Here is a 120,384-nt window from a genome sequence, read left to right on the forward strand (position 1 = left end):
CATATCAATTTAATTTACCGTATTAAAAGAAATTCTTATGGAGTTTGAAGGAAAGCCTTATACTTCACAATTATTTTTTTCTCTCTTTATCTTTTTTCTACGTTTCCATTTGGGTATAAATTTATTAGTCCAATTGGGCTTGGTTCATCAATGGAAGCTCCCTATCATTTACAAAGCCTACTCCATCATGAGTTTTGGGCCTAGCACAAGAGGTTTGTTTGAACTTCCTATAAATAAGTGGGCTTAGCCTTCTAAACCGGTAAACTTGACCACAAAAATGTGAGAAAGGTGCAAATTGGTCCGTGATCCGACTCAATATTGGGCTTTTGGGCATGTTGGGGAGTTTATTAAGCATTATGGGCTGTACTTGGGCGGTACCAGATACTATATAGGTAGTAAATAGGTATTTTTCAGCTTTACCAAATAAGAAATGCTATATATTATAATTTTATCTTATTTTATTTATGTGGCATTGCTAATCAATCTTTGGATTAACCCTTGTTTAAAAAAAAAAAATTCAAAGTATTGATTGATAGTGTCTTTACCGTATCAACAAAATGAGATATAAGTCTAATGTATAACATTTCTCATACCAAATATAAACTTTTAACTATTTTTAAGAATTGAATATCACCGGGACAAGCTCCTGTGCATTTCAAATGTTACTTTTATAGATTAGGTTGAAAGAAATTCTTTTAACCTAATTTAGAGAAAAACTTTGTCCACTTAACTATTGCCTAAAGCAAAGAGAAGAAAAAGAAAAATACTCTAAATGTTCTTTTTCTGTGAGTTTTATATTTTGGCCATTCATTGTTATGCATGAAGATAGTCTTCTAACAATAGAACAAAATTATAACTTAATTAGTAATTTTGCATATGCTAAAACAGGGTGAAGCAAAAGAGCACGCAGCGTGCTCAGCATGCCAGTGCAAATTTTTTTTTTTTTTTTTTTGCATTAAAATATTAAAAAAAAAAATTTAGCACGCCGTATACTCTGAATCATGACTCATAAAACAAGATGGATTATATATGTATATATAATATATTATTTAATTAAATTTAAATATAAGAAAAGTGTTGCACATTTTATAGAAGACTAGCAAAAACTTTCGATCTGATTTACCTTTCGACATTTCCGATGCCCGCACGCTCTCTAGTCTATAGCTCCCTCCCAACTCCTACTTATTAAACACGCACACACACTCTCATCGTTCTCTTCACCATTTTGCTCTCAGCATTGGCGCTTTCTCTCACAAAAAGGTAAATTCTTTCCCTTTCTCTCTCTTCCTCTCTCTGTGAGTCTTTGTTGTTGTTGCTGTCGTTGAAATTTTTAGACTTTTAAGGTCACAATAATGTCTACATTTGACTTAATCCGTGATGGTGTAGTTCTGGGTTCAGCTTAGTTTTTTGATGTTGCTGCTGATTTATGGTTTTTATATTCTGGGTTCTCTTAGATTTTCCCGTTCTGTGTACTTAAGGGTGTCTCTGGGTAGAGTTTTTTTTTTTTTTTTTTTTTTTTTTTTTTGATTTATGTGTTTTTATTTTCTGGGTTTCTCTTAGATTTTCCTCTGCTGTGTACCAAACTAAGGGGGTACTTGCTTTCCTGAGCATGGTTTAACAAATCAGGGTTTTGGGAATGATAGCGTGAATGATTTCAAGAACAATTAAAAGAATGAAATTTAGACTGGCAGTCATTGATTTGAATGTAATACTATCGTAAAGAAGAAACACAATATAATTACTTAAAGAGCAAAATTCTTTGATACTGTTTGGTAGTTTGTTACCCGCAAGTATTTGCTCTCATCAGTGGCGATGATATCTGTCTGCTTTTGCTGCAATGTCTCCAATCAGTACAATGGATTGTTTAATTTTTAACATGCAATGTGAATATGCTTTAGGCATTCAAATCCAAGGATTGTTTCTGTCTTCCTCTGTAATTATGGATTGTTGAGTTGAACTAGCTGTGTCTAGATTTATATGTTTGTTTCAAACTCCAGCAGAAGTTGCGCATGCAAGGTATATCTTGAGATATTTGAGGAAATTGTTTTGGTAGACTAAAATTTTGGGCAAGAGTAATACTATTTACACAATATAGGTCATATTTAGTTCTTACATACGCTTTTTTTTTTGGTTTTGTGTGTGTGTGTGTGTGGGGGGGGGGGGGTGTTCCTCTTTCTTTTTCCGACTGATCAGTCATACACATGCAGTGGATCATGAACCTGTGAGCTCGCCCATTTTTGCTAAGTGCTCATTGGCATTTTCATTGGTTAGATCTGGTATACATTTTTCTGTGTATTAATACCAATGCCTTAATTCATATAGGTCTCTGTTCTCCACTGTGAGATTTCATTTATTGGAGATGGCAACAACAGCCTCTTCCAGCCTGCAAATTGCAGCGGCAAGACCATGCATTTCTTCTTCTCGCAGACTTTTCAAGGCAGGTGCTGCAATTCTTGGTGGTAATTCCAAGGCAGCCACGTGGAATAAGCTTACAAGTGCATGTCATATATCGTCTGTACAACCTTTCCAGCGGAGCTTTACATCATCTTCTATTAAATTCAATAAGGTTGCTACAAAAGCAATGTCTAATACTAGTGAAAACAAGCCTGTCTCAGGGTTGCCAATTGATTTGAGAGGTCAGTTTTCTCTTTTCTGTTTCCCCTAACTTTTTGGTCCTGATTTTTTATTTTTTTTATGTATGTGACTCCTTTCATGAGTTGCAAAGGTCTTTTGTTTACGGCGTTTTCACTTTCCTTCTGTATTCTTGTTATGGATAGCTTGTAATGGTAATGATTTGTCTTCTAATTTCCTTTGATCTATCAATTTGTGCTCCTATGGTGGTTCAAAGTTGATGGTAGAAACTTTTGCATTTGAAAGAGCAACCTCTATAACGTCTTTCTTTCTAAACGTTGTCTCTTTTTTTTTTTTTTGTCTGTTTACGCTTATGAAAAACAGCCTTGTAGCTGTAGCCTATACATTATTCTGATATTGGCATTTTACCAACCCCTTTTTGGTTGCTAACTTTTTGGTGGTGCAGTCTTTCAACTTCTGCAATTGTTCTCCTTGAATTGCTAGCTTTTAGTCTAGTAATATTTAATGTTTACATATATAAATGTCCCGGCCTTTGTCTATCTGCCAAGTTGATTAATGGCCAGGCCTTTGTCCATCCACCAAGTTGATACTTACAACAGGGGGAAAAAGCCATGCATGTTTACGAAGAAAAAAAAGGCACTAACACTTGGAGCACTCTGTGTAGGTAAGAGGGCGTTTATTGCTGGTGTAGCTGATGACCATGGATATGGTTGGGCAATAGCGAAATCCCTTGCTGCTGCAGGTGCTGAAATTCTCGTGGGCACATGGGTGCCTGTAAGTAAATCAGCCTGGTCATAAGCACTGTATTTGCATTTTTATTTTTTATTTTTTTCTTTATTTTTTTAATTTTTTTTAAAAAAATAAGGTTCTCAGGCTTGTAAAATGATATAATCACTGACTAGGAAGCTTCTCTTCTAGGCTTTGAACATTTTTGAATCCAGCCTGCGACGTGGAAAGTTTGACGAATCACGTGTGTAAGTTTTTGATTATGAAAACTGGTCAGTACTTGTAAATGCCCTCTACTGACAAGAAATTTGACTTTTCAGGTTACCAGATGGCTCTTTGATGGAGATTACTAAAGTATATCCTTTAGATGCAGTCTTTGACAACCCTGAGGATGTACCCGAAGATGTAATGGAGATAAAAGTTTACAAAAGGAAAATATGAAATGGGTTGAATCTCAAATATATCCTCACTAACATGTTATCTCGTTACTTCTTGCAGATAAAAACCAACAAGCGCTATGCAGGATCTCGTAATTGGACTGTTCAGGTACAAATTCATATTATTCCACTTTTGTTTTTTTTTTTTTTTTTGTTACTTCTGCTTTTATTTATTTAATTTTTTGACGAATTTGAAGAGCCTGTGTTGAATGAAATGTTAATGTCAAAATCCACATGAGAAGAGGGTTCTTCGCCTAGGGGTTGCACTTGAATAAATGAACCTAGATGTAGGGCACATGATGTATTCAGATTGAAATCCCAGAAACAATGAGTATCACCTTCCGGTTGTCTTTCTTCATCTGTTCCTGCTTCTTAAAAGGCATGCAATGTGATTAATGTAACCAATTGGATTTTGGGATAGGCCTGCTATGGTTTGAGATGAATTTTTAATTTTGTTCTAGAACTTTAAGGTTTCATACTTCAAGCTATAGAGAACTGAACAAGCTACAAGCTGCTGTTTTACTTAGTGATGATCAAGGGATATTGCATGCTATTAAATTCTGTAAAGTGTCAAATGTAAGCCGACATCTATGAGGGGGTGGTTTACTGCTTCCATAATTTGTTAGTATGCGTCTTCTCAAAATGAGAAAAGCTTAAATGAGAGGTTGCAAAACCTGCTACATTGCTCTTCTTATTTCATGAGAGCACATTCCTTTCCTATTATATGTGACTAATATCCAATCCAAAGACTAAACTCTTAGCTGTAATCTGGGGTCTTTCAGTCTTTTATTTTAACTGATGTTTTCTTTCTATAGAATCAGTGAACTTCCACCTGTCATTAATTGCCGGTTGTGCTTATCCAAAATAATAATAATTAATTGTCAGTTGTGACACTATTGGATCTGCATCAGCTCATTTGTTTGAAGGTTTTTCCTAGTTGTTGTGCCTTTTACCTTGTCAAGCCTGTGAATTATAAAAATGTTATCATAAAGTTATTTGCTGGCTGGAAGATTAAGTCTGATATATTAATTTGATTTGTTTTATAGCCATTCTTAATATTCAGTTGCTAGAAGCCTTCCCCCTTATTACTGGGTTTGAGATTTCACTAAAACATTGACCTTTATACCAGCACATGCAGACCACCAAAATTATTAAACAAGATGCGCTTACTAATTTTCTACTTCTAAATTGTCTTGCAGGAAGCCGCTGAATCTGTGAAGAAGGACTTTGGCAGCATTGACATCCTTGTTCACTCACTTGCAAATGGACCAGAGGTAAGGTTTTTTTAATCGTGGAATATCTATGTGAATTTATGTTGGAGTTAAATAACTATTGACCTCTTTAATAGGTCACTAAACCTCTGTTGGAGACATCCCGGAAAGGATATCTTGCAGCTCTATCGGCATCAAGTTACTCCTATGTTTCTTTACTCAAGCACTTCATTCCAATAATGAATCCAGGCACACTTCATTACTCAACTATCCAATTGAGCTTTCTTTTCTTCTTTTTCTTAGCTCTTTACTCTAAATTGGGCTAGATTTACTGTGTCAAGCACATATTCGCAACTCATATATGGTTGGTTATTGCTGTTACAGGTGGTTCTTCAATTTCTCTTACATATATTGCATCCGAGAGGATCATTCCTGGGTATGTCTGCCATGCTTTGTTTGCTTGACTTTTTCTTGTTTACTGAATTGTCGCTTCTCATAGGGTGATGGAATTCTGATATTCTAAACGCAGATATGGTGGAGGTATGAGTTCTGCAAAAGCTGCTCTGGAGAGTGACACTCGAGTAAGTTTGCATTTCTTTTCTACCTATGCATTTCTAATTATAACTTGCCACATTTTTTTAGCTAGTTTGATGTGTTTTTTTGTTTGTAAATATGTTGATTCATTCAGGTGCTTGCTTTTGAAGCGGGTAGAAAACACAAAATCAGAGTCAACAGCATATCTGCTGGTACCTTGGTCCTTTCTTTGAATTAAATTTAATTGTTTCCTCTCTCAGATTCTATGTAACTACCTTGTAGTCCCCTCGAGGTTCTCTTTCATTATTAAACCGTTGGTCAACATGTGTTTCAGATGTCTGTCAAGAAAATCATATAATAGATACTACTTTTTGCCATGTTCAGCTTGTTCATTAAACCGTTGCATGTTTTGCTTTACAAGATTATTATGTATGCTACTTTTGGAAGATATGATCTTGTTGGGTTTTCAAAGATCTCTTATATATGGTAATCTAAGTGGTGGGAGGCTTCTCTTCTGTTCAAGGATGTACTATAACTATAGAATCCTTGATGTATCTTTTCTCTATGTGGATCGGCTGGTAATTCTAGAGACCATTTGTGCCCTTAACCCATTTACCCATCTTGCTCCACCATAAACTAGGTGTCTAGTTGCCCTTGCCAGAGGTGGTTTAACCGGTTCATTGTCTTCTCTGGATCGTGATCTTAAGCTCCCCTTAACTTTCATGAATTAGCTTCAATTCTTTTGATAAGTACGAATTAGCTTCAATTCTACAATGACTGAATTCTAGATGGTTGGAAATCATGCTTATGTATTCTCTTTAATTAATAATGTCCGAGTAATTCCCACCGAAATAAGTCTTAATTCAACTAAATTACAGCTATTAGTGCCTTAATAATTGTATAAATTTATCTGTTTGACTCTTCGGATCTAGTTTGGTACGTAGGCTTCTTGAAGATGTGAATTATTTCTTGTTATCAACATTACCTTGATTTACTCAGGATAATCAAGTCTCTTTTGGTTTTGATCCTCAGGTCCACTGAGGAGCCGTGCTGCAAAAGCAATTGGATTTATTGACATGATGATTGACTATTCATTAGTCAATGCACCTCTGCAAAAAGAACTATCTGCAGGTGACTTTCCAAACTTCTTTAGTCATCGTTCAGTTTTACATGCTTTATTCCTCGTTCCACCGTTCTATACATATTGCTAAGTTCATGTCTGATTAAACAGAGGAAGTGGGGAACACGGCCGCCTTTCTAGCGTCACCTTTGGCTTCTGCTATCACCGGTGCAGTTATATACGTTGACAATGGCCTTAACGCGATGGGTGTCGGAGTTGACAGCCCAATATTTAAGGATCTCGACATTCCAAAAGCTGAGCACTAGGGTTAACCAGAAACTGGTCAACTGTTAGCCGGACTCTTACTTAGGATGTCATGCAGCTAGTTTTCTATTTGGCTTCAAGCTAGGATGGCTTGGCCAGCGGCCCGTTTTGTTGTGAGAATTTTTCTTTCCCTTTCTTTAGAGACTGCAATGTTTACTGATTATTCCGAATCCGAATGATTTTAAATTTAAATATCTGTGCTCATAGATGTTTCTGCAAATTTCCATAGTCATGCACGAGGGTCTCAATGTGCATGACACCAGTAACATGAAAAGTTGTTCTCACTGAAGCCCAACACTTAAAAGAGTGTTTTAAACAAAATCGCAAAAAGTATTTTGTTTAAAAGTGAGTTTGAAAAAAAAAATGGTGAGATACATACTCTGCGATTTTGTATGCGAAGTGCGATTGAATACATGATGTGTTAAGTCACACTGGTTTGATGGATTCATAAGATCAATGCTGCTAAAATTCGTAATATGTTAATTGAGACAAAAGATCCAAGTGCCAAAATATAACAAAACCCGTAAGTATGGAACCATATTTTGCCAAACATTCTCAAAATTGCATTCGTGTGAAGGTCTGTAACATTAGACTGATCAGGTAGCAGAGAGGGGGTTGCGAAGCTCAAAAGTCAAACCAACCCAATGGGGGAGAAGTGTCAAAATGTTGAAACCTAGAGAAATACATAGATTGTAACAACTAAAAGCTACATATATACATTGTGGGATAAATATGCAGCAGGCAAAACTGGACAAAAAGAGAAGGAACCCTGCATGTTAGATCCATGACACATTTCTACCAAGTCTAGCCTTCAATTAAGCTTACGCTTGCCCCTACGGATTGCATTGGCTCTCTTAGAAACGCCATCGTCATTGTCGGGAGATTCTTCTACAACGTATTCTTCCTGCACAACCAGGCCACGGTTCCTAGACAGTTTCCTAATTGGGGTTGTGGGTAATGTTAATGCTGCTTGGGAATTGTTGCATGCTGGCTCCGCCTGAGAAGCAACCGACAGGTTTGAGTTATTCCTATGTGGCATCAGTTCCTCTCCAAGTGTTACAACATCCATCATTAACTGTAAGACAAGCATCAGAAAAACAAAAATAGTCAAAGATTAAATATCATACAAAGATAATCAAAGAAAATCAGATATGCTATCAAGAGAAAGAGTCCAAGGCTACAACATGAGTCATCTATCTTTAATGTGGGCTTAGCAATCAATAAAATAAGCTCTGCTTGTGATGGTACTGTTGCAAAAAGTCAGTACAAAGCACCAAAAACAATAATAATAATGCTAGTTAGTGGATTGTTATATAACTGTCATATAACTTGATGGTGTAGCAGTGAAAATCAGTCATCTGATCGGTACTTGTAAAAAAAAAAAAAAACAATTTTCACTGCATAACTAAAAATCGCATAACATTCTTTTAAATAAATATCATTCATGGAAGCCAAAACTCTTTTATACCTTCCAATCCTTGAAATCAAATCTGAACACAAAATGACCGTAAGCAACCTCGCCTGACATAACCGAGTTGGCAGCAGGAGCATTCCTTGGTGCTGAAAAGGAACACATACAAATAAGCCAAAAGAGCAGATGGCAGAAAGCACCCTTTTGGAGGAACCAAAAACTCCAAATTCATTTTGGGCATATGAACTTACAAACAAGATGAGAACCATTTTCATGCACAGTTATTTCAGCTCGCCCATCTTTAACTAGGAATGACAATGCAAATAAATTCTCCACGCTCTGTGCAAAAGACTTCCTATTCAATATCAAACTCTCAAGTTTGACGCGCTTCTTCCTCCTCAAGATCTCAAACATGGTTGACATATTCTTGTCAGTATCTGTTTTTTCTTCTTCCCCAGTGCTATCAAGCTGTCACATGAATAACAAATCTGGTTGAATGCTAATTGTTGCTAGAACAAGGTAGAAGACGCATTGGACACAAACTTTGGCATTGTCATGATATATCAGGCCACGTATACACAATAAAGATGCATTGGACAGCAGGGACAAACTTCCAGAGAAATTACATGAGAGAACTGTAAACATTTAGCATCAGACAAGTAGTTTACAAGAGAGTGACTAGTTTTAGCTCTTATGAGAACAATTTGCAATAACAAACAAGGTAGGAAACAGACAAATCAAAATCAAATCCTAACACACATACCTCGAAGACTTTATGCCAAATATAATAACAAAACAAAATAAAGAAAAAGCACCATTTAAAGCCACAATCGACATAAAACGTTATATTTGTTGACAGAAAGCAGCATTTGATCTCCCACAGCCTACAATTTCTCATCTACAATACTAATTGCCCATATCTTCTATCCCTCACAAGGGACAAATCTCACACGCAAAGCGCATAGCACACTTAATCACGATAACATAAACAATAAAGCTGGGGCAGAAGGCAATCTCACCTCTTCAGGACGAGCAGTTTCATTTGGCTTTGCACGCCTTCTATGAACCACAGTCTTCCGTTGCTTCAACTCAGTATTCATAGGTCCAACCCTTTAGAAATTAACATAGACAACAATAAAATGAAACAATTAAGCTAGCCCATATTCATATAAGGACAAATGCACATGACTAATATTCATCCAATAACCCAAAAAAAAAAAAAAAAAAAAAAAAAAACTCACATGGTGCTACACCCATGAGCCTTACTGAAAATGGGTGCAACAGCAAGCCCAATATCTTTCCAACGGACCATAATCTGAGCATTCTCTTGTGGGGCAACTCCCCCATTGGATTGCCCATATTCATTAAGCAAACAGTTAACAAAATCTGCAGGTGTAACACCCTCACTGGAATGTGATTTTACAGATGTCGCCAAAGAATTAGCAATGCCCAATAGTGCCTCCGCATCAGCCAATTGCTCCCTCGGCTTCTGAACTGAAGTCATCCAAATAGATAATTTTATTTGGAGTTTCATTATTTTTAAGTAAATAATTTAATTTTTATCACCACATCATTTATCATATGTGTCTAAAAGCATGTTCTTGAGCTTTTTATTCATTAATATTCCAATTTTTCAAAACCAGCTGTTAAATATGTGACACATTATATAATAAACAAGTCCCAATATTGTTACCCAACTCTCATTTTCAAGAGCATGTTTTTTCATTTTCTCAGCAACCAAACACATATTGTTAAAAGAAAAATCAACTTTTCATAATTTGAATACCTAATTCATGCAACCTCTCCACTTCACCAATTATAGCACTGAACTTGTCCGAGTCAGCCCTCGTTAAATCCTCCCGTTCCTCTGCAAAAAACCCACAATTTTTTTTTTTTTTTAAAAAAAAACAAAACAAAAATACAAATAAATAGAAATACTCATTTGTCTATGAAAAAAATCAAAACCATTAATCAGATTCATGACTGCCAGGTACTTGGACCGGAGCACCCTCCGGTCCAAATGGCTCGACCGCGTCGGTGACTCATCTCGACCCGCAGCCGAGTCGACTCGCTCGCGCTTCACGGCCTTGAGTGCTTCTTCCGCTTCAACATCTCTGCTTCGAGTCCTCCTCGTCATTGTCCCACCTCTAATTTGAGAATCTGAGGAAAGAGGGAAAAGCGTTCGGGTTTATTATAGAGTTGGACTTGATGTTTTTGAGAGGGACCAGTGGGAATTGAATTACCGAGGATTCAGTTTTCGCGCTCCTCTGAAATTCACAATGTTTTCAAATTTGGGCTGTGCAGAAAAATATTGTTGGGTGGGGGATGGGCTGGCCCAGCTGACACCATTAAAACTCTTAGTACTTTGTGTGACATGTGGCCCAACACTCATTTATTAGAGCGGAATATATTCTTTACGCTTATTTATTACGAAATATTAAACATTTTAATTTTAAAGAAAATAGGTAATATTTATTTTATGGTTAAAATTTAAAGCTGATATATCTAATTGTGCACGTAACGTCAATGTTGGTATGTCTCTTTAAAAAAAATTAAATAATGTAATATTATATACACCACTAGATGCATCAACTTTAAATTTTCATTCATTTATCACGCTCATTTTACATCAGCTCCATTTCAAACCACTTTAAAAAAAAAAATTAAAAATTACTTAAAGCACAACCAATGTGAAATGCTATAAAGAGTAGTATTACTCAAAGTAAAATGGTTAGCTCAAATTGTTTGGACAGTCTACTTTATTTCAAGTGAAACAAGAGAGAATTAATTTTACGGTCAAAATTTTAAATGATGTGCCAGTGTATTCACTATGTGGTAATATATATTATACCATTAAATCTATAAAATATAATTAAAACCATAAAATGTATCATTTCTTAATTTCCTGATCCTAGTTTATAATTTGAAGGTAATACGACCATCACTAAAATAACAAATTAAACAAAAAAAAAAAAAAAAAGGTTTTTTTTAGTGTTTGACAAACGTTTGAGAAAGATAACCAAATAGTGAAAACCAGATTTAAAAACAAACTGTAATTTCAATAATAATGAGTTAAGGATTCGTTTAGATTTACAATTTTAAAACTTGTGATTTAGAAATAGCGATCTAAAATGTGTAATTTGAAAACGCGGCTTTTGTTTCGAAATAACATTTTGTTTACCAAATAACAATATCAAGGGCACTCTAAATCTTATATCATTACCTTAAAAAATGTAGAATCCTACCTACCCATAAGATTATTTTCCTACTTCCACCCCTGACCTTTACTAAATCTTATATCATTACCTTCAAAAATGTAGAATCCTACCTACCTATAAGATTATTTTCCTACTTCCACCCCTGACCTTTCCTAAATTACAAAAAAAATAACCAAACCTATATTGTACCATTTTTTTTTTTTGGTATATTACTCCAAATAGTTACATTTTTAACGAAACCAAGTTTTGAGCTTTTTTTTTTAATTATTTTTTATTTTTATTTTAATTTAAAAGGTGGGAATGGGCGACCAGTGTAGTTTTCCCCTTTGGGCGTTACCATCGGAGTTCTCACTCGCTGTGGAATGTCCGGTTTGAGCCAAAGTTTTGAGCTTTTGATACTTTCATAGAACAAGTTTATCAATAAATTCATAATCTTGTTGATGGCATGAGTTGCAACAATTATTTCATATCAAAGGTAATTGAATCACTTATATATGCCTATTGGAATGCGACTACCTACAATTTGTTGATCAAATTGTAAGAACTATTTAGATTACGTGCAATTTGGTCAACTATCCATGCTCGTGGCAAGACAACCGTTTTTCAAAGTTCAAATATGTTCGCGTCGTTATTATTGTTATTATTATCATTATTATTACTCTAACTTATTTTTCCATCTTTATTGTGATTTTTTTTTACCTGAGCCTGTTTTTCAATGTGATAATTAAATCAAAAACATTCCTAGATAATCACCATAAATGTTTTGGAAATAAGCCTAAAAAGACACGTTATAATTTGAATGATTGTCCTACTTTTTGCCCACTTGAATAATTGAATCAACACCAAAAGTAGCTCATAGAAAACATAATTGTTTTTTTTTTTTTTTTTGGGGACAATTTTGTTGTTATTACCACTACTACTATTATTATTATTATTATTTTTTGATATATTCGCACAAGAGGGGAAGGGGGCGAGCTAGTAACCTTCGCTTCATTAGGTGTAGTTCCAACCGATTAAGTTACCTCTTTGAAATTATTATTATTATTATTATTATTCAGTGTAGAGAATCAAGATTTTTTTTTTAATGTATAAAAAGACACGTCATTAATTGAATAATTGTTCTACTTTTTTCCACTTACAGAATCGAATCGAGTACCAAAAATAACTGCTAGCAAACAAAATGTAATAATTGGACGGGATTATCATATCTAATCGATAGGATATGATCTTCCATATTCTCATTGTTTATATGAGACTATTAATACCGAAGCAACTCAACATCAAACCGTACATATACAAGACTATAATTGGATTGTCAAACCATCCAACGGCTAAGAGTACCACTTCAATACATATTAAACTCATATCTTTCTCAGACTAATATTCTGGATAAATTGACCTGGGCTCCCGGTTCTTCAGGACTTTTCTCGGTCAATTTAGTTCATGAGGTTTCTTCTGTATCTTTTCTGGTAGAACTCCCCCCTCTTCCCACTGCAGCCTGCATACCCTTTGGGGTTTGAAGATTCAAGCTAGGTTAAACATCTTTTTTGGAAGATTGTTTGGGATATTCACGAGCAAATATTGGAAGTTTTATGACAGTAGTGGATGAAGAAACTTGGGCTTGTTCATTCTGCGAAGGACCTATTGAAACTTTTAAGTCATATCTTTTTGGATTGTGATTTGGGTCGAATTCTTTGGAGAAGCTCTCCTAATTGGCCAATGATTACTTTTGGTTTCTCTTCCTTTCCTTTGGGTTCCTCCCCAAATAGGTAGTTACAAAGGTAATTTTGATGTGACGGTTTGCGATTCCTTTGTTAATGTAGCTACTGCTGTTATTAGTGAATCTTCAAGTTTCATCGGCTTCGTGGTCACTCACAAACTTACAAGTGGTGATGGTCTTCTTGGTAAATTTGCAGTTCTTATCACTCCTAGGTTAGCTATCTCTTCTGGTTGTAGTAATTTCTTACTTGAAGGGGATGCGCTTCTGATCCTTTTAGCCACTAATAATCCGGATTTGTTCTCTTCTTGGACTTTTGCCAATTTCATAGCATATTTTTTAGTAGAGTGGGCCGCTTTCAATCTTGCTTTTGGAAGCATTCTAATAGGATCTTCCATTATTTCTTCAATCCGGATCCAGAGTGGAAAATATCCTCCCTTGTAACCCTTTCTCTACATTTAAATTTTTTTTTTTTTTTAAAAAAAAAACCTCATGTTTTAATTTTCCCATCAAAATTCAAAACATCTGAGTTGTTAAAGGGAGAAAATTAAGGGTGGTAATTTGTATTTTCATGTTAAATTCGGATCGTGTTAAGGCATGCGTATATGTCAACATTAACGTGAAAATTTTAATTAAACGGGTTAAATCTCTCAACTTTAACTCTTTAATTTTGTATTGAGTTCGTGTCAGATTATGTCAAAAATTATCTGCCATTATGTCACATGTCGGATTCGGATCATATTGAAGCATGTACATAACAATATATAGGTCAATTATAACCTATCCCGTTTAATTAAACGAGTTAAACTTAAATCTATAAGTCTCTAATTGTGTTAAAAATTACCAATCTTTGAGAAAACTGCCAAATGAGTGGAGATTTGGTTTCTCATATGGGTGAAAAAGGTTCTTTATATTTTGAATATAAAAAAAAAAAAAATGGAAAACAGCCTACACAGTAAGAGTATTATGTTATACTTTTTCTTAAGGACACAATTTTCGTTGAAATTGAGGGGAAGAATTTCTTTTAAAATTTAGTTTATTAAATTGAAATTTATTTTTATAATATATGATTCTCACATAATTTTTTAATAAGAAAAAACTTATATCATTATATGTAATCACCAATGAGACTTAACATAAATTATTCAAATATGATATGTATATTAAAGATTATGCATCTGGAAGGGCAGCGTGGTTGATTATGGATAAAAATTTACAATAGTTTTATTATTTGAATTGTTAGCAAAATATAAAACAGTTTCTATTCTAGCAAGCAGGTGGATCCCACACTCTGGCAAAAAAAAAAAACTTGTTGGGGTACGGGATTGTTGATCCCTTGGGCTTGGTTGAACCAAAACCAGGTATGTTTCTGGGTCCCACATAGGCCCATGATATCAGGAAGAAGAACAGTCAGAGGTCTTTGTGACTGTGAAGCTCGTAGTGATAGGGATATAATAATAAGAAAAATCCATGGGCATTTTAGAATTTTGGCAAGCAAGGACGAGGAAAAACCCCATCTTTGCGCCAAGGTGGTGCGAGCTGGAGATCAAGCCCAAATGCGTTTGTGTGCAAAACCAAAAAATCTCCCGAACAACGAAGAAAGCAAAATCTGAAAGAAAACCACACATATATATATATAAACACATACATGTATGTACCCATCTGGCTCGCTCTCTCTTATATATATATATATAAATCAAAAGCGCCACGAGCATATAAACACATAATAAAACTAACAGGACATAAAAGGGAGACACCGAACCAAACCCATATCGAGACGCAAAAACCCTAAATGATATGATGAAATGAGAGGACCATGGATAGGGAACACGGAGCAAGCGCGCAACCCTGGGGCACGTTAGAGGAGCTCCTGCTAGCGTGCGCCGTGAACCGCCACGGCACCACCAGCTGGGACTCCATAGCCATGGAGCTTCAGAGCCGGTGCTCGACCTTGCCTTCCACTCTCACGCCCCAGTACTGTAGGGACAAGTACGGTGACTTGAAGAAGCGCTTCATGCCTGGAAACGACGACGAATCTGCCAGCGTGCTTCCCATGGTCGACGAGCTCCGTCGGATTCGGGTCGAGGACCTCCGCCGCGAGGTCCAGCGCCGCGACTTGTCGATCGTGTAAATATTGGCGTTCGAATTTACGTGGTTTGAGATCTGAGCGGGAAAGATCGGGTTCTCTTCGTGGTTTGAGATCTGAGCGTTTTTGTTTTCGTTTTCACAGGTCGTTGGAGTTGAAGGTGAAGAGGTTGGAAGAGGATAGAGAGCGGAGCTTGAAGGAGGGGGCGGAAGCGGTGGATCTGAAGAAGGATCTCGAAGGTGACGGCCGAGAAACGGCGCCGGAGCCGGAGAATCTGGCCGGGAAATCTCTCTCCGACGATAAAGACAATCGCTCTTTCAACGAGTCGAATTCCACGAGTCAAAGAGGCGACGGTCAAGGGCCACCGCAAAACGGCGTCGTTGCGGAGCTAGTGAGACCCGAACTGGTAGGAAATGAACCGGATCCGGGTCGGGCCGGCCCCGCACCGGGCAACGATTCTTCGTTTGATAATGGTAAAGAGGAGGAGGATATAGGTGTTAAGCCGAGTGGGTCGGGTCGACTCGGCGAGGTGGAATCGGTGGGTGAGTCGAAGCGGGAAAAGGAAGCAACGTCGAAGCAAAGCAGCGACGTGCAGAGCTCGGCCAGCCTGTCGAGGAAGAAACGACGTCGAAGGGGTGGTGTTGTTGGAGGTAGTAGCAGCGGCGAGGAGCCCGAGGGTGACGAGGTTTCTCCCGCCACGAAACGAGCCTCGGCCGTCAAATCTGAGCCGTTGGTGAAGCTCCTCGGGATCATCCGGTCGCATCGGCTCGGCTCGTCCTTCGAGCGGCGGCTTCGGAGCCAGGTATCCTCCGCCTTAACAAATATTTCTTTGTTAAAAAATTAAAATACAAAAAAAAATAAAAAACAACCAATAACGGAAAAAAGTGGTGTGTAAAAGACGAAAGGAGAATCATAATTTCAACGGACCTGATGCGTCTCAGCTACATCTCTTGTGAACCAATCACAGAACACCATATGGCGACAAGCTGGATATCAGTTTCATTTTTGATTTAGTTGGGGGCGTTTCGGTAATTAGGATTGGACCATACGGTGGCGTACTGTGATGGAGCGCATGAGCATGAGCTACGAGACCAAAAATGGTTGCAATGATGTTGATAAATGGTGTGGGGTGCATGGTCTGGGGCAGGCGGGCCCAGTTAAGAATTTGAAACTACGTCGTTTAGTGCATATTTAAACTTGGTAGTTGCTTAGGCTTGTTGGCCATACATGAGCCTAGAGCACTCGAGCCCTCGACTTGGCTTGTAGTTTTATAAGGGAAATTACAAAATTTTTTTTTCTGCCTAATCATAGTGGAAATTACATTTAATCCTCAAAGTTGATACCATTTTTATAAAAAGAAAATGCTAGCTGTTGTCCCATTTTACTCCCTGAAGTGGACTTGGCATTGCCACATATATCCCTAAAACGTGGCATTATCACCTCAGCCCAACCTCTTTTTGGATTATCGATCATTTCAACCGAACTTTTGAAGAGGATCACCCTTAGATCTATCAAGGGGTTGCAACTATCCTCGACATCTAATTTGATGGTCGCAGCCACCAGATCGAGTGGTCAGGTTAGGTGGTTGGGGTGATGCCGACCAAGAAGAGGGGCGGGGGGTGGTGGTTAATTTTTTTATTTTTTGTTTTGTGTGAGTAAAATGGGAGTATACCTATATTACTCTTATACAAACTCCCGTAATTTTTTTAATTTTGGATGTTTGACTCATTCAAATTATTATTTTGTTGTAATTTACGCCCCCCTTAGATTTTGGTGTTAAAATGCTCAGAATTAATCAAATAGCTCTTTTATAAATAATAATAATAATAAAAAAATCATACAAAATGATAGTCTGAAGAGATTAAAATATCACAAACGATAAAAGTCTCTCATTTTAGGGGTTAAAGTACATTTTTTTCATACGTTCTCATAACGTGTCGTGACATTTCGTGGTTGCTTGGAGTTGGGACGTATGGGTTTACTCCTTTAAGTTAGTCAAACAAGAACTGAAGGCGTAATTTTTTTTTTCCTTCAAAATAAGTTCATTTTTTCAAATAAGTTCTCTAATTGGTTTAAACTCGTTCCCCGCCTCCCCGATTCGTTGTTTTGTTCGGTGTTGTCTTTTATTGCATAATTTTGGATGGCATGTCTTGCCAGCCAGGTAGCGAAGATATAGGACAGACGTGCACTAGCGGCATATGATTCAAAGACTGCCGCCTTACCCATGCACCGAAGTGAAGGGACTGTCACCTTCGCCACGCCATTTGCTAGGGATAAATTATGTCTTGTCTACACGGTTTCGTGTGTATGAGCATATGTTCCCCAAATAGCCTAAATGATAAATTAATAACGGTTGCGTAGTAAAGACGGCCAATAAACATATATTTGACTACATAGGAGTCCCTAGTAATCCTCTTGGCTTAATATACTTTGTTATGGAAGATAGAGGGTGGTCTTTTTTTTTTAGGCACTTTCTTTTTCAAGTTGTTCCAATGTATAGCTATCAATTTTTGACACAATTTGTGAACCCGACACATACACAACACAATATTGACGAATTAGAATTGAAGAATTTGACTCGTATAATCTTATAGCTGTGCATCGACACGACTCGACACGTGACAGTAAGAATGATAATTTTTGTCATGACCGGCGAACCTAATACAAACACAACACGAAATTAACATGGTATAGTTGATGTGTATGACGTGCTTAATTATCTTATTAAATTATAATGGACTTGAATTCGATGCCCAACCATAAATTGCCACACCTACTCTAATGTGCCTTCTCAATTCTCATTCGTATTTCCTATTCAGTCAATTTTGCCTTTTGGTCTAGTCTGCAATCTGGCCCACTTGGCTCCCTCTCTTGGGGCTGATAGGAAGGTTTAGAATCATCCAAGGGTCAATAGAAGTTGAGTTGGTGGGATGTTTTTTTTTAACTATTATGACACCCTTGTTACGTGCAAATTTTTTAATTCCATAATTAGCACTTCTTTTATATACTTTTCTACGGAAAGCTCTTCGCTTTTGGCCCTCACGGACTCCTCCCTTTCATACGCCAACTTTTGACCCAAGTGGGCAATGTAAATAGTCCTTCAGTTTGTACCTTCATTAATTTTTTCTAGCATTAGTTACCCTCCGCGAAACGATGTGGCGTTTTCTTCTCTACTTTATTCCTTGTGGAATTTTAAAACCATACGACTTTTGAAACGCAAAAAAATTACTGGGTTCACAACACACTACATTATTGCGTCTCCCCTACTTAAAGGACTACGTAAGTTAAATTTAGTTGCAATGTCGATTCTGCCCCTCTGAATAACAAGTTCAAAAAAGAAGAAAGAAATTAACAAAATGATCATTTGGTAGTTGGTTCTACCAAACAATAACATGGGTATAGTACCACTGATACTGAATGTATGGTAAGGAATTGCATAACATGAAATACCAGGAATACGAATATATAATAATGTTTGTTAATATGTTTTGAGTGGTGTTTTATGTTTTTGGTTTGAATAAGTAAATTACAAAAAGAAGAAAAAAAATTAACAAAATGATCATTTGGTAGTTGGTTCTACCAAACAATAACATGGGTATAGTACTACTGATACTGCATGTATGGTAAAGAATTGCATAACATGAAATACCAGGAATACCAATATATGATGATGTTTGTTAATATGTTTTGAGTTGTGTTTTATGTTTTTGGTTTGAAAAAGTAGTGTGATGTGACATAAAGATAAAATTTGTTTTTATAATTGTTTTTGGTAGGGTCCACACTTGAGAAAATGTTTTTTTTATACAGCATATTTACTTGTTAAAAAAAAAAAAAAAAAAACTTCAAGGGTTGGTTAAGGACTGGCACATAAGCTAGATAAAAATTTAATATCTAATATTTCTCTTTTGAGTAACCCAAACAGATGTAGTGCTTACTTGTAAAAAAAAATAATAAAAACTAAAAAAAAAAAAATTAAAAAAAATTAAAAAAAAAAAAGAGAGAAAGAGGTCTGGTGGCAACCCTGGTAATATTTTTTTTAAATAATTATTAATCTTTAAATAATAAGTTAGCTCCTAACTCTGTAAAAGTTGAGGACTTGTATTGTCAAAATATTTTTATAACACGGGAAAAATACAAGTTTATATAAAGAAAAAATTATCATTTAAATTGTTTGTTAATATATTTATTTTGATGACAAAACATATTTTCCATTTTAATAGGACCTAATTATCCTCTGTTTTTTTTGGTAGGAATCAGAAAGGTACAAAAGCTTGATTAGACAACACATGGATCTCCAAACGGTTCAATCCAGGCTTGATCGAGGTGTCTATAAGGAGTGTATTCACAAGTTCTTCCGTGATGTCCTCCTAATATTCAACAATGGTGTCATCTTTTTCCGTAAAGGTTCTTCTGAGCACGTTGCAGCCAAGGAGTTCCGAGCTCTAGTATGTAAGGAGCTAACCAATAAGCTCCCCAAGAAATTCAAAACAAGAATTGTGAAACCCGAACCCAAACAAGAACCCGACTCACTTTCAAAACCCAATAAGTCCTCTACCATAGTGGCATGTGGGAAACAAAGTTCTATGAAAGCTTTGATTACCCAAGGCGTTAATAGGAAAGTAGATAAAAGAGAGAAGGAGCTTGAGGAAAAACCAAATGTCACCCAGAAAAAGAATGATGTTTCTTTTGTTAAGATGGAGGATAAGGGTATTAGGAAAAAAAGGAGTAAAGAAAGAATGGGTCGGAGAAGCTCGAGAACGAGCAACAAAGGTGGTGACATAAAGCATGAATATGGTGGGAATGAGCTCAGTTCTCATGATGCTTTGGAGGTTAAGATGGAGAAGAAGGAAAACACAGTAAAGAAGAAGGCAGGCGCGGCGAGTTTCTTAAAAAGAATGAAACAGAATTCGCCAAGTGAAATGATAGAGGATGATGATACTTCCGAGGATGATAGCAAAGAGGGTAGAAGGGAGGAGGAGAAGAAGAGGAGGGGGGGCAGGAAGAGGGAAGGGATCAAGAGGGACGAGAGGGTTACTCGGAGTTCTAGCGGCGGGAGAGGAGGGAAAGAGAATGCAAAGGTGAAAAGAGGGGTTGGGAGGCCGCCAAAGAGACCCGAGTCTGTGGCAGTGGCAGCTACAGGGAAGAGGGGGAGAGACAATGGTGAGTCAGAGTTGGTGGGAGGTGGTGCAGGCAGGTCGAGGAAACGTTCAAGAAGGTGATGTTTACTGTTGTAAAATGTACATTATAACTATATAGTGTGTTTTTTGTCCTTTTATTTTGTTTCCAAGTTCGGTGTTTTACACACCCGAAAGAAAGAAAGAAAGAATCAAACGAATAGAGAGAGAGGGAGAGAGTTTGTGAACTTGTAGAATGTTTGTGGCAGCCATTGCATGTACACACTTGTGTAGAGGTAGTATCAATCATGAGCCTTCTCTAATTTAATTTGGTATTTCAAATTTCAATATGAAGTTAGGATCCTGTTCCTAAATTAGGGTTTAAGATTGAAAAGATAAAACATAGAGAGAATCGAACCCAATAAACATTTGGGTTTTGGGTCTTATTCGAGGTGGGATATTTAACCGAACCAGAAGGCAAAGAGGGAAGGATGTGAACTGTGAAGCCTTCTAACTGCGTCCATGGTAAAGGATTTGGGCCAAAGCTTTGAGTCGTGTGAATATTCCATTAGCGACGGTTCTAACCAGTTTAAATAATGGCCCAGTTTTTCTTAGATCCAACATCCCTGGACGGCTGGACCTGCTATATGATATATATTTCTCTCTATTTGCTTATGTTTTTGTCTTCCATGCAATTTGGCCATACAGGCTGCTATTAGCACATTGAACCCATGGTTTACGTTGTCCATGAAACGACAACCCAATAATAGCCAAGTATTAGCATGAGAAACCAAATTGGTAATAGACTTTAGAGCCACGGCCAGCAATATGTAATTTCAAAGAAGATGATACACTCATAACCTTCTGTGCAATCCAGTCAAACACATTCCCAGTGTGACATAGAGCCTCTTTTTTACATTGTCTAGGAATTGAAAATAAGCGACTCTCCAAGTGTAGCTAAGAAGTAAAGGACCCAAGACGCCCCAAAAGCCTGTAACGAAGCCAAGAACCACAATAATTGGAAACAATGGCATTCCAAACCAATCTTCATCATCTTGAATGTCCTTGTCAATGTTGCTACTAACAATATCAGCACACCCATTTGGAAGTGGGGGGCCACAAAGTTTAGGATTGCCTTCATATGCAGAGACACCAAAGCTTTGGAGCTGAGTGCCTAATGGTACTGGTCCATTCAGATTATTGTCTGCAACACTAAACTTTGACAAGAAATGCAAACTACTTAGTGATACTGGTATTTCACCCGACAATTGATTTGCAGAGAGATCCAATCTTTCTAAGTTTGTGAGCTTAGATATTTGGTCTGGAATTTTGCCTGAGAAGTTGTTATGGCCAAGACTCAAAATATGAATCAACTGCAAATGACCAATCTCAAGCGGGATGTTGCCAATAAGACAGTTGTTTCCGACCGATATTGTTGGTGGCATGTTGGTGAGGTAATTGTATTGGCTATAGATACCATTTATGTAAATAAAGATAGGCAAATCTAGACTGTGATGGTCTACAAGAGCTCTATCTTGTTTTGAAAGCAATGATGGCAATTCACAAAGTTCCTTTGGGAATTCACCTGAAATAAAATTATTAGACAACTGTAATAGGAAGAGTTCTGGAAGTGTTGACAAGGAACTAGGAATTGAACCTGTGATGCGATTGTAACTTAGATCCAAGACTTGTAGCTTCTTAAGCTTAGTTAGCCATATAGGAAATTGACCAGTTAGTTGGCAATGAGTAAAACTCAAAAGTCGAAGATTTTCAAATCCATCATAACCAATCATTTTATCATCACCTGGTATTGCCTCATGCTTAAAATTATCAGCAAGGATTAATACGTTGAGATTCTTGCAACCCATCAAATTCTTGATTGCCCCTGTTATATTGGTTAGACTGCTGGTACCAAGGGAAAGGAAAGATAAGAATTTCAATTGATGTATCTCAGGTAAGATTTGCCCCTCTATTTGGTTTCGAGAAAGTCGAATTGCTCTTAGGGACTTGCATGAGTAAAGGCTTATTGGCAAACTACCTGTGAAGTTATTTCTCCCCATGTCAAGTATAGAAAGTTGATGAAGACCGGAGAAATTAAAGGTGGAGATATTTCCTTCAAAGGAATTGAACCATAGACTCAATTTTGTGAGATTAGTGCAATTCATCAAAGATGGGGGAAGAGAACCTGTTAAGAAGTTTGTATCAAGGAGTAGGTCCTTTAATTTGGAGAGCCTTCCGATATTCCCAGGGAGTTTGCCGCTGAATTTATTGCTATATAACTCAAGCTTCGTGAGTTTGGTAAGGTTCACAATGTCATTGCTAATGGGCCCTGAAAGATTATTAAAAGGCAAGGAGATTTCTTCCAACCCTGTTGCACTATATATATCATGCGGGAGTAATCCACAGAGAGAGTTAAAACCAGCTCGAAAAACCTCTAGTTCAAAACATCTCCCTAGTCCACTAGAAATTTGGCCACTATAATAATTATGAGAGAAATCGAGGAGCCTAACAAATGGAGAATTGATGCAAAAAGAGGAAGGGATACGGCCCGTGAAACTATTGTTGCTGACATTGAGATTGATCAAGTTCCATGCTCCTTGGAGGTATGAAGATTTCATTGTCCCATTGAAGCTATTGCTTGACATGTCGAGTATTTGAATGGAGGTTGGCCAACCAGTAGAAGAGCTATTAGATGAAAACAGCAATGATATATCTTCACCCAGATAGTTGTAGCTCAAATCAAGGATCTTGAGTTGATTCAAAGACGAAAAGAATCCGGTAGGGAGACCTCCCGAAAATGAATTGTGGGAGAGATTGAGGTGAGTGAGCCTTGTGAGGTTTTCAAGAAAGGGAGATATACTCCCTTCGAGGTGTCTAGAGGGTAACCAAATACGGCTAACCTTACCGTTTTGATCACAAGAAATACCTTCCCAACTGCAACAATCAATAGAAGACCAATTTAATGGAGGAAAAGATGTATTGAAGGGTATGGACAAGAGAGAGAGCTGGTCGTTTTGGTCGCATGCATGATTTGCAGCCAAAATGCCGAAGAGAAACAAGGTGAAGAGGAGATGATGAGCCACCAAATCTTTCATCGTTCTTGTTTGATAACTCATATCAGAAGAAGAAAGACAGAAATGAAATACAACTTGTATAGCTCTCTGTAACTTTACAGCTATGGTTAATTTGGAAGCACATATATATATATAAAAGGATCTTGCAAAAGTCACCAAAGGTGCCTGCAATCTACAAAATAGACCCACTCTCCAACATGAAAATTGCAAATACCCACCCACTGACGGTCTTTATAATTTAGAGCATTAGTTCAACGTTGAAATCTAGCAGCAACAAATTTTAAAGAAGCAACCTTGTCCTTTTTTGCATTGGTAAACGTCGTCTCTTTTCCTCTACGCTTAGAGCCTTGGACCATCCACGGGCCACTCGCGACAAATTAAATTCAAAATTTCCGGCTTCTTTTCGTCAAATATCTCGACTAATTAATTAAGCATTGAAAAGGACTATTGCTGTGATCTCCTCAAAAGTCAAACCTTCACTTTCTATTGTGATCGCGAGTCCGGATTTATTGGTAGATGGGCTGAGTATTCCGGTTATTAGGCCCGGCCCAACAATAAACATACCGAATATCTCAAATTTTTATTTATAAAAGGGAACTATTCTGGGAGTATCTTTAGTGTGTCTTCTGAGATACAGTACACCACACGTTATTGCCATAGCCTCGGCATGATTATTTTAAAAATAAATTATAATTTTTTTTTTTTTTTTTTTTTTTTTAACATATCAACGTTTATGATTTCATTATTAACCATTTTTATTATTTTCTATAATAAATGGTGATAAATATGGGTAAAAGAATTTTTTTTTTTTAAAAAAAAGTTACTACTCTAAATGATAATATTTCTATCCTTTACACCTAATGCAAATCCTAATAGAACTCTTAATCCAAATTCTAATAAGACTTCTGATAATAAATTATATCCTTAATCTTAATAAGATTACAACTCACAAATGATAATAATGAGGTAATAATCATATGCCCACAACAAGAAGCTTGCTGATTATAATCTTCCACCATAATTAATTTGTTGATCTCAATTGAGTCCATAAATAGACTTCCATGGTGGAAAGAAAAAAAATGAGATAACCCAGTTTGAAAAAAGTAAAATAAAAAATTGTCCAAACTGAAAGAGAACGACTTTGAAGGGATATATATATATATATATAATTTTGTGTTGACGGCCGGCCGGAGACAGATTAATAGAGGGGAACTCACATTAAACGCAACTTAATTGAAAGCATGAGAACCAAATTATTCAAATTAAAACTTGGGAAAACAAATCGATTATAGACTTTAGAGCCACCAAGAAGATTATACTATACACTCATAACCTTATGTGCAATCCAGTGAAACACATTCCTAGTGTGACATATAGAGCCTCTTTTTTACATTGTCCAAGAGTTGGAAATAAGCGACTCTCCAATTGTAGTTAAAAAGTAAAGGACCCAAGACTCCCCAAAAGCCTGTAAAGAAGCCAAGAACTACACTAACCGGAAACCATGGCATTCCAATCCAATCTTCATCATCTTGAATGTCCTTGTCAACCTTGCTGTGAACAATATCAACACACCCATTTGGAAGTGGTGGGCCACAAAGTCTAGGGTTGCCCTCATATGCTGAGGCTTCAAAGCTTTGGAGTTGAGTGCTTAATGGTATTGGTCCTTGGAGATTATTGTTTGCAACGCTAAAATTAGACAAGAAATGCAGACTAGTCAGGGATGCTGGTATTTCTCCTGACAATTGATTTCTAGATAGGTCTAGTCTTTCTAGGTTTATGAGTTCAGATATTTGGTCTGGAATGTTGCCTGAGAGGTTGTTATGACTAAGACCTAGCATATGAAGCTGCTTCAAACGTCCAATCTCAATAGGGATATTGCCACTAAGATTGTTGTTTGAAATGAATATTTTTGGCTGCAGGTTTGAGAGAGAATTGTACTGATGAAAGGCATCGAGAAAAATTGGCAAATACAAATGAATATCGTCTCTTGGAGCCTTTGGAGATATTAGGGCTAGAAATAAACAAAATTCCTTTGGGAATTCACCTGAAATGAGGTTATTAGATAAGTCTAAACGGAAAAGTCTCGGAAGAGTTGACAACCAATTAGGAATTGAACCTGTGATACGATTGAAACTTAGATCTAGGATTTCTAGATTCCTAAGCTTAGATAACCATATAGGCAATTGACCAGTCAGTTGGGAAACAGAAAGATCTAAAGCTCGAAGATTTTTGAATCCATCAAAACCAACCACAAGGTCATCACCTGGCATTTCCTCGTGCAGAAAGTTTCCTTCTAGGAAGATTATGTTGAGATTCTTGCAATGCAACAAAATCTGGATTGCCCCCGTGATATTGGTTAGCCTATTGTGACCAAGGGAAAGGAAAGATAAGAATTTCAATTGAAGCACCTCAGGCAAGATTTGTCCCTCTAGTTGGTTTCGAGAAAGTCGAATAGCCCTTAGGTACTTGCATGAGTAAAGGCTTATTGGCAAGCTACCTGTGAAGTTATTTCTGCCTATGTCAAGAATAGAAAGTTGACGAAGACTAGAGAAATTATAGGTGGAGATATTTCCTTCAAAAAAATTGAGCCATAGATTCAATTTTGAGAGATTAGTACAATTCATCAAAGATGGGGGCAGAGAACCTGTTAAGGAGTTTATATGAAGGAGTAGATACTTTAATTTGGAGAGATTTCCGATATTGACAGGCAGTTTGCCGCTCAAATCATTTTCATATAACTCAAGGTTGGTGAGTTTAGTAAGGTTCACAACGTCATTGCTAATGGTTCCTGAAAGATAATTAGAAGGTAAAGATATTTCTTCCAACCTTTTCGCACTATGTATATCATGAGGGAGCACTCCAGAGAGAGAGTTAAAACCTGCTCGAAGAACTTTTAGTTCAGAACATCCTCCAAGTCCATTAGGAATTTGGCCATTATAATGATTATGAGAGAAATCAAGGAGCCTCACAAACGAAGAATTGATGCAAAGAGAGGAAGGAATAGGACCTGTGAAACTGTTGTTGCTAACATTGAGCTTGATCAAGTTCCATGCCCGTAGAAGGAATGAAGATTGCATCATCCCATTGAAGTTATTGCTTGACATGTCAAGTATTTGAATGGACGTTGGCCAACCGGTAGAAGAGCCATTAGATGAAAACATCAATGATATATCTCCACCCAGATAGTTGTAGCTCAAATCAAGGATCTTGAGTTGATTAAAGGACGAAAAGAATCCGGTAGGGACAGCTCCCGAAAATGAATTGTGGGAGAGATTGAGGTGAGTGAGCCTTGTGAGGTTTCCAAGAAAGGGAGATACACTCCCTTTGAGGTGTCTAGAGGGTAACCAAATACGGGTGACCTTACCGTTTTGATCACAAGAAATACCTTCCCAACGGCAACAATCAATAGAGGACCAATTTAATGGAGGAGATGATGTATTGAAGGGAAAGGAGAAGAGAGAGACCTGGTCGTTTTGGTCGCATGCATGATTTGCAGCCAAAATGCCGAAGAGAAACAAGGTGAAGAGGAGATGATGAGCCACCAAATCTTTCATGTTTCTTTTTTGATAACTCATATCAAAAGAAAAAAGAGAGAAATGAAGTACACCTTGTATAGATCTCTGTAACTTTGCAGCTACGGTAATTGGAAGAACATATATATAACTTTCCCATTCAAAAGGTTTTTTTTCTTCTTTCTTTGACTAAGGATGTTTCATGAATTCGTCAGCGCGTGCCACTGACGGTTGATTTATTCATGCCAACTTTTCAATAAATTCGCACCACTAAAACATAAGACGAAATTTCTTTTTTGACTATGGCTCTTGCATAAGTCATCAAGATGCACGCCAATTTTTTTAAAAAATCAACGCGGTTTTCCTCTTCCCCCTTCTTTCTCTTTGTTGCTCTTTCCCTGATAGCAGTGTTTCGTGTTTTTTCTGTAATTTCTTCCAAACTCCGTTTTTGACAATTTTGTTTTACATTTAGATCTAGTTTTTCAAACTCAGATCTACTCATTTTCACCAGCCAAGACGTGTCTTTTCGAGGATGTTTATAATGCCGTGCTCCTACGCTGCTGTTTGTATTGGGGATTTTGTTTTTTAGATTTTAGCTTTGATTTTTTGTCATTTGTGTTCTAGTCTTTGGGTCGAGGATGTGAGTTGGTTCCTAACATTTTAAGCCGATGAGGAGTAGATTGGTATGGGGATTATCTCTCATGGCCGGAAAATAAAGTTTGAAAATTTGGGCTACCTATGTCTTAGATCTAGTCTGTCCGAAGCAGATCTGTTTCATAATTGTAATTATATATGGGTTAGCAGAAGAAGTCATAGATAATACTTGATTATAAGAATTTTCGGATTGTATCTATGATTTTGTAACCTCATAGTTTTTTACTATAATTTATGTAAGAGCTTTATGTTCCTGATCTTTTATCAATAAAATTTGACAAGATTCTCGTTAAAAAATAAAAATAAAAAAAATAATCATCAAGATGCCAGCTTTCAACATGAACATTACAAAGTGGAAAGAAGCAACCTTGTCCTCTTCGAATTGATTAACTCTTCATCATGCAGGATGAAAAATGAAGAATCAGATTTTTTTTGTTTTATTTTATTTTGGTTATGAGTATTTAATTTTTATCTTTTAATTTATTTTGTAATTTAATAATGAACTTAGCCCAAAGTTGGTCAATTAAGATTAGAGTTTTTGTCGATCTATTTAAGTGAACTACTGTAACAATTTAGAGATGAATGAAAAATTATATATTTTGGAATAAAATATATATATATTTTGGAATAAAATATATATATATTTTGGGTGAATACTTTTGTTAGAGATGAGGTTTCTCTTTTTGAGGTGTGATTCCTCTTGTTGGATAATAAGACTCTGTTAAACTCTATTATTGGCGGGTGAGACTCTCTATTCAATATAAATCTATATTTTCTTTTCTTTTTTGTGCTGCGTCACTTTCGAACCCTTCGCTATTGGCGAGTAATGGAATTTAATATGGCCAGCTGCTTTGTCAATTGTCTTGACTAACTAGCATTGAAAAGCATCTAAAGGACTTACTTGCACCACATATTTTTCAATAAATTTGGCAATTGAAATCCTGCTATACTTTATATAAGAGAGTTTTCTCATAAGAAATTGAAGATAAAGTTTATGTTAAACAATGTATCCTTGGCCATCAATAATGTTGGGTAGAATCTCACTATCAAAAGGAAGAAAAATTACACCTCAACAAATTTCTATCTCTTAATAAGTTTAGTAAAACCTAAATTTATTCTCATTCATCATAAAAATAAGCTTCATTGCATCACCTTATATCAATTACCACTAGATAATAAAATAAAAGATAAATAACCCGCGGAAGATAAAATGCTATAGACATTGTTCCACTTAGCTTAGCTTGACTCAAATTTAAATGACTACTCCTTTGGCTATGTGGTAGCTAGTTACTCAATCTTGCAATAATTCTTCATGACGTAATTAACTGGCTCTGTCAATTTCTGCATTTTTTTAAAAAAAATTTTTTATGACAGGAAATTTTTTAAGACAGGATTACTTCGTGTACACATCCTTAAAGGATAAACCCTAAACTCGTACAAGGTGCCCACCACACGAATCAAGTAAGACTTGGCTTTTTTCGCAAACGTGATTCTAAAAAATTGTTTAGACCCATAACCTAATTTGTGGGTTCTTGTGTAGGAGATTTACAGAAAACAAAAAACAATATTAGTGCTATCCTCAAACAGATGAATGGATACTCTATAGTCTACACAAATCACACGAGAGAGAGAGAGAGAGAGAGAGAGAGAGAGAGAGAGATATTTTTGTATTGCATTTAAGTTGGTCTCTCCCTCCGTCCTCGTCAACGTTTCATTTCGCATTGAAAACAATTTTTTTTTTTTTTTTTCATTGATCTTAATTTTTTTTTTTTTTTTAATGGTGAAGTGATTCCTCTCCATTTCACTTAAAATGAGAAATAAAAGAAGATTTTGAACTCTCAACCAATTGATATATGTTGAACAAGCTATTAAAATAATAATTAAGTGATTAAATTTCTTTCTTTCTATAAGCTGAAGCTTCAACCATGTGCAAAGGGGACAAACTCCTCATCTTTTCTTGCATGCACAACAAATGGTGAGACAAACCTCTAAAATTTTTTTTTTCTTCACCATGTGCAACAAACAGGGACCAAATTGACAAAGTCCACCCTCTTTTATGGCATGCGCAAAAAGGAGACAATCCTTCTTTGTTAAATCATCACTTATTTTAAAAGTTTAAATTAATAGTAAATGAAAAATTTAATCATTTTATTAATATTTTAACTTATTCAATATGATCTCACACGGGACTCCAACTATTTATCTCCCCAGTCCCCAATACTATGATATGCGGTGGAAGAAAACCAAGCAAAAAGCAAGATCAATTTGACGATTTATTCCACTATAATTAATTGGCAAAGTTGAGAACTAGCTTGAATCAGCGAGGTGAATTAAGTTCCCCTAATCTCCTTGTTTATAACTTTGTTGATGCAATTAATTCATTTTAAATTAGCAGAGGATCTTGCATTGGTTTATCACACGTGCCCCAAACCAAATAAAATCACGCCAGTTTCACAGCATGGAAGTTGCAAACAACCGTAGAAAGTTGAAAATTTTCATTCTAACATATATAGCAAATCCTAATCAAGCCTAATGATGTTGATTTTTGTAAGGTCGGACTGAATGATAGTGGACACCTGCAAAAATGAGAAGACCATCGGAGGCATTAAGTCAGAAAACTTTTTTAAGATAATCTCAATAGAATTTTAGTTTTTTGGGCTTTTTATGCCCTCTGTTTTTCAGAGCTTGTGACACTTGTTATAAGATTTTGGAGATGGTCTCCAAGACGAGTAATGCTATAAGTTTTCCTAGAGTTATCACAAATGTGATGTGTCTTTTAAAATCACCGTTGAATTTTAGATGTGATTTATTGATTTTTGATCTATTGATGATTTTAAAAGCCACATTACATTTGAGATAACTCTATGAAAACTTATAGGATTACTCCTCCAAGATTCCCAACACGATATTTTCTAAATTTTCGCCACAGAGTGGGCAAAAATTCCCAGTACATAGTTGATCTTTGGTCATTTATTTACTCCTCCAAGATTCCCAGTACATAGTTGCATAGTGTGTACTGCTTAATTTATACGACCTTCTTTGAGACGATTGTGTCTTTTTTTTTTTTTTACTATTTATTTATATTTTTTGTATTGTAATTTTTGTTTTGAATCTATTGTTGTGAAACTTACCTTCTTCTTTTTTTTATTGGGTGAGATTTTACAACTCTTTTATTAATAGAGTGGATCTTTGGTCATTTATTTCCGTATCAAAGCCTAGTTAACAGTTATTCTTGTGTGATAACAACTCATGATTCTACATTATTATGCTGATATTTAGTTGGATCATCTGTCATTGTTCAAAAATTATTTCTTTTGTCGGTGAACTTCCATGTTTTGAATTTTCTTGCTCTGTACCTTGGATTTGCCAAAAAGACCTTTTCTGAAGCATGAGGACCTTCCACTTGCGTCGGGAACGGTTTGGAAGTACATACAACTTTTCCAACAAGCGTACGAAATTCTTTTTCTACTAAGGATCTTGCATTAGTCATCAAATGTGTCCTGAACCAAACAAATCAATGCCAGCTTTTCAACACAAAAGTAAGGTAATTAATATGATGCTTATTTTGTTTCTATTGGAGGACTAGTTCACACCACCCACTTGGAATCTTAATCCATCAGTTCGATCGTCTGCACATTTTCTTCCTGGCGTACCTCGAAATTTCTTTTTTGACTATGGCTCTTGCATAAGTCATCAAGATGCACGCCAATTTTTTAGAAAAATCAACGCGGTTCGTCCTCTTACCCCTTCTTTCTCTTTGTCGCTCTTTCCCTGACAGCAGTGTTCCGTGTTTTATCTGAAATTTCTTTCAAACTCCGTTTTTGACAATTTTGTTTTACATCTAGGTCTAATTTTTCAAACTCAGATTTAATTATCTTCACCAGCCAAGGTGTGTCTTTTCGATGATGTTTATAATGCCGTGCTCCACCACTCTTGTTTGTATTGGGGATTTAGTTTTTTAGTTTTTTAGTTTTGATTTTTTGTCATTTGTGTTCCAGTCTTTGGGTCGAGGATGTGAGTTGGTTCCTAACATTTTAATCCGATGAGGAGTAGATCGGTATGCGGGATTATCTCTCATGGCCGGAAAATAAAGTTTGAAAATTTGGGCTACCCATGTCTTGGATCTAGTCTATCCGGAGCAGATTTGTTTCATAACTATAATTATATATGGATTAGCAGAAGAAGTCATAGATAATACTTGATTATAAGAATTTTCTGATTGTATCTATGATTTTGAAACCTCATAATTTTTTACTATAATTTATGTAAGAGTTTTATGCTTCTGATCTTTTATCAATAAAATTTGACAAGATTCTCGTTAAAAAAAAAAAATCATCAAGATGCCAGCTTTTCAACATGAACATTACAAAGTGGAAAGAAGCAACCTTGTCCTCTTTGAATTGATTAACTCTTCATCATGCAGGATGAAAAATGAAGAATCAGATTTTTTTTTGTTTTATTTATTTTGGTTATGAGTATTTAATTTTTATCTTTTAATTTATTTTGTAATTTAATAATGATGAATGAAAAATTATATATTTTGGAATATATATATATATTTGGGTGAATACTCTTGTTAGAGATGAGGCTTCTCTTTTTGAGGTGTGATTCCTCTTTTTGGGTAATGAGGCTCTGCTAAACTCTATTATTGGTGGGTGAGACTCTCTATGCAATATGAAATCTATCTTCCCTATTTTTTTTTTTTTTTTTTTTGTGTGCTGCGTCACTTTTGGACCCTTCGCCATTGGCGAGTAATGGAATTTAGTATGGCCAGCTGCTTTGTCAATTGTCTTGACTAACAAGCATTGAAAAGCATCTAAAGGACTTACTTGCGCCACATATTTTTCAATAAATTTGGCAATTGAAATCCTGCTATACTTTTATATAACAGTTTTCTCATAAGAAATTGAAGATAAAGTTTATGTTAAACAATGTCTCATTATTAATTTTAAAGTTTATTCAATAATAATTTTAAAAGTTACATTAATTTTGAAAAGATACAAAGAAGACTTAAGTCTTCCTTCTACACTACAAAAAATTAATTTTTTTTCTTGACTGAGTACTATTTTTGACGTGTTAGGTGGCCTGACACGTCACTAGAATTTAATGACGTATCATTATTGACGTGTGTTGTGCTAGTTAGCATTACCCATCAAAATTTCATTTCACATTGAAAACAAAATTTTTAATGAAAGGACCTAAATATCTGCCAGAAAAAGTCCTTTTTTTAAAAAAAGAAAAAATGAAAAATTAATTATTATTTTTTTCTAAATTGATCGGATCGATTGTTGACTTCAGCTCTAATAAGGCTTGCCTTATGTCCACTCCAAAAATCGTGTTTGGACTTTAAAGACATTGACATCGTAGTCGTTGCTGTGCTTATATATGCACATGTGTCTTGCAATAGTGCTTTCCCTCTCCATTTCAAGTGAAAGGTTTATGAATTATATAGAACTTGTTATTTAATATTTTTAAATGTAACGTAATAATATATTTATCACGTAATATTATGTATATAATTAAATTTGTCAAATAAAATCTTTACTATAAAATACTCATCTTTATTTCATATCAAATTAAGATAATCTTATTTTCCTGAACCCCCATGTAAAATGTCACCACTCACCACCACCATTTCATATCTTATAAAAGCATCTCCAACAAAGGCTGTTATTTTAGCATTCACGTTAATATATATATATATATATATATACTATTTTTTTTTTTTTTTTAATTTCGTCTTATAAATTTAATAGATTAATTATTAAATTTATAGGCTCATGTAAACTTTACACAAATTCAATGATAAACTTATCTATTTACTATGAAATTAGATGATTAAAAAATGGTTGAACGAGAATGAATCCTATCATTAACGATTAGGTAAGCTAGATTTATCGGTGGATTTGAGTGTGTCGAGATAATGGCCTCGTAAGAAAATATTTACTGGCCAGAAGCCCACAACTATGGCTACAAGCATAAGACAAAGCCTCAACTTTTAAATAAGATCTTATAAAAGTAATGCTATATACTGAACAAGTATTTCTATTTTTATTTCCCTCTGTATTTTCCTTTGTTATCTCGAAAAAAAAAAAAAAATGGTTATCTTTACCTTTCATCCACAAAAAACTGATATGGCGTGGCCTTCCATAGCATTAAGTGGATGGAAATGAATTTTTTGATTAGGAGGATTACGCCACAATAGATTTTCGTGGAGGTAAGGTGGATACTTGTCTGGTATATAACATTACACATCTTATAATGTTGACAATTGATATGTTAGTCCTAACCAACGTTTGAATTAGTCCTTATATATATATATATATATATATATATATTCTATGAATTTGCTAGAACTATCACGTCTGTCTTGTTTGGTAATAGACTTGCTTAGTGGATTTTTAGTTTAGAAGTAATTGATGTGATGTAAAGTAAATAGAAGTTTTGACTTTTTTGTATAAAAAAACTTTTGTTTTGTAGTGGGTTTTTGTTTAAATACTAATAAAATGTGATTTATATGATATAAAAAGTACAAATATTTGGGACTTAATTTTTTGTAAAAAAAATGGGACTTGTTCAAGTCCATTGCTAAACAAAATCGTCAACATTGTGAGATAAAAATGTAATTTTCTAGCATTGACAAGGTTCGAAGTTATAATCTTTATTAAATTATTATTTATCCAAAAAATTGAAGCTAATATATAAAAAAGAATAAATTTAATCATTTTATCTTACACGAGAGTCCAACCTCCCTAGTCCCCAATGCTATGATCTCCCCATAATTGGCAACTAGAATTTGGGCCGGATGTGGAATTTGTACTTTTGTTGAAGGTTTTGGTATTTGTGTTATATTGGTACTTGTTAACTTGCAAGTCTTTGGTGTTCTGTACTCTTTTTTTTTTTTTTTTTTTTCTCGAGATTTTACGACTCAAGGTCATTTAGTATCAAAGCCTAGTTAATAGTTATTCTTTTGTGATAACAACTCATGATTCTACATTATTATGCTGATATATAGTTGGATCATCTGCCATTGTTCAAGAACTATTTCTTTTGTCGGTGGACTTCCATGTTTTGAATTTTCTTGCTCTGTACCTTGGATTTGCCAAAAAGACCTTTTTTCTAAAGGCATGAAGCTTTTCTAATTAATATTATCACATCAATTATAAATTTTAAATAACACAACACTATATAGATATAACAAAATAATATCCTTACTATAAAATGAATTTTTTCATATGGGAGCATCCTTTTCCAAACAAAAGAGGAGCAGAAACAGGGCATTGATACCCATAATTATTATTATTTTGGTTTTTTTCTTGGGTGAAAAGCTGATATAGTTGCTGCTTTTGGTCAGAAATTTGTTTTCCATTTTTAAGTGAAAAAAAGTTGAAAATTTTATTTTAGTGGCTGTGGATAAACAGTGCTGGACAAGAGGTTCAAACTGAAAGCAACTTGAAAGCAAGAGAACTAAATTATTAAATATTGAATCATGAGAAACCATATTGATAACAAACTCTAGAAAGACCTTCTGCTCAATCTGGCCAAACACACGGCTGTTGTAAAGTGGAACCTGTCTTTTATGTTGTCAAGGAATTGGAAATATGCATCTCTCCACTTACGGCTAAAAAGTAAAGGGCCACAGACTCCCCAAAAACCTGTAATGAAACCGAGAACCACAATAATCGGAAACCATGGGATTCTGGGCTCATCTTCCTCATCATGAAGCTTCTTGTCTCCATTGTTGCTAACAATATGGGCACACTCAGGAAGCGGGGGTCCACAAAGTCCGAGATTACCCTCATATGAAGAGGCACTAAAGCTCTGGAGTTGAGTGCCTGATGGTATTGGTCCATAGAGATTATTGTTTGCAACGCTTAAATGAGACAGGAAATGCAATCTAGCTAGCGATGGTGGCATTTCTCCGGACAACTGATTTGCTGATAGGTCCAGTTTTTCCAAGTTTATTAGCTCAGATATCTGATCTGGAATGGTGCCCAAGAGGTTGTTGTGACTAAGATCTAGCAAATGAAGTTGCTTCAAATGGCCGATCTCCACCGGGATGTTGCCGCTAAGATTGTTGTGACCAAGGTATATTGCTGGTCGAAGATTGAAGAAAGAATTGTAACGGAAAAAGATACCATTTCTCTTGACATAAAATGGTGATGCGAAATAACTATTGTTCGCTTGAGAATTTGCTGACACTAATGCTGGCAATGTGCAAAGATCCTTCGGTAATTCACCAAAAATGAGGTTATGAGACAACTGTAAACGCCAGAGCCTTGGAAGAGTCGACAACCAATTAGGAATTGAACCTGTGATACGATTATGATTTAGATTCAAGTGTTCTAGCTTCTTAAGCTTGGATAGCCATATAGGCAATTGACCAGTCAGTTGGCATTTACGAAGAACCAAAAGTTGAAGATTTTCAAATCCGCCATTGCCAGCCATATTGTCATCGGTTGGCATTGCCTCGTTCAGAAAATTTCCTCCGAGGAAGACTATGTTGAGAGTCTTGCAATGCATCAAAATCTTGAATGCTCCAGTGATATTGGTTAGCTTATTGTGAGATAGTGCAAGGAAGGATAAGAGTTTCAATTGAAGCAGCTCAGGTTGAATTTGTCCCTCCAGTCTATTGGTGGCGAATCGAATTGCTCTAAGGGACTTGCATGAGTAAAGGCTAGCTGGCAAAATACCGGATAAATGATTTCTCCCCATATCAAGAAAGGTAAGTTCATGAAGACTAGAGAAATTAAGGTTGGAGATATCTCCTCCAAATAAATTGAACGCTATATTCAATTCTATGAGCTTTGTGCAATTCATCAAAGATGAGGGCAAAGAACCTGCTAAGTGATTCACATCAATCCGCAGGTACTCCAATTTGGAGAGCTTTCCAATATTCTGAGGGAGCTTGCCACTCAATTCATTGTCATGTAACATGAGGGTGGTGAGTTCGGTAAGGTTTGTGATGTTACTGCTAATGGGTCCTGAAAGATTATTGGAAGGTAATGAGATTTCTTTCAATAGTTTTGCATTGTATATATCACGAGGAAGCAATCCTACGAGTGAGTTAAAACCAGCTCGAAAAACCTGTAGTTTGGAACATCCCCCTAATCCACTAGGAAGTTGGCCATGATGATGATTATGAGAGAAATCGAGAAGTTTGACAAACGGTGAATTGTTACAAATAAAGGATGGAATAGGGCCAACAAAACTATTGTTGCTGACATTGAGCTTGGCCAAGTTCCATGCTCGTTGGAGGAATGAAGATTGGATCATCCCATTGAATTGATTGCTAGACATGTCAAGTATTTGAATGGAGGCAGGGAGGCCAATATGAGACGAGCTATTAGATGAAAATAGCAATGATATATCTCCGCCTAGATAGTTGTAGCTCAAATCAAGGATCATGAGTTCATTCAGGGATGAAAAGAATCTAGTAGGGAGAGAACCTGAAAGTAAATTGTGAGAGAGATTGAGGTGAGAGAGATGTGTGAGATTTCTCAGGGAGGGAGATACAGTACCTTTGAGGCTTTTAGAAGGTAACCAAATATGGGTGACATAACCACTATGATCACAAGCAATACCTTCCCAGTGGCAACAATCAATGGAAGACCAATTCAATGGAGGAGAAGACGTATTGAAGGGTAAGGACAAGAGAGAGTCTTGGTCTATTTGGTTGCATGCATGATTCACAGAGAAAATACAAAAGAAAAACAAGGTGATCAAGAGGAAGAGGAGGTTATGAGCCATCAAATCTTTCATGGTTCTTGTTTGATAACTCATACCAGAAGGAGCATAGTTTGGTATCATATATAGAAGAAGCAAGAGAAAAATGAAGTACGTACACCTTCTATGGCTCTTTCATAAGTCAGCAAATTAGGTGGGGGGTTTTTGACTTATTAGGTTGCTTGACATGTCACATTAATTTTGAAAATACACAAAGAAGGCTTGACAAAAAATGAGTATTTTATTGATTGGGTGTTTTTGACGTGTTAGATGGCCTGACATGTCACTAAAATTTAGTGACGTGTGTCGGGGTAGCTAGCATTACCCATCGAAATTTCATTTCACATTGACAACAAAATTTTCAATGAAAGAACAAATATCTGCCAGAAGAAAAAAGTCCTTTTTTAAAATTATTTATTTATTATTTTTTCTAAATTGAACGGATCTATTGTTGGCATCACCTCTAATATGGCTTGCCTTATGTCCACTCCAAAAATCGTGTTTGGACTTTAAACACATTGACATAGTAGTCGTTGCCGTGCTTATATATGCAGATGTGTCTCGCAATATTGCTTTACCTCTCCATTTCAAGTGAAAGGTTTATGAATTATATAAAACTCGTTATTTAATATTTTTAAATGTAACGTAATATTATGTATATAATTAAACTTGTCAAATAAAATCTTTACTATAAAATACTCATCTCTATTTCATTTCAAATTGAGATAATCTTATTTTCCTGAACCCCATTGAAAATGTCACCACTCACCACCACCATTTCATATCTTATAAAAGCATCTCCAACAAAGGCTGTTATTTTAGCATTCACGTTAATATTTTTTTTTTATATTTTTTTTATTTCATCTTATAAATTTAATAAATTAATTATTCAATTTGTAGACTCATGTAAACTTCACACAAATTCAGTGATAAACTTATCCATTTACTATGAAATTAGATGATTAAAAAATGGTTGAACGAGAATGAATTTTATCATTAACGATTAGGTAGGCTAGATTTTTCGGTGGATTTGAGTTTGTGGGCCGAACAAGTAATCATGGTACTTCTTAATAGAATTAATTGTGGCTGTGGCCGTGTCGAGATAATGGCCTCGTAAGAAAATATTTATTGGCCAGAAGCCCACAACTATGGCTACAAGCATAAAACAAAGCCTCAACTTTTAAATAAGATCTTATAAAAATAATGCTATATACCAAACAAGTATTTCTATTTTTATTTTCCTCTGTATTTTCCTTTGTTATCTCAAAAAAAAAAGTTATCTTTACCTTTCATCCACAAAAAGCTGATATGGCGTGGTCTTTCATAGCATTAAGTGGATGGAAATTAATTTTTTGATTAGAAGGATTACGCCACAATAGATTTTCGTGAAGGTAAGATGGATACTTGTTTGGTATATAACATTACTCGTCTTATAATGTTGACAATTGATATGGTAGTCTTAACCAACATTTGGATTAGTCCTTTTATATATATATATATATATATATATATATATATTCTATGAATTTGCTAGAACTATCATGTCGGTCTTGTTTGGTAATAGACTTGCTTAGTGGATTTTTAGTTTAGAAGTAATTGATGTGATATAAAAAGTAAAAATATTGGGGACTTAATTTTTTTGTAAAAAAAATGGGACTTGTTCAAGTCCATTACTAAACAAAATCGTCAACATTGTGAAATAAAAATGTGATTTTCTAGCATTGACAAGATTCGAAGTTATAATCTTTATTAAATTATTATTTATCCAAAAAATTGAAACTAATATATAAGAAAAAATAAATTTAATCATTTTATCTTACACGAGACTCCAACCTCCCTAGTCCCCAATGCTATGATCTCCCTAGAATTGGCAACTAGAACCGGATGTAGAATTTGTACTTTTGTTGAAGTTTTTGGTATTTGTGTTGTATTGGTACTTGTTAACTTGCAAGTCTTTGGTGTTTTGTGTTTTGTACTCTTCTTTTTCTTATTATTTTTTCATCTTCTTTTATTTTTTTTTCCGAGATTTTACGACTCAAGGTCATTTATTTCCGTATCAAAGCTGAGTTAATAGTTATTCTTTTGTGATAACAACTCATGATTCTACATTATTATGCTGATATATAGTTGGATCATCTGCCATTGTTCAAGAACTATTTATTTTGTCGGTGGACTTCCATGTTTTGAATTTTCTTGCTCTGTACCTTGGATTTGCCAAAAAGACATTTTCTAAAGGCATGAAGCTTTTCTAATTAATATTATCACATCAATTATAAATTTTAAATAACACAACGCTATATACATATAACAAAATAATATCCTTACTATAAAATGAATTTTTTCATATGGGAGCATCCCTTTCCAAACAAAAGAGGAGCAGAAACAGGGCTTTGATACCCATAATTATTATCATTTTGGTTTTTTTCTTGGGTGAAAAGCTGATATAGTTGCTGCTTTTGGTCAGAAATTTGTTTTCCATTTTTAAGTGAAAAAAGTTGAAAATTTTATTTTAGTGGCTGTGGATAAACAGCGGTGGACAAGAGGTTCAAACTGAAAGCAACTTGAAAGCAAGAGAACTAAATTATTAAAATTGAATCATGAGAAACCATATTGATAACAAACTCTAGAAAGACCTTCTGCTCAATCCGGCCAAACACATAGCTGTTGTAAAGTGGAACCTGTCTTTTATGTTGTCAAGGAATTGGAAATATGCAACTCTCCACTTACGGCTAAAAAGTAAAGGACCACAGACTCCCCAAAAACCTGTAATGAAACCGAGAACCACAATAATCGGAAACCATGGGATTCTGAGCTCATCTTCCTCATCGTGAATATTTTTGTCTCCATTGTTGCTAACAATATTGTCACACTTTGGAAGCGGGGGGCCACAAAGTCCGAGATTGCCCTCGTATGAAGAGGCACTAAAGCTCTGGAGTTGAGTGCCTGATGGTATTGATCCATGGAGATTATTGTTTGCAACGCTTAACTGCGACAAGAAATGTAGACTTGCTAGTGATGCTGGTATTTCGCCGGACAGCTGATTTCCAGAGAGGCCCAATTCTTCTAAGTTTGTTAGCTCAGATATTTGATTTGGAATGCTTCCTGAGAAATTGTTATGACTAAGATTTAGCATACGGAGACATCGCAAACGACTGATCTCAACGGGGATGTTGCCACTGATATTATTGTTTCCAATCAGTATTCCTTGTGGCATGTTAGAGAGATAATTGTATTGGCTGTAGATACCATTGCTAGAGAAAAAGATAGGTAAATCCAGATAACTATGATCTATTAGAGTTCTAGCTTGTTCTGATACCAAGGCCAACAATCCACAAAGTTCTTTTGGAAATTCACCTGATATGAGGTTATTTGACAAGTCTATATAAAAGAGCCTTGGTAAAGTCGACAACCAACCAGGAATTGAACCCGTGATACGATTGAAACCTAGATTCAACACTTCTAGCTTCTTAAGCTTAGATAGCCATATAGGTAATTGACCAGTTAGTTGGCTAGAATCAAGACTCAACAATCGAAGATTGCATCCATTAGAACCAACAATACTACCATTAGCTGGGATTACCTCATGCAGAAAATTTCCATTAAGAAAAACTATGCTCAGAGTCTTGCAATGCATCATAATCTTAATTGCCCCTGTGATATTGGTTAGCCTATTGTGAGCAAGTGAAAGCAAGGATAAAAATTTCAATTGAAGGAGCTTAGGTTGGATTTGTCCTTCTAGTTGGTTTCGGCAGAGTCGAAGTGATCTTAGAGACTTGCATGAGAAAAGGCTTGCTGGCAAGTTGCCATTGAATTCATTAAACCCCAGGTCAAGTATAGTGAGTTGTTGAAGACTCGAGAAATTAACGGCAGAGATATCTCCTCCAAAGAAATTGTATCGTAAATTCAATTTTACGAGATTTGTGCAATTCATCAAAAATGGAGGCAAAGAACCTATTAAGCAGTTCATATGTAGAAGCATGTACCTTAATCTGGAGAGCTTTCCAATATTCTGAGGGAGCTTACCGCTCAATTTATTGTCATATAACTCTATGATGGTGAGCTTTGTAAGATTGGAGATGTCATTTTTGATATGTCCCGAAAGGTCATTGGAAGGTAAAGAAATTTCCTCCAACTCTGTCGCACTGTATATATTGGAAGGAAGCGATCCTGTGAGAGAGTTAAAACCTGCTCGGAAAACCTTTAATTTCGAACATTCCCCTAGTCCACTAGGAACTTGGCCATCATGATGATTATGAGAAAAATCAAGGAGCATGACAAAGGGAGAATGAATACAAGGAGAGGAAGGAATTGGGCCCGTGAAACCATTGTTGCTAACATTAAGATTGATCAAACTCAATGCTCGTTGAAGGAATGAAGGCTCAATCCTCCCACATAAGCGATTACTAGATATGTCAACAATTTGAATGGAGGCAGGCAAGCCAGATATACTTCTAATATCTCCAGATATATGGTTGTGGCTCAAATCAAGGACCTTGAGTTGATTCGAGGATGAAAACAATCCATTAGGTAGAGAACCTGAAAGTGAATTTTGGGAGAGATTGAGGTGAGATAGACTTGTGAGGTTTCCAAGAGAGGGAGATATGGTACCTATGAGGCCTTTAGAGGGTAACCAAATATCAGTGACTTGACCTTTATGATCACAAGAAATTCCTTCCCAATGGCAACAATCAACGGAAGACCAATTTAAAGGAGGAGAAGAAGTATGGAAGGGTAAAGACAAGAGAGAGTTGCGATCTGTTTGGTTGCATGCATGATTCACAAAGAAAATGCCAAAGAGAAACAAGGTGAAGAGGAGATGATCAAGAGGCATGAAACATTGCATGATTTTCGATTGATAACTCATGGCAGAAGAAGTATAGTTATTTTTGGACCAAAGGAACAAAAAGTGGAAGTCCTAGAAGACGCAAGAGAAACATAGGGAAGTATCAAGTATATATAATGTAAGTTGGCCCAAATTGCAAGTATATATAATCATGTCAAGTATATATAAAAGTATTATGTTACTTGTTTAATCTAATAACGAGTTAATCAACAATGGAAAAGTATTTGAGTTCACCATCAATTGACTTTGGCGACAATGCAAAGAATCTGACGGTTTGGAAGCACATACAACTTTTCCAACACAAAATTATTTTTCTACTAATTAAGGATCTTGCATTAGTCATCAATCGTGTCCTAATTCAAACTTTTCAACACAAAAAGAGTGGAATAATTCTAACAACGCGTATCCTAATAATTTATATTCAAAACCCGATCCGTAGTTTCTTGTAGAAATATGTGTCGGCCGGAAATATAATATGAAAGAGATAAGAGAGCGAAAGCAAAATAACATTATCCGATCGAGTTATGTGATAGCAGGTCATAAGGTTGGTTGATACATCCTTATTCGAGATTGACTAGTAGTGGAATATATATGAATCAATTGCTTATGTTGTTTCTATTGGAGCAGTTCAAACAACATATCCAGTAGAAACATAGTAAGCAAGTGATTCATATTACCTCACTAGGTTATAATTACTAGTCCTCCTTTGCATGTCTCACACTACCCACTTGGAAACTTAATCCATCAGTTCGTCTGCACATTTTATTATAGTTTAGTATAATAAGATTTGGATCAAGCCGAGTCAACACCATTAGACAGAATTAATAAACAAATCAATTTTTGGTCAACTTGCTTACCCTGCAATTGACCCGAATAAATTTAAATTACATTTCAACTTTATCTACTTCTCATTCTGTTAATAATTAATATTGATGCTTAGTAATGAGGCTTTATAATGTTATTTGTTAGTTATTGTCTTTACTGATATGTGTTTGTTTATGTGAATGAACTTTATTGGGTTGTGACATTACTTTGACTGGATATTGCATTTTACCTGCTCTCTACCTAATCAGTTGGAGAAGAAAAACTCCTCTTATTAGCTAAAGATAGATACCATGAAGAGTTTACCTGCTAATTTGTTGGAGATGCTCTTAGATGCTATGATCCTCGATACAAAGAATAACCGGGATATTTATCTAAGGGGAACTAAATATAATTTTAAAATAAAGTTTTTCTTGGTACACTGTACGTTTGTCTCTAGGAAAATATAAGGAGTTGGGTTTTTTGGGTGAATGGTAATATTCTCTTCTTCTTCTTCTTCTTTTTCTTTTTCTTTTTTTTTTTTAATTTTTTTTCTGCGGGAAAAGATTGATTAGATCAACCAAAATGGATAAAATGTTTGTAACATATATAGGACACATGTTGGATTCGGTTTGTGTCAAGTCATGGATATAAAACTATATAAGTCAATTATAACCCAACCTATTTAATTAAATGAGTCAAATCCTTCAACTATAACTCATTATTTTGTGTTGAATTTGTGCTGAGTTCATGGGTCATATAACAAATTGACGTCCCTATGTCGCATATTTGGTTTAAGTCGTAACGATGCATGATTTAAGACTATATAGATCAATCATAACCTGATCAATTTAATTAAACAGTCAAGACCCCTTAATTATAACTCGCTAATTTTCTTTCGAGTTTATAAGTCCTGAAAAAAAAAAAAAAAAAAAAAATCAGCGCTCCTACCAAACTTCAAGGAGCTATAATTGTTTATTGTTTTTTTTAACAAAAAATAAAAAATAAAAATAAAAGGGCTTCAAGCAGTAATGGACCTTGGGGCCCTAAGGGAAATGCCAGGTATTACCAATCCTGTGTCAATGGGCAAAAGGAGCACCAGTTTCTTTTTTTTTTTCCCACTCTTCCAGAAAAAACAGCCCAAAACAAGTTTTCATGACCCAAGTCTTTTATCACTTCCTTTTTTTTGATGAATTAAGTCTTTTATCACTTCTCCTGGTGTTGCGGTTGCTCAACCTAAGTTACCTAATAAACATTTACCTCTCTCGCTCTCTCTCGCTCATCGAAAAGCCATTTCCTGATTCCATCCACTTGTGTCTGTGAGATGTCAAACTGTACTGTGGAGTCCACCACGGTTGAAACCAGTGATGGAGTCAAGCTCCATGCGCGGCTCTTCAAACCGGGAGAAGAAATCAAGGGCAACTTGGTGGTTGTTCTTGTCCACCCATACTCAATCTTGGGTGGTTGTCAGGGCCTCTTGAAAGGAATAGCCTCTGGGTTGGCGGAGAAAGGCTACAGGGCTGTCACCTTTGATATGAGAGGCGCTGGGAAGTCAAGTGGGAGGGCTTCTCTCACTGGGTTTGCGGAAATCAAGGATGTTATTGCTGTCTGCAAGTGGGCCTGTGAGCATCTGTCTGTGGACAGGATTTTGTTGGTGGGCTCTTCTGCAGGTATGATCTTTTTGTTTGTTTTGCAACGAATTTCCATAGATCAAGTACCATTTTTTTTTGGTAGGAAAAGCTTAATGGTTGTTATCTTTGGTAGTGGTAGATTGCTTGTTTGGTTGGTATGATGGATTAGTTTTAGATCTATGAAATGTGTTAGATTTTATTAGCTATCTTGCTCTTTTATGTATTGTAAACAATTTTAATCTCACAGTGAGTAGCACATCTGGAAAAGTAGACGATTTGACGGAAAATTGATTGGTTTTAGTGTGTCTGATTTACTTATCCAAAAAGGAGGGAGGGGGTGGGGGCTGATTTAATTTGTTAGATCAATTTCCTTTTTTGATCTGTGATTTACCTTGTTTAACAAATGAGGAAATTGGGCTGCTGGGGGTACTGATGATCTACACTAATTGATGGCATTAAAAGGTGAAACAAGGGAGCTATCGAAGGTTTATTGCAACATTGGTAAATTGTATATACACATATATTATCTTTCATTTTCCACCTGGTGCACCTCTTTGACAATGTTGCGTCACTCAATCACAATGTGATCTTAGATTAAACTATCTCATGTAAAAGAAGTATTCTGAAGTATAGATTTCTTATATTTAAAAAATCTTTTGAACATGTGAGTTTTCGATTCGATAGTAAATGCCATCCGGTTTATGTGAAATTCGGCATGCATGAGTAGTGTATGACATTTAAGCCAACAATGGACTTGGCAACATGTTAGTCCAGTGAAAATTAATGGAATGGTGTAGCATTGCAAAGAGTTATGCCAGGTGTTTATTGAACTCAATCTCATATATAAGTGCATCAGCTGATTGATAATCTTGGTGCTGGAGTTTTCCAAAATATCAGATTTGTCTGTATGGTTAGTATTACCATCTAATCCTATAATGTGCAATTATATTAGAATTTTGCTTAAGATCTGGTTTGTGTATGCTGATAAGACACTTTTCAGATTAGAGGTTGGCATATGCCTTTATTAATCATATATCAGTGTCAGTAAGCATTGGGGTACTAGATTCTTTTTGGACCTTCCAAGATTTTCGTTCTAGAAGGATTAATGTGTGTGTTCTCCTTAACAGTTTCGCTTTTGATCAAATACCTCTATCCACTTTGCTAGTCTTTATTTTCCAGCAATTCTTGGTGTGCTTCGAATCCAGTGTAAATTTGAGTGACATAGGTGATTGCATGTGTGGGTTTAGTTGCACAAGTAGGTTGATTTTCAGTCTGACATGAAGAGAGTCTTTATTCAAGGATCAAATTGTTGTACTTTTTGTGATTATGTCTTCAGATGCCTCTAATATTAAAATTTAATATTTTACTTATAAAAAAAAAAAAAAAAGTCTTCAGATGCCTCCATTTCATATATTGCACAAGAAGGTTGGTTTTCAGTCTGACATGCAGAGATTTATTTGTTGAAGGAACAGATTGTTGTGTTTTGGGTGATTATATATGGCTTGGAAATGTATTGCACATACTATTTTACATCTTTGCGATAATATTGAGAGAAAATTTTGTGCCATGGATATTTGAAGTGAAAGACAAATTTATTGATTGAAGAACAGATTGTGCGACTGTAAAATTCGATTATACTTGCATCAGAGTAGAATAGGTTCAACCGTATCTTTTGCCATGGTATCGGTGCTTCGATATCTAAATTTTATCCGATGCTAAATGTAACAAAAATACGATGACATGCATCATTCCATCATTTCATTAGAATGAAAGATCCAAAGCATTCAAGTACTGCCATTTCGATATCATTCTTCATCATAGGAGATGTTGTAGTGCATAAACTCTTTGAATCAAGGAAAATTTAGTTGTTATGCCTTTTCTGTCACAGGCGCACCAATTTCAGGATCTGCAGTTGATCATATTGAACAAGTTGTGGGCTATGTGAGTCTAGGGTACCCTTTTGGCATGACTGCCTCAATCCTTTTTGGGCGGCACCACAACGCTATCCTGCAGTCCCCAAAGCCAAAACTCTTTGTTATGGGAACTCGGGATGGGTTTACTAGCGTTAAGCAGCTGAATAACAAGTTGAGTTCTGCGGCAGGGCGTGTTGAAACCCATTTGATAGAAGGGGTAAGCCACTTCCAAATGGAAGGGCCTGCTTATGATGCTCAGATGGTGAATCTTATCCTTGAATTTGTTGCTTCATTGTAGTAAATATCATCCAGCTCACTGAATTATGATTGGGTTTACTTCTGCTTTGTATGTATGTGCTGATTCACCATCTTTGTTCAATTGCAGGATTAGATTGTTTTTTGGGATTGTCTGTGCCATCTCAGTGAAAAAATGGCTAGATGTCCAAAGAACTTGGCCCGTAAACCAAGTACCATACCCAGATAATATAAGAGGAGTAATGCAATTTAATAGACTGTTATACGACTGTCATATAATTAAGATGTGGTGGTAAAAATCAGTCCTTATATCAATAAGGGCTTTTAAAAAGAAGAATTAATAATTGATTTTTACTGTCATGTTATGTTATTTATATGGTAATCATATAGCAGTCTATTAAGTAACATTTCTTATATATATATATATATATATATATATATATATATATATTGAGAGAGAGAGAGAGAGAGAGAGAGAAGCATGCATTATCACAATAATCTTTACATGGTCAAGTTTTTTTCTATTTAAAAGTTTTTTACATCAGCATTTCGTCAGCTAAGTTAAACTTACAATAAAATCAAGCGCTTTTAACCAAGAGAATTAGAACACGGCATAGGGGCGCATACAAGTCAATTTACACCATTTTAACACCTTCATCTTGTGGATCATCAGATGCAACTCTATCCTCTCTAGCCATTTTATCCCCATTTGAACCTTCAACTACTCTACCTTCACCAATTTCATCATATCCCTGTATCCTCAATCTTTGTTCTTGATCCGTTAATTGCCCCTGTGAGAATGGATGTTCTCCATCTGCTTGGAAGCCAAAGGAGAAAGAAAACAGTACTGTTTTAATACTTGATGCAACTATTAAATCCTTGTAGTGCTTTCCAGAAACAAAAATGCACTATAATTGCGGCAAAATCTTGTACAGCCTGTGTATTTGGGCCGGGAGATGCGAAATTTTAAAAAAAAACATGAACCATAAATGTTTGAATAACATCAGGCACTCACTTTGGACCCATTTGCTTAGACTCAAGTAGTGGGGAAAAAAAAGGCCTAACTTAATTGAAAAATCATACACAATTGGTGCCGTCAAATCTGAATATACAAAAACTAGAGGAAATAGATACAACAGAAGGTATCACTACTTTGTTTAACTTCACATGCTATATAACATGGTTATTTGTTAATTAGTTATTACCACTTTCACCGTCAGATGCATCTTCAAGCCTTTCGATTGCATCCACCAGGGCTTGTTCATGCTCCTGCATTTCAAAGAGCACATCAGAATTGTTGGAATGAAAGACTAGAGGTGACAATTTGTGTTATTGTATTGAGACATGGATATAAGATTACTTATCAAAAAATAATCTGATTTATTTAATTAAACGGGTCAGACCCTTCAACCCTAACCGCTAATTTTATGCTGGGTTCGTGTCGAATTTGCATATTGTGTCCAAAATTGTCAATCCTAATGTCACATGTCAAGTTCTGAGTTGTGTTAAAATATGGATATAAGACTATATAGATTAACCATAATCCGACTCATTTAATTAAACAAGTTAAATTGCTCTTAATCTTGTCCCGTTAATTTCGTGTTGGGTTCATAACGAGTTCGCAAGTTGTATCAAAAATTGTAACCCTATGAAATACCATGCAAGATAAACTGCAGAAGATGCTTGGTTCTTACTTTCAGAACTTTTTTAGCTTTCTCGATTTCCATGGGATCAGGATGACTAGCACCAAAAACTTTTTCCACCTGTTTAAAATTTCACAGCAATTAGGGAAAAGCAAATCACCATGACAAAAATTAATTATAATAATCAATTGCCTTCATACCTCCTTGATAAGAGTATCTGTGTGAACTATTTCAATATCACTCACAGCCTTCTTTCCAATTCCATTTTGTGATGAGGGGAAATCTTTCTTGGACTGACCCTTTGGGGTTCCTCTACCTCTTCCTGCACCAGTAACCGCACCACCACGTGCCATGGATTTCTTAAGCCCCCGGCCTGGTCCAGGGTGACCACCCTTACGAGAAACTCCAGGCTCCTCACCTTCCCACTTGATATCTTCAGGAGATATCTAGCATTTAAAGATAAAAATATTATAAGCAAACGGGATTCTTCTAATTCATAAAGTGACATTCAAATGATAGATTTGTATTTATCTCAAGAGAGAGGAGAGGATAAAGGACAAGACTTAAGAAAGTGCATAATTAGCCAAATGCATCATAATATGCATCATAATTTGATGTTTAATTATGAGCATCCAGCCATCATGTTAAGAAATGCTACAAACAGTAGAAATTCTCCAAACGGGTTAGCAAAATTTGAAAGTCATCATTGGAGCCTTTCAGATATCAAGTGCGGAATGCCTCCTATATGCATCATGGATTTTATCTAAGTTGACACAAAATGCATTACGATTTGATGTTTAATTAGTGAATTGCATCTAAGTTGACACAAGAAACTGTACAAAGGTAGTCACCAATATTCCAGAAATCTTCAATATTCAGCATATATATGCTGTAAGTGGCATGGTAGAAAAACAATTAGTTAAAATAGATCATGCATTGAGACTCTAAGAGGATAGCAAAGCATCTACCTCTTTGAGATTGACCCACTCCCATGTTTCATCTGCTGTATTAATATCATACACCAGAGCATGTCGGCCCTAAAAACGTTTGGAAAATAGTAGGGATTAACAGAGGTACATCAATTACTCTAATAATGTGAAGTCAACAGTAAAACGTACCTCAGCACGGTTGTAGTCAGTTATAACTGCCTCATAAAAGTGGTTGTCTTCAGGCCACCTTGTCCATACTTTTCTTCCAATTAATGGATCATAGGTTGCAGCTTCGGCAGTTTCATTTGTCGAAAAGGCACCTGAGGTACCACGATTAGCAACCTGGGTCCTTCCAGCAAGGCCAGAAGGGTACTGCATGCCCTTCATTGAGGATGCAGCAGGCAGCATACTCCATTAAAAGAAGATAGAGAGCAATGACAACAAAAAAAGAGAATATTGATTCCATCAGTCAGTTCACCAAAACTATCTTACTTACTGATTTTGGCTTCTTGCTCCTTGGCCCGGGGGGACCTCGTCTCAAGGCTGATGAAGATGGTTGCATAGATGGATGCAGTGCAGGAGATGGTGCACCCAGTGACAAGGAAGCCACAGATTGTGATGTTCTCTGTTTCTTGCGTGATGCAGAAACCGTAGGACTAGGTATGGGATCGTGAACAGGCTGAGTAGCATTGAGCATGCCAGGTTGAAGCCCTCTTGTCTTCCTCCATTCCCTAACAGCATGATTGATTACACTTCCCGTTAAAATACAAACCTGACTACAAGTCAATACATGCTAGATGAAAGCTACTCAGCAGAATATATCCAACATATTCAGACCTTATCCTCCGGATGATGTCGTCAGCATTAACCCTGGATAGAAGCTCTCTGTGTTCTTCATCTGATACTCTAAGCTCCTTTCTAAGTTCTGTAATTAAACTTTCCTTGTCCTAAACAATAATAACGCAAAGGCTTTCAGATGATATAAATACAATGTTAATTAAACAAATGAATACAGAAGAAATGAATAAATACCCAAGTGATTGCATCAGATTGAGCTTTGAAGGCTCGAAGGACTGAACAATATGCTTCTTGCTCAATGTGGTGGATCTGGGTTTCCATATCACCATGCATCCTAGGTAATGAAGCAGAACCTACAACTGCAGATCTTCCATTTCCAGCAGTGTGGCCTGCTCTTTGAAATCTATTTTGATGTGAAGGAGGAAGGTCATCATCCGTTCCTGCAGTTGTTTCAAATTAAAATGGTCCATTAGATGCTCAAGTTTTTGGGATGTGGGATGTGGCTGCCAAATAGTCTCGGAATATGCAATAGAAAAGAAAAATTTCTACCAATGGGTTCATAACATATCAAAAGTTATCAATAAACTAGCCCTCTCCCTTGTATTGCTGAGAGAGAGAGAGAGAGAGAGAGGGAGAGAGAGAAAATAAAAAATAAAAAAAACCAATAAACTAGACATATATTGGTTTCTGATGCATCAACAGCAATTTCACCGGGTAAAAAAAAAAAAAATTAATGCAGGTTGTAGCAGGCCACTTATTGTTTCCGTACATCAGGTTATTACAATAAAAGATGAGAAGTTTCACATTACCCTCTGCCGGGCAAAAAAGGAAAAAGAACAGAAAAAAGAAAGAAAAAGAAAACAACAGTTTGTTCACATCACATAGTACTTGAAACTGTTAAACGCCAACGACAGAACTCTTCCTATCTCTAAGCACCAACTTATCAAAATCAGCATGCTAAATTAAACTCATCAAAAGCCTAACTGAAACCTTGAAAACTCATAACAACCCTTGAAAACCAACAAAAACTAATACTTAAGTAGTCGCAAGTACAATTGTGGAGTTTGTTATCCATCATGTTTTTTCAGATATATCAAACCCCAAAATCATTGACTGCTTGATATAAACAATATATAATTAACTCAAACTATTGAAGAAGAACAGGTCCATAAACTACTATTCAAAATACAAACATAAAATTAGCTCCAAAGATCCATAAACTAAATTTAGATGTTGAAAATGGAAATTCAGATCAATCAATTTGTCTGAAACAAGGGGATATTATTACAAAACAATTCATCAAAACACTCAGCGCTCCTGAGAACCCAAGAAAACAGTGAAGTGAGCCGAAAGCATAATCTCCAAATAACTAAGCACTGTTACCAGAGCAGTTGCAATTCATCATAGCAACTTCAAAATCCAATATTTAATTATAAACAGAGAAATCCCAGGAAAATTTAACCTCGTATTAACTAAGAACTACAAAAACAACCAAAAATTTCTTCGAGAACACGAGCAACAACACCAGAATCCAATCAAAATTTCAATGATTCAAGCATGCGTCCAATTCAGCCACGAATCTATTGTAGGAGCTTAACGACCCCAATTCCTACTCTCTGCCTAAAACTACAATTACCAAACCCATAAACACAAGCAATTGCACAGCCAACATGATTATTACCAAAATTTATTCACACCCAACTCTGAATTCACAAAATTTAAGCTCATGGAAACCCTAGAAACCCATAAAACGAATTCAAAAACACAATCTTTGAATTAAGCTCACCACTGCTATCAGAGAGCTCGAAGTCCATGACTCCACCAGATCAAATTTCACCAAAAAAAAAAAAAAAAACCCTTAGAGAACTCTGCTTCAAAACCAGCTTAGAAACTAGAGTTTTCGATCAAATCCTTCGAGAACACCAGTTACTCTTGGCCGAAACAGATCGTACGAAGCAAACAGAGACGAATTCGTGGAGAATTGGACCAATTTTGAAACGAAATTCGGTCCATGATGCTCCAAAGAAGTTGAATTTGTGGTGCAGATACAGATAGAACGCGATCGAATTGTTTAACTGGAAGTGGAGTTTCGTTGGGTAATTTTCGTCGAATTGTGGGGCTAAATTAAAATTTGAAAGAGTTTGGGGGCTAATTTGAGGTTGAAATTTGTAAATAGCGGACTTGAATTGACTTTATGGCGCCGTAACTTTTTCAGTTAATAGCTGAGTTTGAGTTCCGCGACTCATAGGTGTCTAAAGTCTGCCTATCTTTTCTTCTTTTTTCTTTAGAATTTGTTTTTTCTCTTTTTATTTTGGTTTAATTTTGAAGTATTTAATTTGGCTTTCTGTCCTCCTTTTTCATTTACCTTATTCTTCTTTGCTTTTTTTTTTTTTCTAAATACATTTTTCCCGCTTCAACATTTTGAAGTCGGGTGGGCTTTCAATCAAATTTGAACCGTCGAAGTATGGGGTTGCGGAGTCCATCTACCCTAAAGGTCAGGCCGAACATCTTTCATTTACCTTATTCTTCTGTTCTTTTACTACATTTCTCTATAACAACATACATCTCGAAATGGGACGAGATTCCAATCAAATTGGAACAATCGAAACGAGAGTTGCGAAACTCATTTACTTCGAGTATAAATTTCTCAAACAATCGCCAATTAATACAACACTGACATTTTTCGACTCCAAATTTAGAGCAATACTTAGGCTACCCTTTTCAAAGTCTATTAATTCACCCACCATTACTTCATGAAGACCATAAATATGGATAATGTTGTCTCCTGCTTGAAGTACTCCCCACCAAAACGTTGCCACTCATTCAAAAGGAAGTGCTCAATTTTTGTCAGGATTATATGGTAGCTTCTGGTGTGTACCTTATTTTGTAAGATAGCAACATGAGGCTGTCTTGTCGGGAAAAATAGGGAGACGTTGCTAAATGCTGATGCTACCGATTTTATTTGAAGGAGAAATTACATTCACCCTCCTTTAATAACTATTATGAAATGCTGTAAATTATATTTGTATTCCATAAATATTTTACTATGTTGACGTGCCACTGTCATTTTATTCTTGAATTAGTTCCAGTTGAAAAAAGAAATTTCAAAGGTGAAATAGTAATGTCACGTTAGCATAATGGGATATTTATGTAAGTCGTTTGGTGATGCTTTTTAAATAGTATTAAGTTGTTTGAAGTGTTTTTGTGAATATTTTGTGTATTGAGTTGTTTGTTAATACTTTTATTTTTTTGTTGAAAAACAAAAAAATTGTCATAAAGAGTGTTGCCAAACGAGCCCGCGTTACTCTAAAGCAATATGTAACGTTTTTCAAACTTTCAATTTGTGTAATGTCTTCGTTCGAACTGTCATTGGGACTACAATGTCTCTATTTCATGTAAAATAATGTCAAAATTATTCCTAATAATTCAAAAACAAAATATATATATATATATATATATATATATATATATATATATATATATATATATATATTAACCTGGGGGTATCTTTGAGAATGCTTTGCTCTCCAAGTAACTTGTGCTTTTTTGTTTGGCCCTTATGAGTTATGGCCTTTTGTAAGGTTCCAGGATTGGGTTTCTGTGGAGTTGTTTGCATGGGGCTGTTATTTTCTGAGCTGAGCTGTTTTTTGCCTTCTTTTTTAATAACCATTATCCCAAAAAGAAAAAAAAAGAAAAAAAAAAAACATTTTCTTACTAAGTTGAAGTTACTATCATGTTATTTCTTTTATCTGTCTTTTTAATTACATGTCAATTGAAATTACAAAAAATCAGGCTGTACATTTTCACTCTTATTAATTTCTCTCTTTAATGACCGAAACATAATTTTAGAGACCAATGATAGAATGATTAAAGAAGGCTCAAACAATCTAAACATATGATCTTAAACCTCTTAAAAGATTAAAAAGATCATTTCACACCCTATTACAACATAAGCGAAAATATTAGCTTTTTCTATGAAACCATATCGAGAGTTTTAGATTCTGATTCCGTGTAATAAATTAGTATATGTGAGAGCAATCATACCTACTCGGGCAAGTGTCGAGCAGCTGGAATCCCACCTACTCAAATATTTGTCTAAATAGATAAGATTCGAACAACTCTCATATGGGACTGCGGTGTATCCAAACAATCTGGATCACTATTGCAAAATTCAAACAATGACTAGTTGATGGACACTACCACCAACCAACTTGTAGAAATTGAACTTGACATGGCCATTGGAGAAAGCTTTGCAATTACTGGACTAACAACAACACTTTCCTTCATGCCTAGACTCTCAGAGGTCACTAATAGACCCAACCCATTGTTAATGAAGGACAAACATCCTTTAATGGCCATCACATAATCTAATTCTCCAAATTTAGTTGACTTTGAAATTGCAATTTAAGTCATTCATAATGAAATAAGACTTAGATGATTTTAAGTGTTCATTCTTTGATATGGCAATAAAAACAACAATTGAATGGAATAACAAATGAAAGATGAGTGCAGAAAAAAATCCAAAATCAAACTGAGGTAAGGAAGGTCTTTCGCATATCCATTTTTCTTACGGTTGCTCAAAAAAACAAAGAAGAAAAACAGTATTTTTTCAGTGCTATTAGGGTAAGTCCCTTACATATAATTAAATTTACTTGTTAAATTTTATTGCTTAATTTTTTTTTTTTTTTTTAAAGATAATGCTAAAGATTCTACAACTTTTACTACAACTTTCTTATAAACTAATCTGTAATAGGTAAAATTATTAAGAGTATATGGTTGATAACTCAAACGCTAATTAATTGGGTTGAGAAATCATATATTTTTTCTCATTCATTTCATTAATCAAAGACTATTTTGTTGGTTTGTAAATAATTTTATAGTAAACATTATATTACCTTAACAAACACTTTTACCAGTTCAATGGCCCAAAGAAGTTTCCAAATGGCCATAACACGTACTAGGGCGTGGGTTTGAATCTCCAAAAAATCCTCACATATGCCTGATTAATATTAGTCACTTTGAATTCTTATTATTATCTTGGTGGGATTAGGTCAGACTATGGTTCAGTCGAACTTGAGGAAACGCCTGCGGTTTTCACTGTCTAAACCTTTTTTGTGCAGCTTCCAGCAAGTAAGTGCTGCTATGATTACGCCCAAGTAAAAATGCTTACCATTTTTTGCTAAAAAAAAAAAAAAAAACACTTTTACTTGAGTTGGTAAAAGAACCACATTTTAGACAAAACACAATAAAGTGAAATTAATTTTCTCTTAAAGCTAATTTGTTTGTTTGTTGGTTTTTTTTTTTGTATAAATATAGTTACGTGTTAGTTGGGCACGTATGTACCATCTATTAGATTTAGACCCCTCCACAAAGCATGTTAACAGCCTCATTCAACATAAATAGCAGTCAAAGCATTTAGAGGAAATGCTGCTTTCCCATCTCTCCCCCAAACCGTCACTCTCACCGCTCTCTTCCTTCCTCTCCTCTCTCGTCCTCCGCCGCCCTCCCAAATCCCCTTTCTGCCCCTCCCATTTCCCAAAATCCCCGCCTCGCCCTCGCCCTCGCCCCCGTCCCCGCCCCTCCGTTCCGCCCTCCCTCGCATGCCACGTCAGTGCCCGTAACGGTGGTCGTGGCTTTGTTTCCATGGACTCGCCCTCACCGGACCTCGCCGTGTCCGTCGATTCCGTGGCGCACGATTTGAAGAACCAGAGCCTCGATGGCGATGATAGGAAGACGCCCAGATTGAGGCTTGAGGATCTGAATTGGGACCACTCCTTCGTCCGAGTGTTACCCGGTGATCCGAGAACCGATACTATACCGCGAGAGGTTGGAGAAGAGAAAAGATTGTTTTTTTTTCTTCTCGTTATGCTATGTTTGGTTGTTGTGAAAAGAAAAGAAATAAAAATCCGTAACTTTTGTATTATGCTTTTGAGCTGGAGGTTTTTTCTTTGCATATGTTTAGATATTAAATTTGATGTTTGTATAATTCATTAGCAAAAGAAAAAAAAAATAATGAAAATCAAAGTGTATGAGGGTAATTCATAATAATTTTTAATGTAAGAATGATTAAATTCGTAATCTTGTATTGAAAATTAGTGTTATGTTTTGGTGCGGATGGATTTTTAATGGCTGTGATTTGATGAGCTTGTTTATTTGATGCGGCTGTGTGTTTGGCTTTTAGGTATTTCATTCTTGTTATACGAGAGTGTCGCCGTCGGCCGAAGTGGAGAATCCTCAGCTTGTTGCGTGGTCGGAATCGGTGGCTGAGTTACTCGAGTTGGATTCCCAAGAGTGAGTTTTTCTTGTTTCTTGTGCACCCTGGCATGTCAGATTGTCTGTTGATGTGTTTGGGAGATAAGTCTAATTGAAACTAAAAGAATGTGTTTTGAAGCATCTTCTAGGAGGAAAGGCTTTGATGGCCATTTCAAGGAAAGAATACTTTTTTAGTTCAGGAATTACTTCCATGAGATAAAAACTTGATACTACTATTGAAAACATTTATTTAGGAAGCTTTGTTCTGTAAAGTCTGTGGTAAACATACCTGTGTCAGTTCTACTTTTTGATATGAATAACTGTTCTTCCGAGTTTGGATTATTGAGTTCTTGCTATAGACTGATCTGAAGTGTTGTATCTTTAAAGTGTGATAGCTACTTGGGCTTAGATGTCTCTATGTTAGCTATGTTGTGGGATTTAGAGCATGCCATATTAAGAAATAGGGATTTACTGGTTCTCTTATTTGATTCTTGCTATGAGCTTTAGTTTACTACAATTGGTGATCCCTTATTGATTTAATGCGTGTAGTACTTCATTATCATGGATTGTTTGGAGGTCTAGTTGTTTTCCATATGTGGTAGGTATTGCACGCTCCATTGGACTAACATTGGAATCTTGTTCTGGAATTTCAGATTTGAAAGGCCAGATTTTCCTCTTTTGTTTTCTGGGGCATCGACTTTGGTGGGATCGTAAGTGTTTTTACTTTATAGTTTTTGTTTCACAATCAGCCCCTTTGTAACTTTTAATATAACCCTGATTGATCTTTAATTGCACAGCTTGCCCTATGCTCAGTGCTATGGAGGACACCAGTTTGGGATGTGGGCTGGACAATTGGGCGATGGTCGGGCAATAACGCTTGGAGAGATAATTAATTCGAAGTCCGAAAGGTGGGAACTGCAGCTTAAAGGTGCTGGGAAGACTCCTTATAGCCGGTTTGCAGATGGACTTGCAGTGCTCCGAAGTAGCATCAGGGAGTTCCTTTGCAGTGAAGCTATGCATAGTCTAGGAATTCCAACAACTCGTGCTCTTTGCCTTGTCACAACCGGAAAAAATGTGACTCGAGATATGTTCTATGAGTAAGTTTTCACCATAATTTGAAATAGGATCAATATGTGGCTACTGTAGCTTCATCTGTTTCACGCCTTTTTTTGACATTCATGTTTCCTATATGTTATTTGTAACCCTCTTTGAATTTTTATTTATTTATTTTTTATTTTTTATTTGGTGAGAATGGGACACATTTATTTTTCTTAGGAAGTCTTAAGGACCCAGAATTTATTTACAAGTGTGCCTAGGTTTTAAGTAGGAAAAATCTTCAATTATTTTTTCTTTCCCTGTTTCTTCTATTCTCTCCGGATTTTCAGAATTTTAGCACTTTTAGTTGGGAATTATACTAAACTTCGATATATCTAATTATCCTATGGGGATAGGTGGATTCTAGGCTTGTTATAAAGTTTGCCTGGATTACAATTTAAAGTGGTAACTTTTAATCTTGGTATTAGAAACTCCTTGTTATGTTATTTATAGAAACATCATGTTACACATGTGAATACTAATTTCATGTTTTGAGTCGCAGTGGCAACCCAAAGGAAGAGCAAGGGGCAATTGTCTGTAGAGTTGCACAATCCTTCCTGCGCTTTGGATCATACCAACTACATGCCTCTAGAGGGAAAGAGGACCTTGGCATCGTTCATGCTTTGGCAGACTATGCCATTAAGCATCATTTTCCTCATATAGAGAACATGAGTAGAAGTGAGGGTTTATCTTTCAGCACAGGCGACGAAGATCACTCAGTTGTGGATCTAACTTCCAACAAGTATGCAGGTAATTGATTTTCATTTTAGAGTAATGGTAATGGTGCAAGTGGCATAGGTGATAAATCTGGTGCACATGAAAACTACATGATAAAATTGTCTTATCCCGTTGTAATTATTAGTTTGGTCTTTCAGTGTAGAAGGCTTGCGAGTCATAAGTTTTTGATCTACTGAACTCACGTGGCCTTACCTGACAGCAGTAATAACATGAGTTCACTTGACTATTTACTAGAAGATCCACTTTCAGTTGGTTTTGATTCAGATACCGGTTTGGGACAATCGGTGGTGTTGGAGAATGATGCTAGTGGGAGCCCAGCTGGGCGACCAGCTTACCTGACTCTGTTAATAGCATTGTAGATATAAATTTTGCCTGGAAAGTGATAAGTATCACTTGCTTTAAGGGGACAAATAGTTTTGTTTCCATCTATCCTGACTTTATTGTTCCTTGAATGGTCAATGCCATATACATCCATGATTGAAGAAATACAAAATTACTGTGGGTGATGATTTTAACTATTTCTTTCCTTTTCATCCAATGATGGGTTTAATCAGCTTGGACAGTTGAGGTTGCTGAGCGCACTGCTACCCTGATTGCAAGGTGGCAGGGGGTTGGTTTTACTCACGGTGTGCTGAATACTGACAATATGAGCATTTTGGGTCTTACTATTGATTATGGTCCCTTTGGATTTCTGGATGCTTTTGATCCAAGTTACACACCGAATACAACGGATCTTCCTGGGAGAAGATACTGTTTTGCAAATCAGCCTGATATTGGCTTATGGAATATTGCACAGTTTGCCTCAACCCTACAAGCTGCCGAATTGATAAACGATAAAGAGGCAAACTATGCCATGGAAAGGTAGTTGTATATTTTAAACCTTTCATTCCAGAAAGAAAAGTATCTTTAGTTGGTGGTTAATGGATGCTTTTATGTCTTGACTTGCTACAGATATGGCACCAAATTTATGGATGAGTATCAAGCTATAATGACTAAGAAACTTGGCCTCCCTAAGTACAATAAACAGCTGATAAGTAAACTTCTAAACAATCTGGCTGTTGACAAAGTAGACTACACAAATTTCTTTCGCTTGCTTTCAAATATCAAAGCTGATCCCAGCATTCCTGAAGAGGAGTTGTTGGTCCCGCTAAAGGCTGTTTTGTTAGATATTGGCAAGGAGCGGAAGGAAGCATGGATCAGCTGGGTGAAATATTACATAGAGGAGGTATGATCAGTTGTCTGAAAATATTCATGTTTGGGTAAAATTGCAATTATCTCGTCAGCTCTGCATGCTCTTTTGTTTGATTCTTTATTTCATTTCGGTGACTGTCTATATGTATTTTCTTTGTGTGTTGGCATGCCGCATGCCAATGTGGCAGTCAGTTTGAGATCTCAAAATTTTTGCCTCCTAATCTCTAATGACATGCAAGCATACTTGACTTTGTTGGTATATTATCATTTATCCCAAAAGTATAAGCTGATAGGAAGAAATGAATTTAATCATTTAATTTTTATTTTAACACACCATCACGTTTGAGGCTTAAACTCCTTAATAGGTGAGGCCTAATATGTGAAATATAATTGAAATGAGAGATAAATCACGGAGACAGAGTTCAAACTCATGACCTCTAATTCTGATACCATGTTAAATCGTCACTTATTTAACTTGTATGGGCTCTTGGTGCTCTGAACCCTTACTAACCCTTGAATGGGCGCTGGCTATTGCTCTAATTAGTATAACTCCTCTGAAAGGCCTTGAGAAAACAAGAATATTTAGGTAGTGTTTGGGTGGAGGGATTCGGCAGTGAAAGGAAAGGAAGGGGGCTTTCCTTTCTTTGTTTGGATGGAGATGGGAGGGGGAGAAGGAAGGAGAAATCGTTTTCCCTCCATGCCCTCAAAATTTCTTCTTCCTACTTTGGGAGGAAAGGTAAGGAAAGAGAAGGGACATGAGATGAATGAAAAGTTATATTTTGAATTTTTTATTGTGGTGTCCACCTTTTGGGCTTCTTTCCCTCTATTTTTCCTTGGACATCCAAACACATGCAAGGGGCATAATTACCCCTTCGGTGGATGGAATTTTTATCAATCTAATTTATTAAACTAACATCTATTCAGAAGGACAACTTTGTCCATTGTATACCTGTCAAACAGCATAGATGGGGAAGTGTTAAATTTTTTATCAACTTGAGTGTTCTCACAGATCTCCTCTGTTAACTTCCACAGCTGGCTGCTAGTGGCATCCCGGATGAGGAAAGGAAGGCCTCAATGAATGCAGTGAACCCTAAATACGTACTCAGGAACTACCTATGCCAGAGCGCCATTGACGCCGCTGAGCTTGGTGAATTTGGAGAAGTCCGGAGGCTGCTTAAATTAATGGAACGGCCGTATGATGAGCAACCAGGAATGGAAAAATATGCTCGCTTACCCCCTGCTTGGGCTTATAGGCCTGGTGTTTGCATGCTTTCTTGTTCATCATGAGTGGCTTAATTTGCTCGTAATATTATACTGATACTAAAAGGAGTGTAACCCGTTTATTTTTCCTCTGTTTTTTTATTTTTTTGCTCTAGATGACTCGTTGTATATAATAGTTAAATTCAGTTTTTTCCTCTACAATAAGTTGAGGAAGTTGTATACCCTTGTTTTTTAATGCAGTTGCAACAATTTTATCCCGTAGGAGACATTTTTTGTTGGGATTTTTGTTGTAATAGTGATTCTCTCTCATTAAAAAAAATTATCTTTTATTTTCATATTGAGAAAATGTTGGGAAAAATTTGTGATACAAGTCTTTTAATGGGGAAACAAAGGTTATATTTGTTAATGCATTTGAGCGAGTGTTTTCTGTATTTGATTTGATTAAGTATTTTCATATGAAGTGTGAAATATTTTTAGAAGAGTATTGTGGTGAGGTGTATATATATATATATTATTTTTAACATGTTCACACAAGAGGAGGGAAAATGAGGTTGGATATTTGAACAAATGATTTTCGTTTTATGAGGCGTGTTCTCTAGCCCATTTACCTACTCATTGAAGACTAAAAATTAAGTATTTAAAGTGAAATTTTTTTGTAAAATGTGTTTTACATTATTTGTTAATCCAGTTGGAAAGAGTAATTTTTTTTTTTTGTTTGTGATATGTCTACCCAAGAAGGAGGAAGAATTCGAACTAGTAACATTTCCTTCATGAGGCGTGATCTTCAGCCGATTGAGTTACTTGAGGACCGAGTGAAAAATTAAAATTGAAAACAGTTAAAAATACAATATTTTGAAAAACATACAACAAAGGTTATGGAAGTTTGTGGAAAATTGTGTTTGTATCATGAATTTTCCTTTCTTTGATTATTTAAATGCTAAAATATTTACAATCTATTTAAAAAGATTTATAGCTTGTTTGGGATTGTATTTGAGGGGCTTAAAAGTGCTTTTAACACTCAAAAAGTCTGTTTGAAGAAAAAAAAATTTGTTTGATAAAAAAAATTAAAAGCACTTTTAAGGGTCCAAAAAGTTTAAAAATGACCAAAACTCACTTTTGGTAAAAGTTTAAAAATGAAGCTTTTGCCAAAAGAGCTTTTTAATTTAAAAACTTTATTTTTCAACGCAATTCCAAACAGGACCTTAAAGTGAGGTAGACGTTGGATTATATTGAATGTGTTGTTCTAAAAAGCATTGACATATAGCATGAAACGGTGCGTTTAATACAGTCCACTGTGCTTTTGTAAAATTGGGACTGCGCAACAAACAGTGCGTTTGTCTCCGGATTCATTGTAGTACTGGTACGACGCCGTTCAAATCAGGACCATGAGCTTTTTTCCCCTTCTCTTTCTCTGAGGCATGAGATTTTCGTGGGATTTAATCTGTGTAGGTAAGCTTTTTCTGTTTTTTCTTTTCCCAGGCCTCTCTGCGTTTGCTTTCTATTTCTGAAAACTACACAACGAATTTTTCTTTCTATGTTTTTATTTTTTTCTTCTTTGAATAATTTATGACCAGTTGTTAACGTTTGCGCGTAAATTAAAGTGCATGTATATAAGCTCATGATGAGTTTCTTTATGATCCTGCAAGATTCATTTTGATTAATCACAATTCTGGATTCATTAGTTTTTCATGGCACTTATCTGTATGCCCATTAACTGTTTGTTGAAATGCCTTAATGAGCCGTGTTAAGAGTAGCTCTTTGTGAATTTACAAGCAAGAGAATGCATACTAACTTCTTACACATGTTTGTATGTTGGTATATGCAGGAAATGTGTTCATTTTAGCTTTAATTTTCGCTAGAAGAGTGAGTCTTCCTTCTAGGGACATATGTATATGCTTGTTTGTTGGTAGATATCTTCATTTATTGCCACACGAGGCCTGACATCAATGTTGAAGAAATTTAAGGTATTGGAAGATGAAAATTAAGGTGTTGGGGCCTTTTTTAAACCATCTTTTTATCACCTAAATTTATCTAGATCACTTTCTGTGAGCCCCAATTGCTTCCATAGGAAACCATCATCCAAAAAATTGTGTGTTCTCTTGGAGGGTCTGTAGTAGTGGTGTACATCTTTCTGTAGTGTCATCTAGGTCGCTGCTTGAGGAAAGGAACTTTTGTTTTTTAATAAATACTTTTTGTGAGTTCAAGAAGTGGTGGTGATGATGTTCTCTGTTCGCTTGGTGTCTTAGATCATCCTTGATTTTGCTTCTCCAAATATGATTATCTTGATCTTCAAGAAGCAGCAAAATTCTAGTGGTCAAATTTAGTTACACTTTCCTCCCAGCTATACTTATTCATACCTTTTTATTATTCAAGATTTCTTTTTCTTGATAGATTGTGAAGCTGATTTAGTGATTCTGCATATAATGTTACAAAACTTAAAAGTCTTATTATTTGACATTGGACTGAATCTGTGATGATTGAAATTTAGACCTACATGTATAAGCTACTTTTTACATGTGGGGTTTCACCTTTGCTTTCTACTAGTTTTGGGGTTGATGAGATTGATCTTTGTCTGTAGTCCATGGTGGGCGGGGGACACAATGTGATCATCACACAATAATTTGAAATCTCACCATGTGATGATAAATCAAGGACACACTTAAATATTTCATTATCTACAGAGAATGAAGGTTCTGCGAAGCCTTGAGGTCTGGAAAATGGGCTCCATTAACTACTTGAATGCACTTAAGCTGCAGGAAAAGCTGGTCTCTGATAGAAAAACTCATAAAATTCCAGATACTCTCTTGTCCCTGCAACATCCACCTACATATACCCTTGGCAAGCGGCGGACTGATCACAATTTGTTAATTCCTGAGCCTGACCTTCAAAAGATAGGAGCTGAACTTCACTACACGCAAAGAGGAGGAGACATTACATTTCATGGTCCACATCAAGCCATTTTGTATCCCATTATTTCTCTTCGGGATGTTGGACTTGGTGCTCGTAATTATGTGGAGAAGCTTGAGTTAACTATGATTGAATTGGCCTCTCTATATGGTGTGAGAGCTCGTGCTGGTCAAACGGGTGAGACTGGGGTCTGGGTTGGAGAGAGAAAGATTGGTGCCATTGGGGTTCGAATTTCATATGGGATCACCTCTCATGGGTTGGCATTCAACATTGATCCTGATTTGAACTATTTTAAGCATATTGTACCTTGTGGGATCGCCAATAAAGAAGTTACATCTTTGAGAAAGGAGACAGATTCTGTGCTTCCTGCTGAAGAAGTAATTCATGAGCAGTTAATTTCTTGTTTTGCTAGAGTTTTGGGTTATAGTAATCTTATTTGGAAGGAGAATGGTTCGATTTTGTCAGACAGTGTAGAAAATTGAAGGAGATGGCTATTGTATGACAGACAATTCTTCTATGTAGCTTTGTACTCTACGATCAATTTATTCATTGAAATATGATTGATAAGAAATTTAAATGTATTTTTCTTTCGATATGTAATGTTCGGAATTATTGGCTTTCTTGTCCGCTTTGTGGGATTAGGTTTCACATATTTAATGATACATATGTTTTCACATGGTGAATATGTTGGCATGTAATTTAAAAATTTTAAATGACGTGGTATCAGTATACTGTTAGATACAACAAAATAAAATCTTGATTATGAACATAGAGGATTGTTGTCTGTTCAAAAAAAGATCATTTTGGCAGAGTTTTCAAGGACTTACTAGACTTTTCTGTTGCTTTGCCTTCCTAGTTTATTATTTAACGGCTATATAGAAGTTCTAGACATAACTTTGTAAAGACTCAGAGCAAAAACAATTGAAAGCTTGTGTGAGGATACTAAATGGAACGATTTTGTCAACTTAGGGCTTTTAAGTAACTCTAACACCGGCATATAAAATTCTCTCATAGAACAGTATCCTATTTGGTTGTTATTTAACACAAAAATTTGGGCAACTTAAGAAAGGGGACTGCATGGCCCACTTATCCCAGATAGTCTAAGATGCGAGATCCATCTGTCTAGGGCAATGAATCCCAAAACCCCTCTCTTAAACTACTCAAATTTCTGCGTTATTCAGATAGTCTAATAAATAATACGAAAAAATCTCAATCTCATGTTTGACTGGAAAAATTAGGTCATGTTCACTCTTGTGAAACACTGTTTGATAATTCATTTAAAGGGGTTAGAAAGTCGGCATAGTTTGTCTTCTTAGTCCTGCTGACATAGATCACATGTTTTTCGCAATTGGCAGAATCTTCAATCCACATGCACGTTTGACATGGTCTTCACCCAAATCTTCGTTTTCATATACAACTTCAGGAGTTGCTTGATTGGATCTTGTATCCTTTCAACCTTCATCACTCATTTCCTTCCACTAAAGACGAAGGTTTCTTATTATAAATGCAAAAAATAAAGTTCAATTCCTAGTGAATAATATAGAACTGATTATATTATAAACTTGCACATTGTTGAGTGGTGCAAATCATACTATATTGAGAAATTTATCATTTATATATTCTTTCAATGCTGCTGATGGGTTTGGGCAGGTGGATACATCTTTTAAAATTTTGCTAGTTGCTGAAATCCATGTTTTGCCACTGCATCCAACCCTTCTTATTCCTACTCTAGTTATCAAGTTTTTTTTGGCTGCCTGCCATTAGACTGCCTCAAAATCATTGTTTCCAGTAGCCCTTTTCTTAGATTGTGTGTTAATGCCCCCGTTTCTTTTGTACATTTTTTTTTAAAATTTTTTTTTTATTATTAATGCAATCTCACTTATAAAAAACAGAGACAAGCCAGATCAGCTTCATGGAGGTAAATAATTAGATTATTTTTTTAAAACATAGACCAAAGAAAAGAAAGAAAAAATTCAGCCTATGTGAGTAGCTAGAATAATAAAACTTGATGAGGAGAAGATTTTGAATGGCACATGGTGAAAAAGGAGCAGGTCAATTTCCCAGAAGATGATTGGTATTACATGTTATGGAAAGCAGGCTTATCCAGCTAACTTTAGCTGTTTTGGTACACTAGTTAGAGATATAAATCTATTTAGTGATTTAAATAAAATATGGAAGGACAGAAAATGATGTGACTGATTAGGGTTCTTGTGATAAGTCACATGAGAAATATTTTAGAATATTAAAAGTTTCAAGAGAAGTCAGAAAAATATATACTCAATTCAGGATCACATGATAAGCTGCTTCCTAGCTAGCTCTATCTCATTAAAAAACAAAGAAGGAAATTGGTAAATTCAAGTGAAAAATGTTATAATATTAATTAAATGATTAAATTTATTATTTTTTACCGGCCTAAACTTGTGAGATAATTAATGATTTAACATGGTATTATAGCAAAAGTTTTAAGTTCAAACCGTTCAACTTAAGTTTTTAGAATAACCTGTGATTAAATCCAATCACCTTGATGCCCTCTTATGTATCAAATTATTTAAGTACCATGCAGGCACAGGAGAGGAAATGTAGTTACTGTCAAGTAACATCTGTACTTTCTCAGGCTCAAACACGAACTACATGAAACAAGCATGAATTGCCATCCTTCTTGAAAAGAGATCTGCATATTATCAGCTCCGAATTCCATCTGTTGAGCATTTCTATTTCATTTTCCTTCCAACCAAACACCAAGATGAGAAGCTGTCAGAGAGCTTTGTTTACTATCTTTGCCTTGATTTGTTTGCTTATCCTCATGTGCTCTTTACTGTCATTCAAGAATGAGATGAGAGTTCGTCCAAGAGACAGAACTCAACCAAGGAGGCTGCTACTTTCTATCACCTCATTTTCTGCAAACTCAAACCAGTTGGGTGAAGCCATGAAAGACCCCAAGAAATCTGTTGAGACAAGCCTGCGGAAGGCTCCACCAAGCCAATCAAATCCTTCCCAGAACAGGTAATATCTTGACAGGTCTGTGTAGGGATCTCGACAAAAAAGAGAAATCAAATTCCATTCTCTTTCCACATTTTTGCAGTTTCTTAACTTCTACTGTATGATAGGTAGGAGAGTTGGATCTCTGTAACAGTTTTAATTAATTTTAGTCTTTTTATTGTACAATTGCACTAGTTCTACACATATCTACTCTTACATTTTTGCAATTCTTTCTAGGAAAAGATGAGGTGGAAGTGTATTTACAGAATTGTAGAAGAAAATGTTAGAGAGAATTGTATTGTTGTAAAAGATTGTGCTAGTGTTTATAGTGATATGTTGATTTCTAAGTTCTCCTTACAAACTAATATATCTATATATTATTATATCTCTTGTTTTCACTTCTTTTTTTTTTGGATGAATGTGTAAGTTTCATTAACAAACAAAGCAAGTACTATACAAAGAGAACTTTAGCAAATCACTAAAGCAACAACTACAACACACCTAAAACAACTAAACCAACACTAACAGTAACAGAATAAATCAGAAACTGAAACAGCAAAATCACACAAAAACTCCATCAATACCCCCTAAACCACAAAGAATTTCATTCCCTGTCGTCTTCTTGAACTTTCCTTTAACCGACGTCCTCATTTTAACATCTCACTTTATCTGTTTGACAACTTGCTCCTCTGTTTTAGGCAGATCACCATGACGCAGAGCATTCCTATTCTTCCACAAATTATAAATTTCTGAAGCAAGAACCAAACGACACAATGAGACTTCAATGTTTTACACTTCCAATGCTGCAAACCAACAGACACAATATTAATCCAGCATGTAGGAATGTTTTACTTCAATGTTTTACACTCCATAACTTGCTTCCAAACTCTACTGCTGAAACCACACAAGAGAAATAAGTGGTCCCTATCTTCAATTCCATATAGACAGAAAGCACACTTCACATCACCTTTATAGCCCCATCTTAAGAGTTTCTCTCCTGTAGACAAAGCATTCCTCATAACCAGCCAAGTCACAAACGTAAAGATGTGGAAATGCCTTTGTGAGTCACTTTTTGTTTTCACTTTTAGTTTATGCAGAAAAATGTAAAGATGTGGAAATGCCATTGTGAGTCACTTTTTGTTTCATGTTTCCAAGTAAATTTCTACATGTAGCCTTATGCGATGAAAAGGTAGGAATGAGGGTTATTTTCTTTTGGGTGTTTCTATGGTAGACTGAGCCATGAGGAGATGCATCCCTACCTTTAGACACATTTTTGCATAAGGATTATTCCACTCAAACTTATGGATATCCTGAACAAATCAAGCCTTATACGGCATAATGGAAGTGCAAGATGAGGTTAATATCCTAAAATCTTAAGTCAATAGATTATTATTGATTTAATAATTTAATTAATATTTTAACGCTCCCCCTCATTCCTAAACTCAAACTCTCTCTTAATAAGTAAGATTTAACACATAAAATATTTAGTTGAAATTATAGATGAATGACAGAGACCAAGTTCGAATTAAGACCTTTGGTTCTGATACTAAATTGAAGAGAGGGAAAAAAAAAGCTGAGGAAGAAATAGGGGAAAGCCAATCTTATTTTCCTTTATGATCGACAATACAAGTACATGTGTTTAAATAGAAAAGTATTACAATTTTATACCGAAAGTAATTAATAAAAAAAAATTAAATCAGTTGCATATCACAAAAGTTTCCTTCTTCAACAGGTTATTCCAAGTAAAATGCTTTAATAATATGTGCCCCCCAGTCTCATACTCGTCGGCGCGTGTCCACACGCGCCGACGTGTGGTAGCTCTTTGCCGTGCGTGACCTCCTCTTCTTCCATCCACCACCTTCCACCACTTCTGCCAGTCTCCTAAGGCCGTCTACTGCCTCTTGGCATCCACTGCCAGAGGGTGGCCTTCATGCGCCAATGAGTGGCTTACATGCATTGGCTTTTAACTGTGTTCACACTGCCTTTCCCTGCCCCACCCTCCGCTGATGGCTGATGCTGCTGTTTTTTATATATTTTGTTGCTTTCTTGTTGTCCATCTCTCCCACTGTTTCTTCATTTGTGCTGTAGTTGTTACCCAACAAGCGTTTGGGTAGGACCGGAAGGTATCTTGAGGGTCTTGCCCTTATCTACGTCCCCTGCTCTAGGGGTTTGGATAGGGTTGAAGGGTTTTGTGACGGCCATGCCCTTGCCCATGCCTTGTTTAACTGCCTTTATTGGCGGCCACTATTCCTAGTGTTCATGTTAAGAATGCATAGGCCGTGTCATTCATTTGATGCATTCTCTTTTTATTTATGTTTATATTTTTCTATTTGTGTTTTGGCTTACTGTTGGTATGTACTAATAAAAAAAAAAAAGCTTGTGTGTGGATACTAAATGGAAGGACTTTGTCAACTTAAGGCTTTTAAGTAACTCCAATACCGGCATATAAAATTCTCTCATGAAACTGTATCTTATTCGGATGTTATTAACACAAAAATTTGGGTAGCTTAAGAGAGGGGGCTTCATGGCCTACCAGGTGGATTCCGCAACCCCTCTCTCATAAATTGCTCAAATTTCTGTGTTATTCAGACAACCTAATAAATAATACAAAAAAATCTCAATCCTATGTTTGACTGGAAAAATTAGGTCATTTTCACTCTTGTGAAGCACTGTTTGATAATTCATTTAAAGGGGTTAGAAAGTCAGCATAGTTTGTCTTCTTAGTCTTGCTGACATTGATCACATGTTTTTCGCAATGGACAGAATCTTCAATTCACATGCACGTTTGACGTGGTCTTCACCCAAATCTTCGTTGTCATATACAATTTCAGGAGTTGCTTGACTGGATCTTGTATCCTTTCAACCTTCATCACTTTTTTCCTTCCACTAAAGAAGAAGGTTTCTTATTATAAATGTAAAAAATAAAGTTAAATTCCTAAAGAATAATATAGAACTGACTATATTATAAACTTGCACATTGTTGAATGGTGCAAATCATACTCTATTGAGAAATTTATCATTTCTATATTCTTTCAATGCTGTTGATAGGGTTTGGGCAGGTGGATACATCTTTTAAAATTTTGCTAGTTGCTGAAATCCATGTTTTGCTACTGCATTCAACCTTCTTTTCTGTTGTAGCTATCAAGTTTTTTAGCTGTCGCGGTAGCATTTCTCCAGGCAGCCCATCCATTAGACGAATCTGGATCCACTGAAATTCTTAAGAGAATTTCAGTTTTTAAAATTTCAAATTCAAGCCTTCCATTTTCCATTAAATGGTGATTGTTCTGCCACGTATCCTAGGGTCACTATTATTTTATTAGTAGTGACACATATGGCAGAACAATGACCTTTGGATAGAAAATGGAGGGCCTGAATTTGAAATTTCAGAAACTGAAATTTCCTAAAAATTTCAATAGAACTTGATCCCTATTAGATTGCCTTAGAATCGTTGTTTCCAGTTGCTCCTTTTTTAAATTGCGTGTTAATGCCCCACCCGTTTCTTTTGTATTATTAATTTTTTTATTAATGCAATCTCACTTATAAAAAAAAAAAAAAAAAAAAAGACGAGCAAGGTAAATAATTCGCTATTTTTTAACATAGACCAAAGAAAGGGAAAAAAAAGAAAAAGAAAAAAAGAATTCAGCCTATGTGAGTAACTAGAATAAAACTTGATAATGAGAAGATTTTGAATGGCACAAGGTGAAAAAGGAGTAGGTCAATTTCCCAGAAGATGATTCGTATTACATGTTATGGAAAGTAGGCTTACCTAGCTAACTTTAGCTGTTTTGGTACACTAATTAGAGATATAAATCTATTTAGTGATTTAAATAAAATATGGAAGGACAGAAAATGATGTGACTGATTAGGTCTCTTGTGAAGTCACATGAGAAATCTTTTAGAATATTAAAAGTTTGCAGAGAAGTCAGAAAAATATATACTCAATTCAAGATCACATGATAAGCTCCTTCCTAGCTCTAACTCACTAAAAAACAGAGAAGGAAATTGGTAAACTCAAGTGAAAAATGTTACCACAGCCAGCATTCTAGATAAAGAAAAATGTCTGGCATACTCTGCTTACATTTGAGCCAACTGAATACAAATTAGATCTATTATTTTAATTCTAAACAGAGTCCGAAAATACTAAATTCTCTAAAATATTAATTAAATGATTAAATTCATCATTTTTTTTTTGCGCAAGCTTTTGAGATAACTGATGATTTAACATTGTATCGGAATAAAAGTTTTGAGCTTTAAGAATAACTGGTGTTTAATAAGATCTACCAATTAGCTTGGTTAGGAGTCCACAAGAGCAGCTAGAAAAAATCCAATCACATTGATGCCCTCTTATGTATCAAAGTATTTAAGAACCAAGCAGGCTCTGGAGAGCAAATGTAGTTACTGTCAAGTAATGTCTGCATTTTCTCAGGCTTAAGCACGAACTATATGAAACAAGCATGAATTGCCTTCCTTTTTGAAAAGAGATCTGCATATTATCAGCACCAAATTTTCATCTGTGGATCATTTATATTTCATTTTCCTTCCAACCAAATACCAACATGAGAAGCAGTCAGAGAGCTTTGTTTACTCTCTTTGCCTTGATTTGTTTGCTTACCCTGATGTGCTCTTTACTGTCATTCAAGCATGAGATGAGAGTTCATCCAAGAGACAGAAATCAACCAAGGAGGATGCTACTTTCTATCACCTCCTTTTCTGCAAATTACTCAAACCAGTTTGGCGAAGCCATGGAAGACCCCATGAAATCTGTTGAGACAAGCCTGCGGAAGGCGCCACCAAGCAAGTCAAATCCTTCCCAGAACAAGTAATCTCGACAGGTCTGTTTTGGGATCTCAACAAGAAAGAGAAATCAAATTCTATTCTCTTTCCACATTTTTGCAGTTTCTTCACTTCTACTGTTATATAGGTTGGATCGAGAATTGGATCTCTGTAACAGTTATAATTAATTTTAGTTTTTTATTTTTACAATTCCACTTGTTCTACACATATCTACTTTTACATGTTCGCAATTCTTTCTAGGAAGGGATGAGTTGGAAGTGTATTTTACAGAATTGTAGAAGAAAATGTTAGATAGAGCATTGTTTTGTTGTAAAAGATTGCCAGCTTCTAGTTGGGTATTGATGCTGAAGCCGATTGTTCTAGGTTGATCATTGTGGCAGTGTTTATAGTGATATGTTGATTTCTAACTTCTCCTTACAACCTATATATATATATATATATATTTTTTTTTTTTCACTTTTAGTTTATGCAGAAAAATGTAAAGATGTGGAAATGCATGCCTTTGTGAGTCAGTTTTTGTTTCATGTTCCCAAGTATTAACGTTCTCCTTTCGGTTAGGAGCGTTTACGGTTATTCAAATCCAATAACTGCGTGGCGGTACACCAGGTATGGGTGTACAAGTGATTGCGGTTTGCGGTTTTAACCAAAACCGCAAACCACAACCGCTTGTACGCCCTTACCTGGTGTACCTCCACGGGCCCTCCTTTGGGATCCCTTTCCCTAAGAGCTCCCCCTCCGGGAACACCTCCTCTAGGATCCCTTCTCCATTGTTTTTGGTACTTCTTGACCTAATGGTCGGCATGTTGAATTTGTCTTGATACAAATGATTATTCTGATAGACGGCACCAAATTGTTAGAACAGTTTTTTAGTACTCGACACCGAATCAATTTGCACTTCATCAAAGAAATGGAAATGTAAACACTAGAACTTAGCGAGAATAGCGCCGATTCTTAAAATATAATTGGGTATGAGATTTAAAAAATGAATGCAATAAGCGAGACTTTTGGCCTTCCGCTCAAAACTCTTATTTATTTTTGGTGGGCCTCGACACCAATCTTCGGATGTCTCCTTGGGCCTTTTGCCTTCTGGGTTTTCAGGGCTGGGCCAGCTGGGTTACTGCCCTACCATTCTTGAAAATATAGAACCTAAGATAGTTTACAAGAATGTTAAGAAACAGGGCGAACATGCAGCTCCCTAACCACTTTCCTTGAAGTTACAAGGTTGCTTGTTTGAAGGGCTCTACTGGTCAAAAGGTCTTGCCTGAAATGACGTCCACTGGTATGCCTGGAAATGTCTAAACGCCTCAGTTTTCGACAAATGAAGGCGGTGATCCAGCTTGACCAATGATGCATTTTGATCGACTTAGAATCATGCACACTTATTGGCAGAGAATATTTGCATCCATGGTAACGCAGTTGTTGTAATTGTATGAACCCAACTACTTTTGGCAATGGCTTTTGCTGTCACTCAAACTCTCTTCTTTACCTTGCTACTTCTTTTGTTACCCATTTCTGCTGTTGCTCAAACTAATGGTAACATTACTGTGAGAGATTCTCTCTCAGCAGCTGATAACTCTTCATGGCTTTCTCCTTCTGGTGATTTTGCCTTGGGATTTCGCCAACACATCAACTCAGATCTATTCTTGCTTTCTATATGGTATGACAAGATCCCGGACAGAACCATAGTTTGGTACGCTAATGCATGCAGATCAGCTTGCTCCAAGGGGATCAAAAGTGGAGCTAACTGCTAGTAGGCTCGTGCTTACTAGCCCTCAAGGCAAAGAGTTATGGGCATCACAGAACCTTACTGGTGTGGTTGCTTATGGTGTAATGAAGGATACAGGAAACTTTGTCCTCAAAGATAGCTACTCTAACAATCTATGGGAAAGCTTCCAGAAGCCTACTGATACCATCTTGCCTACACAGATGATGTTTCGAGGAGGGGTCCTATCTTCTCGACAGTCAGAGACCAACTTCTCCAAAGGAAGGTTCCAGCTACGTATCATTGAAGAAGGGGATCCGCAAGGGATTCCGGAAGGTAATCTCGTGCTCAATACCATAGATTTTCCCTCCAGTACTGAACCTGCTATACCTTATTATGAAAAAAACACAAGTTACGTCGGTGATTCTAATGTATCAAGTCGCGGTTGGAAATTGGTCTTCAATGAGTCAGGCTCCATAGAAATCAGCAAAATGAATGACGAACGTATCAGTCTTATGAAGGGAAGTATCCCAACTGGGAATTTCTATTTTAGAGCAACTCTCGAGTTTGATGGAATTTTCACTCTGTATTCTCATCCAAAGACTTCCACAGGCAAAGGAAGCTGGGATCCTATTTGGGTTATACCAGATGATATTTGCACGGCTTTTCTTGTTGATGAAGATCCTGGTGCTTGTGGGTATAACAGCGTCTGCAACCTCAAACCAGATAAAAGGCCAAGGTGTGAATGCCCAAAAGGATATTCGTTACTAGATCCCAATGATCCACACGGAAGCTGCAAGCCAGACTTCATACAGGGATGCGAAGAAGATGAACTTAGTGCCAAAAAGGATCTATATTATCTAGAGGTATTAAATAATACTGATTGGCCAAAATCGAATTACCGTAAGTTGAAGCCTTTTACTGAAGAGAATTGCAGAAATTCTTGCTTGCAAGATTGTATGTGTGCTGTTTCCATATTCTCAGATGACGATACCTGTTGGAAGAAGAAGCTACCACTCTCAAATGGGAGATTCAGCACAGATATTACCGGGAAGGCTTTCATCAAAGTTAGGAAAGATAATTCCACACTACCTGCTCCTGCTTTCTCGACTCCTGGCAATGAGCGACTAGCTGCTCCTCCTTCCCTGAATCCAGGCAATGAGCCAGTGCGAAAGAAGAAGAACCAGGACCGTTTGATACTGGCGGGGTCAGTGCTTCTGGGTTGCTCTCTGTTTGTCATCTTTATATTGATTAGCGCTATTTGTCATGGATTTTTCTACAAGAAGAAAGTCAGCAAAATTGACAGAAATGGGTCTGTCTTGCAAATGAATTTGCGTTCTTTTACATACAGAGAGCTTGAAGAAGCTACAAATGGGTTCAAGGAAGAACTGGGAAGAGGAGCTTTCGGTATTGTTTACAAAGGAGCAATAAAGATGGGTTCTGATTCTGATGTCCTTGTGGCGGTGAAGAAGCTACATATTGTTGCACCAGAGCGAGATAAGGAATTCAAAGCTGAAGTGGACGTAATTGGTAAGACACATCACAAGAATCTGGTTAGGCTGATTAGATTTTGTAATGAGGGGCAGCAACGGTTGCTTGTATATGAGTTCATGAGCCATAGCACTTTAGCAGCTTTCCTTTTTGGAGACTTGAAACCAAATTGGAACCAAAGAATCCAAATTGCTTTTGGGATTGCCAGAGGACTCTTGTATTTACATGAAGAGTGCAGCACTCAGATTATCCACTGTGATATAAAGCCTCAGAACATACTTCTTGATGAACATTACAATGCTCGAATTTCTGACTTCGGATTAGCAAAGCTTTTGATGATGGATCAGAGCCAAACTCAAACTTCCATTAGAGGAACAAAAGGGTATGTTGCACCTGAATGGTTTAGGAGCACACCAATTACAGCCAAAGTTGATGTGTACAGCTTTGGTGTCATGCTGCTAGAGATCATTTGTTGTCGGAAAAGTGTAGATGCAGAATCTGGCAAAGAGGACAAAGCAATTTTAACTGATTGGGCTTATGACTGCTTTCGAGAAGGGGCATTAGATGTTATGGTAGAATTTGACATGGAGGCCTTGGATGACATGGAGAAGCTAGAGAGGTTTGTGAAGGTTGCCATTTGGTGCATTCAAGAAGATCCATCTCTTAGACCCACTATGAGGAAGGTTATGCATATGCTTGAAGGAGTTGTTGACGTACCTTTTCCACCATGTCCATCTCCCTTTACCACTACATGAAGTTGCAACCAGCATTTATCACTCCACATATAAAGATCTACAGTCGCTTTTTAATATGCATTTGCTCTGTTTTGTAATCTTTATGCAAGTATTTAGACTTAAGTTTGTGTTATGCGACATCCACATAATTCTGTTTTTACATTTTCAGCTATGATGAAGAGCTCCCTACAAAGGCATGTAGGTGTAGTTCTAGAATGTAATATTTGACAAGAACACATTTGGGCTTAGGATAAAGAGTCGGGATATTTTAAGTCAAAATTAAGTGGACATCATAAAGGAAATGATGTCTTTGATTGTAAGTGACATTGTGGATATGTGGATGTTGCTTATTGCATATAAGAATTCAAAAAAAAAAAAAAAAAAATGGTGGCGACAACAATTACTATGATTCATTTGATGGTTGCTACTGTTAACCACTCTACCAATTATCACGACACTATCTCTACGGCAGATTCAAACTCAAGCATATCTCTTATTCTATCAACAATTCAAAGATACAAGAGTCAATTTCCATAGCAAACTCTACAAGATAGTATATCATCAACTTTCTGTTATCTTATTATCTTAGCTATCTAGACATTTGAAATTGTATAAGTTTAAATTTCAAATGTTATATACATGTACTCAAACTCTCAAATGTAAAGTCTATTTATATTAATACAATACATACGGTGTGATCAAGTTGATCAAACATCTATTCATTAAAACTTTCAGCTACCACATCCGTCTAACAGCTTTCCGGTCACCGCCAAAACACTTGTCTCAAAATTTTACCAGAAAAAACAACATAGTAGTTTTGGTCTTAAAAACAAAAACAAAAATGTTCAAAATCATTACCAATCGAGAGCCTAAATTTCTTTTAAGGTCACCACTTTGATGGTATATATTTGGTATTCATGGGTTTTTTCTGAGTCATTTTCTAGACCAAGTTGAATAGTAATGTTCCTAGTTCTAGAAAATGAGACTCAAACCGTTTGAGTCTTCAGCCAATACTCCTCGCAATGACACGGGCTTTTCCAGGCAGCGATCTGCAGAGGAAGATCGTCACACGGAGCTTGAGAGCGAGCAATGGGGGCTAAGTTTAATTTTCTCACTTTTGTATTTTTAAATGAAATCATATGGATTTTTTTCTTCTTCTAGTTTTTAGTTTTCTATTATTGAGAGGTGAATTTAATATCAAAACCCATTAAATGATATAAAGAAAAGTCAAATATCAAGAGTTGAATGTGAATGCTTCTGTGCATTTACAGTTTCGAACAAATCTTTCTACACCGTGTAACATTCCGAAAACACTGTATGCCTTGGAAAGTTGTGTCGGCATTAGCCACCATGGTCCATGGAAATTTGATCGGCTCCGTTTTATAAACGGTTTTGTTATAATTATGGCACTATATTATTTATCACACTTTTTCATTTTTTCAATAATTTTATACTTTTTACATCACATCAATTATTTTTTATTATTATTCAAATAAAAAAATCACTATAAAACAAATTTTTTTCATTTTTTCACACAAAACATTCTTACGTTTTTATCTTTTTTTTTTTTTTTTTTTTTAATATTCTTACTTTTTTTCACATTAATCACTTTTTGCTACCTTATTGAAACTAAGGTTGTCACTTGACTTCTACAACATTAGTTTCTCCTGGTATGAGGCTGTTAGACCAGTTGCTGGAGAAATTGCTTGAACTCAATTCATTCTAGCAATGAATTTGTGAATTTATTTGAATTCTACAAATCTAATAGTTAATTTATTGAATTTGTAAGAAAATATAAACTAAGTATAAGAAACTTATTGACTCTTAACATTTTACTAAAAAAAAATTCAAAAACATGGTGGCAACAATAATCACTATAATGGTCGTCAAATTTGTTTGGCGGCCATCACATTGGTAGCCTCGTGGTGGCCGCATATTGGTAGCCTCGTGGTGGCTGCTTATTCACCTAGATGCCTCGCGCGGTAGCCACTAGATCCATTTGGTGATCGCTACTAGATTTGTCTAGCAGCTTTTCGGTTGTCGTCAAAACACTTTTTCAAAATTTTACCCAAAAAAACAATCTAAGAGTTTTGGTCTAAAAACAAAACAATATTTTCAAAATCTTACTATACCAATGGAGATCACCACTTTGATGGTATATATTAAAAAAAAAAAAAAAAAAAAAAAAATTTACACTGGCGTGCCACGCACGCAGCGTGTTGTGTATCACGGTCCGGTCTGGGTGAAGCTAAACAGCATGCTGGCATATATGGCACGCTAGTTAATTTTTTTTTTTTTTTTTTTTTTAATTAAAATTTTTTTTAAAAAAAAATTTACACTGGCATACCACGCACGCAGCGTGCTGTGTATCAGGGTCCATTTGGTCTTGATGAGTTGATGGGGGTTTTTCTGAGTCATTTTCTAGAACTCGTTGAATAGTAATGTTCAAACATTACTGAGTCATTAATTTTCTAGAAAATGAGACTCGGACCGTACGTCTAAGTCTTCAGTCAATACTGCTCCTAGCAATGACACAGCCTTTGCCAGGTGGCGATCTGCAGAGGAAGAGCTAGAAAATGGGGGTTAAGTTTAATTTTATCACTTTTGTATTTTAAAATGAAATTATATGGATTTTTTTCTTCTTCTAGTTTTTAGTTTTCTATACATGAGAGGTGAATTTAATATCAAAACCCATTAATAATATTCAATTATATATATATATGAACGAAAAATTGATGGATTAATCTATTTCATAATTATTATATTAAAATTAAAATCCTGATTTGGTGAAGTCGATAAGCTTTTCATTTATTGGGAGGTCAGAAGTTTGACAACGAATTCTCATGACAGAAGACAATTATTTACGTCATATCTTTCCATTCTTTGAAGTTGATTTTTCTGCAATTTTGGTTATGACTTTTTTGGCGTATTGCACTTAACGACTATCGCATTTCGAAGGGCTAGAAAAGTCTACGAGGAAATGAAGAGAGAAACTATCAGTTAACTAATTTTTGAAGTAAATTTTAAATTTTATCGGATAAATTTCTTTATTGTTTTGTCTTAATGATTTGTGGTTGATATTTTGGTCCGTGTTCCATGGAGCATTATTGAAGCTAATTAAGGTTGCCAAATGAAGACTTGTGCTTGACTTTTACAAATTACAACACTAGTTTCTCTGGGCATTAGGCTATTAGACCAGTTGCCGGAATAATTGCTTGAACCCAACTCATTCCTGCAATGGCTTTTCTTCTTCTTCTTCGCCACCTTCTTGCTTCCTTACTAATTCTTCTACCAATTTCTGCTGTTGCTCAAAATTTTAACGGTAACATAACCGTCGGCAGTTCTCTCACTGCAACCGACAACAGCTCTTCATGGCTATCTCCTTCTGGCGATTTTGCCTTCGGGTTTCGTCCACTCAACGACAAGGATGATCTCTTCCTCCTTGCCATTTGGTTTGCCAATATACCCGACAAAACCGTAGTTTGGTATGCCACCGGCGATACGTTTACGCCGGCACCGAGGGGATCAAAAGTGGAGCTAACCGCCGACGATGGGCTACTGCTTACAAGCCCTCAAGGCGAACAGTTATGGAAACCCGAGACCTTAATTGGTACTGTCGGCTATGGGGTTCTGAACAACACAGGCAACTTTGCTCTCCAAGGTAGCAACTTTAACACGATATGGGACAGCTTCCGGAATCCCACTGATACTTTGTTGCCTACGCAAATCATGGAAAGAGGAGGGGTGGTTTCTTCTCGACAATCAGAAACCAGCTTTTCCAAAGGAAGATTTCAGCTCCGTTTGCAACAGGATGGGAATCTTGTGCTTAATACCATAAACCTTCCCACCACATATGCTAATGAAGCCTATTATGCTAGTGGCACTATTGCTGATTCTGCTTCTAATTCGTCAAGTCCCGGCAGACAATTGCTGTTCAACGAGTCAGGGTATATTTACATTTTGAGAGAGAATGACCAAATATTCTCTTTATCACAGGGAAAGGTAGGCTCAGCTGATGATTTCTATTTTAGAGCCACTCTTGACTTTGATGGAGTTTTCACGCTATATTCTCACCCAAGAAACTCCAGCAGCAATCAAAGCTGGGCTCCTCTCTGGTCTGAACCAGATAATATCTGTCTCTCCAGTTTGGTTAGTTCAGGCAGCGGCGTTTGTGGGTATAACAGTATCTGTACGCTCACGGCAGATCGAAGGCCTGCGTGTGATTGCCCCGGTGGATATTCTTTACTCGATCCGAGTGACAGGTATAATTAAATTAACGATTAAGTGATTAAAATTATCTCTTTTTATTGGCTTAAATTTATAAGATATTATATTAAATTACCAGTAGTTTAACATGGTATCATATTAAATTATCATTTTTTAAATAATCTGTAATTTAACACTGGATTAGAGTCAAATCTTATGAGTGAAAGAAAATGTTAAAGTAATGATTAAATAATTAAATTTATTTTTTTCTATCGGCTTATGGAATAACTAGTAGTTTCACAGGTATGGCAGCTGCAAGCCGGATTTCATACAAGGCTGTGAAGAAGATAAGCTGAGTAGTAGTTCTCCTACAGCAGATCTTTATGATTTTCAAGTGCGATTAAATACAGATTGGCCCCTCTCTGATTACGTGCTGTTGAAGCCTTCCACTGAAGAGCTCTGCAGAAAATCTTGCATGGAAGATTGTATGTGTGCTGTTGCCATTTTCAGAGCAGGCGATAGCTGTTGGAAGAAGAAGCTGCCTCTCTCAAATGGGAGAGTGGACAGCGGCCTTAACGGTGGGAAGGCTCTTATCAAAATCAGAAAAGATAACAATTTCACCGTGCTGGATCCTCGTTTTCCAATCCCAGAGCCAAAGAAGAAGAAGGACCAGGACACTTTGATCCTCATTGGGTCAGTGCTTCTTGGTGGCTCTGTTTCTGTTAACGTTATATTAATTGGTGCGATTTGTCTCGGGTTTTTGAAGAAATTTCAAAAGATAATCACGAATAGCAGTGATGTGAGCATGAATTTGCGTTGTTTTACTTACGAACAGCTTGTTGAAGCTACAAATGGGTTCAAGGAAGAATTGGGGAAGGGAGCTTTTGGTGTTGTTTACAAAGGAGTTGTACAAACGGGTTCTACTGTCCTTGTGGCTGTCAAGAAGTTAAACAATTCGTTCCAAGACACTGAGAGAGAGTTCAAGAATGAAGTGAATGTGATTGGTCAAACACATCACAAGAATCTGGTTCGCCTGCTTGGATTCTGCGATGAGAGTCCAAACCGGTTGCTGGTATATGAGTTCTTGAGCAATGGAACTTTAGCAGATTTTCTTTTTGGAGATTTGAAACCCTGTTGGGACCTAAGAATCCAAATTGCTATGGGGATTGGGAGAGGGCTGTTGTATTTACATGAAGAGTGCATCACCCCGATCATCCATTGCGATATAAAGCCGCAAAATATACTTCTTGATGACTATTACAATGCTCGAATTTCTGATTTTGGATTGGCAAAGCTTTTGAAGATGGACCAGAGCCGAACTCTAACTAACATCAGAGGAACAAAAGGGTATGTTGCACCCGAATGGTTTAGGCACATAATGATCACATCCAAGGTGGATGTTTATAGCTATGGTGTGATGCTACTAGAGATAATTTGCTGCAGAAGAAGCGTAGATATGGATACCAGTGAGGAGGAGAAAGCAATTTTGACTGATTGGGCTTATGACTGCTTTAGGGAAGAAACTTTAGATGTTCTGGTTGAATTTGATGAGGAGGCCTTGGCTGACAGGAAGAGTCTGGAGAGGTTTGTGATGGTTGCCATTTGGTGTATTCAAGAAGACCCTTCTCTTCGACCTACCATGAGGAGGGTTATCCAGATGCTTGAGGGAGTTGTTGAAGTACTTATTCCACCATGCCCGTTCCCTTTTAGTAAGTAAGAGGGGTGAAACGAGCAAGATTTACAGTCATTATTTCTTAGTCTTAATTCTGTTTTGATAGATTTATTATTCATAGTTAAGCTTGTATAATTCTGGCTTTGTTAATAACTTATGCAGTTTTAGTTCATGTACTTCTGGTTCTTGGGACAATCTTTACAGATGGATGTAGGGCCATGTAGCAGTTGCATATATATATATATATATGTTCCTCCTAGATTCTCATCAAGGATTAAGATAACTGAAGCAGTTAGTTTAATATTTTGTTAATTAGGCTCTTTTATATATATATATATCACTATCAGAATAATTTCTTGCCAAGAACTTGATGTTAGAAAGTGAAGGATTTGGCTGACAGCACAGCATTCTCTTTATTTGATAAGGACTTTTCTAAAGTCCAGCTGCCCTGCCATACATGATTGGCAGTGGGAAAATAATTTCAGATGAAGTACTGATGTTGAATTTTCTTCTACATTAGGGGTGTAAACGCAATATATGAGTGAATAATACCTTTATTTTGCAAAATGAGGAATTAGGATTTCATTGTTTTTACTTTGTTCCTTAGACAAAACGGTGTCATTTGAGGATTTTTTTTTTTTTTAGAACATAAAACAATTTTTTTTAGATATATCTATTGAGTTTGGCAAAGTCGAACATTAAATACATATTCTATTGTCTGTTTGCATATGTGCGGATAGTAGATATAGTACTATTTGCCCGCCTAGAGTTAGTTACCAAAAATTCACCTGTCTGCATAGACACATTGATAAATAGTGAATATGGAGCGATTTTTAACCGCTCACAACTTTAAAAGGAAAACTCTCCGACCTTCATAGCAATCGATAGATATGATCATCTACTGGATCAGTCATGTATAACTATTTGGTTGATATAAACAATTGCGCAAAAGTTGAAATATTGATGATTATTCTTTGAAGTTAAGCTGTATTGCAGGGGATTTTGTGCAATTATAAGATGGATTATTCAAATACTTGTTCAGCAGTTAAACCTTTTTAACTTAATTATTGCATGCGGCCAATCCAAAGTTTCAATATTGGTCGTAGAAAGATTCGTATCCAAGTGGGAAACTACAGTCTACAGCTGAAGAAAACCAATATAATCCAAATGCCACGTTAAAGTCAAAGTCACACTAGAGTCAGTTTTGGTGGGAAGACCAGCATCAGCATGCCTTTAATAGCTTTTAGGCCATAATTTTAGCAACAGCTTCTATCTCATAGCACTTGCTTAGAAGCATTTTTGTTATAATTTTCTTAAATTTAGGAAACTGAAAAGAGAGGAAATATGAATTTTTTATTTTATTTTATTATTTTTTATTTTATTTTTTTTAAAAATAAATTAAGGATAAAGGAGGTTAAGCCAGATTTTAAGAAATTTTCGAAAGAAAGTAAAATTTAAGGAGTATGTTGGTAGTGCTTTAACCTATTAATAAGCTAGGGCTATCTTTTGCAAGTAGCCATTATAAAAACTAATAAAGATTTATGGACGGATAAAGAAAATAGAGGAAGCACAAATTTTAGGTGATTCGTCTCATGATTTACATTTACACGGTAAAATCTATTCTTTGCGACATTTTTTTTGATATATAATTTGAGTACATCACTCTATTTATATTACTTTAAGGTGATTTCAAATACAAAACAAATTCTTTAAATTAGTGTAACTAATTACAAAGAGATCGTTCAATCGGTTGGGACCACACTTAATGAAATGAAGGTCACTAGTTCGAATCCCCCTCCCCCCTTCTTGTGCAGACATGTCAAAAAAAAATTATAAATCAAATCCGCATTAATCCATTAACCGGGAAATTGGTCCTTCCAACATCTAATCTTGTTTCTTAGACTGTCATTTCAATTAAAAAATAAATTGTCATCAAATGGTAGCTAAATCGACTGGGAACCACTATCTTTATGAAGCAGTGGTCATTTGTTTGAATTCCCCTCCCACTCTTGTGTGGACATGTCAAAAAATAATAATAATAAAATTATATTAAAAAATGTCGCTCAATTTGTTAATGTGTTTTGAGATTTTTTTTCTTCTTATTTTTACTTTAAAAAAGTGTTATAAATGTAAAAATGATTTGTATTTATTTTTAAAGAATATTTTTGTGTTTTGAATTGCTTATTAATATTTTGTTTTGAAAATATAAAATAAAAATGTTAACAAACGGTATCGTCTTGTAGCATCCCAACCAGTTTCCTCGAAATTACAAGCTTGCTTGTTTGAATGGGCTCTATGGTCGAAACTCGAAAGGTCCTCTCAGAAAAGACGTACGTCCACCGGCATGCCTGGAAATGTCAAAAGGCCTCGGCTTTCAAGAAATAAAACCAGAGCCCAGCTTAACCAAGAATCAATGCATTTTGCTTGATTTAGAATTATGCAGACCTTTTGGCAATGCATCTTAATTAACCCACTTGTTGTAATTGTATGAACCCAATTGCTTCTGCCAATGGCTTTTGCTCTCACTCAAACTCTCTTTACCTTGCTACTTCTTCTCTTACCGATTTCTGCCATTGCTCAAACCAATTCCAACATTACTGTGGGAGATTCTCTCTCTGCAGCTGATAACTCTTCATGGCTTTCTCCTTCCGGTGATTTTGCCTTCGGATTTCGCCAACAAAACAACTCAGATTTCTTCTTGCTCGCCATATGGTATGCCAAGATACCTGACAGAACCATAGTTTGGTGCGCAAATGCAGATCAACTTGCTCCAAGGGGGTCAAAAGTGGAGCTATCTGCAAGTGGGCTCGTGCTTACTAGCCCTCAAGACGGAGAGTTATGGAAATCTGTCTCATCTGATCAGACCCTTACTGGGGTTGTTGCCTATGCTGTAATGAACGATACAGGAAACTTTGTGCTCAAAGATACCAACTTTAACAATCTCTGGGAAAGCTTCCAGAATCCTACTGATACGATGTTGCCTACTCAGATCATGGAATGGGGAGGGATACTCTTATCATCCCGACAATCAGAGACCAATTTCTCCAAAGGAAGATTCCAGCTACGTTTCATTGATCAAGAAGGTAATGTTGTGCTGAATACCATAAATTTTCCCACCATTGAACCTGCTCTGCGTTATTATGAAAAACAGAGCATTGATGTTGATTCTAATGCATCAAGTCCCGGTAGGCAATTGGTGTTCAATGAGTCAGGCTACATAGAAATCATCAAACAGAATCAGGAACGTATCAATCTCACCGAGGGAATAAGGATCCCAACTAGGGATTCTTATTTTAGAGCAACTCTCGATTTTGATGGAATTCTCTCTGTATTTTCTCACCCAAAGACTTCCACAGGCAATGGAAGCTGGGATCCTATTTGGGTAGAACCAGAGAATATTTGCACGGCTATTTTAGTTGATGAAGGTCCTGGTGCTTGTGGGTTTAACAGCATCTGCAACCTCAAACCAGATAAAAGGCCAAGATGTGAATGCCCAAAAGGGTATTCGTTACTCGATCCAAATGACCCCTACGGAAGCTGCAAGCCAGACTTCATACAGGGATGCGAAGAAGATGAAGTTAGTGCCAAAAAGGATCTTTATTATCTAGAGGTACTAAACTTTACTGATTGGCCGAAATCAGATTACCTTAAGTTGAAGCCTTTTAGTGAAGAGAATTGCAGAAGTTCTTGCTTGCAAGATTGTATGTGTGCTGTTTCCATATTCACAGATGGAAATACCTGTTGGAAGAAGAAGCTACCACTGTCAAATGGGAGATTCACCAGCGGTTTTACCGGCACGGCTTTCATCAAAGTTAGGAAAGATAATTCCACACTGACTGGTCCTTTCCCGAATCCGGGCAATGAGCCAGTGCCAAAGAAGGACCAGGACGATTTGATACTTGCAGGGTCGGTGCTTCTGGGTTGCTCTGTTCTTGTTAACTTTATATTGATTGGCACTACTTGTCTTGGTTTTTTCTTCATTTACAAGAAGAAAATTATAAAAAGTAACCGTAATGGTAGTGTGGTGGAAATGAATTTGCATTCTTTTACATACAAAGAGCTTGAAGAAGCTACAAATGGGTTCAAGGAAGAACTGGGAAGGGGAGCTTTTGGTATTGTTTACAAAGGAGCAATAAAGATGGGTTCTGATTCCGATGTCCTTGTGGCGGTGAAGAAGCTACATATTGTTGCACCAGAGAGAGACAATGAATTCAAAGCTGAAGTGAACGTAATTGGTAAGACACATCACAAGAATCTGGTCAGGCTGATTGGATTCTGTGATGAGGGGCAGCAACGGTTGTTAGTATATGAGTTACTCAGCCATGGAACTTTAGCAGGTTTCCTTTTTGGAGACTTGAAACCAAATTGGAAGCAAAGAATCCAAATTGCTTTTGGGATTGCTAGAGGACTCTTGTATTTACACGAAGAGTGTAGCACCCAGATTATCCATTGCGACATAAAGCCTCAGAACATACTTCTCGATGACTATTACAATGCTCGAGTTTCTGATTTTGGATTGGCAAAGCTTTTGAGGATGGACCAGAGCCAAACTCTAACTAACATCAGAGGAACAAAAGGATATGTTGCACCCGAATGGTTTAGGCACATGATGATCACATCCAAGGTGGATGTTTATAGCTATGGTGTGATGCTGCTAGAGATAATTTGCTGCAGAAGAAGCGTAGATATGGATACTAGTGAGGAGGAGAAAGCAATTTTGACTGACTGGGCTTATGACTGCTTTAGGGAAGAAACTTTAGATGTTCTGGTTGAATTTGATGAGGAGGCCTTGGCTGACAGGAAGAGTCTGGAGAGGTTTGTGAAGATTGCCATTTGGTGTATTCAAGAAGATCCATCTCTTAGGCCCATTATGAGGAAGGTTATGCAGATGCTTGAAGGAGTTGTTGATGTACCGATTCCACCATGTCCATCTCCTTTTACTACTACAACTACAATGATTCGAAACCAGAATTCATCATACTAAAGAGATAGAGCTCTTTGTATGTTGGGTAATATCATTAATTATTGCTGATCGTCCAATGCTTAATTAGAATAAGTTTGTGTGAAGTTTTGCAATCTTTTCTCAGGCAAAGTAATTTGTAATTTGCTCCATCCTGATAATTCTGTTTTACATTTTAGTTTGTTAATATATGAGGAAGAGATCTTTATTAGTTGATGTAGGTTTAACTCGCCTATAACCTGCATTATAGCGTTTGTTAATTAATTTTAAAAAGGTTTTATATTATAATAATTTTTATGTTTTTTTACTATGATGGGATGGGATGTCACGTTCATGTACACGTGGACACCAATAATTCTTGAAGCAATTAAAAGGAAAGTCATGCATGCATGCTGGTCTTCGTCTTTCCACCTAAAACCAACGACCGTAATGATGACCATGCTAAGTACATTTGACTTTTCAAAATGCACCTCGACCCACGACCGTAATAATGACCATATTGTAACGAAAACATCAAAGCCGTCTAGAACGTGTCTTTTAAAAAAAAAAAAAAACAAAAAAACAAAAACAAAATAATATTAAGGGTTAAATACCTTTTTCGCTTAATGTGGTTTAACATTTTTTATTTTTTTTCATCGGTTTTAATTTGTATCATAAATGGTATTTAGGTAATAGCAAAAAAGGAAAATAGTACCTATATTTAAATTATGTCCAAAATTTGATAGAAAGTCACGTTAGTAATATTAAAAAATCAACATGTGTTCATATATTAATTAAAAATATAAAATAAAAATTTTAAATTTAAAAATATTGCGAAGTTAGAAAGAAAAAAAAAATGGAAAAGAAATGCGGATGAAGCTTCTTATTCTGTGATGTTGCTTTAAACTTTGAAACTCTAGTCAAAACTCAGGGCAAAGGATAAGACATAAATTCTAAGTAAGGTAGATTTAAATCCAAGAAACGATAAGAATATATATGTCATCGTTCATAATCAATTATTATGGATGAGATTTTAATCGTTCCTAGATAATGTGATCGCAAGAAGTTTGTGTTGGCTAGTAACACGACTTTGATCAAGACTAAATAATTATGATTACATCACCTTCGATGTCATTCTAAGGATATTTTGAGTCCATGTAAGAAAAACAACTTTATGATTATTTGATACCCCCTTTGACAACCCATGACTGTAATCTTATATTAATCTTTTGGATAAAAGAAACAAGGGTCATGATGAACTATAGTAAACTAATAATACAATCCCATATATATTATGTACCAAAGATGTGGGATTTCCTGTTGGGAACATGGGTACATAAATCAGCTCAACAGCAACTAATTTGGATTATAAAGAAAACGAAAAGCATTTCCTTAAAATAATCAGTTCAAGGAAAGCATTAGTAGTAGTTAAAAACCATTCTCTATTATAGGTGTATTCTTTTAATTTGACTTTAGTAGTTGAGAGTGAAACAAGGGCTGGACAAGAAGTTCCACAATTGGCTATAACAAACTTTAATGCTCGAGTTTGAACGCCGTTTGTTTGTAAAACAAAACTTTAAGAAAGGACACCAAAGGGATTGGCTCAAGTGATAAAGGTCTTGAGCAAACAATTCATTGAAGTCACCCACTAGCTTCCCAATCTGTGTGGAGCGGGCATTTTGTACGTGTCCATCTTATAGGGTTCTTCATCCTTTAATAGTTGAGAGTGAAATGAGTGGACGGAAACTAGAGGGAAGACTTGGAAACCAACTTGGTCCTGTCCAATTAGATTAATGGTCCTTCTTTTCACTAATTGCTGGGGTCCGACTACTGTTGACTTTATCAAAAAATTGAATGAAATGTCGGAACAACGTGGTGTTTCATATATACCTTGATCTAATCAAGTGTATTCAAACATATAGATACTATTCCGGTATCCCTTGCATTCTTTCTTTTCAAACAGAAAAAACAGAGTCAAGGAAATGAATCCGAACAGTTCTCCATCACAATCCCTTGTGTTAATGTTTTTGTCTTAAAAACTATCCCAAAATTGTCAACTTGTAAACTACCCTGTATATAAAGTGAGACAACTTTATATACAAAATTGTCTCACTTACGTTAAATAAGAGAGAGCGGAAACACATATAGACTACATTTTATTGAGTAAAGTTATATTGAAGTATTATACATACCTCTATTTATAGAGAAGTTATGAGTGATAGACAAGTAAATCTAATACACCAAGAAAATGTAAACATAGTAGATTAAGAAAACTTAAAATACATAAAGAAAGAAATAATCCTAGAATAATATCAACTATATGTATTCTTAACAACTCTAAATTACTGACATTAGATTACAAAACAGAGCAAATGCTATTTAAAAAAAAAAAAAACAACTGCAACTTCATGTAGTGGTAAAGGGAGATGGACAAGGTGGAATGGGTACATCAACTCCTTCAAGCATATGCGTAACCTTCCTCATAGTGGGTCTAAGAGATGGTCCTTCTTGAATACACCAAATGGCAATCTTCACAAACCTCTCCACCTTCTCTATGTCATCCATGGCCTCCCTCTCATATTCTACCAGAACATCTAATGTTCCTTCTCGAAAGCAATCATAAGCCCAATCTGTTAAAATTGCTTTGTCCTCCTCGCCCGACTCCATATCCACGCTTCTTCGACAACAAATGATCTCTAGTAGCATGACACCAAAGCTGTATACATCAACTTTAGCTGTAATTGGCATGTTCCTAAACCATTCCGGCGCAACATACCCTTTTGTTCCTCTAATGGCAGTATGCGTTTGGCTCTGATCCATCATCAAAAGCTTTGCTAATCCAAAGTCAGAAATTCGGGCATTGTAATATTCATCGAGCAGTATGTTCCGAGGCTTTATGTCGCAATGGATAATCTGAGTGCTGCACTCTTCATGTAAATACAAGAGTCCTCTAGCAATCCCAAAAGCAATTTGGATTCTTTGCTTCCAATTTGGTTTCAAGTCTCCAAAAAGGAAACCTGCTAAAGTTCCATGGCTCAGTAACTCATATACTAGCAACCGTTGCTGTCCCTCATCACAGAATCCAATCAGCCTGACCAGATTCTTGTGATGTGTCTTACCAATAATTTCCACTTCAGCTTTAAATTCCATCTCTTTCTCTTGTGCACCACTATTAATTAACTTCTTGACTGCCACATGGAGTACATTAGAACCCATCTTTAGCGCTCCTTTGTAAACAATACCGAAAGCTCCTCTTCCCAATTCTTCCTTGAACCCATCTGTAGCCTCTAGAAGCTCTTTGTATGTAAGGCAACGCAAATTCATTTCCCAGACAGACCCATTTCTGTCAATTTTGCTCACTTTCTCCTTGTAGAAAAATCCATAACAAATAGCCCCAATCAATATAAAGATGACAAACAGAGAGCAACCCAGAAGCACTGACCCCGCCAGTATCAAACGGTCCTGGTTCTTTTTCTTTTGCACTGGATTCTGGAAAGAAGGACCAAGTAGTGTGGAATTATCTTTCCTAACTTTGATAAACACCTTCCCTCCATCATTTTCGGTAAATCTCCCATTGGAGAGTGGTAGCTTCTTCTTCCAACAGGTATTTAAGATTGAAAATACTGCAGCAGCACACATGCAATCTTGCAAGCAAGAAGTTTTGCAATTCTCTTCAGTAAACGTCGTCAACCTATTGTAATCTGAAAATGGAAAATTAGTATTAGATAGTTCCTCTAAATAATACAGAGCTTGTTGGGAATTAATTTCATCTTCTTTGCATCCGGCCTGTATGAAGTATGGCTTGCAGCTTCCATACGGATCATTTGGATCGAGTAAAGAGTAGCCTGTTGCGCATTTACATGTTGGCCTTTTATTTTGTGGGTTGATTTTGCACACACTGTTATACCCACAAACACCGGTCATCGACTCTCCAGGATTATCCAGGCAAATATTATCAGGTACAGACCAAATGGGCGTCCAGCTTTCATTGCCTGCGGAAGTCTTTGGGTGGGAATACAGAGTGAAAATTCCATCAAAGTTGAGAGTAACTCTAAAATATAAATTATTCTCCGTTGAGAGAATTCGCTGTTCGATGGTGATACGTTCTTCATTCTCTCTCAGAATATAAAAGTAGCCGGAGGCATTGAAGACCAATTGCTTACCGGAATTTGATGTATTGAGATCACCAGCAGTGATGTCTGTTTTGTAATAAGGATCATTTGGATCAACTGTGGGCAAGTTTATGGTATTGAGCACAAGATTACCTTCCTGAAGAAAGCGTAGCTGGAACCTTCCTTTGGAGAAGTTGGTCTCTGACTGTCGGGAAGAAAGGACCCCTCCCCTTTCCATAATTTGTGTAGGCAACATCGTATCAGAAGGATATTGGAAGCTTTCCCATAGCTTTTTAAAGTTGCTATCTTCCAGCACAAAGTTGCCTGTATCATTCATTACACCATAGGCAACAACACCAGTAAGGCTCTGATCATCAGATGATGTCCATAACTCTTCGCCTTGAGAGCTAGTAAGCACAAGCCCACGATCCGCAGTTAGGTCCACCTTTGATCCCCTCGGAGCAATCTTTCCACCATTTGGATACCAAACTATGGTTCTGTCTGGTATTTGGTCATACCATATAGAAAGCAAGAAGAAATCTGAGCCGTTGAGCTGATGAAAGCCAAAGGCAAATTCACCAGAAGGAGAAAGCCATGAAGAATTATCAGTGGTAGACAGAGATCTCCCCACAGTTATTTGAGCAACAGCAGAAGTTGGTAGCAGAAGTAGCAAGAAAAACAGAGTATGAGCCAGAGAAAAAGCCATTGCCAAAATTAAGAAATTCAGAAATTGGTCTCAAACAATTACAACAAGCGGGCTAAGACGGGTGTAAACAGAGTACTATGCCCCGACTATAAATAATTGTATTTCAAGCAAAACTCTTACTTGGTGAATTACCACGAACGTACATGTCTTGTTCTTTTTTCAATCTTCGGGTAGCGAAACTTAGCACGACATTTGGACAAAGTCTTATTGGCTGTGACAACGTGTAATTAAAACTATTTGACCAACTTGAAAAAAAAAAAAAAAAAAAACTATTTGACTAAGACATTTTACCAATAGTGATATGCGATTATAGCAAAAAAACAAATATAATAATAACAACTGCTGAAGTTGGTAGCAGTAGCAAGAAAAAACAGAGTATGAGCAAGAGAAAAAGCCATTGCCAAAACTAAGAAATTGGTTTCAAACAATTACAACAAGCGGGTTAAGACGGGTGTAAACAGAGTACTACGCCTCGACTATAAATAATTGTATTTCAAGCAAAACTCTTACTTGGTGAATGTTGGGTGGTCCCTCTTATGTGGCGATCACATGGACAACAACAAAACAAAGAGTTTTGTTTGTATTAGAATTCTAACATGGTACGTGTGTTTATAAAGAGACTAAAGAGAGGAAAAAAAAAATTATAAGAAAAAAAGAAAGAATGCAGCGGCGCAGACAGAGAAAGAAAAAGGAAAAGAAGAAAAAGGGTTTTTCCTATTCATATCGGTCAGAGATTAGAGATTCGTTTGTGGTTCGATCTTGATGTAGTTTTAGAGTGTTGCTCCTGACGACGAAAGCTACGTATTGACCGGTGTCGATTGTTGAAATTTCTCTCCAGTTACTTGGTTGCTAATACCTACTTGGTGAGATCTTTCTTTATTCTTGTTGGAATCCATTTTAGAATGATGAATTTATGTTTAATCTAAGAATGCATGTATTCTTGATGTGGTGATAACCTCTAGATATTTCTCTAGGGAAGACAATTGTAAACTCATTATTGTTAATAGTAGAAGATTTAACTGAATTAGGTTTCGTGGTTTTTACCTTCGCATTGGTGTCTTGCTAGTGGGTTTGCTTGATTATTATTTTGCTACTAATGTGTGACTATTTAATTTGCACAAAGAAATGTAGATTAATTCCGCTGAACATCTGAAATTAGTGTTCACATCTAAGGTGAATTACCACGAACCAGTATATGTCTGGTTTTTTTTTTTTTTTCTTCTTTTTTTCAATCTTCAAGTAGGGAAGACTTAGCACGACATTGGGACAAAGTCTCAACACCCTGTAATTAAAACTATTTGACCAACTTACCAAAATACAAAAAACTACTTGACTAAGGCATTTTACCAATAGTGATGCTGTTATAGCTAAAAGAACAAATATAATAATAACAATTTTACCTTATTTATTTCTCTTATCAAGAAATAAGAATCAAATAAATAATCAATTCAAAATAGTTGATTCGACAAAATACTATTTATTTGGAATAAATCATTGAATGTCAAAATTATATATATTTTATAATTACAATAAATATATGTGACATACTATCATACCTTAAATAGAATTTCTTACATAATTAGCAACAATCTTGCCAATCTTCTTAGAATTACAATTTATTATATTTGTAGCTCGTGTGGATTTGTAGTATAAAAAAACTATCTCAAGTCAACCTTGATGAGTTCCATATCAAGGGAATGGTAGATCTATTTGGATAATATAATTAAACAATTACTCAAGTTAAAAAAGTGATTACTCTTTGTCTGCGACTAAACAGAGTATCAGAAAGTGATTACTCTTTGTCTGCAACTAAGTTAAAAAAGTGATTACTCTTTGTCTGCGACTAAACAGAGTATCAGAAAGTGATTAAGTTAAAAAAGTGATTACTCTTTGTCTGCGACTAAACAGAGTATCAGAAAGTGATTACTCTTTGTCTGCAACTAAGTTAAAAAAGTGATTATTCTTTTAACTTATCCTAGCTCAAAGTCTACGACTAATTTATTCTCCAACCATTATAAATGATATAATAATAAATGGATAAAGTTTTTCTCTAAACTGGGTTGGAAGAATTTCTTTCAATTTAGTCTATAAAAGTGACATGTGTCATTTGAATATGTGAGATGCACATATTTTTTTAATAGCAAGAATAAGGTTGAAATAAATTTTATTAAAAACTCATATAATAACCTTACTAATCTAATAACCCTTTGTTATTTGTCAATTCTGTGGTTGAGCATGAAACATGGTGATCAAGGTTATATACAATTCTTCTATTGGAAGCATACTAATCACATATATAACATATATAATATCATATATACAATTAAATGCAACAAAATAAAATCTTAACAATAAAATAGCTCTTTCCATATTCATCATGAAGATGGAGGTGGGCATAATAAATCTACACCCACCCCACCGGCACCGACATGACTTTTGTGGCTCTTTGTATTGATAAGTCTTTGGTGGACTTTGAATATTTTCAGCTGTTATTACAAGTCATGGAAATCATTCATTGTGATCTTCCCTATATATAAATAAGAGAAATGATTGATGTCAATAATTTGTCCATATTTTTTCCGTATTCTTCTACAAATTTAATAGATTAACCATTAAATTTGTGGAGTTCAGCATTGACTTATGTGGAGCTCACATAAGTTTACAAATCTAATAGTTGATTCGTAAGATGATATGAGAGACATAAGAACAACATATCGACACCAATCATTTCTCTATAAATAATGTTCTTTCAATTTATTTTCATTCATCTGATTGTATGAATCCGAACAATTCTCACAATGCCTTGTGTTAATGTTTTTCGCCTTGTCTTCTTTCTCCTTTTGCTGCCCATTTCTCAAAATCGTAATATAAGAGTATGTGTGCATAGGAGTGAGCGCTAATTGTTAACCATCCTAACTGTTAGTCGTCCTAACTGTCAACAGCCTAACAACTTTTGAAGGCGGTTAGAAAAAACCGTCTTCAATAGTTAGTTACAATATCTTATCGTGACCTTGGTGTTAACAAAACTTTGGAGACCTATATTCACCACAGAGAATATCTAAAGAGAGAATACAAAGATGTTTGATACGAACACAACACAAACTCAACTCATGGCCAACTTCTCTCCTACATGTAAAAAAATTTGAATTTTAAACCAAACAAATTGTCTTTTTTTTCCAAATTTTCGGAATCCCAAAATCCTCTCTCTCAATTTCTTTTGTTGTTAAATGACACGTAAGAGAGAAGTTGACCATAAGTTGGATTTATGTTGTGACTTTAACATTGGTAGGTAAAGATAATATCAAATGAGATTTGAATACAATTAAATCTGATTACCTGAAAGGTAGGAGACTACAAATCAAATGTGAAATCAAATGATCATATATTTTAACTTCCCCTCAAACTTAAGGCAGAAATTACTCGAATCTTGTGTTTGATTTTTAATATCTCTCGGATCCTTTCGTACTTTATCTTATCGTGACCTTGGTGTTTATTTTATGCGTTTCTGTATTTTTCTTAATATTTAAAGTGTGGATTTTAATATCATTGCTATAGATCAAACTCGTCCAACTCAAACTTTGTGAACTACTTCCATCGATCTTAACCATTAGCAAGCTGCCATCATTTTTTGGTAGTATTCCTCTAAATCTCTTTTCTTGAATTTAATAACTTATTTTTATGGAAAAAATATAAAAAAGCCCCCAAACTACTAGCCGTTTTCGATTTAACCCCCTGATGTTCCAAAAGTCATAAAGTAGCCCCCCAAACTACCAAACTTTTGCATTTTGGCCACTCCGTTAGTCAAAACCGTTAGTTTGGACGGAAACCATGAAACGACGCTGTTTTATTAGGGTTAAGTTACAAAAATGCCGTTGTGTGATTTTTTCATTATTATTATTATTATTTTTTTTTTTAAGCTGGAGCAAAACGGCGCCATTTTTGCTTAGGGTAAGAGTTGTATATTTTGATTTTATTTTGTTTAGTCTCTCCTTCACGCAGCCTCTCACCTGGTCCCCTCCTTCACCCAGCCCCCCGCAAGACTGGCACTCTAATCATCGGCTTCCCGTTCACGCAGCCCCCCTGTACGGTGCGCCGCCCGATCGTCAACTTCCCTTGCCACCCGGTCGTTGCAGTCCTTTCACGCAGCCCCCCGCACAGTGTGGTCTCGCGGCCCCCCTAGGGTGTTGTCTGCTCGATCATCATCCTCAGATGACGGGACCAACTGGGTGAGGGAGTCTCGTGAGGGAGATGATTGGGTAGACGACACAGTGGGGGGGTTGCGTGAAGGGACTGCGACGATCGGGCGGCACGGTACACGAGGCTGTGTGAAGGGAAGGCGACGATCGGGCGGCGCACCGTGCGGGGGGGCTGCGTGAAGAGGAGGTGACGATCGAGCGGCGCACCGTGCGGGGGGGCTGTGTGATCGGGCGGCTAGTCTTGTGGGGGGCTGGGTGAAGAAGGGGACGGGTTGAAGGAGGCTGCGTGAAGGATCTAAACACCTAAACCGTAAATACAACTCTTACCCTAAGCAAAACGGCGTCGTTTTGCTCCTGCTTAAAAAAAAAAAAAAAAACACAAGGGCATTTTCGTAACTTAACCCTAATAAAACGGCGTCGTTTCGTGGTTTTCGTCCAGACTAACGGTTTTGACTAACGGAGTGGCCAAAATGCAAAAGTTTGGTAGTTTGGGAGGCTACTTTATAACTTTTGGAACATCAGGGGGGCTAAATCGAAAACGGCTGGTAGTTTGGGGGGCTTTTTTATATTTTTCTCTATTTTTATAGTTTACCATGACTATGATTCAGAATTTGTCCTTTTTCAGTTGTCATATTGTATGTCTTTCTCCCTTGCCCTTGGATTATGCTTTAATAGCTTTGCAGACCAAAAGGCTTACATGTTTGACCAAGGGAGAGTTTTTGCTTGAGCTACAATTATTTATACTCTAGGCACAGTACTCTGTTTACACACATCTTAACCCACTTTGTCCACTTTGTTGCTAGTAAGAATATTATGTTAGAGTTATTTACTTCTTTAGCTATTATTAGTCTACTAGGTTTACCTTTCCTTAATTTACTAGGTTTACCTTTTCTTGGTCCATTAGGTTACTTGCCTCTCTATAAATAGAGGTCTTTGTATTCATTATCAATACAATTATAATAGAATATGAATACAATGTAGTCTATTGTGTGCTTCCGCTCTCTCTTTCTTCTCTCTCTCTTTCTTCCGCTTCTAATATATTATCCAATATATTTAACATGGTATCAGAGCCACTTTTCAGTGGCCTCCATTAAACGTCTTTGACATTTTCCAACGCTCCCTCCGGTGACCTCCTTTTTCCGTTCGTCTGCGCGCTGCCTAGCAATCATCCACTCAAAATCTCTTCCATGCCTTCATCGTAGCCTCATCTGAAAAAATTAAGCACATATTTTAGCTTGCAAGGCACAGATTTATAGATCCATGGAAGATCCGCAGCCATCGGCCCTCCAGCAACACCTCTGCCACGTCAGCACTTTCAACCCGATCCGAAACGGTCGACCTGGTCAAGTGGGTTAGACCCTAATCCATGGATTTGGCAATCTGATCTGTCAACTCGACCAAGCGGGTCGACCTAGTCCAGTGGGTTAGACTCAGATCCACAGATCTGGCAATCCGATCTGTCAACTTGACCAAGCAGATCTTAAATCTGATTCAGTCCACTAGGTTTTACAACCGGAACCGGATCCATCCAAGGCATCTCCCACCTGATCCAAAACCGCTTTCTTGAGTCTGGCGGACACAAAAAAAAAAAAAAAATTCCCTTTCTTTTTCCCAAACCTTGAGTTTGAAGGGGGATATTGGAGTATTTGAGAAATCACCCAGATCCAAGATTTTCAACCCAACAGCTTAGAACTGGGTTCTGTCGCCACCAGCCTGCATGCACCGCCTTCGGCAGCCAAACTCCAGCCAACTCCGACGACTTTTTCGGCGAATTCGTTTTTCTTTCCCCTTTCTTTTACCCAAACTCAAGTTTATACATTGAGTTTGAGAGGAATGTTAAGAATATTATGTTAGGGTTATTTATTTGTTATTTACTTCCTTAAGTATTATTAGTCTTTTAGGTTTACTTTTCATTAGTCTACTAGGTTTATCTTTCCTTAGTCTATTAGGTTATTTGCCTCTCTAAAAAACAGAGCAAATGCTATTTTAAACAAAAAAAAAAAAAATCAACAGCAACTTCATGTAGTGGTAAAGGGAGATGGACATGGTGGAATAGGTACATCAACAACTCCTTCAAGCATATGCATAACCTTCCTCATAGTGGGTCTAAGAGATGGTCCTTCTTGAATACACCAAATGGCAACCTTCACAAACCTCTCCACCTTCTCCATGTCATCCATGGCCTCCCTGTCATATTCTACCAGAACATCTAAATTTTATTTTGTTTTTAAAAAATTTGACCACATAGGATAATTATGTATCTAAGTTTTATTTCTATCTTTCCTCATATTCAAAACCGCGTACAACTAAAACACAAAAGAAAAATCTTTGGGGGCCACCATATGATTGATGGGATGGGAAGTCACGTCGACGCCAATAATTCTTAAAGCTATTAAAAAAGTCATGCATGCATGCTGGTCTTTCCACCTAAAACGAACGACCGTAATGATCGACCATAGTGTTAACAAAAAAAATCAAGGCCTTCTTTGGTAAAGTGGTTGGAGTTGGTTTAGGTACTGTTTATCACAATTTTTTAAAAAATTAACATCAAAACATTTTAAATTTTTTACTTTTTATATTACATCATTCACTTATTATTATTACTCAAATAAAAAAAAATAATAAAAAAAAAAAATTTTGTGCCTGGCGTGCATCACTGTTGATGCACGCCAGGCGTGGTCAATATCTTTACCCAATGAGAGTCGTGATTGGGGGCACGCCTGGCGTGCTTCAACAGTGAAGCACGCCAGGCACAAAATTTTTTTTTTTTTTTTTTTCAAAAAAATTAAAATAATAAAATAATAATAAAAAAAAATTTTGTGCCTGGCGTGGTCAATATCTTTACCCAATGAGCAATCGACCATAGTGTTAACAAAAAAAATCAAGGCCTTCTTTGGTAAAGTGGTTGGAGTTGGTCTAGGTACTGTTTATCACAATTTTTTAAAAAATTAACATCAAAACATTTTAAATTTTTTACTTTTTATATTACATCATTCACTTATTATTATTACTCAAATAAAAAAATCAGTACAAAATAAAATTTTTTCACTTTTTCACTTTTTTATGTAAAACATTTTTACTTTTTTTTTTTTTTTACATCAATTTACATCATCTACAGTATTTAGGCCAACTCATTTATCAAACACCACCTAAAACCGTTTAAAACATGTCTTAAAAAGGGGGAGGGGGGGAATACCATAATAATATTAAATATATTAAAAAATAGTATAGCGAAACGAAGTTTTTTGGGTTTAGAATTTCACCAAAACACTAAACACAAGCCCAAAACCATCCCAAAATTGCCCAAAATTGTCTAAATTAAAACATGCTCTATAAAGAGGCTCAAAACTCTAAAATAAGCACCGAACATGCCATTAGAGCAACTCTAGCGGCATTAGTTATTTTAGCTAATGAAAAAATATAATTATTTACTTTAGTTATTACTTTTTCACTACACACTCTAATAGATTTTTTATTTTATTCATTTTATTTGTTTTAAAATATTACTTTAGTTATACTTGCTTTAAAATATGATTTTTCATTTTTTTTTTAGGGGAAACTTCACTAAGGACCCCCAAACCTCCACCCGTTTTGAAATACCCCCCCTGAACTTCAAAATCTCTCAATTTAGTCCCCTGAACTTTCAATTGCTCTCAATTTGGACCATTCCGTTAATTTTAGCCGTTAAAAATTCAAAAAAAAGCCAAAATATCCCTGATTTTTGTTTTTTAAAAATTAAAAAAACGTTTTAGAAGTTGGAATTTTATACAAAAGTCAGGGGTATAAACGTCATGTGATGTTTAAAATCTGACGGAGGGGTCCAAATTGAAAGCAATTGAAAGTTCAGAGGACTAAATTGAGAGATTTTGAAGCTCATGGGGGTATTTCAAAACGGGTGAAAGTTTGGGGGTATTGCCAACACTTAATTAAAGGGAAAAAAACAAATACATATATAAAAATCATTTATAAAAATAAAAATAAATACATATAATAATAATAAATAAATAAATAAATAAAAAATGATAACTTAGACAAATAGTCAAAGACAACCTGTAGAAAAAAAATTGATAACAGAGGAGCCAAAAAATCGCTTGCAGAAGACAACCAATAAACTATTAAGCAACAAAATTTATAATTTCACATGCATGGAACGTGAGGCAGCATTTCTATCAAGAATGAGAAGAAGCACCGAACGAGCGAGAGAGAGGTATTGTGGCAACAGAGCGAGCGAGAGCGATAAATTATTTGGGTGAAAAAAAATTCGTGTTTGAGAGAGATGTAGCAGATGAAGAGGTGTTTCAGAATAAAGGAAAAATGTTGGGTGAAAAGAGGCTAAATAAAGAAACAATAAATAAAATAAAAGCAAATAATATTTTATTCATTTAGTGTGTTATAGTGAATAACACAAAATTGCTATCCACTGTAGTTAAGTAGCTATTCTACCTAATGACAAGCTATTCTGTTGGAGCTAAAAAATGAGCAATAATAGCTAAATGTAGTTAATATTACTTTTTTAGCTAAGCTGCTGCAATTTAACATAAAATAATTGAGCATCTCCCGCCAAAATTTACATTTTTGTATTTTAGTTACTAGATTTCAATACAAACTTCAATAGATTATCTATTCAACTCTCTACTTTCTTTAAATATTATTATTTAACACTATTTTTATTGAGAATAAAAAGTAATCATTGAGAAATAATAAAATAATCATCTAGTGTGCTATAGTGAATATCACTATTTTGCTATTCACTGTAGCGAAACGTCCCCTTTAACTATTCTGGAGCTAATTTGATGGAGACAAAAAATGGCTCAAAATAGTTAAATGTAACTATTACGAGCCATTTACCTAATCTGTTGGAAATGCTCTAACAGGCAATTCACCGCCTATCCAGCGCTATTAGGGGCAGAGTCAGGATATTAGTGGGGGTGGCAAAAATTTTCACTATAGTGTGACAAAATGGAAACATTCGTAAGGCTGTAGAAGACGAGCCTTGCAACAGGGTTCGAAGAAGGCATGATTGTTAATAGGTTGGAAGTATAATATTTGTCTTTGCTCACCAATTTTAACACGAGCTCATTTATAATTCGATTGAAGTTCAATAGAATCGTTGTTTTTCTCCATAATCTCATATAATTGCAATTATATCTTTGTAAATTTTATACAATTAAAATATGAAACAAAAACTATATCAATTAATAAATAATTAAATATAAAAACAATTATCAAGAATAAAAATATAAATATCAAAACAATTAATTTTAAAAAAAATGTAAATCTAAATATAACAATTTAATTACATACCTTAATTTTCCGTTGCAAAATTGACAAGTCTTTAAGAAGAAAAATGCCTCAAAATTTTGTAATTTTTGTAAGATGTAAGGAGATTTGACAATTGATCTTCAGCCTCTTTGAATTTAATTGACACATTACTTTAGGAAACACAACATGTGGCTTAGAAAGTTAGAAATAACAATTGATTTTTTGGCCTTCTTTTTGTGTTTTGCAAGTTGCATGCTGTATTTATTATTATTATTATTATTATTATTTCAATTGCACGCATGTTAGCATGTACCATATCTTCTTTCATACTTTAAGAAAATTATTGGAAAGAGTTGAACATGTGGACAGTGGACAAGCCTTTATACTTTAGAAAGATTTTTTGGTCTCTTTCTTGTGCTTTTGCAAGTTGCACATTGTACCTTTTATTTTATTTTATTTTCTCTTGCACATGTGTACTTTATCTTCTTCCATAGTTTAAGAAAAATATTTGAAACTGCATCATCTTCAATCTTTTGTTATTTTGCAACTGCAAGTTTCAAGTTACAATGGTTAGAGTTGACTCAACTGCATCATCTTCAACCTTTGGTCGAGGGGGGCATTTGTCCTCAAGAGTTGCTGAGGGGGGGCATAAATCCATAATCATGGTATTAATTTTTTTTTTTTTTTTTTTACCAAGGGTAAAGAGAATTTTGAGGAGAGTGACCCCTTCAACCCCCTGCCTCCACCCCTGAGTGCTACCATGGACAATGTTTCATGTTCAAAAGGCCTTCACGGTTCAAATAAATCCTCGGAATTGGCAAATAATCACGGGATAATACTAGGTTTATTATTATATGATTTGTAATGATTTTAGAATAAATTAGTCAATTAATGACAATCTAATTTACCACAACCTCGTCCTAGAATAATTATAAAAGTACATTAAACAAGAAAGAAGATTTATTTTATTGTAAGACATCAAGTAATAAGAGCATAACGTAGCCTTTTGGGCTTTATCCTATGGACGTAAGTCATACATTGAACCACGTAAAAATTCATTTGTCTATTTTATTTTATTTCTGCATTTATTTATAAATTTCTTCATGGTATTATAGCCTACCACAAGACAAATGGGGCTCACACTACTTACCCCGTGATAAGGACTGGGAAAAAAATCAACATGCATGTGAGAGAGGGTATTGATGAATGATCTCACATTTGTCTTTGGACAAGACCTTTGACATGTTTATAAGGAATGTGTAATCCTCTCCTATAAAACCGGTTTTATGAGATGAGTTAGGCCTACAAATTTCTTCATGGTATCAGAGCCTACCACATGACAAATAGGGCCCATACTGTTTATCCTGTGACAAGGACTGAAAAAAATACTGGTCTGCACGTGAGAGAGAGTGTTGAGGAATAATCTCACATTTGCCTGTGGACAAGATCTTGGGCATGTTTATAAGGAATGAGCAACCCTCTCTTATAGAACCGGTTTTATGAGATGAGTTAAGCTCACGAATTTCTTCAACTCTCACTCTCCAATGGGAGATTTAATACAAATTATAGAGGTAAGGTTTTCCTCAAAGTTAGGAAAGATAATTCCACACTACCAAGCCTTTCTTTCTCGAATCCAGGCAAAAACCAAGACTTTTTGATAATATTTTTAATTATGAAATTTTTATTTTGTATTTTTAATTAATATATGAACACATGTCGATTTTTTAATGGTGTTGATGTGGCTTCTCGTTAAATTTTGGATGGGATTTAGACAGAAGTATCATTTCCATTTTTTGCTATTACCCAGGTATTATTTGTGATACGAATTGAAACCGAGGAAACAAAAAAATAAAGTCGTTAAACCACAGAGAGCTGAAAGTTATTTAACCCTAATATTAAATATATTAAAAAATAGTATAGCAAAACGAAATTTTTTGGGTTTAGAATTTCATACCAAAACACTAAACACAAGCCCAAAACTATCCCAAAATGGTCTAAATTAAAACATGCTCTATAATGAGGCCCCAAACTCTAAAACAAGCATCAAACATGCCCTTACTCCGATGCCGTTTAACATAAATAACTGCTAACAGGCGATTCACTGCCTGTCTGTAAGTTGTCAAACAAGGAGATGATATTTTTTACTGATTGTAAACAGTAATATGTACACCACTATATAGTGATGTGGTTCGTGATTTACAAGGCAAAGCAATGAGACAAGATATAATTTATAGCAAGACAATTCCACATATTGTGGGATTGTGTCAATTAAGAAGATTTGCTTGATAAGTATTCCTGTGGGATTGTGTCAATTAAGAAGATTTGCTAGATAAGTATTCCCATAGGTGAGCTTTTCTGTTGAATGTTTCCTCGATGAGACGAATTCCATTTATTATGATAGTTGAATATTCTGAATTATCTCTCATTTCCATTCCTTGCTGATTGACAACAAGGCTCATTCCCTTCTTTGTATGTCCAACAACTACAAGGCTATTGACAGCAACACTCCTTTCTTTCCTTGCAAGATTGACAGCTGGAAGATGATCTTCATTTGGAAAGTTGATAATACTAGGTTTATTATTATATGATTTGTAATGATTTTAGAATAAATTAGTCACATACTCACAATAACATATACCATGGAGTCAGAAATTTTTGTACATGGAAACTTAAATGAGTAATATTACAAGGAGAACTAGAGTTTTCTTAAATGTAATGTGTCTTTTAAAATTGTTATTGAATTTAAGATGATTATTATTAAATTTTTATCTATTAATAATTTTAAAAACTACCGGACACAAATCCAGATCAAACTCAACTTTATCTCAACCTCGTCAAGTAAAAGTGAAAAGAGTCATATGCAGAATTCACATTCTGATAATTAGAAGAACAACAAGAATTGTGCTCAAGCTCAACAACCCCATAGAAAATAACATCCGAAGATAACTCATTGAACTTTAAATTTATTTACTTAAATTCAACTTTTAATCTACACTGTATGAAGCAAGACAAACTTAACTCTAAATTACTGACATTAGATTACAAAACAGAGCAAATGCTTATTAATTAAAAAAAAAAAAAAAACTGCAACTTCATGTAGTGGTAAAGGGAGATGGACATGGTGGAATGGGTACATCAACAACTCCTTCAAGCATATGCGTAACCTTCCTCATGGTGGGTCTAAGAGATGGTCCTTCTTGAATACACCAAATGGCAACCTTCACAAACCTCTCTAGCTTCTCCATGTCATCCATGGCCTCCCTCTCATATTCTACCAGAACATCTAATGTTCCTTCTTGAAAGCAATCATAAGCCCAATCTGTTAAAATTGCTTTGTCCTCCTCGCCAGACTCCATATCCACGCTTCTCCGACAACAAATGATCTCTAGCAGCATGACACCAAAGCTGTACACATCAACTTTAGCTGTAATTGGCATGTTCCTAAACCATTCCGGCGCAACATACCCTTTTGTTCCTCTAATGGCAGTATGCGTTTGGCTCTGATCCATCACCAAAAGCTTTGCTAATCCAAAGTCAGAAATTCGGGCATTGTTATATTCATCGAGCAGTATGTTCCGAGGCTTTATGTCACAATGAATAATCTGAGTGCTGCACTCTTCATGTAAATACAAGAGTCCTCTAGCAATCCCAAAAGCAATTTGGATTCTTTGCTTCCAATTTGGTTTCAAGTCTCCAAAAAGGAAACCTGCTAAAGTTCCATGGCTCAGTAACTCATATACTAGCAACCGTTGCTGTCCCTCATCACAGAATCCAATCAGCCTGACCAGATTCTTGTGATGTGTCTTACCAATAATTTCCACTTCAGCTTTAAATTCCATCTCTTTCTCTTGTGCACCACTATTAATTAACTGCTTGACTGCCACATGGAGTACATTAGAACCCATCTTTAGCGCTCCTTTGTAAACAATACCGAAAGCTCCTCTTCCCAATTCTTCCCTGAACCCATCTGTAGCCTCTAGAAGCTCTTTGTATGTAAGGCAACGCAAATTCATTTCCCAGACAGACCCATTTCTGTCAATTTTGCTCACTTTCTCCTTGTAGAAAAATCCATAACAAATAGCCCCAATCAATATAAAGATGACAAACAGAGAGCAACCCAGAAGCACTGACCCCGCCAGTATCAAACGGTCCTGGTTCTTCTTCTTTTGCACTGGATTCTGGAAAGGACCAAGTAGTGTGGAATTATCTTTCCTAACTTTAAAAAATACCTTCCCTCCATCATCTTCCCTAAATCTCCCATTGGAGAGTGGTAGCTTCTTCTTCCAACAGATATTGTTGGTTGAAAATATTGCAACAGCACACATGCAATCTTGCAAGCAAGAATTTTTGCAATTCTCTTCAGTAAAAGACGGCAACCTTATGTAATCTGAAAATGCAAAATTAGTATTAGTTAGTTCCTCTAAATAATACAGAGCTTGTTGGGAATTAATTTCATCTTCTTTGCATCCGGCCTGTATGAAGTCTGGCTTGCAGCTTCCATACGGATCATTTGGATCGAGTAAAGAGTAGCGTTTTGGGCAGTAACATGTTGGCCTTTTATTTTGTGGGTTGATTTTGCACACACTGTTATACCCACAAACACCGGTATATGACGCGACAGCATTAGGGGGTACATTAGCCAGGCAAATATTATCAGGTACAGTCCAAATGGGGGTCCAGCTTTCATTGCCTGCGGAAGTCTTTGGGTGAGAATACAGAGTGAAAATTCCATCAAAGTTGAGAGTAACTCTGAAATATAAATTATTCCCAGTTGAGGGACTTCCCTGTGCGATGGCGATGCGTTCTTCATTCTCTCTCAGAATATAAAAGTAGCCGGAGGCATTGAAGACCAATTGCTTACCGGAATTTGATGTATTGAGATCACCAGCAGTGTAATAAGGTTCATTTGGATCATCTGTGGGCAAGTTTATGGTATTGAGCACAAGATTACCTTCCTGACGAAAGCGTAGCTGGAACCTTCCTTTGGAGAAGTTGGTCTCTGACTGTCGGGAAGAAAGGACCCCTCCCCTTTCCATAATTTGTGTAGGCAACATCGTATCAGAAGGATATTGGAAGCTTTCCCATAGCTTTTTAAAGTTGCTATCTTCCAGCACAAAGTTGCCTGTGTCATTCATTACACCATAGGCAACAACACCAGTAAGGCTCTGATCATCAGATGATGTCCATAACTCTTCGCCTTGAGAGCTAGTAAGCACAAGCCCACGATCCGCAGTTAGGTCCACCTTTGATCCCCTCGGAGCAATCTTTCCACCATTTGGATACCAAACTATGGTTCTGTCTGGTATTTGGTCGTACCATATAGAAAGCAAGAAGAAATCTGAGCCGCTGAGCTGATGAAAGCCAAAGGCAAATTCACCAGAAGGAGAAAGCCATGAAGAATTATCATTGGTAGACAGAGATCTGCCCACAGTTATTTGAGCAACAGCAGAAGTTGGTAGCAGAAGTAGCAAGAAAAACAGAGTATGAGCCAGAGAAAAAGCCATTGCCAAAATTAAGAAATTCAGAAATTGGTCTCAAACAATTACAACAAGCGGGTTAAGACGGGTGTAAACAGAGTACTACGCCTCGACTATAAATAATTGTATTTCAAGCAAAACTCTTACTTGGTGAATTACCACGAACGTACATGTCTTGTTCTTTTTTCAATCTTCGGGTAGCGAAACTTAGCACGACATTTGGACAAAGTCTTATTGGCTGTGACAACGTGTAATTAAAACTATTTGACCAACTTGAAAAAAAAAAAAAAAAAACTATTTGACCAACTTACAAAAAATAAAAAACTATTTGACTAAGACATTTGACCAATAGTGATATGCGGAACGTGTAATTAAAACTATTTGACCAACTTACAAAAAATAAAATAAAATAAACTATTTGACCAACTAACAAAAAATAAAAAACTATTTGATTAAGACATTTTACCAATAGTGATATGCGGTTATAGCAAAAAAACAAATATAATAATAACAATCTTTTCTCATCACCACCGGTTAATTGACTACGGAATTGATAGGGGGAAATAAGAGAAAACTCAACCTTTAAGTATTTCTTATTAATAAATTGATCAAAATAAATACCAACAGACCGCTAAGACAATCTTAATAGGCTTATATTGAGCCTAAATTTGAAAATTTAAACGTTGGAATTATGAAATTCCCATGAAATATAAAATTATAATCCTCTAAATAAGCTTTTCAACGCCATCAAATTTGTCTCAATCCAATATTAAATTTTTGGCGTAGACAACTTGATTCTAGTAAGATTGCTCTTTTCTTTTCAATGATAATCGCACTAGTGAACGTTCGGGGGAACTCGGTTGCAAAGCTCGCCCAAATGGGTCAGTGACTGAGCCTCTCAGGAGGTCTCCCATGTGACTTGGTCACATTCTCATTCGAACAAAGTTGTAGTTGAGCTTCTCGAGAGGCCTCTTAGTGACACTCTGCCGCAACCCTGTCCGAACGAGAATGTGATTGACGGTCTCGGTGGTTCAACGAGTAGTGCTTAATTGCAACTTGCATTCGGATGGTGTTGCAACCGAGCCATAGTCAGTAGCACTCAGCTACGACCTACATCCAAACAGTGCTACCGCTTAGTCGTGTTGCCCTCTAATTTTGTCCTTGGTCCATGCTACAACAGACACACCCTCTCTTAAAAAGAACCTATCATTTAATTTATACAGGTTAATGATTCATTCAGCAGATGTCACTTAAAGATATTAGCCATGTTATAGGAGAGATCACCATGTCGCCCGAAAGATCAATGATGTAGGCATTTTCGTTTATCTCTTTTAGTAATCAATACAGACCATAATTAGCATCAATCATGCCAATCTTCTTAGAATTACAATTTATTATATTTGTAGTTCGTGTGGATTTTGAAAATTCTAAAACGACTCCAAACGACACCTATTCAAATTTCTAGGTGATTCACAAATATTAAGCGGAATAAGATCTGACCTAACAATCAATAATTAACCAAATACAGATATGTAATGAAAATCAAGAACACAGATATTTGGTTACGAAGAGGAAACCATTTAGAGAACTCTCTAAATGTAAAACCTCTCCGGGGCAGCCAAACCCAGGAAATCAATCCACTATAAGAAGAATAAGGAATACAAGAAGAATTACAAAACCTTTGCAATCTACTCTTCCTTGTACACGACAAGCGACCCACTTGACTTCTACCGCAGTAGCCCTTTCCAGAACATCTGGCACAATTCTTCTATAAGATTTCCTTTCATCGGAACTCCGATTGGCTTCACGTATTTAATCCCTTCTCAAATAAGCTAGAACAATATCTCTCTCTAAGCTCTCTGATTTTGCTCTCCAAAAATACGTAGGTTACAATGGCAAACTCCCGTAGCTTAAATAGAAAAATACACAACATAATACTGCCGTGTCCGGACATGGCTGATCTGAGGTCCGGACATGGCTAGGTTTACTTATTCGTAACCTAGTGATGTCCGGACCTTCAATTCGTATGTCCGGACATCTCAACAAACAAGTGTTCTCTGGAACTGAGGTCCGGACCCAACATCTGGAGGTCCGGACATCTCCTTCAAACTTCACGTTCTGGATATCAGGTCCGGACCCAGCGTCTGGAGGTCCGGACCTGCCTCATCAAGCTTTGCTTCTGGAAATGGGGTCCGGACCCGACTTCTGGAGGTCCGGACCCGGACTGTCCAGTCTTCATCAACAACTCCGATCGATGGGCGTTTGTGGTCCGATTGAGCTGAAATTTTGCAGGGACGTTCATAACACATGAATCTACATTATGAACGGTGGAGATTGGATTCTGAGCATTCTATATTAGTGTTTGAGCCGTGAACAGTAGCATCTGCATTTTGGAACTGAATTAAGCCAACACAAGAACTAACAGATTTGAACTATAAAAAAACTATCTCAAGTCAACCTTGATGAGTCCCATATCAAGGGAATGTTAGATCTGTTTGGATGATATTATTAAACATTTAATCAAAAGTTAAAAAAGTGATTATTCTTTTAAGTTATCCTAGCTGAAAGTCTGACTAATTTACTCTCGAATCATTACAAATGATATAATAATAAACCTACTAATATAATATCCCTTTATTATTTGCCAATTTTGTGGTTTGAGCATGAAACATGGTGATCGAGATCATATACAATTCTTCTTCTGCATTTTGAAATGTCAATAATTGCCAACCTTCCCCGTACCAAGTCAAAGCCAGGTTCGAAGGCTGGTACTTGGTAGACAGAGAAGGACAGAAATGTCAATATATATATCCCCATGCTGATTGACTTTATAATATCTCTAGAATTATTGGTGCGGTGACTTTCTTGGTAAAAGTATCATCGATGCAAATCAAATGAAATGGAGAGTAACTAGTTGGTTAGCAAAAAAACAAATATAATAATAACAACTGCTGAAGTTGGTAGCAGAAGTAGCAAGAAAAGACAGAGTATGAGCAAGAGAAAAAGCCATTGCCAAAATTAAGAAATTGGTCTCAAACAATTACAACAAGCGGGTTAAGACGGGTGTAAACAGAGTACTACGCCTCGACTATAAGTAATTGTATCTCAAGCAAAACTCATACTTGGTCAATGTTGGGTGGTCCCTCTTATGTGGGGACCACATTGACTATAACAAAATAAAGAGTTTTATTTATAGTAGAATTCTAACACAGTACGTGTGTTTATAAAGAGATTAAAGAGAAAAAATAACAATAAGAAAAAAATAAAGAGTGTGGCGGCGCAGACAGAGGAAGAAAAAGAAAAAGGAGAAAAAGGGTTTCCCTTATTCACATCCGTCAGAGATTAGAGGTTCGTTTGTGGTTCGATCTTGATGTAATTTTAGAATGTTGTTCCTAACGACAAAAGTTACATATTGACCGGTGTCGATCGTTGGAATTATTCTCTAGTCGCTTGGTTGATAATACCTACTTTGTGAGATTTTTTTTTTTTTTTTTGGTTGAAATCTATTTTAGGGTGATGAATTTATGTTTAATCCAAGAATGCATGTATTCTTGATGTAGTGATAACCTCTAGATATTTCTCTAGGGAAGACAATTGTAAACTCATTATTGTTGACAGTAGAAGATTTAACTGGATTAGGTCCTGTAGTTTTTACCTTCACATTGAAGGGTTTTCACGTAAAAATCTTGGTGTCTTGCTTGTGGGTTTGCTTGATTATTATTTTGCTACTAATGTGTGACTATTTAATTTGCACAAAGAAAAGTAGATTAATTCTGCTGAGCATCTAAAATTGGTGTTCACCTGTAGCACCCCAGATTTTTAAAGTCTTATTTTAGAGATATTAAATTGATGCTATGATTATATTAATATTCATATTAGGTAATGGCATTTACTTTGAGGTTGAGATATTTATTGATGATATTAGGTAATAATATTTATTCTTGAGGAACTTATTAGATCTTATGAATATTATTGGAATGAATATTGATTTGAGGTTATTATATCATGATGATGATTTTATATTGATTATTTTATTGGGAAATTTAAGAGATATGATAATTGATGATTGATTGGTATAATTTGGAGTATGATTGTAATAATTGGTGATATAATAGGATAGTAAATGGTAGGTATAAGGATGGTAGAATAAGAAGGTAGAATAGTATAGGGTTGGTGAAATAGTATAGGGTTGGTAGAATAGTATAGGGTTGGTGAAATAGTATAGGGTTGGTGAAATAGTAAAATGAGGGTATAATTGTAAATTGAAGGTAGAATAGTGTTTGATTTTCTCCTATAAATAGAACTCTTCTCCTTCACAATTTTCACCACTCATCTCCTCTCCCATCTCTTGCATATATTCTTCCTTCTTCCGCTTTTTACTCGGTCTTTCTTCTTTCTAAGAGTGTTTACTCAGAACAGAGAGAGAAATGGCGAGACCAAGCGCTACAAGAAAGAAATAACACAAGAGGAACCGAGAGTGAGATGGGAAATTTAAGACAGAGAGCTGAAGAGGAAGAAAGAGAGTTTAGGCGAGAGAGAGAGAGAGAGAGAAAGTCAGTGAAGGGATTGTTATGGGTATGGACCAACTGCAGCAGAACGGGTTTCAAGTAATTACCTTTGATGATCCATTCATGTAATCCACTGTAAGTATTCTTACTTACTGAGTATGATATTGATATCCAATAATACGGATTTTTGTGGTTTTATAACTTGTTTAGCATTTTGCTATATATGATTCAACAATGATTTATATTGTCGGAAATCAATTGACTCACTACTTCACAGTTTTTTGTAGTGCTTGCAAGAATGGAAAATCAAGGTAATTATGCAGTTGTGATTAGAGATTCATATTGAAATGTACAGAGATTCCAAGTTGGTTAAGTTTTGTCTAGAGTTTAGACTGTCGGATAGATTTGTATAAATGCCTTGTACGACATAGCTTTGGGTATTTTTGTATAAAGAAAAGTATTTTAACAGTATTTTTTTGTATTGATAAATTACAGTTTTTCCGCTATATGAGATTGTTACAAAAATGGTATCAGAGCCACCTAGTAACGCCAGGTCATGTGGTATTGAAGCACTGCATGATGAGAAGAAGCCCACATTGAGTGGGTAGTTTATAGAGATAGTCATGGGTGCTAAGTCCCACATTGCCTAGTTACTAGGTGAAACTGGGCTTTATAATGAATTATAGGGAAGCTCCAAATTGACTAGTCCTTTTGGGGTAATAGCGCAGATGTGGCTAGCGCTTTTCCCTGGGATGTTACAAATGGTATCAAAACATTACCCAGCCTGAGATGGTGGGAGTGTGCACAAGCCTATGAGGGTCGCTAGTGGACACACGTTGGTGATGCCAAAAGTGGGTTATATTATAATGGTGTCAGTTAAGACACAATGAAATGTATAAGGGCCAAAAGTTAAGGGCCGAGAATGAAGAAATTCCCTGAGGATTGCCAACGGTGACACTGGTGCCCAAGAAGAGTGCTTGTAGAGTCTCACATCGCCTGGGTATGGAATATGTTATGATATTTATTTATGAACAGATTGAATTTAAAAATTTTTATAGTAACTTGAGTAAGTTATGGTTCAAGTATGATTTGTTTTTAATTTGGGTTGCTCAATTTGAAGATAGGTGGTAATTTATGGGCTTTAATTTCGAGGACGAAATTCTAATAAGGAGGGAAGATTGTAGCACCCCAGATTTTTAAAGTCTTATTTTAGAGATATTAAATTGATGCTATGATTATATTAATATTCATATTAGGTAATGGCATTTACTTTGAGGTTGAGATATTTATTGATGATATTAGGTAATAATATTTATTCTTGAGGAACTTATTAGATCTTATGAATATTATTGGAATGAATATTGATTTGAGGTTATTATATCATGATGATGATTTTATATTGATTATTTTATTGGGAGATTTAAGAGATATGATAATTGATGATTGATTGGTATAATTTGGAGTATGATTGTAATAATTGGTGATATAATAGGATAGTAAATGGTAGGTATAAGGATGGTAGAATAAGAATGTAGAATAGTATAGGGTTGGTGAAATAGTATAGGGTTGGTAGAATAGTATAGGTGTAACGCCCCGATATTTGAACTAGCAAATATCGAAGTCGTGACGCTGCAACTTTAGAAAATACAATCTTACAGCGGAGTATGTATATTTTTTTTTTCTTTTTCTATGACCTAGGAATAACTTACACAACACAGTTGAGCTGACTGAAATACCTCGAGGTGATATATTATTAAATAAAATAGAAACATGGTTTTCATTACAACATATGTACACACTAAGTGTACCAAATATATGCCACAGACGGCACCTAAATTAACATAGTAATATCTATTAAGTTACACACATCACCATACATAATAAAAGCGATTAACATAAATGAGACTTGCTCCATAGAGTAAGCATAAATCCTGCAGCAGATGGTCTATCAACCATCAAAACCAGAAAAAGGACCATCGTCCTCACTTTCTATCCCTGCATCAAGATCTATGTAAAGATGACGTTATCATATTTACATAGGCAAACAAGTGAGTAATCTATTTTCTTAGATATAAAGACTAAAAAAGACTAGTTTGAACAAATAAGATTAAAGACTAAAATATATAATAATGAATGAGTTGTGAATGCAGCGTAATGACAGATTAGTTTGTGTTTTATGATAATCTTTCTTCAGACCTCTTCTCATGAGCTCTCAGCCCGCTTACGTCCGTTATGTCCCTCACACTTTAGAGGTTTACTTGTTTAGTGCTGGTAACTACACCGCCCCAGCTTAGTTATATATTAGGCCTTTTGGACGGTTATATACCCCCATCCACTGAGATACCGACAGTTCCTCGCGGCAATCCACCCAGCTTGTTCTTAAGGTGGCTATCTTATCAGCCCATTTTATTAGACACATTATGCAATAGTTGTATTGCAAAATTATATCAATAAGACAAAATAAGAATTCCTATAACAATAAAACAAAGCTAGTACTCAGTAAGTATATCCATACTTACACTCCTTAGTGTAGTATTCTGCTCCACTTCTGCATATAATACATACATACAAACAATACTTAGTTCATTCTCCAATAATATCATTGTTTTAAAGACACTCATCTTTTTATATTTATTTATTATCCGTCACTTCATCTTTACTTACTCATTTTATTATATTAATATAAAATAGTCATATATAACTAGTTAAATGACTGAATGTAAATGTTAAATGCATATTTCGGGGATGACCTCAAATAGTCTTTACCGCCAGAAATATGAACAGAAATTTAAATGACATAAAAGAAATGACTGAATGTAAATGTTAAATGCATATTTCGGGGATGACCTCAATTAGTCTTTACCGCCAGAAATATGACATAAAAGAAATGACTGAATGTAAATGTTAAATGCATATTTCGGGGATGACCTCAATTAGTCTTTACCGCCAGAAATATGACATAAAAGAAATGACTGAATGTAAATACTGTAAAGTAAATAATATATAGATAATATTATAAGTCCTTAATTGATTTTGTCCACTAACTCTTTATTATTAATTCACTTGTTCCATTACTTTATTTTACATTATACGCTTTATTGGGTCTTTAAACAATTAAATGAGGACAAGTAATAAAAGCAATAAATCATGATATTTATACATGAAACACTTACCCAATAATCCTTTAGAAGTAAAACTCCACCAAATCTTCTCTAGTTTTAGAAAAACGCTTGAACACTACAAGAAAGATCTAGGCTATATGGTATTTGAGTAGAACTAAGAAATAAAATGAAAGGAGGAGCAAACAATTTTACTTGTTCTAAGATTGTAAAAACTCAAGTGAAAGTGAATTTAGCTATAGGCTCTATTTATAAGAGAATGGATGGTTAGGATTTATTTTTACACATTTGATCTAAGGGTTGAGATGGATTTAACCAAAAGAATGAACCTAGTCCATATTTCATGCTCTATACCAATTGATATTTTCGTCCAAAATGAGGGCAGTGTATTCCGATCCATTTTTCAATGTCCAAACGTACTCCGATTGACATGAAATTTTGAGAGTAGATAGAGGACTCCGAGACAAACATTTTATATTTTTGGTTCGACTTCATCCGAGTTCGTTTGAGTCTATTTTGGCCTATACAAAGTTTCCTATTCAACTTGGGCTTTAATCTATTTGCATTGGCCACTTGCCTTATTAAATAATTATAACCATGATATTTACTATAATCATCATTACTAGAAGACTTTAAGCTTTCAACAAAGGTGGCTAGCCTTGGTGTCTTTCTTTAGCAGTTTTAATCTCATTTAGACAGTATGAAAATTAAGACACTGCTTTTTAGGCTAAAAACTGAAAAGCTTCAAATTAATTTATGACTTCACTAAACACCAATACAAATAATTTATTTACTAGATTGTGTTTAATTATGCTCATAAACATATTAGTGACGCTAAATTTTAGAATTGAAGTGATATACAAAAGATGTCAAAAATCAATGTAATATACCTTTAACACTAAATAGTTATTCAATATCATTAATCCACATATCATTGATCTAATTTATTCATTCATATTTTTAATCTTATTTAATATTATTTAAATAAGAGCTTTAAAATCTAGGTCGTTACAATAGGGTTGGTGAAATAGTATAGGGTTGGTGAAATAGTAAAATGAGGGTATAATTGTAAATTGAAGGTAGAATAGTGTTTGATTTTCTCCTATAAATAGAACTCTTCTCCTTCACAATTTTCACCACTCATCTCCTCTCCCATCTCTTGCATATATTCTTCCTTCTTCCGCTTTTTACTCGGTCTTTCTTCTTTCTAAGAGTGTTTACTCAGAACAGAGAGAGAAAGGGCGAGACCAAGCGCTACAAGAAAGAAATAACACAAGAGGAACCGAGAGTGAGATGGGAAATTTAAGACAGAGAGCTGAAGAGGAAGAAAGAGAGTTTAGGCGAGAGAGAGAGAGAGAGAGAAAGTCAGTGAAGGGATTGTTATGGGTATGGACCAACTGCAGCAGAACGGGTTTCAAGTAATTACCTTTGATGATCCATTCATGTAATCCACTGTAAGTATTCTTACTTACTGAGTATGATATTGATATCCAATAATACGGATTTTTGTGGTTTTATAACTTGTTTAGCATTTTGCTATATATGATTCAACAATGATTTATATTGTCGGAAATCAATTGACTCACTACTTCACAGTTTTTTGTAGTGCTTGCAGGAATGGAAAATCAAGGTAATTATGCAGTTGTGATTAGAGATTCATATTGAAATGTACAGAGATTCCAAGTTGGTTAAGTTTTGTCTAGAGTTTAGACTGTCGGATAGATTTGTATAAATGCCTTGTACGACATAGCTTTGGGTATTTTTGTATAACGAAAAGTATTTTAACAGTATTTTTTTGTATTGATAAATTACAGTTTTTCCGCTATATGAGATTGTTACATCACCTCTAACGGTGAATTACCACGAACCTGTACATGACTTGATTTTTTTTTTTTTTTTTTCAATCTTTAAGTGGGGAAGGCTTAGCACGACATTATTTTGTTTTACATGTTCACACAAGAGGGGGGAAGGAGAATTCGAACTAATGACCTCAACTTCATTAAGTGTGGTCCTAACCGATTGAACTACCTTTGAAGCTTAGCACGACATTTGGACAAAGTCTTAACACCCTGTAATTAAAACTATTTGACCAACTTACCAAAAAAGAAAAAACTATTTGAGTAAGACATTTTACCAATAGTGATGCAGTTATAGCTAAAAAAACAAATATAATAATAACAATTTTTTCGAGTTAATTAACTATGGAATTGAGTGGAAATAAGAGAAAACATAACCTTTAAGTATTTTTTTTATTAATAAATTGATCAAAATACATAACAAGCTAAGACAATCTTAATTGGCTTATATAGAGCCTAAATTCGAAACCTTAATAATAATAATAATAATAATAATAATAACAAAAAAAAACAAAATAAAAATACTGTGCAACAAATAGAATACATAATCAAAATTAACTTTTACATAGTAAACATTGGAATTATGAAATTCCCATGAAATATAAAATGGTAACCCTCTAAATAAGCTTTCTAACACCATCAAATTTGTCTCAATCCACGTTTATACCGGTTAATGGTTCTTTCAGCAGATGGTACTTAAAGATATTAGCCATGTTAAACATAAGAGAGATCACCATGATGATGTAGGCATTTTCGTTTCTCTTTTAACACTCAATACAACCCTCAATCAGAATTGTTACTTTATTTATTTCTCGTATCAAGAAATAAGAATTAAATAAATAATCAATTCAAAATAGTTGATTCCACAAAATACTATTTATTTAGAATAAATCACTGAACACCATATATATATATATATTATAATTGCAATAAATATATGTGACATACTAGCATACCTTAAATTGAATTTCTTACATAATTAGCAACAATCTTGCCAATCTTCTTAGAATTACAATTTATTATATTTGTAGGTCGTGTCAACTCGTGTGGGTTTGTAGTATAAAAAAACCTATCTTAAGTCAACCTTGATGAGTTCCATATCAAGGGAATGGTAGATCTATTTGGATAATATAATTAAACAATTACTCAAGTTAAAAAAGTGATTACTCTTTGTCTGCGACTAAACAGAGTATCAGCAAGTGATTACTCTTTGTCTGCAAGTAAGTTAAAAAAGTGATTATTCTTTTAAGTTATCCTAGCTCAAAGTCTACGACTAATTTATTCTCCAACCATTATAAATGATATAATAATAAATGGATAAAGTTTTCCTCTAATTTATTCTCCAACCACCGGCACCGACATGACTTTTGTGGCTCTTCTACTGATACGATGTTGCCTACACAGATTATGGAAAGGGGAGGTGTTCTTCCTTCCCCACAGTCAGAGACCAACTTTTCCGAAGGAAAGTTCCAGCTACGCTTCTGGGTTGCTCTCTGTTTTTCATCTTTATATTGATTGGCGCTATTTGTTATGGATTTTTCTACAAGAAGAAAGTCAGCAAAATTGACAGAAATGGGTCTGTCTTGGAAATGAATTTGCGTTGCCTTGCGTACAAAGAGCTTCTAGAGGCTACAGATGGGTTCAAGGAAGAATTGGGAAGAGGAGCTTTCGGTATTGTTTACAAAGGAGCAATAAAGATGGGTTCTAATGTACTCCATGTGGCAATCAAGAAGTTAAATAGTGGTGCACAAGAGAAAGAGATGGAATTTAAAGCTGAAGTGGAAATTATTGGTAAGACACATCACTCGAATCTGGTTAGACTGCTTGGATTCTGTGATGAGGGTGTGCTACGGCTGCTGGTGTATGAGTTCTTGAGCAATGGAACTTTAGCAGGTTTCCTTTTTGGAGACTTGAAACCAGATTGGAAGCAAAGAATCCAAATTGCTTTTGGGATTGCTAGAGGACTCTTATATTTACATGAAGAGTGCAGCACTCAAATTATCCACTGCGACATAAAGTCCCAGAACATACTCCTGAATGAATATTACAATGCTCAAATTTCTGACTTTAGAATGACAAAGCTTTTGATGATGGATCAGAGCCAAACTCATACCGCCATTAAAGGTACAAAAGGGTATGTTGAGCCTAAATGGTTTAGGAACATGCCAATCAAATAAAAAAAATTCCTATAGTATGTTATTACTTAATTAAAAATTCCTATAGTGTAGGGGTGTACCAAAAAGACTGGGAAATCGGGCAACCGGTTGGAAAAAACCGGTAATCGGGGTGCCTGGTTCCGGTTACTGATTTTAGGGTTTTAAAATAATCGGGTAACTGGGTATATAATAATAATAATAATATTTTTTAATTTATATATATATAATTTTCGAATTTAAATATTCATTATTATTTTTTTACTCTAGGTTTAGGGTTCACAAGAATGAGATTTGAATTTAGAATTTAATATTTATTATTTAGTGTTTAATCTCATAAGAATGAGATTTGTAGTTGAATTAAGCCTAGTTGTTGTTGTTGTTTTTATTTTTATTATTATTATTTTTTTATTTTTTTAAAATGGGCACAAAATGGTTAAATTAAGCCCAAACATTAGGCCCAATACTTAAAATAAGTCCAAAATGCAAAAAAATTTAAAAAACCAGTTTCTCGGTTAGGATAACGGGGTACCAACCGGAACCGGTTAGTTATTGTATACCCGGTTTTGGTTTTCAAAAATAAAAAATCGGGTATCCCAGTTTTGCTTGCCTGGCCAATAATCGAGAACTGGGATCGGGCTTTCACCCCTATTACAATGAAAAGCACAAAATTGCTAGTCACTATTTTTGTGATATTCTAGCTAATGACAGGCTATTCTGTATGTTGGAGCTAAAAAAAAGCAATAATAACTAAATGTAGCTAATATTGCTCTTTTAAACTAAGTTGTTGGAGTTGCTCTTACTCCAATGCAATTTAACATAAATAACTGTAACAAGCAATTCATCGCCTGTCCAGCGCTTCCATGGATGATGTTTCATGTTCAAAAGGCTTTCACGATTCAAATAAATCCACAGAATTGGCAAATAATCATGGGATAATACTAGGTTTATTATTATATGATTTGTAATGATTTAGAATAAATTAGTCAATTAATGACAACCAATCTCTAAGAGGTAACTCAATCGGCTAAAGACCACACCTTATAAAGCGGAGGTCTCTAGTTCAAATCCCTCGGCCTTCCCTTCTTGTGTGGGCACGTCAAAAAAAAGAAAAAAAAAATTAAAAAAAAAATGACAACCTAATTTACCACAACCTCGTCTTAGAATAATTATAAAAGTCCTAAACGCTAAACAAGAAAGAAGATTTATTTTATTTTAAATTATTAGGATTATGTTTATTTTTCTTATTAAGATTTAGTATACTTTTATAAATAGCGTAAACTCACTCATTCAAATTATTATCAATTCTAAGCATTTTTTTTTTTCAAATGCTCAGCACAAATAATTTTTTTAATCTTTTAAAAAACACATAATCTTTCGATTGTTATTACTTGGACTTTCATTACGCCTATAGGCTATATATATATATATATATATATATATATATATATATGATTGAGGGGATGTAAAGTCATGTATGTATGTTTTCGGAGTAATTTTAGAAGTTCCTCTTGTGTCTCTCCAAGAATGATGTGCCTCTTAAAATCAACATTTAATCAAAATTCAATAATGATCATTTACAAGTTCAATGGTTATTTTAAAAGCCACATCATTTTTAGAGGGACACAAGATGAATTTATAGCATTACTCTACCTCCCGTCAACACAAATAATTCTAAAGCTATTAATTAAAAGTCATATTATCAAAAAAAAAAAAAAATTAAAATTAAAAGTCATGCATGCATGCTGGTCTTTCCACGACCATTTCAAAATGCATGCACCGCGTCCGCACAGAAAAATTGTATAGGATCGATCTCCATGTTGGACTCTTTTATATATATATATATAACAAAATAAAATCTTAACAATAAAATAGCTCCTTCCATATTTATATATACATAAATATATGTATATATTCGTCATGAAGATGGAGGTGGGCATAATAAATCTACCCTACCGGCACCGACATGACTTTTGTGGCTCTTTGTATTGAAAAGTCTTTGGTGGACTTTGAATATTTTCAACTCTTATTACAAGTCATGGAAATCATTCATCGTGATCTTCCCTATATATAAATAAGAAAAATGATTGATGTCAATAATTTGTTCATATTTTTTTTTTAACTATTGAATTTGTAGAGTTCACCATTGAGTTAGGTGAGATTCACATAAGTCTACAAATCTAATGGTTGATTTATAAGATGTTATGAGAGAAATAAGAACAACATTTTGACACCAATCATTTCTCTATAAATAATGTTCTTTCAATTTATTTTCATTCATATGATTGTATGAATCCGAACAATTCTCACAATGACTTGTGTTAATGTTTTTTCGCCTTGTCTTATTGATAGGAGTGAAATAGTGGGTGGTTATTAACTGCCCACTAACTGTTAACAGCCCTAACCGTTAACGGCCTAACAACTTTTGAAGGCAGTTAGAAAAAACCGCCTTCAAAAGTTAGTTACAATTTCTTATCGTGACCTTGGTGTTTTCAAAACTTTGGAAGCCTATATTCGCAACAGAGAAGATCTAAAACCAAAAGGCTATATTTTGCTCTTTTTTCTTGATTATTCGTTACAATACAAAGTGCCTTTTTTTTATTATTATTATAGAAAAACAGTGGTAAAAGAGAGAGTACAAAATGGTAGGTAAAGATAATATCAAATGAGATTTGAATACAATCAAATATGATTACCTGAAAGGTAGGAGACTACAAATCAGATGTGAAATCAAATGATCATTATATTTTAACATCCCCTCAAACTTAAGGTGGAAATTAGTGGAATCTTGTGTTTGATTTTTAATATGTCTCGTATCCTTTCGTACTTTATCTTATCGTGACCTTGGTGTTTAATTATTTTATG

General features: G+C 35.7%; 12 protein-coding genes and 4 pseudogenes across 19 annotated transcripts; 8 read left to right on the top strand and 8 right to left on the bottom strand.

The window, feature by feature from the left end:
- Nucleotides 1-1,106: 1,106 nt before the first annotated feature.
- Nucleotides 1,107-7,104, top strand: LOC132163512 (enoyl-[acyl-carrier-protein] reductase [NADH], chloroplastic). The gene is made up of 13 exons (XM_059573823.2): nucleotides 1,107-1,260; nucleotides 2,323-2,636; nucleotides 3,257-3,366; nucleotides 3,511-3,566; nucleotides 3,639-3,723; nucleotides 3,817-3,864; nucleotides 4,955-5,029; nucleotides 5,104-5,215; nucleotides 5,351-5,402; nucleotides 5,496-5,547; nucleotides 5,655-5,712; nucleotides 6,533-6,631; nucleotides 6,732-7,104. The coding sequence occupies exons 2-13, from the start codon at nucleotides 2,360-2,362 to the stop codon at nucleotides 6,884-6,886; spliced, it is 1,179 nt and encodes a 392-aa protein (XP_059429806.2). The 5' UTR covers nucleotides 1,107-1,260; nucleotides 2,323-2,359; the 3' UTR covers nucleotides 6,887-7,104.
- Nucleotides 7,105-7,412: 308 nt separating this feature from the next.
- On the bottom strand, nucleotides 7,413-10,521 carry LOC132164342 (Nse4, component of Smc5/6 DNA repair complex). The gene is made up of 7 exons (XM_059574839.2): nucleotides 10,261-10,521; nucleotides 10,082-10,162; nucleotides 9,537-9,789; nucleotides 9,315-9,405; nucleotides 8,547-8,763; nucleotides 8,353-8,444; nucleotides 7,413-7,959 (listed from the first exon to the last, which is right to left on the bottom strand). Exons 1-7 carry the CDS (start codon nucleotides 10,430-10,432, stop codon nucleotides 7,696-7,698), a joined length of 1,170 nt encoding a protein of 389 aa, XP_059430822.1. The 5' UTR covers nucleotides 10,433-10,521; the 3' UTR covers nucleotides 7,413-7,695.
- A 4,333-nt stretch (nucleotides 10,522-14,854) lies between these two features.
- LOC132162746 (uncharacterized) lies at nucleotides 14,855-20,772 on the top strand. The gene is made up of 3 exons (XM_059572975.2): nucleotides 14,855-15,357; nucleotides 15,461-16,118; nucleotides 19,567-20,772. The coding sequence occupies exons 1-3, from the start codon at nucleotides 15,047-15,049 to the stop codon at nucleotides 20,533-20,535; spliced, it is 1,938 nt and encodes a 645-aa protein (XP_059428958.2). The 5' UTR covers nucleotides 14,855-15,046; the 3' UTR covers nucleotides 20,536-20,772.
- A 512-nt stretch (nucleotides 20,773-21,284) lies between these two features.
- On the bottom strand, nucleotides 21,285-23,546 carry LOC132163703 (tyrosine-sulfated glycopeptide receptor 1 pseudogene; annotated as a pseudogene).
- A 1,319-nt stretch (nucleotides 23,547-24,865) lies between these two features.
- Nucleotides 24,866-27,058, bottom strand: LOC132163705 (receptor-like protein 2 pseudogene; annotated as a pseudogene).
- Nucleotides 27,059-35,185: 8,127 nt separating this feature from the next.
- Nucleotides 35,186-37,432, bottom strand: LOC132163706 (receptor-like protein 3). The gene is made up of 2 exons (XM_088519058.1): nucleotides 36,745-37,432; nucleotides 35,186-36,654 (listed from the first exon to the last, which is right to left on the bottom strand). The coding sequence occupies exons 1-2, from the start codon at nucleotides 37,430-37,432 to the stop codon at nucleotides 35,186-35,188; spliced, it is 2,157 nt and encodes a 718-aa protein (XP_088375184.1).
- Nucleotides 37,433-40,019: 2,587 nt separating this feature from the next.
- LOC132163709 (receptor-like protein 3) lies at nucleotides 40,020-42,260 on the bottom strand. Its single transcript, XM_059574078.2, has one exon. The coding sequence runs from the start codon at nucleotides 42,258-42,260 to the stop codon at nucleotides 40,020-40,022; it is 2,241 nt and encodes a 746-aa protein (XP_059430061.2).
- A 1,968-nt stretch (nucleotides 42,261-44,228) lies between these two features.
- On the top strand, nucleotides 44,229-46,985 carry LOC132163829 (alpha/beta-Hydrolases superfamily protein). Its single transcript, XM_059574211.2, has 2 exons — nucleotides 44,229-44,710; nucleotides 46,560-46,985. The coding sequence occupies exons 1-2, from the start codon at nucleotides 44,365-44,367 to the stop codon at nucleotides 46,880-46,882; spliced, it is 669 nt and encodes a 222-aa protein (XP_059430194.2). The 5' UTR covers nucleotides 44,229-44,364; the 3' UTR covers nucleotides 46,883-46,985.
- A 318-nt stretch (nucleotides 46,986-47,303) lies between these two features.
- On the bottom strand, nucleotides 47,304-52,344 carry EML3 (Emsy N Terminus (ENT)/ plant Tudor-like domains-containing protein). 2 transcript variants are annotated; one of them, XM_059574642.2, is made up of 10 exons: nucleotides 51,996-52,344; nucleotides 50,444-50,649; nucleotides 50,249-50,358; nucleotides 49,908-50,142; nucleotides 49,601-49,792; nucleotides 49,451-49,519; nucleotides 48,683-48,928; nucleotides 48,534-48,602; nucleotides 48,045-48,108; nucleotides 47,304-47,653 (listed from the first exon to the last, which is right to left on the bottom strand). In XM_059574642.2, exons 1-10 carry the CDS (start codon nucleotides 52,021-52,023, stop codon nucleotides 47,475-47,477), a joined length of 1,398 nt encoding a protein of 465 aa, XP_059430625.2. In that variant the 5' UTR covers nucleotides 52,024-52,344; the 3' UTR covers nucleotides 47,304-47,474. The 2 variants fall into 2 exon arrangements, with proteins under 2 accessions (XP_059430625.2, XP_059430624.2); XM_059574641.2 differs by having other exon boundaries at nucleotides 47,304-47,656.
- A 3,266-nt stretch (nucleotides 52,345-55,610) lies between these two features.
- Nucleotides 55,611-61,116, top strand: LOC132164174 (selenoprotein O). The gene is made up of 8 exons (XM_059574612.2): nucleotides 55,611-56,035; nucleotides 56,391-56,500; nucleotides 57,115-57,171; nucleotides 57,259-57,558; nucleotides 58,059-58,306; nucleotides 58,849-59,155; nucleotides 59,246-59,519; nucleotides 60,518-61,116. Exons 1-8 carry the CDS (start codon nucleotides 55,634-55,636, stop codon nucleotides 60,770-60,772), a joined length of 1,953 nt encoding a protein of 650 aa, XP_059430595.2. The 5' UTR covers nucleotides 55,611-55,633; the 3' UTR covers nucleotides 60,773-61,116.
- Nucleotides 61,117-62,006: 890 nt separating this feature from the next.
- On the top strand, nucleotides 62,007-64,208 carry LIP2 (lipoyltransferase 2). 7 transcript variants are annotated; one of them, XM_059574393.2, is made up of 3 exons: nucleotides 62,007-62,155; nucleotides 62,532-62,670; nucleotides 63,388-64,208. In XM_059574393.2, exons 2-3 carry the CDS (start codon nucleotides 62,653-62,655, stop codon nucleotides 64,093-64,095), a joined length of 726 nt encoding a protein of 241 aa, XP_059430376.1. In that variant the 5' UTR covers nucleotides 62,007-62,155; nucleotides 62,532-62,652; the 3' UTR covers nucleotides 64,096-64,208. The 7 variants fall into 7 exon arrangements, with proteins under 7 accessions (XP_059430376.1, XP_059430378.1, XP_059430377.1 ...); XM_059574395.2 differs by lacking the exon at nucleotides 62,532-62,670 and having other exon boundaries at nucleotides 63,285-64,208; XM_059574394.2 differs by lacking the exon at nucleotides 62,532-62,670.
- An 8,320-nt stretch (nucleotides 64,209-72,528) lies between these two features.
- On the top strand, nucleotides 72,529-75,337 carry LOC132164813 (G-type lectin S-receptor-like serine/threonine-protein kinase RLK1; annotated as a pseudogene).
- Nucleotides 75,338-78,478: 3,141 nt separating this feature from the next.
- Nucleotides 78,479-81,462, top strand: LOC132163273 (G-type lectin S-receptor-like serine/threonine-protein kinase LECRK3). The gene is made up of 2 exons (XM_059573496.2): nucleotides 78,479-79,575; nucleotides 79,823-81,462. The coding sequence occupies exons 1-2, from the start codon at nucleotides 78,551-78,553 to the stop codon at nucleotides 81,234-81,236; spliced, it is 2,439 nt and encodes an 812-aa protein (XP_059429479.2). The 5' UTR covers nucleotides 78,479-78,550; the 3' UTR covers nucleotides 81,237-81,462.
- A 2,053-nt stretch (nucleotides 81,463-83,515) lies between these two features.
- Nucleotides 83,516-86,362, top strand: LOC132163710 (G-type lectin S-receptor-like serine/threonine-protein kinase RLK1). The gene has a single exon (XM_088519167.1). The coding sequence runs from the start codon at nucleotides 83,701-83,703 to the stop codon at nucleotides 86,173-86,175; it is 2,475 nt and encodes an 824-aa protein (XP_088375293.1). The 5' UTR covers nucleotides 83,516-83,700; the 3' UTR covers nucleotides 86,176-86,362.
- Nucleotides 86,363-88,442: 2,080 nt separating this feature from the next.
- LOC132164439 (G-type lectin S-receptor-like serine/threonine-protein kinase RLK1 pseudogene) lies at nucleotides 88,443-90,951 on the bottom strand (annotated as a pseudogene).
- Nucleotides 90,952-103,496: 12,545 nt separating this feature from the next.
- Nucleotides 103,497-105,913, bottom strand: LOC132163713 (G-type lectin S-receptor-like serine/threonine-protein kinase RLK1). The gene has a single exon (XM_059574084.2). The coding sequence runs from the start codon at nucleotides 105,908-105,910 to the stop codon at nucleotides 103,499-103,501; it is 2,412 nt and encodes an 803-aa protein (XP_059430067.2). The 5' UTR covers nucleotides 105,911-105,913; the 3' UTR covers nucleotides 103,497-103,498.
- Between the last annotated feature and the right edge of the window lie 14,471 nt (nucleotides 105,914-120,384).

Source organism: Corylus avellana, chromosome 8 (genome assembly GCF_965113065.1).
Source record: "Corylus avellana chromosome 8, dhCorAvel1.hap1.2, whole genome shotgun sequence".
Classification (NCBI taxonomy): domain Eukaryota; kingdom Viridiplantae; phylum Streptophyta; class Magnoliopsida; order Fagales; family Betulaceae; genus Corylus; species Corylus avellana.

Bases quoted from the DNA above. Each gene is read 5' to 3' on its own strand.
- LOC132163512 (XM_059573823.2), top strand. From the start codon at position 2,360: ATGGCAACAACAGCCTCTTCCAGCCTGCAAATTGCAGCGGCAAGACCA. The intron at 3,367-3,510 runs GTAAGTAAATCA...CTTCTCTTCTAG, and splicing joins TCGTGGGCACATGGGTGCCT to GCTTTGAACATTTTTGAATC. The intron at 5,548-5,654 runs GTAAGTTTGCAT...TGATTCATTCAG, and splicing joins CTCTGGAGAGTGACACTCGA to GTGCTTGCTTTTGAAGCGGG.
- LOC132164342 (XM_059574839.2), bottom strand. From the start codon at position 10,432: ATGACGAGGAGGACTCGAAGCAGAGATGTTGAAGCGGAAGAAGCACTC. The intron at 9,790-10,081 runs GTATTCAAATTA...GGATGACTTCAG, and splicing joins GGAGAGGTTGCATGAATTAG to TTCAGAAGCCGAGGGAGCAA. The intron at 7,960-8,352 runs GTATAAAAGAGT...CTTGTCTTACAG, and splicing joins TTGATTTCAAGGATTGGAAG to TTAATGATGGATGTTGTAAC.
- LOC132162746 (XM_059572975.2), top strand. From the start codon at position 15,047: ATGGATAGGGAACACGGAGCAAGCGCGCAACCCTGGGGCACGTTAGAG. The intron at 15,358-15,460 runs GTAAATATTGGC...TCGTTTTCACAG, and splicing joins CGCCGCGACTTGTCGATCGT to GTCGTTGGAGTTGAAGGTGA. The intron at 16,119-19,566 runs GTATCCTCCGCC...TTTTTTTGGTAG, and splicing joins AGCGGCGGCTTCGGAGCCAG to GAATCAGAAAGGTACAAAAG.
- LOC132163706 (XM_088519058.1), bottom strand. From the start codon at position 37,432: ATGAAAGATTTGATGGCTCATAACCTCCTCTTCCTCTTGATCACCTTG. The intron at 36,655-36,744 runs GTTTTAACTCAC...ATAATCTTTCAG, and splicing joins ACTACAGGTTTTTCGAGCTG to GACCCATTAGCAGTAACATC.
- LOC132163709 (XM_059574078.2), bottom strand. From the start codon at position 42,260: ATGAGTTATCAATCGAAAATCATGCAATGTTTCATGCCTCTTGATCAT.
- LOC132163829 (XM_059574211.2), top strand. From the start codon at position 44,365: ATGTCAAACTGTACTGTGGAGTCCACCACGGTTGAAACCAGTGATGGA. The intron at 44,711-46,559 runs GTATGATCTTTT...TTTCTGTCACAG, and splicing joins GTTGGTGGGCTCTTCTGCAG to GCGCACCAATTTCAGGATCT.
- EML3 (XM_059574641.2), bottom strand. From the start codon at position 52,023: ATGGACTTCGAGCTCTCTGATAGCAGTG. The intron at 48,929-49,450 runs GTAGATGCTTTG...TTTAAATGCTAG, and splicing joins AGTGGGTCAATCTCAAAGAG to ATATCTCCTGAAGATATCAA. The intron at 47,657-48,044 runs GTAATAACTAAT...TTGGCTTCCAAG, and splicing joins TGCATCTGACGGTGAAAGTG to CAGATGGAGAACATCCATTC.
- LOC132164174 (XM_059574612.2), top strand. From the start codon at position 55,634: ATGCTGCTTTCCCATCTCTCCCCCAAACCGTCACTCTCACCGCTCTCT. The intron at 59,156-59,245 runs GTAGTTGTATAT...GACTTGCTACAG, and splicing joins GCAAACTATGCCATGGAAAG to ATATGGCACCAAATTTATGG. The intron at 59,520-60,517 runs GTATGATCAGTT...TAACTTCCACAG, and splicing joins TGAAATATTACATAGAGGAG to CTGGCTGCTAGTGGCATCCC.
- LIP2 (XM_059574391.2), top strand. From the start codon at position 62,125: ATGAGATTTTCGTGGGATTTAATCTGT. The intron at 62,152-63,387 runs GTAGGTAAGCTT...CATTATCTACAG, and splicing joins TTTCGTGGGATTTAATCTGT to AGAATGAAGGTTCTGCGAAG.
- LOC132163273 (XM_059573496.2), top strand. From the start codon at position 78,551: ATGGCTTTTCTTCTTCTTCTTCGCCACCTTCTTGCTTCCTTACTAATT. The intron at 79,576-79,822 runs GTATAATTAAAT...GTAGTTTCACAG, and splicing joins TTACTCGATCCGAGTGACAG to GTATGGCAGCTGCAAGCCGG.
- LOC132163710 (XM_088519167.1), top strand. From the start codon at position 83,701: ATGGCTTTTGCTCTCACTCAAACTCTCTTTACCTTGCTACTTCTTCTC.
- LOC132163713 (XM_059574084.2), bottom strand. From the start codon at position 105,910: ATGGCTTTTTCTCTGGCTCATACTCTGTTTTTCTTGCTACTTCTGCTA.